The following is a 112,247-nucleotide window of genomic DNA, read 5'->3' as shown; positions in this document are numbered from 1 at the left end:
CCTTAAAAATAAAGAATCAGTAATTTAGCCCCTTCTCTTTTCAAGATTCTTCTCTGTTCACTTTTTATTATTATCATTATTATCAAATCTTTAAAAGTTAAAGTTCTTCAAGGCTCAGGCTGAACGAAATCCTCTTTTTTTTCTTAATTCTGTATTCTCTCCCTAGACAATTTCATTAATGCTATTGACCTCAAATACCATGTACAATGCAGTCACTCAAATGTGTGTATTCATTCAGACCTCTTCTCTGAACCCCAGAATATATATATCTAAATATAAGTATTTGACATCCTCAACTATCGATAGATGGTTTATAGGCACCTGAATTCAAGATTTCCAAAACTGAACACCTGCTCTTAAAGACCATGAACAGTCAATGGTCTCCCTTCTGTCTATGGAGCAACAAGATCAGTTTTCTGTTTACAACTCCAAATCCGTACACACAGCCTCTTCATCCCCAAATACCTTACCCTTTCCGGTCTTCGGGGGCTCATCTCACGCATTGTCCTCCTCTTGAACCCCAGATACGCTGACTTTATCTCACACTCTCTGGCATGCCATGCTTTGTACTGGTCCCTCTGCCTGGAATACACCCAACTTGCCCCCTGTAGTTAATTTTTACTTCTTCAGCGTTCAACTCCCTCAGTATTTCCTTAAAAACATATTCCCTGCACCAAGTCAAAATCTCTAGGAATGCACTTTATAGCATAATCATAATTGTAATTAAATAATAATAAACATTTATTAAGCACCTACTATTGGGCCAAACACTATTCTAGGGGATGGTGATTCAGCAACAAGACAAACAAGGTCTCTGCTCTCTTGGAACTAGATGCTTATATTAGGGGAAACAGACAATAAGCAAATAGACCCCCAAAAGGGCAATATCTTTTTAGGTAGTAATATTAGAAAAATAAAACAAATGATGTGATAGAGAGTGGCCAGATCGGGAACAGGGCCAAAGGAGTGAGTACGCACTGCCTTAGATGGATTGCTCAGGATCTGCCTTTTCTGAAGGAAAAGGTGGGGACTTTCTTTACTGCTATATCCCAAGTGCCTGGACATAACAGGTTCTCAGTGAATATTAAAAAATGAATGTATGAAAGATGTTGCTTGCTAAATAAAACTATTTTCCAATATGCCAAAGAACAGCTGCAATCTCAGGAAAGTCACATTTGTATATTATAAGTTACATCACCAGTACATCTTCAAATACTTGTTGAATAGATGAACAAGTGGACCTATCCATTTTCATAGGTCCATACTCACATATATAAGGTCCTTCATGGATCAAAATCTCCTTACATAATCTACCTAAGTCCCTGATTCTTGACCTCTTAACCTCACTATAGCCAAACAGACTATAGGGTACCCACACAAGTGGCTGATAACCTCTTTGTTTACCAAAGTGCTATTGGTAAGTCAACAATTCACTCTTATCCAAGACAGATGGACCCTAATCTTATCAGACAGAGCTAGGAGAAATAAACAACCTGTACAGCAAACAATGTAAAATTCCATTCAGAAAATACCAACAGCCAATGCTCAACAAATAGTATATAAACAACTAGGCAATTTTGAAAAATCTGCTATGTAGACCTCATTAGAGTCCTGATGCACAAAATTCGTGCAAGAATAGGCCTTCCTTCCCCTAGCTACTGGCACAGGCTTCACTCCAGTCCCATCTTTGCCCAGAAGGACATCCAGAATGACATCCCGAAGGATGTCAGGTCTAATGAGCACATTACCCTTTTATTATTATAGATGGCTTACTCAAAAAAGAAAAATATTGATTCCGAGGTCCATTCATGTATTTATTAAGATATAGAACACTAGACTAGGTTATCTTGTAGGCATGCACTCATTCATTCATTCATTCATTCACTCACTAAGCATTTGCTGAGAGTTGCTTGCCAGGTACCATATAAGATACTATGTATGGGGTTTTATGAATTGAGGAGATAAAACCTGTGTAGTGGCAATACTTATCAAATAAACCACATTGCTTAGGAAGATGGCGATGTATCTAGCCAAACTTACATGGCAAGAAAAATTTATTATCATTTTTGCAAGAGAAAGATATATAGTAGAGTCTCATTATTCAAGGTAGTTATGATCTATCAAGTTATTACAAACACTGAACTAGAGAATACAGAACCATGGCTTTTAGGGAAATACGGGGTCAGGTTCCTGAGAAACTCTAGTGGCATATTTGTCAACTTATCAATACATAACCTTGCTTTATATGTGTTTCTTTTGAGGACACAATATTTAATATCCATTGATTTACTAATATTGAACTCACAGCCAAGAGCCTCCTCTCTAACCCATACCTGAACAAAGCTCATCTATTTTCTATGCACATGTACTTTCTATGTAAGACACATCACATCCTTCTCACACTTAGGAGCACAAGAAAGCACTTCAGAACTGCACTCAAGGTTCCATTTTTAAGTAATGTAAACACCCCCCCCCAAAAAAAAATAAGCACAAAAATGTAGCACTAAATAGACAACAAAGAAAACATTTGTTTACAGTACAGTTGAAGAGAGAATAGGTGGGGAGAAAAGAGAAGAGGACAGGGCAGAAGAGGAGAGGAGAGAAAACAAGAAATATATATACATATATAATTCTTGGATTTGAAACCTGGCTCTACCACTTACTAGCTGTGTGCTCTTAGGAAAGTTACTTTATGGTTCATCCATACCTGTTTCACTAACTCACAGAGTTGTAGTGACGATTAAAGAGTTAGAAATGAGTGTTTGTTGTGGTGTCTGGCGTACAATAAGCACTATTTAAGTGTTAGCCATCAAAATGAACATAAAGGAATGGGACATAACCTTCAACTTCCCGTAAAAATATGTGATGGCTACAGCTCTCATTCACCTTTCTTCCTCTCCTCCCTTCCCTCCTCACCCCTTTTCTTCTTTCACATTGCTTCCTTCTTGCCTATGCCTCAGACTCCCCTGGAGGCTCACACAGGACACTGGAAGATTTCCCTCCTTCAAAGAGTCTGCTGACCTAGAAACAAAGTTTGCCCTGCGGGCAAATAGCTCCCATTCCAGCATAAGAGGACACTTCCTTCCAGTGCAGACTGGACGGCTTCTGCGATGAACATTCTTCCCTGGTGTACACCCAACAGCTCTGCCAAGGAAAAACGGACCAATAAAAACAAACAACAACAAAAAAACACCCTTTCTGTTCACTCTAGAGCCCTGCATATGCCCCTTTCCATGCCAGGAAAGAGCTCAATAATCGCCATCTTGCCAGCACAACTTCACTTTTCACTTGAACCCCAAAGAAGCAAGGTTTCAGACAAAATAGACGGACGAGGAGCACACTGAGAAACTGACAAATCCAAAGCTGGGCTGTCTCAAAGCAAACCTCCCATGTGCATGTCTGAGCTGAAGGATGTGGACAGGAAGTTTGGGCCAGAGCCCAAGAGCAGAAGGGAAGATAGACAATGGCTATTGTACCAACCAACGTTCCTTGGGTTGGGGGCAGGGAAAGGGTCAGAAGCAGAGCCACTCAAACCAAACCCAATTGGTAGAGCTGTAGCTGGCATCATGAAAACCCTTCCTGCCAAGGTTGCCAAGGAACACGCTCACAAGGCCGAGAGTATGTTATTCAGATCATCTTCCCAGTGAAATGTGTGTGGCACTTCTGGGGGCTGGCAGAGCCCTGCCTCAGATCTCCTCTCGGGAGCTTCCTCATCTTTCTGATCAGGACAAGAGGCTCCCTTTCATGGCTTTCATAGTATTCTCTTTCCATTAGATACATCTAAACTTTCAAATTAAACAGAAAAATACTTTGAAAATGGACTGGCCTTCATTGAAAAAGGTAGTTTGGGACTTAGGAAATAGCAACTACTTATTTGATTGGATCCATCTAACGACTGCAAACCACACTTGATAGCTATTATTGGCCATTAGTCCTTGACTAACAGGTCCATGTCCAGTTATAACAATCATCATTCCCCTTTCAAAGATCTATGCTGCAGGGATCACATGTCCACAACTTATTTCATTTAATCTCCCCGCAAATTCCTGGAGGTTGATGCTACAGCCAATCCCCATTCTACAGTTAAGGAAACTGTGTATAAAGCAATTTACCAAAAATCACGTGGAAAGGAAGTGGCTGAACAAGGAACCAAACCCAAGTCATTCTGACTGCAATAGCTATATTCTTTCTATTATATTGTTCATAAACAGGTAACTGGTCAGAACTCAGTGGGCAACTTGAAATTATTTTATTTCAGTTGTGCTGTAGTGAATTACTGTCCCTTAATAATTCCTGAGAAGGGTCCACTGTTTTACAATCACTTTCCGTCACTAGAAGAGTCACATTCCTCTATTTAATACTGAAACTACTTATTTTTTTAAATTCCAGTTTCACATCCAGTTTAATGCTCTTCCCCTCCTGTGTCCAGAGGGTCAGCCAAGTTTAGGTCAGGGCTTGGAGGGAGCAGTCCCAAGGTAATAGGAAGAGTCCCATCAATAATCCTATATAATAATCCTAATAAAGAGCTAATAAGCTAATTAGACCGGATGGCAGAACAACCTTCCAGACTACCTTTTGGAACGACCAGTGGAGGTTCCACAAAAACTTAAAAATAAAAATAGAACCACTGTATGACCCAGCAATTCCACTTCTGGGTATTTTCTGAAATTAAAAAACAAAACAAAACAAAAAAACAACACACCACTAATTTAAAAGGATATATGCTTGTTGCAGCATTATTTAGGATAGCTCAGAAATGGAAGAAACCTAGGTATCCATCTGTAGACAAATTGATAATGAAAATGTGGTTCATACCTATAATAGAACATTACACAGTCATGAAAAATAATGAATTCTTGCCATTTGCAACAACATGGATGAATGCAGAAGGTATTACGCTAAGTGAAATAAGTCAGACAGGGAAAGACAAATACTGTATAATTTCGATTACTTGTGAAATCTAAAAAAAAGAAAACAAGAAAACAAAAGAGAAACAAATTCATATATTTCATACAGAAAACAAACCGATAGCCACTAGATAGGAGGGAAGATAGGTGAATAAGTTGAAAGGGATTAAAAAGTGCAAATTGCTCATTATAAAAATAGTCATGGGGATATAAAGTACAGCAGAGGGAATGGTGCCAGATGGGTACTAGCCTTCTCATGGTGATCACTTCATAAGTTATATAAATGTCTAACCACTATGTTGTACTTCTGAAATGAATATAATATTATATGTCAACTATAATTTAAAAATATTTTTTTAAAAAACCTGATATCTAAATGAGAAAAAAATTATGTTAGATGCCTACATCACACCTTATGCCAAAATAAATTTTAGATAGAAGTAATATAAGATTACAACAAAATTCTTAGAAAGTAATCTCTAAATGATGGTAGGTATTTCATGTGCTGGGCCTCTAGTTTACAAATAAAGCACTGAGATGCCTTCATAAACTCATTAAGAATTCTCAAAACAATTAGAAAAGACCAATAATGCTTTTTTTAAAATATGATATGAACAGACAGGGCCAAAGAAAATACAAATGGCTCTCACACACAGGAAAAGATGCTCAAGATCATTCTTGATAGAAACGAGAACTAAAAACAAGATACCATTTCTTTCTATCATTTTGCTAAAGATCATAAGGTTTGGTACACACTGTGGTACAAGAAAATAGGGAAATAGACACAATTACATTTTGCTGCTAGGAGCAATCAATTTCTGTGAAGATCGGTCTACATATATGCATGTACATTTTAACACAAAATTCCTCTTCTAGAAATTTTCCTACAGATGGGCAAAATGATCTATGTACAGGGATATTCATTGTTATATACACTGAATGGTCAGATTATTATGATCTCTGAATCCATAATAATCTGGCCACTCAATATATATATTAGAGGCCTGGTGCATGAATTCGTGCATGAGTGGGGTCCGGCCAGCCTGGCCAGGGGGAGGGGACATGAGTGGTTGGCTAGCCTGCCTGCTTGTCGAACTCCTTCCTGGTCAAGGAGACAATTTGCATATTAGCCTTTTATTACATAGGATATACACTGAGGGATCAGATTATCATGCTTTCAGAAATAATCATAATCTGGCCACTCAGTGTATTTGTAATAGCAAACGCTTGGAAAAGCATAGCTGTCTGTGTATAGCAGACTGATTACATAAATTATGTAAATCCATAAGGGAGGACATGAAGCTATGAAAAGGAATGAACTGTTCTCTGCAAGCAAATATTGAACAACCTCCAAGAAGAAATTTCAGGAGAACAAGACAAGGTGAGAACAAATTGTACAGACAGCTACCATTTAATTACAAAGAAAAAAAAGAATATACTGTCTCCATGAATACACAAGCCACTGATAACAGGGGTGCCTTGTGGGTGTCCACTTGCGTGTATTACCTCAAAAACTATAACCATTTTATAGCCCTTTTTATATGCTTCCTGTTATCTGCTTCATGCATCCTCTCAAACTCTCAGTAAATATATACTTAGTATTTATTCTTCCAAAGAGGAGGTCATCAGTGTGGATATTCTTGTTTGATTCTGGGGAGAAGGATAAAGATTCTTCCTTTAAGGGTATCAGTGTTTCAGTTTTCAGTGTGAATAGGACTTGCCTGAGAGGAAAAATAAAAGACAACCCTTCCTCCTTTTTAAAAAGTCCTTTCAATCTTTTCTGTTCTTAAGCAAGTTGGTATTCAAACATCACAAGGTGTGCGGGTTTTTTCCTACCTTTGCAAAGACAAACTGTTTTTCAAAGGCACTTCTTGTTTTACTAAAAAGAAAATACAAATGAAGATTTCCAACATGGGATGTGGATGTAGCCGGGAACGAAGAGAATATTTACATCAAACAAAAATTTTGTTCCAATTTTGCTAGAATCTCTTTCGTCTTTGAAACCCTGTGCCAAGTTTCAACCTGGAAACATGTGCCTGTAGTGCAGTGGTTCTCAACCTTCCTAATGCCACGGCCCTTTCATACAGTTCATCGTGCTGTGGGGACCCCCAACCATAACATTATTTTCATTGCTACTTCATAACTGTAATTTTGCTCCTGTTATGAATCATAATGTAAATATCTGTGTTTTCTGGTTCTCAACCTAGCCTAAAACCATCGGAAAACACCCCACATTATGATTCATAACAGTAGCAAAATTACAGTTATGAAGTGACAACAAAAATAATTTTATGGTTGGGGGTCACCACAACATGAGGAACTGTATTAAAGGATCGCAGCATTAGGAAGGTTGAGGACCACTGCAACCAGGAGATCTGCTAGAGTCTGTTTTTCTGCCAGATCCCTGAACACCGTATTAGTGAACAATATCACTCCAGTTAGAACTTGGATGTGAAAATAGTTCTTCCAAGAGATTCTACAAGTGAGCTGATAATTAGGGGAAATCCAAGATGCTAAACTTCCATATATTCCATAAATACAAACCAAAGAAAAGTTGGCTAGAATTTTATTTTCTTTTTCCTCAAATTTTTGGAAATAAATGGCAGATGCCTCATATGATTCTTCGTTCATTCCAAGCGCTAGAATTACTTGGAAGAACATCCTTTCAAATGTACTGCACTTAAGCAAACCTCAAATTGATAGGTTCCTTGTTGCAACTGCCAAACCTTAGCGAGGCCATTTGCTGTTCTTTTGTTGTGTATAATTCACAAGGATTTGACAGCACAATGGTTACTACTGTAATGAAGCTACATATCCTGAGAGAGGATATTCTTCTTGGCAAGTGAAGAGCCAAGTGGGATTACAAATACCACTTTACACCATAGCTCTTACAGTCCACAATGGAACATTAAAACTATTGAAGAAAGAGAGTGATGTCCACTTCCTTGGACATACTTGCACAAGCTTCTTAGGCTTCCTTGCACATGCTTGTTAGACATACTTGTACATGCTTTTCACATACACACACACACACACACACACACACTTTGGTTTGCATGTACTCTGACTCTTAGGCTCCTATCATTGTATTATAATGCTGAGTGCAATAATGCAAGAATTCAGAATAGATGGTTGCAGGCTAGAAAATATATCCAAAGTGAAATTAGTTCAGTTTAGTACTTTTTTCCCAAGAAATAATCACCAGTTAGCAACTATTTATTTAAAACCATACGCCCTGATACATAATACAAAAGAAGTAAAAGACCAGATTCCTGGCCTTCAGAAGTATAAAATATATTGTGGAGTTTAGAATATATGCAAAAATTTAAGAGAAAATAATCAGTAATAATAATTAAGTATAAAAGGAGAATATGAGTAGTTTCAAATTACTTCATAAAAGATGCAGGACTTCAGTCAGACTTTGAAGTAAGGTTAACATTTGGATGACAGAGGAAAGCAAAGAGAAGGGTATTTCAGGCACAGGGCTCCCAAAACCCTTGACATTTCCTAAGTAATGAGAGCAACAAAGGTTAAGGAGGTGATTTTTGGACCATGCCTAAGGATGAAGTTGGTTGTCAGGAGAATCAACCATCTGATTAGAGAAATGGAACTCTCAGTCCCACACTCCACCCCTACCCCCACATCCAGGGAGGGGCATGGGGCCAGGGATTGAGTTGAATTGTCAATGATCAGTGATTTGATTGATCATGCCTATGTCACGAAGCTCACAAAAAAAAAACAGGATTCAGAGAGCTTCCAGGCTGGTGAACACATGGAGTGTGCACTCTGAGAGGGCATGGAAGCTCCGAGCCCTTGCCTAACACCTTGTTCCATTAAGCTCTTCCATCTGGCTGTTTCCGAGTTATATTCTTTTATAATAAACTGGTAATCTAGTAAGAAAAAAAAGCTTCTCTGAGATCTGTGAACCACTGTAGAAAATTAATCAAGTCCAAGGAGGGACGTCTAAACTCTAGCCCTTTGGTCAGAAGCACAGGTAACCCTGGGCTTGTGGTTGACCTCATAGTGAAGGGCCATAGTGTGGACTGAGCCTCAACCTATGGGAACTGACGCTATATCTGGGTAGATGGTGAGAGAGAGAGAGAGAGAGAGAGAGAGAGAGAGAGAGAGAGAGAGAAAGAGAGAGAGAGAGACCCCCAAAACGGACTCCTTTCTCACCACCAACATTTACATAATTATGCCAAATGTCTCCACTATAGACTAAGGTTGTCTGATCTCAACTAGGTCATCTACTTTGCTTAGCAACCATCATATTTATCTTCAGCTGACCCTATCGAATTTCCCAGTATAGCTGCTACAAAGGTTTTCCATTCCCCGTAAGCCCCAAATTCTACTCCATTCCCCTCAACTACAGCTCTCCTGGTCTACCTGAGTGAGGGGACAATATGACCACAAGATGCCTTGGTTTTCTTCATCCTCACCTCCCCAGCTCATGTCCCGGGGACAGAATTGCCTGCCCTCCTTTCCGAAGCCAAATGTCCTCTTCATAGTGTCAGTTTTCTAATTTTTTCTCCCTCTCCTTGGCTCCATCCCTTCACCACAGAGGAATGTAACATTTACCAAGCATTTACAAAGAGGCGATTGCTACCGAAGCAGTTTACTCAGATCCATTTTACTTAATCCTGACAAGAACCTTTGATGTTCCTGTTATTACATCCCCCCATTTTATGAACTAGGAAACTCAAGCTAGTAGAACTGTGAAATTTACTCAAGGTCACACAGCTTCCCACTTCCTCACACACTTGAACTTTTCTAAAGAACAACTTAAATGGGTTTCTCCTCCCTATTTCCTTCCTCTCTTCCTCTGTTTCTACATCATGTGTCCAGAACCAATCTCAGTGACTTATAATTGAGCATTTCTGTGTATGTCAACAAGGTTAGGGAGCCCTAGTTGGTTTGGCTCAGTGGATAGAGCATCAGCCTGTGGACTGAAGGGTCCTGGGTTCAATTCTAGTCAAGGGCAAATGCCTGAGTCCTGGGCTCGATCCCCAGGAATGGTCGTGCAGGAGGCAGCCAATCCATGATTCTCTCTCATCACTGATGTTTCTATCTCTTCCTTCTCCCTTTCTCTCTGAAATCAATAAAAATATGTTTAATTTTTAAAAAAGAATAGGGACACATATATATTACACACACAACACCACTATTAACACTGGTTCAATATATACTGGTTGAAATGTAAAAAAGAATACATTCAGTATTTGCAAGAATTACACTATGAAAAACGTACCAACATAGCCTTTTTCTCACCTGCTATCACTTTTGTAATTTTTAAGCTCTATGAGTTTACATCTGTACAAAAGAAACTAAAGTGTTCAGTAGGTTTTTGGGGGGTTTGAAAAACGCTTTCAGCCTGGACACTTTTCTTCAGTTGCCTCATCCAATCCCCCGGCCCGCCACTTGGCACGGTCTCTGTGGCTTTCAAGAAGAATTTTCCCTGAACACGAAGGACAAGATCAGGTCCACAGAGGAAGAGCATACAACAGGTTCAGCTGCAACTGCTTCCCCTTCAGAGAGGCCAGGCAGACACCAGGTCAGCCGAGGAAACCAACCTTTCTCCCATTGACAAGTGCTTAATTGGACATTTTGAGTGCCCAGTGCCATGTATGCAGATGCAAATGTCTGAAGGGTTGTTTCCAGTGCAGTGGGTGCCAGACAGGCTGTGGTGCCAGGCCAGCACACAGACTCCCGTTATTCCGCTGGGCTCCACTTCTAAAGATGTCCCAGGGCTCTCTGGGCCTTGTAAATTTCCACATCCAAAAGCTCCTTTGTGTCTTCAAAGCTGATTCCTCCTTCCCCCAGGGAGCAGGCCTAGTCCTTCCCCTGCCAATCTCCGTTCCTGCCTGCCCTCCTTCCAAAAAGCCTTTGGAGAAACGATCTGAGAGGTCTCTATTCCATCTCTGGAAAGTGTAGGGTTGAAGCTTTAGTAGTCCTGGAAAACCCACAAAAAGAAAATGCCACGCTCTAGAGCCCTGCCCAGTCGCTGAGTCTTAGCTGATATAACTACCAAGAATTGTTCCTACATTGGAACTACAGCTCACTAAGTCAGCTGGGAGAGGAGTCCACCTTAACACATGGCGGACAGATCAGGAGAATTCTCATGTTTTCATATTACACAGTGTTCTTCAAAGGATCATACTTTAAAACGAGATTTAGCTTGTAAGAACATGTAATACTTCAAAATGCAATGGGTATTTAATTTTAAGGCGTGCCTTTAACATTTATGTAAAACATGTTTTTGTACTCGTTCAATAGAAATGTATCTGGCCACTGGATAGATCTAGTAATAAAACTACTGGTCCGCATTAACATGCCAGCTATACGGAAGCACTTTGATTGGGAGATAAAAAGGGATATATCTCCAATAGGGGAATCCATTCACCTTTAAAGAAAGAAGAGATAGAGAGAACTCATGGACATGGACACCAGTGTGGTGATTGTAGGGGGGAAAGGGGTGCGTAGAGGTGGAAGAAGGCATAGAGGAGGTAAATGGTGATAGGAAAAAACACAATAAAAACAAATTCAATAACAAAAAATAGCTGAGCCATACTCTGCTTTGAAAAATGCAACACATTAAAATATGACATTATTTTGGTATGATGCCTTCATTGTATCCTCTTATCAACTACCTTCTTTAAGAGGAATTTTTAAATGTTTAAAGTCTTAAGTTGGAAATACACATTAAGAACGTTGTTCATGTATCACTTAAGGATATTTAATACAAGAATAAAAGTTCTTCCACTCATTTTATATTTGATAAGCTTTTTTTTTTTAATCCAAAGGGCTCTACTGTGTAAAAAGTAATAAGAAAATTACTAGTATGTATTAATGAGTTCACTCATTTTTTTCATACTACAAACATTGATTAGTTACCTACTATGTAATATAATTTTAAATGGTCTCTAATGATTAAGGCACCAACTCCAATCCTTGTCTTCATATTTGATACTCAAATTAGAAAACATTTTACAGTTGGCTGGAGCATCATCCCTATACCATTGGTCGACAAACTCATTAGTCAACAGAGCCAAATATAAACAGTATAAAGACTGAAATTTTTTAAGAGCCAAAAACCGACTTCTGCGCATGGGCCACAAAATTTCTATCGCCCTGTACGTGCGCGCCCGCAGGTGGTATTTTGTGGAAGAGCCACATTCATGGGGCCAAAGAGCCGCATGTGGCTCGCAAGCCACAGTTTGCCAATGACTGCCTTGTACCAAAAGGTTGTGGGTTCATTTCTAGTCACTACACATATGTGGGTTGCAGTTTGATATGCAACCGATAGATGTTTCTCTCACACATCCATTCTCTTTCTCTCTCCCTTCCTCTCCCTCTAAAAATCAGTAAACACATATCCTCATGAGGATAAAAAAAATAAATTAATAAGGGTCTTCACATGTAACATAATCAGCGCAGGTACAGCGTACTGCAGAGGTACTTGCTTTAGGCAAAACACATATACGAAAATCTGAATTTATCCAACAATACATTGGGTGATTAAATTCACTTTATAAAGGGGATATCTGCCTCAGAGCAGAGTTCATTGTAAGACTGTTTTCTATTGCAGACTTCTACCATATTGAAGGTGCCATTCCATCTCCACAGATATTCTCGATATAGGACCCTTCATGTAGCAGAATCAGTGCTAAGGACCTTTTCCACCACCACCCCTCACCCCAGCACTTGGCTTTGTTGGCCCTCAAATCATCTGCTTTACTTTTACATGATGTGGCATGGAGGGGGAGGAAGGGACACACTATACAAGACCGAAGTTCCGAGGCAAAGCAAAGCCCTGGTACAAGGAATAGAACCGAGGATCGAATGCCTTGCCAGACATAGCATCTGAAGCCAACTCAGCCTCCTAAACACCCAGATTTTTGTTCCTAAAAAAATTAAACAAACAAACAAAAAAAAAGATAACAGTGACTAGATGCACCTGCTTCTGAAGGCTCAGGTAACAATCAAATTTTTAAAATATTTAAAGTATAAGGTGCTCCACTAATAAATTCTCTTTTACCAAGCAAGTCCAATGCCATAATACTCAGAGAACACTGCATCCATCTACCTTCTTTGTGAGCAGCTATTTGTCAGAGAATCCATTAGGTGTTCTGAGAATGCCTTCCAATCATTCTCCTTTTCATCTTATCTTGCTCTACCTTTGTTATTCTTCCCTTAGTTCAAAGTCTCCCGGCACTTTCTCTGCAAAAGAGCATGCAACCCCCTGCCCGGTGCCTCCGAACAATCTCCTATTTGTCTCTCCCTGACAGGTTGAATAAGAAGAGAAATTAAAGCTCGTGGCATTCTTACAGGAAAGAAGTAACAGTTATTTGGAAGAGCCAGCTCAAGTTTCTTCTCTGTGTTCCAAAGCCGCCTGTACCTGTGTCCTTACCTATCACCTCTTTCTGCTACACCCCTGCCCTTTTGCGCTTCTCTGTCCCTTTCAACTACTCCGACCTGGGTTGCTCTGTTTCGGTTTCTCTTGGTGGCTTTTATTAACGCTTCATTGTTGTAAGTGTCCAACTCTTTTCCTTCCCTGGAACTTGCATAGCAACTAGAGTTCTAAGGAGCTTACCTTAAATATGATGTAATGGTCAGTTGCTGAGTCTGATGTGTGTGTGTGTGTGTGTGTGTGTGTGTGTGTGTGTGTGTTTCCTTCTTTTTAAGTGGTGTGTGGAGTTGATTTGTCTTGTCAGGCTGAGGAACTGTCATAACCTTTGGCAGTTCTCAACTGTATGATGTCACAGTACGGCTACCGTCAAAGCTGTCCTGGGGATCTCTCCTGGTTGTGCCACAGGGACCTCTTCTCACTGCCTTTCTCCCAGACCTCTTCCCCATCTTACATCTATTATTCTCATTAATGGCATCTCCATTCCTCTGCGTCAAGTCATTCCAAAGTCTCGGAATTACTGGCAACCTTCCTTCCCATATGCAGCGAGTCATTAAATCCGAACCTCTCTATTTTCTGAGTACCTCTCACACCTAGGCTAGTTTAGAACTTCACCCTATTTCACGTGGACTACAGCAACAGTATTCTCAAACATCATTTTTTTTTTTCCCACTCCCAACATCTTTTCCTTCCCAAACATCATTCATGGAGCTATTTCAAAAAAAAAAAAAAAATACACGTGGCATCCTCTGCTTAAAAATTCAGCTTCAAGAAATTCATTAAAAAAGAAAAAAGAAAAAGAAGATGACAGCCCTGACCAGTTTGGCTCAGTGGATAGAACATCTGCCTGCAGACTGAAGGGTCCCTGATTCCATTCCAGTCAGTCAAGGGCATGTATTATACCTTGGTTGCAGGCACAACCCCAGTAGGGGGTGTGCAGGAGGCAGCTGATAGATGTTTCTCTTTTCCATGTTTCTAGCTCTCTGTCCCTCTCATTAAAAAAAGTCAGTAAAATATATTTAAATAAACAACAACAACAACAAAAAGATGATAGAGGCTTTCATGAGATCTAAATAGTGTCGAATTCAAGGGCCTTCGTTCTCTGGTTCCACCCTCATAAGACCTCTCCCATGGCCACCTCTTCCTGGGAGTGCCGTGCTCACACGCACCTCCCTTTCCTCGCCCATGTAGCTCTCTCTGCTTGGAACCCCCCCTCTCTCTTCTCTTGGTTTTTAGGGTTCAAAACCCACCCACTCACAGAAGTCTTCCTCGGCTCTACCCAGACCTCTTTGCTAGGAGAACGAGTGGCAGCTACTTCTGCATCACCCGTGGGATAAATCCGTGTGCATGAGTCACTTTCCTCTCCTCGTCAAACTCAGCATCTCATTCACCTTTCCCTGGCATGTATTATAGTACACTCTCAAGAAACAGGTGCCGAACTTAGCATGTGCTTAACAAAATAACTAAAGGAACATTCCACAGACCTGGGTGCACACCAGCCCCACTTCTTTAATGAAACAGGGCCCAGGAATAAGGAGAGAGGACTAATAACCCGGCTCTAGCCAACGCAGGAATGCGCGGTTTATTTTTAAAAGCTAAGTGGGTTAGGGCGGGCAGGGGGGGAGAGGAAAGTACATTCTAAAGCTCTGGCTCCGGGGCAAGCAATAAAAATTGTGGCTTTAATGTGTTTTTTCATCATATTGTGAGCAACGAGAAGGTCTGTTCCATCGCGCCAGCCTGCGGGGCAGAAAATGTCAGCCTCCTGAGCTAAATCAAACTGGCATCCGCTCTCCGTCTTTCCAGCGGCCCCAATTGGTCTCTGCCTTCCATGAGGCTGAACGTGACTGACAAAGAAGGAACAAATTAATTTTCCACTTAATTTAAGAGCTCCCCTTTCGCTCTTGTTGACTAATTATACGGGTCCTGTACACATTCTGGTGCCTGGATTCCAGGCAGGGATACAGGCATTGTACCTCGTCTGCAGGAGTTGTCGTTCTTATAAAGGAAGAGGTTGGCCCGAACTCCCATCCAAAATTCACTTACCCACAATGCCCCGGAGACCACGTTCTCCAACATCACACGGGCTTTCCCTGGACTGTCTGTCTTGTGGGGAACGAACCCTGCCTCCGCCTGCCTGCGTTCTGAGTACCCAACTTTGCCATTTTCCAAGCACTGCTTCTATTTAGGGAGGCAACGGGGACTACAATAGCACTTTACCTCTTAGGTTTACGCTAAGAATTAAATGGGGCAATCTGAGTAAAAAATAATTTGGGGTTGAGGGAAAGACGCTTGCTGTGTTCAGAGGGCGCATGGCTGTCGGGAGCAAGGGAAAGAAGGCAGGCAGGAGGGAGCCATGAAGCTTGGGAGGCGCAGCTGCAGAGTGAAGGCCCCATGGAGGCTGGTAGGCCTTCGTTAGCCTAAGAGCGGAGGGAAATTACCCAAGTGTTTGCAGCGGGAAATATGTGGTACTGTCAGGCTGGGCTGCATGGAAAAACAAGGCAGATCCGGGACAGGGAGCCCGTGGCGATGCAGAAGGAAATGTTGCCCTCCGTTCTCCCCACCAGCTCGGAGCCGGCTATCCTCACCTTGAACTCCCAGGCAGAGAGGAAAAGAGGCCCAAGATTGTCCAGAGTTCCCAAGCAGAGAACTGAGCTACACAGAACCCCACTAAGTCACCTGGAATGCCACCTTTTACCCCTGATAAGAGAGAGAATCCTTGACATCTAGCTCAGGGAGGGGCCCCACCCAACCTCCCTCATCCTGGAGATTATGAAACCGAGAACTAAGGAGATCAAGAGACGAGTCCAAAGTGATCCAGCTTTTCCGGAACCCTGGGTCTGGAAACCTAGACCTGGCCCATAATAGTCTCAACCAAAATGTCTGCGTACACATATGTACATCCCTCTCCTTCCTTCTCTGGACTATAGAATCAGCCTTCTCCCGTCACCCACATACCGGCCAGTACGGTCTCCGGAAAACAAGACTCCATCATCCTGAAAGCAAGAGGAACGTCTGGTTTTACAAAGGAGTTACCAAAGGCAGAGCAGGTGGTTCTGCCGTGAGAGGCGCCCTGCCTTTCAGAAACGCGTTCAGGAATATTACGGGGACAATGATTCTCCCAAAGTCCAGCGAAGAAAACAAAAAAACACGGGCGAGAAAAAGCTTAGGAACATTTTGTCTTAAGGATCACATACACGAAAATCTGCCTCAAGGTAAATATTGGGGGGGGGAAGGAGGAGGGGTGCTTCTGTGATTACATGTTTCCTTTAAAAACAGCCTAAGACAGAACCAACCCTTAAGTAGCCACAACGAAATGACTACAGACGTTCCACCACGGACACCCTTTGGGAACCAGCAGAGATGGGCTGTGAGCCTGTGCCCGCCGCCTCCGCTTTGCCTGCACTGAGCAGGCGCAGGTGTTCCTTCCTTGGCTCTAGCTCACCTGCACTCACTCAGCCTCCTTCCTCTGCTCACCGTCTCCCCTAGGGCCTCCCTCACTCCACGGGGGGCCTGACAAGTCAGACCCGCTCTGCCCTGGGAGAGCTGAGATGGCACCAATAGTGAAAGTGCAAGGGAAAGGGAAAAGGACCAAAAGGGGCTGGGACAGAGCTCTGGGGTTTGGGGGGGAGGGGGGAGCTGGGTCCCAAGACAGGGAAGAGGAAGCGGTCTTACTAACTGAGAGGCTCCCTGAGGGCACTCCAGACTGTCCTGCAGCCCCCACGCCAGCTGGGCGCCCGCAGCACCCCCAGTTCTGGGCCCAGGCCTCCCTGGTCACGGAGGCTGCAGGCCCGTCTCTCTGTGCCCCCCCCCCCCCAAGCCCAGCCCCGTCGGGGGCTCGTCCAACCCCGGGGCCCGCACCGGCCTCGGCCCGCGGAGGAGCCAGGCCGGGCCAGCAGCGGTGGGCACGGCCGGCGGGCGGCGGACGCACCTGGTGGGGCTGCTGGCGGCGGCGGAGGGCGGCGCGCAGCCCAGCCTGCAGGTCGGGCCTCCACGCCAGTGACCGTGACCGCGGCCCTGGCCCTGCCCTGCCGGGGCGGAAGGCGGGAAGGCGGGAAGGCGGGCCGCGGGCGCCGGGCGGGGCCGGGGCGGCGGGACGGAGGCCGGGCGCACCTCCAGCTCGGCCCGGGGCGGGGCGGGGCGGGGCGCCGCTGGGGACCAGGGACCGGAGGGAGGGCCACGGGGCGCCCTGGGCGCCTCACCTTTGGGTCCTGGCTCCCTCTAGCCCAGTGGCGTCCCTTAGGTCCTGAGCCCCGGTGCTTGCTCCCCTGTGTGGGGTGCGCAGGGCTCCTGCAGCCAAAGTCTGGGGGAGGCCTGGGCAGAGGGGCTTTGTGCTTTAAGGAGCGGCGGTCCAGGCAGGGAAGCTGGGGCTGTGAAGCTAAGGGAACCCAAGGTTTTGGTGGCGCTGAGCCTGGCGAATGGGGCCTGGAACCGCAAGCCCTGTGAGCTGTCAAACGCCCACCCGGGAAGCGGTCATGGTCACTGCACCGTTACTTTCCCATCCTGCGGGCGGCGCAGGGCAGAGACCGCCAAGGTGAAAGGCGGGGGAGGGCAACCGGAGGCTCCTCTGATTGCCCCAGAACCACACATCTCAGCCGGGCACCCGCACTGCTGGTCAGAGAGTGCGCGCACGCACGTATTCTCAACCGGTTATGTTTGGATGAGTTTGCATTCCTTTGGCTTAACACTCTTTTTAAAATTTCTTTATTGTTGAAAGCATTACATATGTCCCCTATTCCCCCACTGTCCTCTCAAAGCCTGCCCCCAGGTCCAGCTTTCCCCACCCCCCACACCTGCCCCGCCACCGCCACGGCCACCGCATTGTCTGTGTCCATTGGTTATGCTTATATGCATACAAGTTCTTTGGTTGATCTCTTATCACATACAAACAGTTACCTTTGAGAAACACGGAGCAATCCAGGTCTCTCCTCTCAACCAAAAAAAAAAAAATCTTTTCATTTAAAAAGAAAAACCATATGCTCAATTGGGGGGAGGGGGGGGGAAGAGGGAGGCGGGTAAGGGAACACAAAACATGCAATGTCCCTTGATCTGCATGCACGTGACCCTCAGTTAACAATCTCTCTGAATTTTCAGTGACCCTGTTGCCCATTGAGTCATGTATGAACTCTGAGACATTCAAGGTTCCAGGAACCAGCATTCCGAGCCAAGCAAGCTGGCCCGAGTGGAATTCAGAACCACCTTGCAGTGCTGATTTTCCACTACCCCAGGTGTTCTTCCTGCTGCAAACACTCGGTCATTCCCCACTGCTCCTAGGCCAGTGGTCGGCAAACTCATTAGTCCACAGAGCCAAATACCAACAGTACAACGATTGAAATTGCTTTGGAGAGCCACATTTTTTAAACTTAAACTTCTTCTAACGCCACTTCTTCAACAAAGACTCGCCCAGGTCGTGGTGTTTTGTGGAAGAGCCACCCTCAAGGGGCCAAAGAGCCACATGTGGCTCGCAAGCCGTAGTTTGCCAACCACTGCTCCTAGGCTAATGGTGAAACTGCTCACGAAGGCCTAAGGAACTCCATGTGGCCTTAACACTGCCGCTGCATCTCCCAGGCTTCCTGGCTCCCTCCTGCCCATGCCTGTCTTCTCTCCCTGGCCCCGGAGAGCCAGGCTCCGTCTGAGCACAGCAATGCTGTTCCCTTGGCCTTCAATGCTGTTCCCTCACCGTGTTCCTTCCCCAGTCTCAAATCATCCTTCAGAGTTTAGCTTAGGAAGACGTTCCTAGACTAGAGTCAATATCCCAGGAAAAGGATTTTCAGTTCTTACCATAATTACCACTTTGCTTTCTATTTATGTGAATATTTGAATAAGGCAAGTCTCCCCTTCCAGCACTTTAAACTCCATGATGCCAAGGAACATATTTGCCCCCCCATTTATGTCCTCAGCACTAAACAGTAGTAGGCAGTGAGTGAGGAAACGTTCGTTGAGTGGACAAAGAAATAAATGGTGTTTACAGTGTTAGGAAAATATAGGCGGGGCACAGTGTGGTGCTGGTATGTATTTACCAACCAGTGTGAAGGTTTTTTAAAGCCCCAATTTGTACCACTCGCCAGTGTCTGGGATGTGAAGACTCACACTGCGGCCAGTTCTGAGATGCCAACACAAAGTCACGCACTGCTGGAGCCGGAAAGCACTGTGAGCCACCGGCTTTGAGAGCCGGGACCAGCTGGCTCCAGCACGCCGCTGCGAAGGCAGAATGTGGCTCACAGAGCCCAGGCAAGCAGCCCAGAGGTCTAAGCTGCGATATGAAGTATGAATCAAAGGCAGATTAGGGAGGCAGCCACATGCGTGGGACAAGCAATTGGCAAGGCGGGTGGGGGTTGGAGAAAGAAGAGAACATTCGATAGAACTGACCTGTACGTTTGTAAGGAAGAGCCTTGGAACTCTTGAAAAGGGGTTCAGACTTGATTCTGTGGGAAACACGGGCCTGACTGGCTTTGCTCCAGCTGCCTTTGTCCAATGGATTGGGCACAGCGCAGCCCCCGGGGAGGGAGGAGAGGGCTGGTGAACAGAGCCTCCGGGATGGAGATGTAGAGAAAGCGCGGGCAATGAGAAAGGGAGCCTAGCAGGAGGTGGTTCGCGTGGAGATTTGGGCAGAAGAGCAGCCTGGCAGTGAGCAGGCCCAAGGTCAAGCCTCATTTCAGGAGGTGGGACTCATGCCTCGGGGAACGGAACCAACCCAAGGCAGTGCCCACCCAGGGTGTGAGGGGCCAGGCTCCATTGCCAGGACAGGCCTTAGAAACGGGGACACCAGGGCTTGACTTCTGATTTAGCCCCTTCCTAGCCCTGGCTGGTTGGTTATACTCTCTGGGTTTTCAGTTTTCTTCTCTGCTCAGAAGAAGGTGGTGTAATAAAAACACCGGCCCTGATCATTCTGATGATAAAATGAGATAAGCTATGTCAAGGTAACTTACAGTGTGTGGCACATCATAGGTATACAATAAATATATATTTTTTAATTTAACAGGGAAAAAAGAAACTAAATCAGACACTTTTGGGTTTATAAGTATAGTCTTCAAATCTGAATATGTGTTCCCTGGAAACAACCAGAGGGGGTTGACCATCCAAACTGAGATTCTCTAAGAGTGACAGGGGAGAGCAGTTACACCAGGACAATGGTATGCACTGCAGTGTGTGGTCATGTCAGTGCTCTGGGCCTTTCCAGGACACAGAGACAGGCACGGAGAATCTTCAGGCACCGGTTTCAAGATTCAGAACCTCAGAGATTGATCATATTGCCTCTTCCCCAAAATTGATTTTCTGGAAAGGTGTCTTTATAATTGCCTTTATCCCATTTTTCCAAAAGAAAGAATTCCTCTTACGCATCCCACACCTCTCTAAAATGCATTGCCCAGAGAGAGATGACCCAGAAGCCAGCTCAAGGTTAGATTTGGTCATTCCTGTCATCAGAGTTCCATGAATGTGACCCTCATGTATCTCCAGCAATTTCATTTCCAATATCTTACATTTATGTTTAATAATTAAGTATTAAATATTAATATATTTACATTTTAATAAGTTATGTACTACTGGTAATTATAATAATAATTCAATTCAGAGAAAACCATACTCCTCCAATGGAGGTTCCTATAAGAGGGCTAAGCCCTCTAGAAGATGACTTAAGTAACTCTTATCTCCATCATTCCAAGGACGGTCCAAAGCTATATGCTTCTAGATAAAAAGGAGAAAAGTGAATCTATTGCCACCATAATGTTGTACAAGTTCTTTAAATATTCTGGGATCTGAGCCCCTTATCAGATACGTATGTGATTAGCAAATATTATCTCCCCTGGTGAGTAGATTATAACATTTTCTACCAACAACAGAAACAGTCACTGGCCTTTGATGGCAGAACACATCTCACCAGAGATCTGAAGATTCCTTTATTTTCTTGGATGAATCTAGAAGCACTTGGCCTATTACGTGTGTTGCAGCCAAGCTAACTGCTTACTGGTGTTCTAGGCAACACTAAAACAACAAGCAAAGTAGATCATAGTGGACATTGGTTTAGCAGGTAGAGACAGTGCCATAGCGAGAAACTCCAGGATGTCTTATGGAGTCATCGGACAGCGTCTCTGGAGTCATCCTTCTGCATGTCAGGGATAACCTAGCGCACAGAATATGCGTGTCCTGGGCATGTCAAGTGTGTCCACTCCCTGGTTTTGGTATAGGCAATGGATGGGTTTGCCCACCATGCATCCACTCTCCCTTTTCCTGGTAACAGCTCTCTGCCTTCTAGGCATCCCTCTGTTCGCCCTTTCCACAGGATTTGGGCACAGATGTGCTCATCTCCCACTCGACCCAGAGTGACCACAAAGAGTCTGCCATTTTCTAGACCAGGTGATTGGTTTATGAATAGATATAGCTAAAACTCATCTAGAGTCTACCTTAAATACAGACACTGAAAGAGATAGGGTGGACCTATCTCCTCCAGCAGATGAAGGTGCGTAAAATTGCCCTATCTATAATAATAAAAGCATAATGTTAATTAGACCGGACATCCTTCAGGACTAAGCCGGGGCTGCAGCCGCCTCGACTGCAAGGGAGGGATCAAGGCAGCCGGCCCGCAACTGTGAAGGCCTACTCTTGCACAAATTTCATGCATTGGGCCGCTAGTTTGAAAATAACTCTCTTATCCCTAGAAAGGTCCTATGTGATGGGGGGATTGGGGGGAGGGGGGGAAGTGTAGCTAAACTAAAGAGGGAGGCAGAGCTGAGCAGACACCAGATGGAAAGCACCGGTGTTATTTAAACCCAAAGATATCAGTTCTTTGCATCTGAAGCTAGATTTGCCCCCTTTCAGCTTTATGCACCAATAAATTCTTTTTCTTAAACGTTTAAGCTTATTTCAGTTAGAGTTCCTGTTATTTGTTTCCAAAAACAAGTCCTGGCTGACACAGTGCCTAGCTTGGTTTGGTTGCCCTCACAGCTCCGTCATCACCCATGGCTGAGGGTGCTGAGGAGCTATAAACAGCTCCTACGTTTACGCCCCAGTGGTTCAGAAAATTGCTCTAGGTTCCACTTCGTACTTTCCACTCTAAACCCTCCTGCACTGCTTTCTTATCTTTACTTCTGTCCCGTGATCCAGTACCTGGATCTTTTTGGATTGACACTTCATGATACATTGAGCCCAGCTTCTACTTCAGGGATCACCCTGAATGTGGTTCCTCCAAAAACCTGGGCTGAACCCTTTTAATTCCATGGGCCTGTGTCTCAGCCTCTGCACCTAGCCCAGGACGGCTGAGCTAGACATCTCTCTGTGCGCGAGAACCACCAAGTCCTTCGGTCTCCTTCAGTGGGCCCTGTCGCAAATCTTTCGGGTCCCCTTAATGCATGTTTACTTTCTTTTTCTTTTCTTTTCTTTTTTTTAAATATATTTTATTGATTTTTTACAGAGAGGAAGGGAGAGAGATAGAGAGTTAGAAACATTGATGAGAGAGAAATATCAATCAGTTGCCTCCTGCACACCTCCTACTGGGGATGTGCTTGCAACCAAGGTATAATATATGCCCTTGGCCGGAATCGAACCTGGGACCCTTCAGTCCACAGGCCGACGCTCTATCCACCAAGCCAAACCAGTCAGGACCATGCTTACTTTCTTTTGACGTTGTCCTTGGCTTTAACTTACGTTATTCAGGGAAACCTAAAGGACAACATCTCCTCTCTAGCACACCCAAATATTCAGACTATTTTCCTTAGATTTTATAGTAGGAATTTTTTATGAGAAAAGATAAGAATGAATAGGCTTTTTATAAAAAGGTTAGTTATTCGAATAAGGAAGTCTTAAAAATCCACATCACACAAGGCATTCTGGCCACACAAAGAATATAAGACTTCAGCCATACAGGAGTGTTTCTATCCAATATAATGGGCTCTATTGTGTCTCCTCAAAATTCACATGTTAACATCCTAATCCTTGGAACCTCAGAAGGCGACTGGTTTTGGAGGGATAATTTTTAAAGAGGCGATGATGTTAAAAAGGAGGTTCTTAGTGTGGGCCTGGATCCAATATGACCAGTGTCCTTCCTGGAAGATCTCAGGACACCAATACACAGAGGGAGACAAGGTGAGCACCAAGGCAGGTGACAGCCACCTACAAGCAAAGAGGAGAGACCTCAGGAGAAACCAGCCCTCCGGACACCTTGACCTTGAACTCCTAGCCTCGGGAATGCTGAGAATTTAAATACCTATTACTTAAGCTGTCCAGTCGCTGGTGCTCTGTTTTGATAGCCCAAGAAAATGAATACGGTCCCCTACTAGTTATTCACAAAACGGCATTTCTCCTCACTGCATCCTTTGGGAAACTTTCCCTGGTTTTCTCTCAAAAATTACCCACAGAAAAGAAACCCATGGTATTTGTGGAATGACTACCAAGCACACTCTCATTCAGCAGGTAGCTAAGGAATGGACTTGGGGTCTCGGTCATTGGTGGGAGGGGATGTTAGTAGTGCAGTGCATAGTGCATACCTGTCATTTTTCCCCCTCCAAAGTTAATTATGGTCCCTCTGCCTCCTTTTCTTCCCCATCCTCCCTCTTTCCCGAACAATTTGTGCAAAAGTCATTAGCTGGGCCTGACCACGTAGAGAGAGTGTGTATGTGTGCGTATGGGGTGGTGGTAAGCCACAGGGGCTGAACAGGGACTGAAGCCTGAGTGGGAGGGGCCAGGGATGCCCACAAAGGCTAAGCCTGGCACCAGGTGGCCTGGCCCAGGAAGGGTGAGGAGGGCATTTATGTAGAGGGACTGCCTAGTGAGAAGTTGAAAGCTGAGTGGGGTAAGGTGAGTCTCCATGTGGAAGGGTGATCCTGGGGGGGGTGTCATAGCCAGAGCAAAGTGAGGAACATGTCCCTCCCAACATTGAGACATTAAAGTGTGAGGACAGAGTGGAAGATGTCCATATGGCCAGTGGCTTAATAGTGTCAGAAGATGAGAGAGATGAGGAATGCATCTACGTTGGGGGTGTGATGCTGGTGTGGTGTGTTGGCTTCCCAGTAGGGTGATGGGAGTGCCCATACAGAAGGGTGGTGTGGTGTGAGGTGGCAAAGTTGGAGCTGGGTGAATAGGGCATCCACATGGTAGGTGGATGGTAGGTGGGTCCAATGTGGGGTGTCGGAGTCCAAGTGGTGTAAGGAGGGCAGAAGGGAAATTGTTTACCTAGTGATAGATTAATTAGAGAAGCAAATTCGTTCAGGACAATGAGAGCTAGGAGTCTCCTTGTTGAAGATGGAAATTAAAATTATTAAAAGGGGGAAAGTAGAATGAACTATGTGGTATTGGAGACCACTGTATAATGTAAATATGGTTTTATTATCAAATGAGATAAAATGTGCTGAAATGGAAAAGTGGAGACCGTTGACTAGAAAAGGGGGTGGGGGGAAAGCAGGTAATAGTAGTATGTGTCACGTGATCTCATTTTTGTGCAAAAAAGAGGAATACAATGGAAGCTCTAACCTCAACACCGGGCCTCACTGAGTGGCAGGAATGCTTTTTTACTCTCTAAGTTTTGCTTGCCTTTATTTTTTAATACACAATAGTTTTAATACAATAATGCACATGCTCTGTGTTTGTAGTAATAGATTATTTTTAAAAAAATAAAACTTAAATAACATAAGTAGGGAAAGGAACCGATGGAGGCAGTCTTCACAACCTTGAAGAGCACATTTTTATCGTCTGGGACATGTTGATATTACAGAAGACATTTGGGCCAGGTCCCAGAAGCCTCCCAGCCTCTCTGGCATAAGGCCACTCTGCTCCACATGTCTGAGAGGTGCGAATGAGGGTATCGGTTCACTTTAACACCACAGAGAAATGCCTGCTAGCTCACCTAGAAAATGGGGACGAATACTCTGTCTTGGAAGGTAACTAGGAGAATTAACTGAGTTCACATATTCGAAAAATGTTGGATAAATCATGAATAGATACCAACAGCATCTCACTTAGACAAACACAATATTTGTGATCAATTCTGCTTTTATTTAACAAAGAGGATAAAAGAAACAGAGATAGCCTCCAAGTTCAGATTGGAACTTGTTATTTATTTTCATTGGTAATGTACCTTCTATATGCTAGGCACCATTCTAAGTGCTTTACCAATAATACATTTTTAATCACCATAATAATCCTATGAGAAGGGTAATCTTATTACCTTCCCCATTTTATAAGTGCAGGAAGCCAACCACAGAGAGGTTAGTTAACTTGTGTCAAGTCGCACAGCTGGTAAGAGGCAGGAATAGGATCAGAACCAGCTAGTCCAAGCTGTCAACCTCAACGGATATAGTCTCTCCCCACCACATAACCAAGTACAGAAGAGAGCTCCAATATATGGACCAGTTGCTTTCCAAAAGTTCACTTCCTAAACTCACGTCTCACGTTCCAATCATTTCCCACCAAAACAATATTGCAAAGTAGGTTTGGTTCCCAGGCCAACCGATGTAAACAGGTTATTAAACTCACAACATCACTGATTCAGAACCATATAGTCTCAAGACCAACAAACCACCAGCTCATGTGCAGGATGAGCGGAGTCCGGTTTGGGATGGGGGGGTCCTCGCTCGTTCTGATGATGTTTTCAGGGAGACATGAGAATGTGAACTAGACTCTGCTTGGGGTTTGCAAAGGACTCATTTCCCAAGACAAACGAGAAAAAATGATCACATAAAGCAAAGAGGGAGTCCCAAGCGAGGCAGCACTGGAGCGGGCACTGTCACCCCCGGGCCCCGGAATGTCAGGCCAGCTTTCCAAGGCATGGCGCAGTTGCTGCAGGAGCGCCGCTGGAGGAGAGCCAAGTGGCTTGAGCAGCAGCCCAGTCCCTCAGACGTGGATGACACCGCCAAGAACAAAATAAAAAAGAGCCGTTGCCTAGCGTGGCATCTGGGTCCGGCGGCTGCCAAATCATATCCATTAGCCATGCCAAAGAGGTGGGCAGAAGATGTCCCGGGGAGGGGCCCAGGGGCTCAGCAAGCTGGGCATCGCCTGTGATCTAGGCCGGCTTGGGCTCCCTGCTCCAGGGCCGGCTGGGATTGCCAGGCAACTGGAAGCGAGTGAGATGACACGTGCCAGTTCCCGCCTCCTTGTTCATAAAGTGGGCACTCCACTCATTATGTGAGCGTGTGTGTGTGTGTGTGTGTGTGTGTGTGTGTGTGAGTGAGTGTGAGAGAGAGAGAGAGAGAGAGAGAGAGAGAGAGAGAGAGAGAGAGAGAGAGGGGGGGGGGGAGGGAGGGAAGAAAGAAAAAAAAAAAAAAGAAAAGAAAGAAAGGAAGGAAGGAAGGAAGGAAGGAAGGAAGGAAGGAAGGAAGGAAGGAAGGAAGGAAGGATTAGAGCAACAGAGATAAGTAGAGACCGAAGGCACGGAAAAGCAATGATACAATGAATGAGAACATTTTTCCACACTGGCCAGAATGTCCAGAAGACAGGGTTCACGTGATGAAATGAATTAGAAGGAGGGATGGGGAGAAAGAAAAGACTCTGGCCATTCCCCCATCTCCCCTCCAAGGCTGACAGGGACCGCGCACAAGGACTGCAGCCCGCCTGACAAGAGGAGAAGGCAGCCTCCTCGATGGGCCAAAGGAAGCAAAGCAAACCTGGGGAGGCGGGCCCAGCCCCGCAGACGCTCCTCACCTGCACAGCGGCCTCCGGCTGCTCTTCGACCCCGATCGTTGAAAGAAAACAGACGGCTACAGAGGCCTGGGTTTTAAATTTATGAATGGGAATGTGAGCAGATGTTAGCAATCAAGATGGCATATAAGAACTTTTTTTTTTCCATACCATGTTTGCAGCCCAGCCCCCTTCACATCACTGGGAAAGAGGCTCATAAAAAGGGTCGTTTTTGATCTGCGGGACAGCATGGGCCCGGCATGGGGATTATGTGGCACAATAACGGGAATACTGAGAGAACAAAGGAAACACACACTCTACGCTCCCCGGGAAAATGCTCAATGTTTATCTAAAAAACGACAGCATGTATCTGTAAGAAAACCATTAACCCAGCAGAGCACTTTCTGCATTACGTAGGTGAAGTTCAAGTCCAAGGTTTTAACAGATATCTGTGAACACCGACTTCTTTGAATTCTGCTTAGACTTCTGACATGACAGAGACCGTTTGTGTGGTTTGGCTTGGCGGGAGGTCCCAGACTTCTGGGGCCTTACTAAATTTCAGAGAGGAATGAAGCCGGTAAGAGGCCTGGTGACGCGTGCATCCATCCAGCGCTGAGAACTGGGCTAGGCGGTCCCGGCAGGTGGGGAGTGGCAGGGCAAATTCAACCCGATCTGGGCCCTCCACACAATCAGTACCGAAGGCAGAAGCAAGTGCCTATAAAACAAGGCTGGGCCCAGGAATGTGGTGAAGTCTGTAGGCGTGAAGGGACAGGAGGGAGGTTGGTGGCTGGACAAGCACAGGGGTCCCTGACATCCTAAGAAGGACAGAGACCAGAGCTTGTGCCCACCTGGGAGACGAGTATTATCACATGCTGTCAGTAAAGCATTGATTAGGCTGCCACCTGGGCACTAGATCCTGGTCACCTCTCACCACGTCCACCCGCCATGATTGTCTCTGCCCCCGAAATCTGCCATAGCCTCTCACCTGCTGTGTTTTTGCCCACCCCCACCACCCACCAACCATCTGTTCTCAACACAAGAACCAAGTATCTGGTCTGGACAGAGGACATCCATGTTTACTCTGGAATTGGCCTTTGTGGAATGTCATTAAGGAGGCGGAAGCCCTGCTTTCAGTGACCCCAGGACAGGGCTACGAGCAGAACTACTGTTCCGTTTCCTATTTTCTCATTAAACACAGATAACAGAGGTACGTCCTAAACATCCAAGTAGTCCCTCCTCCTCAGCCCCATGACTTACAATATATAAAAAAGACAGTTCACACTGTATGTTAGTAATGACAGAAGTGGATACTTTAACATGCTTATTAATTTGCTCAGAAAACGATCCCTCTATGATACATTCCGGAGATTTTCCTCCTTTGCATTTAAAGAGTGTTTCCTGCTAAGCATCTGCTGAAATGCAAATCCAGTCCTGTGAGCAGAGGTAAAGGGGAATCTAGTCATGAAATGGCTCCTCTGAAAAGACAGACCGCTGGAAGGCAGGCCCAGGGCCATCTGCCGTCTCTATCTACTTACCTCTCCAGACTTTCTCGTGTAGTCCCACGGATTTTAATTCCATTTACTCGCTGTTCACTGCTGTGCCATTCAGCGGGGGGCCAGGAAGGGAAATAGGACCCAGGCCAGTGATGCATACTGGGAAACTGATCCAGGGAATTGGTTATAGAGATGCTGGGAAAGCAGGAAGAGCAAGCTGGAGAGGGGGAGGTAACCCAGGGGAGAGCATCAGCAGGAAGCTGCTATCCTCCCTCAGGCTGGAGAGGCAAAGCGGGAAAGTGAGGTTTCTGAGAGTTTAGGAATTTGGGAGCTGGGAGCTGGGAAGACAGTCTGTCCACTGGGAATCCAAACCACAGAGGAGACTCGTTCATGCTGGAGAAGCTGCCCAAAGCAGGAAGAGGGGAGAGTACTCTGGCTTCTCCCTTCCTCCTGACCTTTAGTCTTTCTCCTGCCAGTACCTTCTATTGGCCAAACTTTCTCGGAAGCCGCTGGCAAAGAAGCTTGGGAAATGTAGTTCACACGAGTCATCCCTCTCTCCACTCTGACTTCTCCACTGAGCAGAGCAGAGCAGGTAGGAGAAGGACATAATTCAGCATTCCTACAGGGATGGACACTGCTTCTCAATTAATGTCTCCCATTCAGACCTCTTCTCTGAGCTCCTGATTCTTTCTTTCAGGAAAGAGAGGTGTGGCCACATGAATTGCTTTGGCCAATAAAATGTGGGTGGGAGTCACATGTCACTACTCAGGGGAACCCTTAAGAGCCCATGTGGGCTTCACCACTATTTTCCCTTCATGAGGGGCAGCGTTCCAGATAGTGGCTGCTCCATCGGCCTGGGACCTGGGCTGAGGGTGACGATTACTCGGAGATCTGCCAACCCACAACATGTTGCCTGAGCACGAAGTAAGCCTTTGCCGTTGCAAGCTGCTGAGACTTAAAGATGGTTTCTTCAGCTCATCTGGGCTGGCAGAGTCCTCAGTCCCTGGCATGAGCCTGCACATGGCCATCATGGATATCACCACTGACTGTAATTCCCACTGGTTTTATTTATTGATATTCTTTCCACTATGGACCCTTCTCAAACCCCATGAGAGCAGGGCTCCATCTACCTAGTGCACCGTCCCCTCTACTCCCCCTACCCTCCCAGCTTCTAGAAAAGGGTCCCAGGCAGAGCCAGTAGGCAACTATCCATTGATTAAGCCTCTGCTGCCTTGCACATAGAAGCATCTGTTGCTTGCATGCTATTTTGCCAAGGCACCCGGAATGAGTTAGTCTGCGCTCAGGACATCTGAACACCAGAAGCCCAGAGCTTCATGCTGCCACTTGGGTCACACCCTTCCAGCTGACTCCCAGGACACCACGTTGCTCCCAAAGCGACCACGATTCCATGGTCAGAAAAGCCCTGCTCAGTACCACATGCAGCAGAGAAACAAAAAAAGGAATGGAATCTTTGAACCAGAAACATAAGCGTGAGGTCACCCAGAATTAGGTGGGAGGGACAAAATTTATGTTCATACTGTTTTTACCACTAAATGGCAAACAGTTGCTCTAATCTTTTTAAAGTTTTCTATGCCAGCAAAATCGAATTCCCCAGAAATGGCCAAATCTCAAATTTCACTATTGTAACAAAATAGTAGCACCAAAACAAAAAAAACAAACAAACAAAAAAAAAAACTCCAGTGCTTACTCAATTCATACTCCCGTTTATCATCTAGTGTGATCCCTTTTAATGAGAAACCTCCTAGGGCAGGGGAGGGGAACATCTGGTCCATGGGCCACATAAGGTCCAAGAAATCATTTGGTCTGGCCCTGCCAACACACTAAGAGTGAGGTCATTAAATGTTGGACCAAATATAGCAGGCTAATTTTTAAGTTGATAATGTTGTATGGTCTGAGAATGATGTTATTTTAAATTTCCAAATGGCCCTTGGCAGAAAAAAGGCTCCCCACCCCTGTCCCACGTCAACCAGAGTAAGGGAATCACGTTCTATTTATTTAGCTTAGTCTAAACCCTATGCAAAGAGACTGCATCCTCAATAAGCAGGTGTATTTTGTTTAACTTGCAAAAAAGAAGTGTATCACAGCCCTAACTGGTTTGGTTCAGTGGATAGAGCGTTAGCCTGCAAACTGAAAGGTCCCAGGTTCGATGCCGGTCAAGGACATGTACCTAGGTTGCAGGCACATTCCCAGTAGGGGGTGTGCAGGAGGCAGCCGATCGATGTTTCTAACTCTCTCTCCCTTTCCCTTCCTCTCTGTAAAATAAATAAATAAATAAATAATTTTTTTTTTAAAGTGTATCACAAAGACACCAATTCACTTAACACTGGATCTGAAACTATCAACTTTTGACATCAATACGTGGCCATGTCTGCAAACCTGTCCGACCCACATTCAATTTAACCAGATCCCCATTCACCTGCGGTTGAACCTTAGCAAAGTGAGCTCCCCCCACGTTCCCCCATAGGCTGAAAACGGGACAGTTTCAGTTCTGCAGGTCTCCCGAACACAAGGCCACCTTCAGACAGAGGAAACCATTTACACATGGTGACAGAAACAGGACATTTTCATAGTGGCTTTCATACTTAAGAGTGGACCCAACTTTTCCTGAACTCGGTCGCTGTCACTAACACTGCCTAGAGCACTATCTATTGCATCTTAAAAGTAAGAAAAGAAAGCTCATCAGAAAAACACACCGTGGACGAGGACTGGATGTCCGTGTATACAATGGTTTTTACTTCCAGCATGACAGACTTTATTTTGGCACTTGAACAAATATTTTGCTTTACAGCAGTGACAAAGTATTTGCTAGAAATGTTCTCTTCCTGGCATCGATTTTCCCAGCAGTTTCTCTTCTCCGAACTGACTTCCCCTAGGCCCCGGGCAGGGGGAGGTAAGCCCACTAGATCCTTCGCCCGCAACCGAGGGGCCCTGTGCAGCGTTAGAAGCTGCGATCACTGCCTTTTCATCCCTCCAGAGTGGACAGACGCTGCCTGTAGCGGACAGGAATTTGAGAATTCGAGCCACTAAGACTTTAAGTCAACACTCTTCCAAGTATTGTTTTAAATTAAAAAAAAAAAAAATAGTAAGTCCTGTGGCAATTCCAGGGGATTGTCTCTAAATGAAGTATTCCTATTTATTAAAAGTAAATTCTGTGTTGAAAAGGTTAGTGCTTTTTGCTGTCTTCTTCTTATCCTGGCAGCCCACAATTTAAGAGAAAATAAATGGGAAAGTAGAAAAAGTACCCAGGCAGGAGACTCTCACTTCAATCTCCCCCTCCCTGCTTGCTGCAATTTCAACCCTCAGCAGCTAAGGCCCCCTGTTCATGCACAGAGCCGCCCCGCCCTTCTCTCCTCCCCAATGGTGTCAATGGTGGGAGTTCCATCTATTAGTGCTTCACTTAGGCTGCAGGAAAGAGTTGGACCACAATTTCAAAGGTAAATCAACCTATAAAGTTAAATCTCAGCACTAGCCAGTTTGGCTCAGTGAGTAGAGCGTCGGCCCATGGTCTGAAGGGGCCTGGATTCCATTCAGGTCAAGGGCACATCACTTGGTGGAAGGTGCAATCCCTGGTCTTGGCCTGGGCGTGTGTAGGAGGCAACCAATCGATGTGTCTCTCTCACATCAATGTTTCTCTCCTCCTCCCTTCCAATCTAATTAAAAAAAAAAAAATCAATGGGAAAATATCCTCAAGAGAGGATTAACAACTAACACAAACTCTCAGATACCAACGTCAGAAAACTCCCTTCTGCTCTTTGGAATTTATTGCCCTAAAAACTGCAAAAGCAGGCGCCTGTCTCCATATTGCCAACAGCTACCTGACTAAGGTTGCAAACTTCCGTTCCCACCCTGGCAGTCTTCTAATAGCCACGCCCCATTGCACACAGGATGACACATTCAGCTTTCCTCCGGCCAACAAGGGGCTCTCGTGTTGGGACGCGGACGCTGTGGACCGCTCAGAAGTCAAACCCGCACCATCCCTGAGGGCGGGCCGTCCTTCGCCAAGGGAAGACGCCCACTGGATCGAAATGTGCAAAATTTATAACAGTGACATTTTCCATGATGAGGCCACATGATTTATTCAGTAGTTTTCATGTTCCCAAATTACAATTTAGGTCTATTCATCAGTCTACAAAAAAAGTTACCATTAGAATTGTCTGTGCTTATAAAATACCAACTTTTTTTTTTTAACTGTTATATATACTCATTAACACCAGTCTGTGACAAGTTACATAGAATCATAGGCACTTCAAAGGCTTAAAAAGACGCTTACAACTTAAATGCATTTTTAAGAACAAAAACAGACTTTTCCTCAAACTCCTACTCGTACCTTCAAATGGCAAGAAATTAACAAATACAGTGGCCGAAGGAATCTGCAGCAACTTCTCAAAATACTGTTAGCATCTTTGGGTTTGCTGAGGCTTGTCTGTCACTCAACATCAAATCCTCCCAAAGGAAGATCTGATTAGAGATGACACAACCGTTTTCTGGTAATAATCCAATTTTACACATTACTTTGCTCTTGCAAATCTGCCTGAAGCTACAGGTCATGAAAAACAAAGTGTAAAATGGATAGTCTGACACTTAAAAAAAAAAAAAAGGTTAAAGTTTACATGTTTGAAAATCACATATACACTCCCTTACCATTACCTAAAATTATCCAAAGACAAATTGCACTGTAACAGCTACAAAAGGCTAGAGTCTTGTTTTGTTTTGTCACGGGACACGAGGGGAGAGCAGAGGAGGAGAAGGGAACAACAGATAAATTAACAAAGTAAGACCCACGTGGCTAGGTCCGTGGGAGACATGCTGACGCAAATTAAACAGCGTAAAAAACAATCATTGGCGCATCCAAGTTTAGACCGATCCCATGAACATGGAGAATTTTCATAACAATATTTTGCCACTGCTACTCACAGAACACTGCAGATGTTACGTTTTAATTATTTTAGGTTGTTCTAAAGAAATACATGTAAAGTTTTGTTGTTGTTTTTTTTTAAATACAATGGGGTTTTATCACTAAAGTGCCAAAATGGCTCTTTAATGAAAAACAAAACAAAACAAAAACAAAACAAAAAAACCCAAAGATCTTCATTATTCTATGCAAAAGCTTTATTTGTTTAAAGTTCCGTGATCTCATAAATAGAGACACTCTCTGGGAGTCTCACGCATAAAACTCCTTAGTGGGTGCCTTCTGGTATGCTGCGCTGGATGGTTTGCGTTCTCCAAGGTCATAGCTCCCCTCATCCTTCTTTCTCATGCGGTACACCAGCAGCAGGATGAGGAAGATGGCGAAGAGGAAGCCGATCACTCCACCAGCGATGACGGCTGAAACACACCGAGAGGGAGGCTGCTCTCAGAAGGTTTGGGGGCTGCAGAAGTGGCTTTGTCACCCCCACCTACTTCACAACACTTTCATGAAAGGCTTAATTGGAACCCCCCCCACCCCCCCACCCCCCACCCCAAATGTTAAAACCTGGATTCAGCCGAAACCGGTTTGGCTCAGTGGATAGTGTGTCAGCCTGTGGACTGAAAGGTCCCAAGTTCGATTCTGGTCAAGGGCATGTTCCTGGGTTGCGGGCACATCCCCAGTAGGAGGTGTGCAAGAGGCAGTTGATCGATGATTCTCTCTCATCGATGTTTCTAACTTTCTATCCCTCTCCCTTCCTCTCTGTAAAAAAATCAATAAAATAAAATAAAAATAAAACAACAAAAATAAACACCTGGATTCAAGGAAGCAACCAGGCATGTGTGCTAATCTGACATTCCTTCGGAAGGTACAATCCTGTCTTTGATTTGTATGAATACTATCACCCAGAAGCCTCATTAAGATACATCTAGCTGTGAGGCTCAACTAATTCCATCCTTTAAGATTCTTTCATCTTTTCAGTTCTCACCTTTCACAGTTTCATCTAACTGGTTTTCCCATGAAACAAAACATGATATGATTTACTTAAGTTTTATAAGAGGAGGGGGTGGGGGGAAGCTTGCAATTTTTTTTTTTTCTAGACTTGAATTTGGGGCTATCCTTTCAAGGATATCGTGTTCTTAAATCTTGCCCATCTTCCCCTTTAAACTCAAATGTTCATGCTTTCATCAGAAACATCACAATGAGAGCAACACCCGTGATGCCTTGAGTGTTCCTTGTGTCCATTGCCTTCTCCACCTAGAAGTTTTGCTTCTCTTTCATTCACGTTGAGAATGCCTTGGATCAGGATGGACGGATGGATCTTTCCATCCTCCCCTCCCCCACGCCCAGTTGTTCTGGAACAATCTACACCTTCACTTTCCTCTTCTGTCCCAACCCCCCATGGGCAGAAAACAAGGAAGTTTGCCTAGCTCTTGCCTCTCATTCTGGAATGAGACACGCTCCCCTCCCCACCCCCTCTCCCAGGCTGCGCTCCTTAGAAAGATGACATTCTGCAGACTTTGCCTTCACCCCTGAACCTCACTTAGACAAACAGAGACCCTCCCCTCTGACCCCTGCCAGGCGACTTACCTGCCAGGACTTCTGTCCTTTTAAACAGATTGTCCGGGTGCTTCTCAGTGAACACATTTGTCTCCTCTTCGTCTGGGTCCCTTTTCCTTTCTGAGTCAGGGTGGTGAACTTCTTTCTCCTCAACGACGTCTTCAGGTGACTGGTATGGGGAAAGGGGAAGGGCGTACAGATTTGTTAATGTGTTAAAAAGGAAAGTGAGTCTATGTCAAAGTCGCTTTTTTATTTTTCCCCAAGGAGTTCAGGAAATAATTGGGATAATCACTCTGTGTGATGTTTTTACCAAACGGGGGAGTTCTATCATAAACCCATGTAGTTTATAGGGCTTTTTGGTTTGTTTTCAAATTCTTTATTGTTAAAAGTATTACACGAGTCTCCTTTTCCCCCCCATTCTCTCCCAGCCCACTCCCTCTCCCCAGCACAAGCCCTCACCCGCTACAGTCTGTGTCCACTGGTTATGCTCATATGCATCATACAAGTCCTTTAGTTGATCTCTTACCACCCGCTCACCCTCCCAGGTCTTCCCTCTGTGATTTCGACGGTCCGTTCGATGCTTCTCTGTCTTTGGATCTATTTTTGTATTTATCAGTTTATATTGTTCATTATATTTCACAAATGAGTGAGGTCACGTGATAATTATTTTCTCCAACTTGCTTATTTCGCTTAGCACAAAGCTCTCCAGGTTCATCCATGCTGTTGCAAATGGTAAGAGTTCTTTTTTTTACAGCAGCATAGTATTCCATTGTGTATTTGTGCCACAGTTTTTAATTCACTCATCTGCTGATGGGCACTTAGGTAGTTTTCAAGTCTTAGCTATTGTAAATTACACTGCTATGAACATAGGGGTGCATACATTATTTCTGAGTGGTATTTCTGATTTTTTGGGGTACATTCCTAAAAGTGGAGTCAAATGGGAGTTCCCTTTTTAGTTTTTTGAGTAAACACCGTACTGTTTTCCACCAATGTGCACCCCCACCAGCAGTACAGGAGGGTTCCTTTTTTCCCCGCATCCTTGCCAGCACCTGTCATTTGTTAATGGTACCTATTCTGACAAGTATAGATGGTACCTCATTTTCCTTTTAATTTGCATCTCTTGGATGATAAGTAACTTTGAATATTTTTTCATATGCTCCTTAGCCTTCTGTATGTCCACTTTCAAAAAGTGTTTTTGTCCATTTTTTATTGAATTGTTTATCTAGTTCATGGTTTGTTTATAACAGAAAACCATGTGTATTGGCAAGATGGAGAATTCACAACAATCCTTAATGCTGGATGTTGGGCGCCATTTAATGCCAGAGGTCTTGATCCAGCATCTAGAAGGATTCAGCAATCTGGAGAAGGGGCTGTGCATAAATTAAATAAGAGTCCAGAGACGAAACATAATTTTGAAAGGCATTTGGCGGGAGGAGGGGGAGAGCAGAGGAGCTTGGCTGAAGAAACCAAGTTCTCCTTGTCTCAGGACCCCTTGCTTTTTTATTAACACAATTTGTCCTAAGGCAAGGTAGAGATATATACATCAAAGGCCAGGGTTAGTCTACAGAGTCCATTGTCAGATTGGGGAGGAGGCAATAAAATGTAGATTAAGATGCTCTGAGCTGTCTGGCAGCAAGCAATCATTCTTTTTAGATTTGGGGAAATGCCTTTAACCATCCCAGATGATTCAGCCCTTGCTGACATGCTAGAATTGGCTTCCAGCAAATCCTGATGACATGGTTAGGTTTTTTTAGTTGACCTGCAAAAGATCTCTTCTTTCTCACACTCCTCTGACCTCAGGCCATCTTTCCCGATGACTCTTCAGCCCAGGGCATTGTAGCAGTGCTTACTCCATCCATTTGTCACACCTAGTAGTGCGACAGCTTCCTATCAGGCACTGTCTCCAGGTGCTCTCCAAGGGTTCTTTCTGACCCCTCTCTGTGGGGAGTACCCCCCAGACTTGCTCTATAACCCTCACCTCTACTCATGCATTCTTGCAGCTCAAGGAGCCCTGAGCTAGAGCTTCAGGGGACGTGGGTGCTGCAAGTAGCTCCTGTGTGACTCTAGGTCGCACCCCTTTTCTGGACCTCAGGTTTGGTGTGTTTGTTTTACCAATGAAGACCACGCTCAGGCTCTTGTTTACTCCACAATTCCAAAGCCTCAAACTAGTGAGTCCAAATGGTCAGCCGTGACAAGTGGTTCAAATAAATAGAAACGTGGTAAAGCCAAATGCACGTTCAAGAGCCACAATGGATAACTGTGCCACACGCGCTCCGGGGTGTTCCGCCATCCCACCACCTGCATTTCCCACCTCCCCCTTCTTTCTTTCATTCATTCAACGTAAGACATTTATGGAGCAGCTACCATGCACGGGCAAGCACATGCTAGGTGTGTGTGCCTCACTGCTCACAGAGCTTCTCCTTCTTCTCCTATCACCTGGCCTGTGGTGCCGATCAGCGACTGACCCTTCTTGGTCCTACAGAGAGCACTCCAGTCTGGAGAAGGTTGACCTGGCTACTCCACATCTGTAGACACCCTTCCAGCTGTGCCATTCACCACCCTCCACAGTCACTGGGAGGACAGAGGATGGAGGATGGGGGAGGGTATGGCAAGGGGGACGGACAAACGCCCTCAATAAGGGTAGGAAAATGGAAGGGCAGGAAGCCCACCTGTGTTATTACCTGTGTAATAAGCGCTTCTTATTCCAGAAAAGGCCTGTCACTGCCTGCATGACACACAGCCTTGCACATCCTACCTGCTACCGAAGCTTGGCACCAACACATGGGTGAGCTCCAAGAAGAAGTAATGTTAATCAGATCCCGTAAGCAGCACACTGCCTGGGCTGTCTACGAGGTCTACCACTGCAGTTGTCACACATGTTTATTTGGCAAATTGGCTTCGTCTCCACTGCTCTGACCAAATTCAGTTAAGACTTATAGAATGTTTACCAGGACTCAAGGGCCATGCAACCGGCCCTTGCATTTAATCTTTCTCAATGATCCATGATAAATGGGCTCAGAGAAGCTCAGAAATTTGACCAGATCCAGGATTTAAAACCCAGGCTTTCTTCAGACTCTAATATGCATTTTCCAACATAAAAAGCTTATCTAGTAGTGGGTGGCCAGCTCACATTGCCAGTTCATGGCAATGTAACATTAGTAAAGCCAAAATCACAAGTCTTAAGAGTTTTGTTTAGCTAGTCCCTTTGCTCTGCTCTCATTTCTTATGTCAGCTATCAAAAGGAATATATATAGAGATGTTCTAAGATCATTATTATCATTGAAAGAGGTCCAAGTTTATATACCATTGATGATGAGCTGGTGGAGACTGAGAAAAAACTTATTGCAATTAATATCTGGAGTCCCTTTACTCCATAACCTAGTTCAGCATATGTAAATTTCCCATGGTTTTAACTCAGAACAAAGTCTTTATGGAATGAAAATAAATTGTCTTGGCTTGAGACAAATTAATAAAAATGACTTTGTTTCTTAATTTGCCTGTGAGTTCCTTTAAAAGGACCACCCTTTGAAAAACATTTATGTCGCCAAGGCGGTGTGGCTCAGCGGTTGAGCATTGACCTGTGAACCAGGAGGTCACAGCTTGATTCCCATCAGGGCGCATGCCTGGGTTGCAGGACTATCCCTAGTAGGAGGCGTGCAGGAGGCGGCCAATCAGTGATTCTCTGTCATCACTGAAGTTTCTCTCTCATTGATGTTTCTAACTCTCTATCCCTCTCTCTTCCTCTCTGTAAAAAAAATCAATAAATTTTTTTTTTTTTAATTAAAATAAATAAATAAAAACAAAGTCTACTTAACAGACAAAAAGAATAGTCACAGTGAGTAAAAGGTAGTAAGTAAGAGCCATTTACAACAATGTGTAACAAGAGACCATTTGTCCTCCCCTATTGTAAAATGGCGCCCCTTAAAGGAACTGGTCTGCATCATGAAATGAAAGAGCGTTCGTAGGAACCTGACAGCGCAGCGCAGTGCAGAACAAAACCCACCTTCGTCTGAGCAGGTATCTTGTTCTGCATCTTCAGCGTCGTGGTTTCCACTCTGGGAGCAGCACTGGAGGACGGGATTTTTGCAAGCGGTCGAGATGTTGTCAGCTCAGGACTCTCTACATCCTCATCCGCTCCTGGGGGAAGAAGCAAAGAGGAGCTGAGGCCATGAATCACGATCCAGGTCTCCGCAGTATCAGATGATACTGTCAAAGGCTGGCGCCAACAGAGCCATGTTCTTTCAACACGGCTGCTCATCACTGTCGAAACCAGTTTGGCTCAGTGGATAGAGCGTCCGCCTGCGAACTGAAAGGTCCCGGGTTCGATTCCGGTCAAGGGCATGTACCTTGGTTGCGGGCACATCCCCAGTAGGGGGTGTGCAAGAGGCAGCTGATCGATGATTCTCTCTCATTGATGTTTCTAACTCTCTATCCCTCTCTCTTCTTCTCTGTAAAAAAATCAATAAAATATATATATTTTTAAAAGTGATTAAAACAAAAACAACAACAAAAATGACTGCTCATCAAGAACTCGGCAGCGTGCACCGGGTGAAGACATGATTTCAAAGCGGACCTGTGGGGAGCCTGGCACATTTTAAAAAGAACACCATCCTGAACATTCTCCAGTAGTCCTTCTTTTATTGGGAACAGCTGATCGTTCGGCTCAGTGAGATGTCTTCCCTTCCACATGCTCTACTTTCCCCTCTAAAACAATAACCAAAAAAGGAGAACTCTCCATGGCTGACCTGGGTCCCCTCGGCTAGGCCAGACTTTTCCACTGGTGCCGTAGCTACTCACAGGCTCATCTTCTCCCCTCCCTCTAGTCATAGAAGTTTCCTGTCATCACACACACGATGGTCCTGTTTGCCTAAGGTCACCAACGTCCGCCATGTTTCCACATCCAGTGGCATTTTCCACAGTGGCTCTCATTTAATCGCATCTCCTAGCACCACTGCGCACTGGTCGTCCATCATCTCCTTCTGGAAACTTTATCTCTGGGCTTCTGTGATTTTTGAATTTCCCTTGCCTCTCGGCTACTTGTCTCCTTTGCAGATTCATTCACTTCTACGTGGACACAAAATATCAACACTTCCTTAGGATTCGGCCCTAGGCTGCTTTTTAATGTATTTATATATTGATTTCAGGGAGGAAGGGAAAGGGAGAGAGAGACAGAAACATCAATGATGAGTTAGAATCATTAATTGGCCGCCTCCTTGCATGCCCCACACTGGGGATGGAGCTTGCAACCCAGGCGTGTGCCCCGACTGGGAATCAAACTATGACCTCCTGGTTCATAGGCCAACGCTCAGCCACTGAGCCTTGCAGGCTGGTGGCCCTAGTTTTCTTACTCTGCACTTTTTATTCTCATCCCTGCTCATGGCTTCAAAGACCAACCAAATATAAAAGAAGACTAAGTTTCTATAGTAGCTTTTATCACTTCTCTGAAATTCAGATGCACAGATCCACACGCCTACCTGACATTTTACTGGATGACTCAACTGTACGACACACCTCTAAGATATGCGAAAGAGAAATCATCGCCTCCCCCCCTCTCGCCCCACAAACCTGGTGACACCTTGCCATGAATGAACCTCCACTCCGATAAACCACAACTCTGACTTCCTCTTCCTCACACCCCATCAGGCCAATCGCCCAGTTCTACTGATCTTACACCTTCTTCTGTCTCTCCATCCTAACACCTTTCCACAGCCCCAGGGCAACCCCACTCATCCAAGCCATGGTAACCTTTCCAGGAACCATCATCCCTGCCTTCCTCCTAAGAGCCCCCTTTCAGTCTACTATACACACACCGGCTGTGACCCCATCCTCCTCCCATTTTAAACTATTATCCTGGGTCCAACCAGGGTGGCTCAGTGGCTAAATTGATCATTGACCTATGAACCAGGAGGTCACAGTTCGATTCCCGGTCAGGGCACATGTCCCTGTTGTGGGCTCAATCTCCAGTGTCGGATGTGCAAGAGGCAGCCGATTAATGCTTCTCTCTCATTACTGATGTTTTTACCTCTCTCTCCCTCTCCTTTCCTCCCTGACATCACTCTCAAAACCTGAAGAATAAGATGAAAAGCTAATATTGACAGAACACTGACCACGTGCCAAATCCACGTTTATTATTTCCTGGGACATTCTGAAGATGACAGTTAGTCAGAAAGCACTGTGGAGGTGCTAAAGAGGAAAAAGAGGTGCCATGAGCAAAATATATTAATAGAGGTTGTGGGCTACGGAGAAGCACTCTTTTCACACTCAATCTGTGTGTGCAATATATATCACTCTCCCGAGAATAACGGGGGCTATTTTTACATTGGGATTGCACTGTAGGCTCATTGTTACTAGGTCAGCCACAACCTCACTTGTCTTTGTCAGACTTGCCATTGGCTAACTTAAAACGCTCACTCTTGTGGAGTGAGATCTCTACCGCAGATACAGTGGGTCTGGATTTATTCCGGGTCGCTTTGAAACCAGGCCAATCTGATTATCAGACAACTGTGTTCAGCCTAACTTTTACCAGCTGTCGAACTTACAATGGAGGTTTAAAGTAAGAAAGGTCCTGAACAAAACTTTCCTAGAGGTGTTGCTGACCACGGATCCCTAACGTGGTCATTAATGAAGTATATGCACAAGCTCTTCCTCTTTTCAGCTTCTTGGGGACCTTTCCTGGCCCAGGGGAAACGTGTACTGTGTACCGAAGATTGTGGAAATGGCCAGAGTCGCTCATTCCTCCTCGTTCTCACGTCCTCGGCAATGCCCCTCTGTAGCTCTTTCGTTAAGAGGTGGCGTATGGGCCAGCCTTGCTTTGACCGGTAAAAGGCGGTAGGGATGCTGTGCCAGTTCTAAGCCGAGGCTTTAAGAGGCTTTGCACCGTTCTGCTCTCTGGGGATCCCTGCCTCCACCCTGTGAACAAATGGCTGGCCTACTAGAGGATGAGAGACCATGTGCCATGTGGGCCAGAGCCAAGTCTGCCCAGCTGCTCCAGACATTTGACCAAGTCCAGCCAAGGTCAGCAAAGCTGCCTTCCCCAACTGCAGCTGACCATGGGCGCGTGCAGGAGCCCATTTAGCCCAGGAAACTGCCAACCCACAGAACGAGGAGCTAAATGTGTGACTGATGTTTTCATCCACAGCGTTTGGGGATGGTGTGTTATACAGCATCACAGAGGCCACGGATAACTGATACACCAAGGAGCTGGGGCTATCCCTGCTACATTCCCCCTTCTATCGATACTTTTGAGCAATACCCTAAGACCATGGTCGGCAAACAGTGGCTCGTGAGCCACATGTGGCTCTTTGGCCTCCTGAGTGTGGCTCTTCCACAAAATGCCATGACCTGGGTGAGTCTATTTTGAAGAAGTGGTGTTAGAAGGAGTTTCAGTTTAAAAAATGTGGCTCTCAGAAGAAATGTCAATCGTTGTTACTGTAGATATTTGGCTCTGTGGACTAATGAGTTTGCCGACCACTGGACTAGGAGTGGTCGGCAAACTCATTAGAACTCTCCTAGGTGTCACCCATAATCTCCAACCCAGCGTTGGCAGTTTTATAAAACTAGTGTTTGAAGGATTTGTTTTGAAGGAGTTGTGTTTTCATGACATCACTCTCAAAATCCGAATAATAAAATGAAAAGCTAATATTGACAGAACACGGACCACGTGCCAAGCAGCAAACACTTAAGAGCTCCGAGATGTGCCAACCCCTTTATAGTCCTCACAGCATGCCTGTGTGGCAGGGGCCTCCCATTCTCTGCATGAGGAAACTGAGGTCCGGCCAAGGTAAATACACCCCCGAGACCTCACAGCTGAGGTGGCGGGGAGCTGGATCTCACACCCAGGCACTTGGACACAAAGAGCGTGCTCTGTACCCCTGTGCACCTCGCCTGACTCCCTGTGTGTGCGTGTGTGTGTGTGTGTGCGCGTGTGTGTGTGAGTGTGTGTGTGCATGTGTGTGTATAAGTGCAAACATGGAGAACGGAGGCGAGGGTGGGCCTTACCGGAGCCTGATGCAGAAGCATAGTCGTCGTCATCAATGGGATACACTCCGGACGCGAACTCAATGGAGCTGTTGTCCAGGTATATGTCCTTGTCAGACGTCAGCTCTGCCCTCTGAGGAAGGAAAGAGAAGGCAGGGGTTCAGGATGGTGAGGAAAGGAGGGATGTGCTTAGTGCTGTCCTCTTCAGGTTTACAATGCAGTGACCGCCCCTCCCTCTCCTCTGTGCCCCTGAACCCCCACTTCTGGCCCTGCCCTTCCTCAGGACTCCCTGTGAATGTACATGAAGGCCTGGCCACCGACGAAAGCCCCTAGGGAGGTCCAGGTGGCCCAATCCACAGAACGAAGATGGCACAGAGACCGCAGTACCAAATCAGCGTGGGATTTGGTTGCATTCCGCTAACCAGAGCTTGGGCGGCCCAGAGCTGGTTTTAAGCCATCTCCGGCATTCCCTCGGTCACTGTCACTGCGCAGCACCCTGACCAAGAAAGCTGCAGAACACGGAAATCACTCCAGACTTTCTTGGGGATGCCTACAAAGGGATGAAGGCGCTTAGGCTAAATCATCACCCAGGGATCCATCAAGGCCCACCGACGTCGGCCGGCCTGGCCATGCTCAGAGCTCTGACCAAAATTAGCACGACAGCCAAGTGCTCCCAGGGGCCCGGGCAGGCCAGAGCTTTCCGCCACAGCCCAAGTCCGGGCAGAGGCCAGGCACGGCACCGTCCGAAGAGCAGGGCCCGTGACGCCCAACGGCCAAGGGCGAAAGCCCGCCTCGGGCCCGCTCCCACCGCTCGCTGGCTCAGCAGAGCCTTCACAGCCAATGCAGATACCCCACACGCGCACACTCTTTTCATTTGTGTTTAATTTCTTTATTGATGAAGGTATCACGTATGTGTCCTCCTCCCCCCCGTTCCCATCCTGCACATTCTCTTTGTGTTTCTGCCTCTTGGTAGCAGCGGATCGCACGCCGGCTACGTCGGATCCCTTTCTACATATACCAGTTCCACCGCTTTCAGCTCTTCAATGAAAGGAACGTGCAGGCATGGAAGGCAGAGGAGACACACAATTTTTTTTTCTTTTTTTTTTTCCCAAATGGTTTTAGTAAACTGATCTTTTGCCACCAGTATCTCCTCAGAGCCCACAGACAAAGAAAGCAGACTCGGCCTCGAAACAATATTTGTGTTTGGAAGCAGGGTCATGCTCTTTAGTGCCCTATTTTTAAAAGTCAAATAGAACGTCTGTGCCCAACAGGATTAAAAAAAAAAAAAAAAGTTTCCTTCAGTCCATTGGCTTTCATCAGATTTCCTCTGGAAATAAAATAAAACTTTCTGTTCTATGACTGGAACCTTCTCAGGCGGACAGCCGGGCCCAGCCCTCTACAACACTGCCACTTTATTCTCTCAGGTTTCAGCTGCTGGCTGGGGACGCCCAAGTATTTTAAACCTGAGCCCACACCCCCCCCCCTTTCCCCCCTGCTCCCCCCACTCCCCGATTTCAGTGCCAACTGACGGGAAAGCCTGGGAACCGGTGTATCTGAGCCACCACACACCGGCGCATTCTGAGCCGAAACCTGAGGGGTTGGTTTCCAGCGGACTGGCTCCGGGCATTGAATGACCAGCCTGGGCCAGGAGCGTGCTGGAATGTTTCTGCTCCGATGGTCAGAGCTTAACGCTGTGATCTGAGGCCATCCTGCCTCAGATCAGGTCCCAAGGCTATCACCATGCCAGGCCATGATTCCCAGAGCTCATCCATCGTGTCAGGAGCCCTGCCTCCCACGGCTCTACCATCTACTTAAATGACCCCTATGGCACTCACTCGGCTCCCTGGACAGCAGGGACTGTCTTCGGTTAGTCATGAATCTACCCCAACGCCCCACAGTCTCCGTGGTCTGGCAGATAGCAGGTGCTCAGTTAATGCTGTGTGGGCCGTGTGTGCTCACACCGAAAAGCAATTCTCAGCCCTGCCTGCATTACCCTTTGTCCTGTGCCCTCTCCATCTTTCTCAAAGCCTGTCTACTCCCAAACAGCCTCTGACGACTCCGGTCCTTCTATGCCCCCTTGTTATCAATGGCTATTTTGGATTTTGCAGCATATGGACAATTTAAGACACACATAGTCACCAGCTATTTAACTGTCACGTGTGGATTTCTCTCACCCCTCAGCTGAGTCCATTCTCTGTGGCCTGTGGATGCTCCTTAATAAATATTTGTCGACCGAGGATCTAAAATGAAACAGCCTTTGTCTCGGGTTTCAGAGTTAACACGCTCCGGGCTCCTGATGGTTAAAAATCTCTCACGTCTGAGCCTGGGCGATCATCTGCCCCGAACGTGTTGCACTGCATCCAGTTAGGTAACTTTAGAAGAGTCTTTAAAAAAAAAAAAAAAAAAAAAAAAAAAAAAAAAAAAGTGAAGTGTAAGGCTCCGTCTTCCTATCAGCAGCTCACTGGATGCCTCGCCCTCTCCTCCTGGCTCTGTCAGGGGAGTGTGACGTGGCGTGGGAAAGGCGAAGATATTCGATCCCTGCGTGTAAATTAAATCTCTCTTCATTAGATGACCCAGCTGTCCGGACTGACAACATCCTTCAGACTAAAAAGCAGATGGGCAGGCGCATCTCCCAGAGAGTTCTGGACACTCCACAGTGCTCCCAGCCCGACTGCACACAGAGCCGGACGAGCAGCCACTGCCCCATGCCCACCGGCTCCTGCCAGGAGCTGTCAGGGCAGGGGGTGTCCGGAGAAGCTGACTTGCCCTCAGCTACTAGGGGTCCGCAGGGCCAGGATGGGTGATGCGCTTGCATGGAGCCAAAAGTGCTGGTCCCTCCTCCGTCCCATGTGGCAAACAAACCATCTCACATCAAACCAACAGCCATCGCCCGCTCCGGTGCCGGGCGCACCGAGGAATCACCCCATTCCTTCCAGGGAGTCCAGTGTCACCGTAAGCAGGCCCTTCTCGCTCCGTAGCAGATACCCCTCCAACAGCATCTCCAGGGTCTTTCCTTGAAACAGAAAATACCTTTCCGAATGGGACAGATTCCTTTGTGCGAAGCAGCCACACTGTGCCCTTAGCATGCCTGGAGGGGGACATGGGTTGGGCACCGACATTCCCTTAGGCCAAGACGTGTGCATCTCTGAGAGAGCCACCAAGAGGGGTGACTCCAGACAACTGCTTTCACACCCAGCCACTCCCCACCCCTACACACCCACACACACACACTCACACACACTCCGAACACCCACTGGCTGGATGAGAGAGAGCCACCTGATGCAAGGACCCGGGAGGGAAGGCGCAGAGCCGTGGCCGCCAAGGGCGGAGCAGTCGCCCTACCGGAGGATTCCACCGCAGCGAGGTGGTTTAATCTGAGACTGACCATTTCTTTTTTCTTTTTTTTTCTTTTTTAAGTAACGAACTAATGAGTTTGCCGACCACGGCACTACATGAATGCCCTCTGATGCCCTAAACTAGTGGAACCTGTAAGATCATTAAAGCTCCATGCAGTAGGTGTTACGTCACTTCACGGTTTAAACGTAGGTTAGTCACAAAGTCAGACAGTCGCGAACACCACCCGCCCACCCACCCCTGGACCCAACCTTCAGGAAGTTATGTGGACACAACAGTAGAATATCCACGCTGCCTGCCATCACATTCCGTTCCACATCACAGAAAGCAGATGATGCCTCTTAGTCTTAGGATAAAGGCACATCCAGTCCTGATGTTGATTCCGTCCTAAAGTTTATGGTGATTACCAAGTGCCACGCCGACTGTAACTCTGGCTTATCTTTCCGGAGGTGACCCAGTAAACTATTTTATTACGAGCAGACACACATATTAAATGAAGCAATTTCTCCCACACAGTGGCTCAGAGATCATGTGCTTTGCCCTTTAGATGAACTTGCCAATTCTGGCCTCTAGAGTATAACCCAGCGTCGGCAAACTCATCCGTCCACAGAGCCAAATACTACCAACAGGACAACGATTGACATTTCTTTGGAGAGCCACATTGTTTAAACTTCAACTTCTTCTAACGCCACTTCTTCAACATAGACTCACCCAGGCTGTTGTATTTTGTGGAAGAGCCGCACTCCAGGGGCCAAAGAACACAGTTTGCCTACCACGGGTCTAACCCAAAGGAGCCTATAATATTAGAGTTTGACAAAGAAATTACAGGCATCATTTTTCCCCCCTGAAGTTAAAAGAAACAGAACATAATAGTGGCAAATTAGCTAAAAAAAAAATTTAAAAAAAAAAATTATCCAATCAAGTTAGTGGCCAAAAGGAAGGCCAAAACTTTGGTGACCTTACTCTGGGCTCTTTCTGTTGCCTTGTGATGACCCAGAACGTGAAGACATTAGAGCCATCCGGCCTGGCGAGCAAAGGATTAGCTCCAGCTAACCCTTAAATGTCCCATAGGTGCCAGGCATTCTGAGCTGTGTGTTCACAAACCCGGACACACTTTGCCGCCTCTACAATCTCTACCACAGACCGAGGAACGGAGGCTTACTGAGGCTTTCCTGAAGACCTCCAGCTCAGGCAGGGAGCGGGGATTCCAGCCCAGAGGAACTCCGACATGTGAACTCAATGAAAGTGTTGGCCACGCTGGGCCTGTCCCCACCCCACTTTGCTTGTGATTTGCATATAATCGTAAAAAGGCCCTGAGAAGAAGCGTAAATAATCATGCTGCAGTCTGCTTGATTCAGCACTTTCAAACACTAGCGATGGAAAGTCACCCTCCCTCCCCCTTCCAGAGCCAGACTATCCATTTAATATCCTTCATCCCCCAAGAGGTCCCAGATTCTGAGTGGGCGCAGGCCAGGCCAAGGGACCCCACCGGCGCATGAATCCGTGGCACCAGGGCTCTAGTTTGAATGATAAAATTCAATTAATAAGTTTTAAAAAAAAATACTCCTGATGAAACTGGTGTATTGCTAATACCAAACAAAAGCCAGACTTCTTCCTCTGCAAGAAGAAAGTCAACTGGGGGGAGAGGGGGGGTGTTTGTACTCCTGATCCAGGGAAGCGAAGGGAAGCGACCTTTGTCTTGAATTAAATTCGTTGGCAACAAAAACAGGGTTCTCTGAAAGCAACATATATGAAAGCCACGCCTGGGACTTCGAGTGGGATTATGTTGAATATGCATGACACACAAAAGGAAAACGTTCATTACTTACAGATGTGCTCCCAGCCCTGCTTTCTTCCTTTTTTGGAATATCAAACAGAGGGAAGAAGTTTGTAGCCGTGTTATTATAAGCCACGCTGCTTCTCTGCCACTCAGGCCAGAACAGTCCAGTATTTATTTTGCTATCCATAGGACCACAGTTTAGACTGGAGTAAAAATAGAAGCCGTGTGAGTCTAACCTGAAAAGTCCCCAGTGCCGGAGAGGGTCAGTATTAATATATTCGGGCTGAAATAACGAGATTCTGTTTCCTGGTGCTGTTTGGCAGGAGGAGGAGGGGGGAGGGGGGAGAAGAAAAGATTTGGAATTTATTTCTAATTCAGAAGTGTTTTGTAACAACTACCATCATGGAACAGACTCCAAGGCAAGTGCGGGAAGCCCTGGAACTCTGGTTTAGATTTAATAATTCACTCCAAGGGGTTTCCAGCTGCTGGAATGTTAGGGCCCCAAGGCACGGCCACCTAGAGTCCCCACCCAACATGGGGGCTGACAGACGCCCCAGGGAGCCTCCGGGACAGGAAAATGGGCAGGCCTTGCCCTCCCAGGCTCCAGGCCCTGCAGAGAAGGACCCTGTGCCCCACAGCACTTGACAATGGGATTCCCACAGGAGCCCGTGCTGCAGGTGGAGGCCAGCGCCGAGGCTGAGTGTTAGCAGGAACGTGGACACCTCCTGACGGTCCAGGAAAGACTACGGGAGAGGTGTCACCTGCCAGAAACGGGCACAAGCCCCTTGGGAAGCACTCTGCTCAGGTGTTTTAAGGAAATCTAAAATCTTTTAGACCTTCTGACCAGATGGTTCAGCTCTCAGGAATTACCCTAAGAAAATCCTCTAAAAACAAGAAATGTTGGGGTGTTTATTACTGTGTTAAAGGAAATCACTGAGCATGTCAAAAAATATGCATAACCCATGGGCATAGACAGTAGTATGGTAAAAGCTGCCGGTGTGTGTGTGTGTGTGTGTGTGTGTGTGTGTCCATGGGGGAAATAAGGAAGCATTTGTAATATTTGCAACAATAAAGGTGAATTTTTTAAAAAGAAAAGAAAGACTACCGAGGCAACGAAAGGCCATCTACAGCGGGGGAGCTAGGTGAATTATATATGCCACGAATTCTCTCATAGCACTAAAAATCACATACCATAGAACAGCAGCGAAGAACGTTCAGACTACACATTCAATTTAAAAAGCGTATGCTGTCTTAATATTTTCTAATATTAAAACTCTATTGAAATTTCATATCCATTTGACCAAGCGCTGAAATGGGAGTGAAAAACAAAAGAATAAGAGTGAGGTGGGCTTGTGAATGCTTTCTTTCCTGATTGATATTACTATTACATCAACACACACACACACACACACACACACACACACACAGTGCTAAATGTACAGCAAGCACAAGACCAATGAGTCCTGGTCACCAATGACCAAGCAGAGTTTCCAAACAGTACAAATAGACTTCTAAAAACTAAATTATAAATTATTTAACAGTTAATACATTCCAACACAGATGAAGTGCATTCGATTTTTTAAAACCTACCAATAGCATGCTATAGGTGTGTGAGTGACAGCATGAAAAACTCTTCACCTTGTGGGAAAAGTGCCACTCTGAAGTCACAAAGATGATGGTCCGGTCAGATGGATATTCAGCCACAAGAGTCCCCTTCTAAAATGTCCCGAATCTAGCTAGTGACCCACCTCATCACCTGCTCTTCCCTCCTGCACTGCGCTGGGTAAGGCAAGGAAGCCACTCCATGTCCAAGTGAGGTCTCCAGTTTCTCAGAGCAGGTCCTGTCCAGCACAGTCCCCTGCCAGCAAGCCCCCCAGATGTCTCTCGCTGCCCTGGGGTGTTCAGGGCCCTCCCGCTGCACTCAGCCTCTCGTCCTGTCCCTCCTGTGGCTGAGTCCAGAAAACCTTGGGTCAGCACCCTGCCTGCCTGAGCTCATGGCGCTTTCTCAAAGAAGCTGCCCTATGCGGCTGGCTTCCCCTTTCCTGGGAAGAAGCAAAGCCAAGCACACGGGGATCGATCCAAAGGTGACGAGACCCCCCTCATTTCAAAACTGGAGTCCAGCTGTTCTGAACCGTTCATACTCAAAGCGAAGTCACGGTGAGGCTGCAGGGGGTGCCCAGGAGATTAGCCATATTCCTGAGATCTCCCGGAAAAAACACCCTGATTCTGCCCAAGACTCACAGCCCCAGGCCCTGGATTCCTTGTCGCTGTATTATAAAAGGAACTGTTCTTGACCAAACTTTTTTTTTTTTTTTAACCAAGTAAAATAAACAATGAGGGCCAAGCTGCTTTTAAAAGAAGCGGCTTCCAGGATGAGGAACCAGGAAGGGATTGAAAGGTGGTCAGGGTCCATTAGGAAATCCATCACAGACACCGCGTGACCCTCCCCGGGAGATGGGGCCTCCCCCAGGCTGCAGTGTGACCCCGAGGCAGGAACAGAGCTCCCAGACAGAAGGGCGCGCTCCACAGGGAGCGTGTACACAGTCCCGGGACCTGTGCCACCATCCCTGGACAAAGGAGTTTTCGAAAGCGCTTCCGTTGGTGGCCGAGTGATTTATCTGAAGACCACATGGATGGTCCTGCTAAATGAAGAGGAAAAGAGGCCGGTGGACAGTCATACTTCCCCTCCCCCCCAACACTACATACGTTCCTGGCTGTGCAAACTGACATGGAGCCAGAGCCTTCCCAAATGTAACCTATAACCCATCTCCGCGCTGCCTTCTGTCTTTCTGGTCTACCTCCATCAGACTCTCCACAGGAAGACAGCCTGCGGATGCCACCCTGTACTCTGATGCTTAGGATCCGATGTGGAGGAGGAGGAGGAGGAGGAGGAGGAGGAGGAGGAGGAGGAGGAGGAGAAAACTATGTGAGACGGTAAGCTAACACGCTCAATGAAAAAAATAATATTTAAAAATCACTTTAGAGAACACATTTTCAAAGAGGGTATTATTATTATTATTATTATCATTTGCCCCCAGATTAGGGGGTGATTCGGGGTAATCCAGTGATAATTAAGTCTTGAGTTGAAACACACATTCGTAAGTACCATTTTGTAAGAGACATAGCATTTTGTTTTCCAAAAATATGAGAGACATAATAAAGAAAAGCAAATAGTTAGGAGTCAAAAACCTGACCGTTTGAAGTAATTTTTTCCCCCTCCACGTGAGTCTAGTAATAAAAGCAGCTTGCCGGCTGATTCACCCAGTTACGTTTGTTTTTGTTTGTTTGTTTGTTTTTTGGTTAATCCTCACTGCAGGATATTTTCTTCCATTGATTTTAGAGAGAGTGGAAAGAGGGGGAGAGGGAGAGAAGAGAAAGAGGGAGAGAAGCATCGATGTGAGAGATCCACATCACCTGGCTGCCTCCAGCACAGGCCCAACCAGGGTGGGGAACCTGAGATGTGCTCCCCTGACGGGGCCAGGGCGACTCCCCCAGTTCCGAAACAAGCCGCCCGAAAGGCTTCTGTGGTGGTTTCGCATCAAGGACACCACATTGAAAACGATGACGATAAACTGAACACTCTGTCTCCTAAGAGTTTCCACATCCCCAAGGTCTTCCATCCCTTGCAAACGAATGGGCCACCGTATTCCTGCAAACGCCTCCCATGAAGCAACCGAGGTCAGAAAGCCCTCCTTTTGGGGGCGGGAAGCCCTGGGCACCTGCTACATCTTCATTTCCCGGAGAATGGAGCGCCGCCGGGGGAGCCCGGCCCACACTCACAGCCTCTCCCTCGGGTCCTGTCGCTTACTCTTCAAGACGGGACCTGCTTCCGATAGAGCTCACCGCCGCAGGCACCCCGCCGCCCCCGACGGGGCCTCGGCCCACGGAGCCGGGTCTGCGGTTTAACTGGTACAAGATCAGCGTGCGGCCTCGGGACAGCCTGGCCACGGGCCCCCGTGTGAGATGCCCACGAAGATGCGTCGTCCTCGCCGCACGGTTCTGGGGCCGTAGGTCCGGGCCGTAGGTCCCCCCACCAACAATCCATATGTTACTGGCTGTGCAAACCCACATGGAGCCATCAGCTTCCACTGCTCCTCACTTGGACTGAACACCCCTGCCCACAGCCAAGGCTCGGAACAAAGACCGTACTACTTCCGACTCGCTCTTCCTGCTGCTAAACCTTGTACACTGATTGTATTAAAACAATCTGCGCCAAAATCGGTTTGCTCAGCGGATAGAGCGTCGGCCTGTGGACCAAAAGGTCCCAGGTTCGATTCCGGTCAAGGGCATGTACCTTGGTTGCGGGCACATCCCCAGTAGGGGGTGTGCAAGAGGCAGCTGATCGATGATTCTCTCTCATGATGTTTCTAACTCTCTATCCCTCTCTCTGCAAAAAAAAAAAAAAAAAAAAAAATCAATATATTTAAAAAATAAAACAAAAAAATAAAACAACTTGCTTCTTGCCCCTCCTGCGTTGAAGGCTGAATGACGGCAGGTGCCTCTGGCATGCAAGCCAACAGCCCCTCACCGAATCGCCGCTCCTCTGCCCCACTGCCCCGGCCCACAGGGCAGCCCCAATCCCTCCCAGCAGCCACCATGCAGCACAGCCCCCTGCTAAAAACACACTGGGGACTGCTGACGCGCATAGCAGAGAAGAATGTCTTTAATACAGATTATTCTTTCAAAACCCTTCACAAAAGCGGCTGTGATCCATCGTGCTGGGGGCTCTGGAAAAAGCTGCCGCTGGGAAATCACTAATATCGATTCTTTTCCCCATCCACGGCTTTTCAGAAGGAGAATCCCAGGCTAAGGAACCGTAATCAATTCCTCTAGGCTTCGCGAACATGAAACAGTACCTAAAGTTAAAATACGCTTTCAAAATTAAATGAAAACCAGATATAAGAAATCCATCTGGTAACCTGCCTCGCATTCAAAGGGCATATTTGCTTTGAAAAGTCGGTCGAACGCATGCAATAATTATTAAATGCTGATTAAACCTCGGCAACTCTTGTAAGGGTTGTTTTGCAGGTGACACACTGGCTGAAAGACTAGAGGGAAATCTGTCTTCATTGGAGATCTGGCATGTCCCATCCTTCATTTGCAAGATAATATGCCATTTTCTCTGCGCCTATTCTTAGAGAAAACGATCAATTCCAAGCCTGTGTTTATAAGACAGCCATGATGCCAAGTGGTCACATCCTGACCGAATGTCCAAACACCACAATGTTTTAAGTCTTTTCACAGGAATTCGAGTAGATATATCACCCTGTCAAGCCCGCCTTCCCACATGAGGCCTCTTAGAAACTCAAGCATTTCAAAGGCTGAAAAGTCGATGCTTAAAGCTACCATGTGCATGCAGCGCAATCTGGCATCTTTATTTAAAAGTTCCATCAAAAACCCTCACCAGCATCAAGAGCCAATTTTCAGGTTAGGCATTAAGGAAAAAAGCACACTTTAATGCCATGCCTGCTATCCACACTTCTGTTTGGAGAAAAACATGCCAAAGACTTTATGAAAATGCCATACACAAAATGCATGCAGACCTGAAATCTAAGTAGATTGACAACCCATAATGCTTTGTGTCAGCGTGGCACTTACGAAGGAAATTAGATCTGATCAAATCCAAAGAACTGGCAAACAAACAAACAAAAAAAACAAAACAAAACAAAATAACACCCCCAAAACCCTTGCCATTTGCTTTGTCCCCTGAGTAAAAGTAATTTCAATTTCAAGGCAAATATCAGGTGATCATTCGGGTGTCACATTCCTGGCCTCCTGTGACCTCGGAGTTGACTGAAGGGATGGGTATACAATCTGCCGTCTTATTAGCTGAGAAGTCTCACTCCCTCCCCACACCCACCCCAACCCCTCAAATTAGAGAAAGCCTCTGCTTTTTCACCAAACTAAACAAGCGGGAGCGGAGGGTTCTGTAAAACTCCTTCACACTGGCTGGTCAAGGGCCTGAGCCTTTGTCAAGCCCTGCCTCCCGGGGCGGTCACACAGGAAGATTTCACAGCTCCACTGGCCCGGGCAACCTTTTTATCCCCAGGAAGTTATTTTAAGCAACTTTCCTCCAGCAAACAAATCTCTGGCCTTCCTCTCTGCCATTGTGGAACTGTCACAGCACAAAGCAGTTAAGCACTGAAGCCGAAATCAGCCTGGTCGACTAATTCCAATTCCACCCTTTCTGTGTGAATGGCTCAAGGCTGTCCGATAAAATTTACTGTGACAACAGAAAGGTTTCATACGTGCCTTGTCCAAAATGGTAGCCACTGGCCACATTCCGGCTATGGAGCAGTTAAAGTGGGCTCATGCAACCGGTGTGCTGATTTTTTTTTTTAATATTACTTACTTTTAATCAATTTTTAATTCGAATAGCTTCATGTGGCTGGTGGCTACTGTGTTAGGGAAATTGTAGCGAGAATTTTTAAACTGCTGTTGGCAGCCAAGATCAGAGCCATCCACTGATGCTGGGCAAAGCCATGGCAGGGTTAAATATATTTTTTTAAATGTTTTTATTGATTTTAGAGAGAGAGGAAGAGAGAGGGAGAGAGAGAGAAACATCAATGAGAAAGAAACAACGTCAACTAGCTGCCTCCTGCATGCCTCACAATGGGGTCCAGCCCAGACCAGGAATTGAACCATGACCTCCTATTGGTTCATAGGTCATTGCTCAACCACTTAGCCAGGCTGGTCAGGCTAAATGCTCTCTCCTTCAACAACACCTCACATTAGTCAACATCAATGCCCAACAACAAAACTGCCTTTCCATCACTCTCCCTTAGTGCTATACATCCGCCAGAAAAATTAAGGATCCAACCTAACTAGGTCTTTATAATAACTATGTGTCAAGCACCTACTATGTCTGAAATGTTCTATCCTTTGTTTAAACATAAAAGAGCAAGACTTGTGAATGAATCATTAAACTGTGGTACAGAGTAATATTATTCTAGGGTAAAATGAAATGAGCTATCAAGCCGCCAAAAGACATGGAGGAACCTTAAATGCATGTTACTGAACAGAGAAGTCAGTCTGCAAAAGCTACATAATGCATGATTTCACCTGTATCTGTGCTCTGTTGACTAATGAGTTTGCCGACCACTGGGATAGGGGCTTAATCACAAGGAACAACAACACTCTATAATTATTAGAATCGAGAGTCTAGGTCAATGGTCAGCAAACTCATTAGTTTACAGAGCGGCAAGCCATGGCTTGTGAGCTGCAGTTTGCCGACCACTGCCCTAGCCTGTTTTGCTTAGCAGTTAGAGCATCAGCCGCAGACTGAAGGGTCTTGGGTTTGATTCTGGTTAAGGGCATGTACCCGAGTTGCAGGCTTGATTCCCAGTCCCTACAAGGGCACCGGGTGGGAGGCAACCAATTAATATGTCTCTCTCAGATCCATGTTTCTCTCTCTGTCTCTCCCCTCCCTTCCACTCTCTCTAAAAAAAATTGATGGGAGCCAAAACTGGTTTGGCTCAGTGGATAAAGCGTCGGCCTGCGGACTGAAAGGTCCCAGGTTCAATTCCGGTCAAGGGCATGTACCTTGGTTTCGGGCACATCCCCAGTAGGGGATGTGCAGGAGGTAGCTGATCGATGATTCACTCTCATCGATGTTTCTCTCTATCCTTCTCTCTTCCTCTCTGCAAAAAATCAATAAAATATATTTTAAAAAATAAATTAAATAAATAAAATGATGGGAAAAAATATTGTCAGGTGAGGACTAACAATAACAAGATCACAGGCTCTGAGTGGCTCAGATATTACCACCAGGAAAACTGAACTTTGCCTCCATGAACACGTGAGTCAGGGGAAGGTTATTAAAACATCTGTGTCAAGAGAATGGCATTCAGAACGTCACTCCTCTCTCCATCCTCCCCAACTCCTTCACTTAATTAAATGAGAAATAGTTGGTAGCACCAAATCCTAAATTATTAATGTATTCCATATTAACACAGTAAGAGGGCAACTTGCAAATGCAAGCTGTACGCTTACGATTTGTGTTATTTTCTGACTGTGTTATACCTCAGTGAAAGGCTTATTAAAACATACATAAAGAGAGAGCAACCTAATTGCAGAGAACAAAGCCTTGTTCTTGAATACGGGTCTGCATTTACAAGATACAGAGCCGGCGGGTGCTGAGATTCTGTTCCAGGCACACCTGCCGAAAAGATGCCAATTCGCACACCTCTTTGGCTGCTTTGCCTCCGAAGGGAGCACAGTGAGTAATCTCCACTTTCCATGAAGTTTTAGAAAGGCTTAGATGTCTCGTTGCTTAGAGCATACATGTAATTGAATGATTTTTTTTTTAATGCTTCTTCTGCTTTCCATAATGTAGAGATGGGAGGCGTTAAGTGTCTAACAGACGGCGTCTGAGACTAGATGAGGGCCTCAGGACCTTCCCCGAGAGCTGGCAGATGCCGGTGCTCAGGGGTGATTCCGATCACAACACTGTAAGGTCCCACAGCCTCTGTGCAGAGCAGGCCTGGCTTTGCTGCTTTCCAGCTGATGGAGGTTTCGCACCTGGTAACCACCGACAACCACCCTTAGCTGGCTGTTGCTTGGGCGGGCGGAGAACTGCTGCTTTTGCAGAGAATATGTAGGGATAACTATGTTTAAATTCTAAAAAGCCAATTGGCAATTCTAGGTAAGTTCGTAATGGGACAGCTGCTGTATATACAATACTTGAATTCAGATCCATCCCAAATAGGTTTTCTGGCTGCCGAGAAAGCAGTCAGAATGTGGCAACAGTGCCATCCTTTCTCTTCACCCAGAGTGTCCAACTGCAGAATCCAGGTACTGAGCTACCAACCGGAGTCTCCCAATCTGCTTCCGGCCCTGCCAACCTTCCAAGCGGCTGGAGACCAGAGAGGGCCTCTGGTGCAAAGACGCTGGCCACTCTGTATCCACTTCAGATAAGGGCCGATTCATTGGTTCACTGAGCGCCGACTATGGGTCGGGTGCTAAGATCACAAAACTGAGGATGAGTGGACACTAGCTAGGCAGAGGAAAGGGAGAAAATAAGGGAAACTGAGGCAGTGGGATTGGTAGCATTTAGCGGGTCAAGACAAGATGGAACTCAGAGGAGTCCCAATTCTGCAGTGGAGGGTAGGGTGTGTGAGCTGAGACTGTGGATGGTCAGATCCTGGAGGACCTTTGGGGAAAACTAGGGAATTTGTATTTATTCTGTAAGCAAATGGAGGACTTGAGGGGGAAGTTTAAATTTGTTTATTTTGGAAAGATCAGGCAAGGTGTAGTATAGATGATGGATTAGAGGGGCTGGACTGGGTCAGGGTGATAAATAAAATTATGGCAGTAATTACGTAAGAAGTCAAGGGTGGAAGGATTGAATAGGAGAAGACGAAATCCATAATATCAATGTGGATAAAATCTCCAGCTCCTGCCAAATGGGTACGTAAGGGGTGAGAGGATAGGATGATTTTTTTTTTAAATGACAACAGTAGCTGTGGTCCTTAAGGAGCTTTTTATCCCAAAATAGGACCAACATCCAGCAAGGCAGGTTTTATTCTGAACTTACCACTGACCTTTGCGATCACATGATCTGCCCACCATCACCTGGGTGTTAACTCTAGCACCCCTTCCACTTTGGCAACCATCAACTTATTCTCATATCCATGGGCCAGTTTCTATTTTGTTCTGTTTAATCATTTGTTTTATTTTGATTTTATATATAAAAGAAAGGATACAGTATTTGTCTTTCTCTGACTTATTTCACTTAGCGTAATTACCTTTAGGTCCATCCATGTGGTTGGAAACAGTAAGGTTTTCTTCTTTTTTATATACCTAAATGATATTCCATTGCCTCTACACCACCTCCTCTTTTCCCATTCATCCACTGACGGACCCTAGGTTGCTTCCGCATGTAAAGCACGGTGAACAGAGCATGGCCCATAAGTGGGCTAGGTATGTATTGTGTCAATACACCACACTGATATGTCTCGCTGTTGCCATTTCAGGACCGACTTCGCGCACTCCGGGGGTCCTTCTTCTCTGGCCAGTCCATCTTATACAGCATCTACTAAGTGCCACACAATGGCTTCAATCCTCTGCGTCCCTCTTACTTAGAGGACACCCTGACTTATATCTGCCGAGCTCCCCCAGACACCTGTTTTTCTACCAAGCACAGAAAATGGTCAATTCATGTTTACTGAATGAATTCACTTTCCCCTTATTTCCCTTATGACCAGAGACCCACATTTCCAAAATGGCAGCCTGAGTGAAGGTCCTGGGCTGTCCTAACCAGCTCCTGGCATCACATTACAGTTCACATTCTATGAACTTGCAGGTACAGGGAAAGAAGGCACTGACTCCATCTCTGTGGCATTTATTCCCACCGATGAGTCAAGAATTCCAGCCAGGAGTCCACCTCCAGGTTTCCATTTGGCAAGCCATGGAACCTCTCTGATCCACACGCCACTCCTGCATCCCCTCTGCCTGTCCAGCTAATACCCACAGCATCAGGGCTCCATCCACCAAGAACAAATGAGGCCATTGTAACATCTGGACAGTTGTTTTGGCATCTCCAGAGGGTTTTGGTTTTCATTTTAAGGATAGATTATAAAACATGCATGCAAGCTGCACCCCCTTTGTTTAAAGCAACTCTTTTCAGTTGGCTAACAATTTTATTCGTTAACATTTCATTTTCCACCCCCACAAGCTGTGTTCCTTCACCACAAGCTGTGCCAAGAGCAATTAAAAACTTCTGAGGATGAGAGGAAAAGCCACAGGCTTCGCGGCAGACAGAGGGTTTACCTACCTCCTACCTCGCGTAACTTTGTAAGACAAAGTAAAGACAACGGAGACAACGCTCCTGTAAGTTTACTGATTCTAAAACATGGAATGAGCTTTACTGGAATACTAGAAAAAGAGAGATTGTGCCTCTATGAGAAGTGGTGGGGAAAATAGGAACTTTTCAGAGTGCGGTAGACCTGGGCTCAATGATAGCAGCACTTTACAGGAGTTTCTTCTTCTAAAATGTGAAGATTAAATGACTACTACTTCTATGGTGGTTTTAATGACCACATGCACATAAGTGTCCAACACTGCCTGGCACGTAGTAGGTACTCAGTAATGTTACTTCCACTTCATACAGGTTTTTATGATAAGTGTAGGAAAAAAAATATCTGACAACTAAATTATTCTTGTGAACTCTCTGAGATTAAAGATAGCAGAACAACCAGCCAGTGTGGTTCAGTGGTTGAGTGTCAACCTACGGTTTGACACATGCCCAGGTTATGGGCTCAATCCCAAGTATGGGGCGTGCAGGAGGTAGTCAATCAATGATTCTTTCTCATCAATGATATTTCTATCACTTTTTCTTCCTCTCCTGTCTTCTCTGAAGTCAATAAAAATATATTTTTTAAAAAATATGGCAGAACATCCCAAAACTTAGGACTTATTTTATAAAAAGACCATTTTTTTTCTTCAAACTGCAATGGAGAAATGAGAATTCTTCCATATATTTTTGCTACCAAATTTTATAAAGTCAGACTGCGATGACATCTGATAGAAGCCATTATTAGCCATGGGCCCCTACTAATAAATTACATTTATGTAAACTTTAGAAAATAAAGATATACATGAACAATCACACAAAAACATACATAGATGCAATACACCCTCTTAAATATCAATATTTACAATGGGATTAAAGTATGAAGATAATGCCAATAATTGGTCAGAATGATTAAAAAAAAAGACTACAATCTCAGGGAAACTAAGAACAATCATCAAAAATACTTTTTGGCATGGTGTATATGCTTGTTAGTTGTATTTCACATAAAAGTAATAAGTGCAATAGTTCATATAAGAGCTTCTTAAGGCATGTAAAATATGACCAATTAAAATCTGCTTTGATTCACATTTCTTTTCCTCCTAAGTGTTGAGAGTAGAATGCTTGAAAATGCTACAATATTCCTCATCATTATGATGAATTAGCTATAGCCTTTGCTTCCGGAGCTAGAACAGCATAATGGTTTCATAACTGTTAGCATTAGGACCAATTAAAGGTTCTTAAAGAATCAAGAAATATGTAATGGCTATGAGAGAATTTAAGTGTTTAAGTTCATTAAGTTACCAAAGTCAACTCCAATGTTCTTACACAAAATGTGTTTTTAAGTTAAAATTCCCTATTTCTTTAAGAGAAAAACATCTAAGAAGCCCACAATAAGGTCAGCCAATATAGTATAACACAACCATGATAAAACACCAGACATTTCATCTTTATGACTGTGATACACTTTCACATCATTTAGTGAATCTGAAACTCACTGAACCATGTAATGTAGACTAGTCAGTGGCACCATCAGTATCAAAAAGGATGTGAGACCAGGGTCCTACAAGACCACACACAGCAGGGGGGGCGGGGGGGAGAAGGAAGACTCAAGCCCAGCGCTTGGGGGTGGCGTGACCACGGTATTTTTCACTACCAGTATGCATCTCCTGGGAGGTGACAACTCGGGTATTTCAACTGGTTGCTTAACTTCAGCTCCACAACCTCCAGGTCGTGGAATCCTTCATATGATCCATCCCCTCTTATTCCGAGGGGAAACACCATTACACGCCCAAGTCTCCAGTTTCTTCCTGGCCGTTTTCTGCACAGCCTTTCCCATCAGACCTTCCCCTTCCTGGGGCTTTGGGGGGAAACACAGTCTCTCCCCATCCTGTGTGACGCTGATATGACTGGTGTCGGGGGAAACTGAGACACAGCCACAAGGCAACACTCTTAAGTCTACAGTCATAAGAGAAACTGCTGTTGGTGTCCTCCAAGATTTAGTTCTCTTCCCTCCCCCTTCCCGCCTTGTCCCTAACCCAGTGGTCGGCAAACTCACTAGTCAACAGAGCCAAATATCAACAGTACAACGACTGAAATTTCTTTTGAGAGCCACATTTTTTTAAACTTAAACTTCTTCTAACGCCACTTCTTCAAAATAGACTCGCCCAGGCCGTGGTATTTTGTGGAAGAGCCACACCAAGAAGCTAGAGACCACAGTGCCATCCCACTCCTCTGTCCCTACCCCCCCTGGTGGTATAGGTAGCTTACACTCCCATTGAGAATGGGACAAGGACATGGTCCCTACATTTCATAACAAGAGGTAAAGCTGTCTTACCAGGACAACTGGGGACACCCGAGTCTTGGAAAGAGTATAATTACCAAGCCATCAAGCTCCAAGACGGTGCGTAGGCCTGGTAACAGAAGACACAACCGGGACGCTGGCACTGCGTGGCTCCCCTGCTTTTAGAACGCAGGCCTGTAGTTTGGTAATTGCTAGTTGACTGTCGAAGGGCCTGTTGTTTTGTAATGACAGAGTGTGGACACTGGTGGCTCACGGGTAAATATGGCAAGTGTCCTCATCAATATGTAGAAAGGAAACAGAAGGATAACCCTCAATTCAACAGCGCTTTTACAGGCAAAGGGCCTGTCAGCTGGCAAAGGGCTCAGTTCTGAAGTTCAAAGCATAATTGTACATGAGCTCCGGTGCACAGAGCTCAGTAACTGATAGCCTCCTTAAGAATCAAATTTATATTTTTCACCCAAATAGTTCCATCTCAGCTTTGAGATGTGCTTAGAAGAACCATTCTCAAGGTCAAGGCAGGGTTCCTGCACCACCAGCGTCACCCCCACCAGAAACTTAGGGATATAAGGTCTCAGACAGCAACCCAGACCTACTCAGGCAGAAATTCCAGGGCTGGGCCCAGTGATCTGTGCTGCAACCACCCTTCCTGGCAGGGTTGACGCGAGCTGAAGTTTGAGGATCGCTGGCTTTAGAAGTCTGAGAACAAGGACATCAAAGTAAAATAGTGTAAGATATTTATAGGAAGTGGGGGTACAAGAAGAACACTCGGCTTGGTTAGGTAGAAAAGCGCATGAGGGAAAATGTCAACGTAACGACGAAAGCTGGGTAGAAAGGCCAGGAATTTTAAAGCATTGAGTGCTAGCTTAGGAGGCCCAAACAAACTCTAACGAGAAATTGTGAGCTCTTCACACATTTTGGGAAGTAGAAAGTGAGATCATTGGAAGGGGGTGTTAGGAAGTGTTAGGAAGAGTCCATGGAAGGCTATCAAGAAGGCTAATCGGGAGCAAGGTCATGGAATACGGACCAGGGAGAGATTTATAAGGTCTCAACTGGGAATGTCAAGATTTGGCAATAGGGACATCTCACCAACATCACTTACAGCAACAGCAATGGAAATGGTAAGTTGGGGAGGATACTGGCAGATATTGCTTTTGGTGTTTGAGGTACAAACGGGATGTCTGAGGGAACATGCCACTGGGTGCTTGGAATCATGAAAGAAAAAGGGCACAGAGCCAGGAAAACAAATCCTGAGCTGTGTGTGTGTGTGTGTGTGTGTGTGTAAAACAATGGTCTGAAGCCACAAAGAGAAGCGATACTACCCCGGAGGAAATATAAAGAGAAGAAGAATGGAACTTTACTGTGAACATGTCCTTTCCCCAAGGCACTAACCTATCACTAAGTTAACCGTGGCCTCCATGGGAGAGCCGGCCAAGTCCCCAAATGGAAAACCTGGAATTTAGGTTAGCCTGCAGATGTGGAGAAAGAAAGGTGGTAACCTAAGCATAAAAGAGCTGCTTGTAAACAACCCTAATTTCATTTTAGGTTTCAGGAGAATGAAGAATGGAAGGTGAGCATTACCTATTACACTGGTTTCAATGGAATCCCTGGCTCTAGTAGTTACACAAAATGTTGCTCTAATTATCTTACCACTTAGACTGAGTGTGTTAGGCATGAGGAGCCTGCGGAGAGGAGGGAATGAGGCCTGGGCTCTCTTATTCCAGTAAGGCAGAGCCTCTCTCTCCCTTTCACCCCGACAGCTATAATCCTTCCCTCAGAACCGTCCCCAACTCCCAATCCCACAGGGCGCGTCCTCCGTGACTTCTTGCCTCCCCACGCCTGACCACCACCTTCAGAACTCCTGCCCAGGGCAAGCATGGGAAGCCAGTCCAGGGAGAGATGCCACCTTTTGTCCACTTACCTCCAAGTCACTAAAAGGTGAAGGCAGATAAATAGAGCCATGAAGTCCAATAATCTTTGACAAAGGGTCAAAGGCAGTTCAATGGAGAAAAGCTAGACTTTTCAAATGATGCCGGGCAACTGGACATCCACAGGTTAAAAAAAAAAAAAGAGTCTAGACACAGACTAGACACCTGTCACAAAAATAAATTCCAGCCGAAACCGGTCTGGCTCAGCGGTAAGAGCGTTGGTCTGCAGACTGAAAGGTCCCAGGTTCAATTCCGGTCAAGGGCATGTACGTTGGTTGCGGGCACGTCCCAGGTGGGTTGTGTGCAGGAAGCAGCTGGTCGATGTTTCTCTCTCTTTCTCTCTCATCAACATTTCTAGCTCTCTATCTCTCTCCCTTCCTCTCTGTAAAAAATCAATAAAATATATTTATAAATAAATAAATAAACCCCAAATGGATCAAGTACCTATATGCAAAACGCAGAACTATAAAACTCCCCAAAGATGAGGTAACCCAGGAGGACATCTACATGACTCTGGTATACACAATGATGTTTTGGATACAACACCGAAAGCACAATTCATGGAAGAAATAATTGATACAGTTGAGTTTATTCAGATTAAAAATGTCTGCTCTGTAAAAGACACTGCCAAGAGAACGAGAAGACAAGCCACAGAGTAGGAGGAAAACATCTGCGAAAGACGCATCTGGTAAAAGACTAAGGGTTGTGTAGCAAGTGATCTTTCTTATTTGACAGGGACCACCTGGCCACTCCAGTGTTCACTTGGCTTTCCCCTCTGACTTGTGATCTTCGTTGGATTCGTTTAACAAGGTGTCCAAATTATTTTCCCAGTTCTGTTTCAACTACAGGGAAGGAACAAGAAACCAGACGTGGCGAGGAAGACACTTGCTTTTTAGACCTGGAGAGAACTTTAACTTCTTGTGTTAAATCTATTGAGGATGCTAGGCAGTTGTGCCACTCAACCGCTATGAAATACACAGCAGGCCCAAACCGGTTTGGCTCAGTGGAGGGAGCGTCGGCCTGCGGACTGAAAGGTCCCAGGTTCGATTCCGGTCACATCCCCAGTGGGGAGGGTGCAGGAGGCAGCTGATCGATGTTTCTTTCTCACCGATGTTTCTAACTCTCTATTCCTCTCCCTTCCTCTAAGGAAAAAAAAAAATCAATAAAATATATATTTTTAAAAAGAAATACACAACAGTATTTCAGTGGTATCAAGTGCCTGTGAGTAAATGCTACCTGGAGGAGACACTCCATCGAGGCCAAGCCACTCGCCTTGTACAGTCAGGCTGTCGGGAATCCCCACTTCCCCGTCCTTTGGCGGGGGGGGGGGGGGGGGGGGGGGTACAGTGCTGGTTTACAGAAGGACTCTCCCCTGTGCAGGTGCAGGCCCGAGGGCCATGGCTCGCAACAGGCAAGATTCTCTGCGTGTTCTTCCTCTCCCAGTTCTGTTTTTTCGGGGATACTGCCCTTCGTGTCTTTCCCACTCTTCATTTCTATACCTAGAAGCAAGCCCACCCTGCCTGGCCAAGCACATCCTAGGCACACTGTTATGTGGATATTAAAAATCGGGGGGGTAAATAAACACACTGGGCTGATGGTTATGTTTTCCTGGCAGGGTGTGGGATTGCTCACCTCAGCTCTGGAGAACTGTTTTCTCTCTCTTTTAAAAGACCATGTGCCCTGGCCAGAGGGGCTCGATGGGCTGGAGTGTCGTCCCATGTACCACAGGGTCACGGGTTCAATTCCCAGTTGGGGCACATGCCTAGGTTGCTAGGTTGCGGATTCCAACCCCAGTTGAAATGCCTGTGGGAGGCAGCAGATCTGCAGATCTCTCTCTCTCTGTCTCTCTTCCTCTCTCTCTGAATGATCAATGAAGAAAAACAACTTAAAGGCCATTCATGAGCTCTTAACCTGTTACGCAGAGAGTTTATGGATGCTTTTAAAGGACCTGTGAACTGCCTAATTTTCTTTAATAGAATCAAGTATATGTGCACAGCCTTCATTAGATTTTCGAAGGAGCTTGTGATCCAAAAAACGACTTACATACTAACATACTAGCTTCTACAGGAAAATCCAGACACATGTCCATCTTAAAAGTCAAACCCTAAGTTCATATAAGTAATAAAACCATAGCCTTAAAAACATGAAATGTTTTTTCATAGCCAAACATTTGTTATGCATTCTATTATGTCCCATGAACTATTTTTTAAATGTTATTAAATGTATTGGGGTGATACTGGTTAGTATCATTATATAGGTTTCAAATGTATAATTTATGGTCTGTACATTGCATTGTGTTCACCACCTAAAATCAAGCCTCCTTCCATCACCATATATTTGACCACCTTGACCCTCCTCTACTCCCCGCTATTCCACCAATTATTTTAAAGAATTAATATTCAATAGCTTATAATTGTTATATACGTCCTATAGAAAACCAACTCATATAGCACTTAATATCACTATCCCTTAATCTTTACAATAAACCGTGTAGTCATTGTTGTTATTACCCATGTTTTAAAAATATAGAAAGACTTTACAAAGAAATGTTCTCATGGTCATCGTATTAATAAGCTGGGGACTGAACCCAGATTTCTGACGCCAAAGAGCCATGGGAACATTCCATAAAATAGCAAGTTTTAACAAATCAACTGGCCTATGGAGACAAAAATTGTATTAGTGGTTGCCTAGAACCGAGTGGGAGGAAAAAGATAGGAAGTGAGAAATTTAGAGTGGAGGGTAGAGAGAGTAATAGATATATAGGTCTTCTGAGGGGAGGGGGGTAATCAGAAGGTTCGAAAATTAGATAGTAGTGGTGGCTAAAAACAATGGAGTTGTGCACTTTTCAAATGGATGAATTGTATGGTGTATGATACTTATTCTATATATATAAAAAGCCAAGCGACCGGAATAACCAGTCACTATGAAGTGCACTGAGGCTGGCCAACCAACCTGATCGGGGCAGGGCCAGCTGGTCAACCTCTGGAGGCGGCCGCTACCCCCCACCCCCAGCCAGCCCAGCCCCAATCCAGGTTGGCCAGACGGACCCCATCCGTGCAGGCCTTTCTGCACTGGGCCTTTTAGTATCTCAATAAAGCTGCAAAACATCAACTGAAAATTGGAAGGGGATGAATTTTTGACATTTTGTAATCTTTTAGGTCAAAGTTAATACCAACTCAAAGACGAACATTTGGTCCTATCTGAAGGCTTTGATGTTTTGCCTCCCAAGGAATTTACAACTTATTTCTCATTAGAAATGGTCAATAGTAACTGGGAGAGAAAAGCTGGCTTCCTGTTCCTGGTTTAATTCCAACATCAGGACTCTTGGTTTCCATCTACTCCCCTTCCTGTGGAATGGGGATTGCACTATTTACACTCTAACTAAGAGAGGCATAAAAACCAAGGCAAAAATATAATACTTAGAAAGGCTGAGTCACAAAATCATTATTGATCATTCATTAGGTTAAAAAGGTAGGGGGTAAAACCTCCAATAGTCATATACAACATCTGGTATATGACTACAGAAAGAAAATTATACTAATGTCATGAGAAGGATTCATGAATATAGAAAATCAAGCTTATCTTAGAACCCCAGTTTCATTCTCCCACTTCTCCCTGATGGCCTCTTATCGCTTATTGTATTAAATCCCAAAATCTGCTCAGCCAATGTAGCTCAGTGGTTGAGCATCAGTCCATTAACCAAGAGATTACCAGTTCGATTCCCAGTCAGGGCATGTGCCCAGAGTTGCAGGTTCAATCCCTAGTAGGGGCATGCAGGAGGCAGCTGATCGATGTTTCTATCTCTCTATCCCTCTCCCATCCTCCCTCTCTGAAATCAACCCCCCCAAAAAACCATGTTTTTAAAAATCCTAAACCCTCTGCTCCACACACCACCTCATTCCCTTTTCACAATAATCTCAAGATTATCATCGTCCTCACTGTTTCACACTCAACTCCAACTCCAAAACAGTGGCGATTCCCTAGTAATCTCTTCCTTTCTCCCCTCTAGCTGTCAAAACTCCCAAATCCTTTTAAGCTCTACTTCAAATTCCACCTCCTTCTTAACCATTTAACCATTGACTCTCCTCTCCCACATCATCATATCCCACCTGGTCCCTTCTGACCCTTGTGCTAAATTTGGCCACCTTGCTTCACCATTAGTCTTACAGAGATCTCACACAGCAACCACTAGCCCAGAGCAGAGCACCAAGCAGACAGCTTAGCCATTAAGTTACCATGAGTAGATTTACTCCCCAATTCCAGTAAGGCATGCAAACAAAACCTGGTCTAAAAATAAACCTGTCCCTCCACTAGCAATCCATGAAATAATCTGGAAGTTACCTTTATATGTGACTTTTAAGATAAAGTCTGATTTAGGAGTTTCCCATCTAGGCGCTCTACTAATCTAAGTCACTTAGTTCATTACACAAATAGCATTTAATTTATGGAAATGCCTAAAAAATGGGATATTTGACTTTCATGGACTTAACCCATTTAGATATCACATCATTCATTCATTCAATAAACAAATATCTCAGAGAACCAACTAGGTGTTGGGAACTTAAGTCACAGAACCCTAAGCCAATCTCGGGAGATAAAGTTCAGAAATTCTTTGTCGTTTATGTTTACTTTCAAAAGCTTTCCTCCCTACATGCCAAGGATGTAATTGAAGACAACAACAGCACAAGTGCCTACACAGGCAACATACCTACCCATAAAGGCCAGTCAGCTGCTGCCCACAAACCCACCATCAGCCAGCTCTTTTGCTTGAGCCTTGCTCCTGCTACCCAAATCTTGAGCCAGAATCCCAAATTCCCCTTCTCCTTCCCCCAAAACCAGAGCACATCCAGCTCTTTTCCTCTCACCTCATCTCCACCCAGGAGAGGAGAAGCGTGTCTGAACCCTGGCAGACCATTTCTAAATGACACACAGCCTACCCAGCACTTAGAATCTCAACTGCCAAGCACAGAATGGATCCTTCTCTCAGACGTGCTTCATGCAATTAGACCTGCTCTAACTACCCATGCGTACCAATTATGGGCTTTATTTACAAAGCACACTAAATGCAGACATGGTTTAGACACGCCCTGACATCTATCCTCGGGATCAGTTTAATGTACTGGCATTCCTCCTGAACTTACGTATCTTCTAAAAAAAAATAAAAAAATATAAAAAAAAATCCCAGCCTGGTATGCTAGGACCTCCCTACCACCGCTATTGTGTTCTTGGGTTTGAGGCAAGGATGAATGAGATAAAGACATTGCTCAGCAAAAAAAAACTGGCACCCTTCTCCTAGAAACACCAACCGAGCATACACATGGCAAAGGCTATTGGTATCTCCAAAAAATTATTTTTAAAAAATAAAATAAAATAATTTTTTGTAAATACACTTCTGCTGCATAACCTATGTGGGCAGACTATATGTTTATAGATTAGCTATCAAAACTGAATTCCTGGAATTCAAATTTCCTGAAACGAGTACCCTCAGAAACACTGGCTCAAAGGGATTGTGTTTATTTAAAAAGTATGCCTCCCCAAGCACATTTCGCTTCCAATATTTATCAAATAAAACCTTTCATGCCTTTTAGGAATGTACCTTCAGGGCAAAAGAGCATTTGTGTAAAACAAGTGTGTCTGATGTTGGCATCCTTTTCCAAACTTGAAACTTGGGTCACACGGGACCCCAACCCTAACACTGTGTTCTTTTCATCGGTGTGTTTATAGAATAGCTACTCAGGAATTCCTGAAATACCTACAATTCTTTTTCATTCAGCACCAGAAAACTCTCATAAGCTTCATGAATCACATTCCCTCCGAACAAAGGCAAGATGCTGCAAGCCTCCCAGGAATTTCATCATCCAGGCTCCCTGTGTGGGGAGGGAAGCCCACACTCTGAAAAGCAAGTGTCCCCCCTAAAGGAGAGCCAGGCCAGGGAACCAGACTGAGGGGCTGCAAACAGCATAAAACTCCTTACTCCCTGTGTTCTAAGTCAGTGACCATCACCTGAAGCTCCTCTGTCTCTTCCAGGCGTGGGCACAAAGGAAGGCAGCCGAGATTGGGATTGTTGGAAAACTCTGTCTACGTAAAATTCAGGACTGATTAATGTCCCTGAATCAGAATGAACTCTCCCCCTAGCCGGGTTGGCTCAGTGGATAGAGCATAGGCCTGTGGACTCAAGGGTCCCAGGTACAATTCCGGTTAAGGGCACATCCCCAGTAGGGGGAGTGCAGGAGGCAGCTGATCGATGTTTCTCTCTCATCGATGTTTCTAACTATCTCTCTCCCTTCCTCTCTGTAAAAAAATAAAAATTAAAATCAATAAATTTTTTAAAAATTAATAAAAACAAGAATGAACTCTCTTAGATATGGCAAACAATGGACGTATTAAATCCAGCCACATTTTTTTAAAGTCAAAATATAAACGGATTTTACGTGAAAGGACTCCAGCTTGATGTCATTCCTCTTTCAGATGTTGGCTAGAATTCAGGCAAATGCACAGAACAACAGGGCACACTGTATACTCACACCATTTACTTCCCTCTCGGTTTTGCAACCCACATTTGCCAAGCTCAATAAACACGGAAGACAACTGAAGAACTTTAATATATCAAAACAACAGAGGGAAAGAAGTCCCCCGGGGCCTCTGGCTCCTGGAATGTAGCCCCAAGATGGAGCTCTGAGTAAAAACACCTTCAAGAGTTGGATATGAGATACCAGAACCCGTATTTCATTCCTGAAGGCTGACAATACACTGTCAGTATCTTCAAGGCGTTAACTGGAACAAGGTGTGTGTGTGTGTGCAGAGCGGGGGGAGAGAGCAGGCGTTTGGGCCAAGCCCAGCTGGAGAAGAGCGCCTTCAGGTCAGAGGCAAGCCAAAGGCACACCAGCATGCCTCTGCTTCTGCTGGAGAAGGCGGTCATTCGTCACTCTCCCTACGCCTGGCAGCAAGAACTGCCACCTCCCCCCTCCCATCAAGTCCCCGACTCAAGGGGCACATACCCTCCCCGCCACCCAGCGCGGACACAGGCGGATCCCGTTCAAGAGAAAGGAAGGAGGAAGAGAAGACGGGAGGGGAGATGTAGATATCTGTGAACTTCTATTCCAAGAAAAAGAAAAGAAATGGGCACCAGACTCCTTGGCAGCGAGCTCCTGGGGGCGGGACCGGAGGGGAAGGAGAGAAAAAGGCCCTGAGCGCTGGGGCCTGCCAGGCGCACCGAGCTGGTGGGATCTCCTACTTGGCATTGCTCCTCCCAGGTTCAGACAGCGACCTGCCGGCTCTCATCATGATCCAACTCCAACGCCTGGAAAGCCCACTGGCATCCAAGATAACCACCTGGAACCAGCTTGCACTTGGCAGGGGAGGTGAGAGGTACAGGGCAGGGCTGTGGAGCTGCACAGGTGAGGTTTGTTCCTGGCCCCACCTGTAGGAAGCGGTTACAGGGTTAAGCCTCAGACTGACCTGCTGGCAAAGTCGCACACAAGTGCCAGCGTGGAGGGCACAGCCCTCTAAGCATAATTAAGCTTGATCTTGTGACTGCTCCCTAGATATTGCCTGGGTAGCTAGCGGGCTGTGGGAAGGGCAGCAAGTGCTGATAAAATAAGGGAAACTTACAACGACATTGTAAATTACCTTGTTTGCCCCTGACTTCATAGCCTCAGATGGCTGTGAAGTTTCCATGACTTCCTAACACATGCAGACTTGCTTAAAGCAGCGGTCACCAGCCAGGGGTCCTCCGAAAAGTGGGCAACCACTGGCTCAGAGTAGGTGCTGGGCTCACAGTAAGCAAGCAGTGCATACATTAAGCGTGTCAAACTCCTGGGCCGCATGCCTCGTTCCTTTGGCCCATGTTATCCTTTGAGTTTGACATGCTTGGCATACGTGTTGGTTACTAGTAATTATTTAGCGAGGAAATTTGTCCTTTGGAGTTTTAAAAAAAAAAGTCCCGATTTTTGGCCAAAAATCGGGACTTTTTTTTAAAACACCGCGGGATGCGGGACAAATTGTTAAACATCGGACTGTCTGGTCACCTTACTCAAGACCCAATGTAAACTGGAAATAAGCGTCAGAAGAAGTTTAAGTTTAAAACTTTTGGCTCTCCAAAGCAATTGCAATCATTGTACTGTTGATACTTAGCTCTGTGGACAAATGAGTTTGCCAAACCCCTGGCCTAACAGGACACAGGACAGGCGAGGAGCAGGGTCACCGAGCTTCTGAGATAGACCTCGGCTCTGGCCCTCTCTCCCGTCTACACAGCAGCATCCTCAGCAACGCCAGGTGCCACTTAACCAAGTGGTAGGCCCATAAAAAGCAGCCCCGATGTAAAACTGTAACCTTCTGCATAAAAATATACAATTATCCTTTTAATTATGTACCAACCAGGTGATAATTATGCCAATAGTAAGGTTCCCCATCAGGGCCACGTGTTTTAAAAACCTGCAATCCTCCAATTTTACAAGCGGGCCTAACCCTCTCTGAACCCGGGCATTTATTCTGAGAGAAGTGGCTGCCAGGTTTCCTGGGGTAGACGGCATTGTGCTCAGTGCTGCGGGGACACCGAGATGAATGAGAAGCGGTCACTGCCCTTGAGCGTGGCACAAGCGTGTGGGAGGAATATAATAGAGACAAATAGCTCGAGTGCAAAGCAGCGTGTGATACGCGCTGTAAGAGAAATTCCAGGCGCTCCGGGGGCTGGGGGGAGGAAGAGCGATGGCCAGAATCAACAGGGGCCGGAGCACGAGGCAGAGGCCCTGCACTGGGTTCCTGAGAGGTGAGAGGAAGTCTGTTTGGTGGAGGTTACAACGGAGAGGACAGCGAGTGAGCAGGAAGGGCATGAGCGGAGAACCACGATGGAGAGGCCCCCATGCTCGGAATGGAACGGGAGGGCGATGGAGGCAGAGTTGTCAAAAGGGTATCTGGCCCGGCCCGCGTGGCTCAGTGGTTGAGCATGGACCTAGGAACCAGGAGGCCACGGTTCGATTCGAGATCAAGGCATAGGCCCAGGTTGCGGGCTCAATCCCCAGTGTAGGTAGTGCAGGAGGCAGCAGGTCAATGATTCTCTTTCATCGTTGATGTTTCTCTCTCTCCCTGCCTCTCCCTTCCTCTCTCGAATCAATATATATATATATATATATATATATATATATACACACACACACACACACACACACACACACACACACACACACACACACTTATTTTAAAAGATATCTGAATGAGGCCCCTTGAACTCTCTTGGGTACACCAGGAGGATGAGGAGGATTTTGCATCAATAAAGTCACTCTGCTGATGGGTAAGGCAAGCCCACTTAGCCCAAAGATTCTTTCTCTCCTAACAAGGAGTAACGTGGCACAGCCTTACGTTAAGCCTAAATGGGAAGGAAACTGGAGAGACGTTTACTAAGGTAAACTGGGCAGAAAGAATCAAGAGCCTCATGTGAGCATCAAGCCAGCAGACCTGGGTTTGAGTCTGAGTTCACACCTTGCCAGCTACACAGCCTGGTAAGTCACTCACACTCGGTTTCCTCCCAGGCAAATACCAATGACCGTTCCTCCCCGCAGGAAGGCTGTTTGCTGGTCCAGTGAGTTGGATGTGAATGAGGACATTCACACCTCATTGCAAAGCTCTTTCAGAACATAAGACAGTATTACTGGGTCACTTTTGAGTATATATATATATATATATATATATATATATATATTTAATTTCTTTTACATACAGGTCACACACAAGATCGCTGTGATTAAAACCTCAAGCACTATGGTGAGTGTCAGAGCGAGAGTAGGACAGGCTCAGGTGGAAGCAGGTACCGGGGGTGGGGGGTGGGGGGAAGGGGGGCGGGGCAGGGGTGCCAGGGCAGGGAAATGGAAAGCACGGGCAGCGAGACTTCCCAAGTCCTTAACCCTGTGCATCTCCTTAACACAGTGGTCCACAGAGCCAGATATCAACAGGACCACGATTGAAATTTCTTTGGAGAGCCACATTTTTTAAACTTAAACTTCTTCTAACGCCACGTCTTCAAAAACAGACTCGCCCAGGCCGCGGTATTTTGTGGAAGAGCCACACTCAAGGGGCCAAAGAGCCACAAGTGGCTTGAGAGCCGCAGTTTGCCAACCACTGCCTTAACAGAACGCAACTCCAACTAGTTTAAATGGAAGCTGGTAACCTAAGAACTCCTAAGTGACACCTGATTTTTTTAAAAAACAATTTATTCTGTTCAGGTTACGTGACGTTCCCTGAACAGATAGGAAGATAATATTAACGTGGTTCTGCCTCATTTCCTTCATTACCAGCTTGGCTTTTCTTAATAGCGAAACCCCATCAATACTGAATCTCAGCCACGCAATTATCTAAGTGACCCACAACAGGACTCTGGCAGACCGGGCTTCGTTTTCAGAGATAAAGCACACGTGCGAGATATGTCCATACGTTTGCACATCACAGCCAACGCGGATGCCATTCGCCATAAGAATGCTTGGAGCTCTAAATAAAAACAGTGACCCACACGAAGGCTATATGGTATGGCTCATTAAAACACTGTCCCTTTGATCCCCCGCAGCCTCAAGACTTTCAAACTCTGACTGATCAGATTAGCCTGCTTACGATTTAAAAGCCAAGGAGTTTTTCCCGACCCAAGAAAGAGTATCCAACATGGCAGACTTCACAGGCGTTTCTCCAACTCCAGCCACTGGCTACCTTCCTCCATCTGCTTCCGAATATCCGCCCTCTGCCTCCCCACCTTCCATTAATAACTGATTCTCCAAACCAGGGCACCCTTGAGAGTGAAAGGAGAAAGCTGCTAATAATGAAACCAGCAAAACAGGTCTCCAAGCCAAAACCTGTTTGGCTCAGTGGATAGGGCGTTGGCCTGGGGACTGAAGGGTCCCAGGTTCGATTCCGGTCAAGGGCATGTGCCTTGGTTGCGGGCACATCCCCAGCGGTGGGTGTGCAGGAGGCAGCTGGTCAATGTTTCTCTCTCAATGATATTTCTAATTCTCCCTCCCTTCCTCTCTATAAAAAAATCAATGAAATATATTAAAAACAAACAAACAGGTATTTTTAAAAAACAAACAAACAAAAAAAAACACGAGGATATATGGAACCCAACTTACAACTACTATTCTGGGTAGAAAGAAAACCCGACTTCTTCGCGGGGGAAGAGAAGGGGAGGTGCCTCGTTAGGAAGTGGAACTCGTCAGGAAACCTCTGGACCCTCCCCAGCACCGGGCTCCCCTCTCTGACTACGCACAAGGCAGAGGAGCCACCCGGCCCCTCTCCGGGATGCTCAGTGCCCGTGGGTCAGGATGTCCTGGGCAAATGCCTGAATGCGAATTCCTGAATTCCTCGGGGCCCCTGGAAAAAGCTTAAGGGCTTGTTTGTTCTCTGCTGTAAACCGAGGACTATCCTTCCCTGCTAAAGAGGCGCTAAGAACCTGCAATTAAATAGGCATTAGCAATGTCAGCTCCTCGTCCAAAACATTCATTAAGTATGGTTTACTGTGGCGGCTGCTGCAAAGGTCAAAGTGCGCCACTCGCATCCTCCCTGAATGAACAGAGCAAGGAGGAGAGGGACATGGCATAGGCCGCCAACATGGGAGACACGCACACAACATGGGAGACATGCACACATCAACAGGGGATTTAAGGGTGCAGGCCGAGAGGAAGAGCAGCGCTGGATGGCGAACAGAGCAGGAAGCAAACCAGTTACAAAGGCTGGTTCAAGTGACCCCAAGGCGGCAATGGGGAGGCAGCAAGGAGAGAAGGGAGGACAGAAGTGAACCACTGCAGTCCCCTTTTCTTTTCTTTAATATATTTTCATTGATTTCAAAGATGAAGTGAGGAGGGAGGGAGGGAGGGAGGGAGGGAGGGAGGGAGGGAGGGAGAGAGAGAGAGAGAGAGAGAGAGAGAGAGAGAGAGAGAGAGAGAGAAATATTGATGAGACAGAACCATTGATCGGCTGCCTCCTACACACACACCCCACTGGGGATCAAGCCCAAAACCCAGGCATGTGCCCTGATGGGTAATCGAACCGTGACCTCCTGGTTCATAGGTTGATGCTCAACCACGGAACCACGCCTGCTGGGCCAGGCCCCTATTCCCGGTCGGTCCAGTTGACCTGCATTTAGGACCAAAGCATTTTTAACCATTATGCAACCCATTCCAGGAGCATCGCACCCGCCCCCTCCCCCTGGCCTGGGAGCCCCCTTACGCCTGGACCTTCTGTGTGCATCCCTGGACTCTAATGGGCACCCAAAACACAGGTGCTCAATGAACACCTTTTCTTAAACTGCTAAAATATAAATCTTACCATCGTCACCATTCTAGGCGCAGAGCTCAGTATTATTAAGGACATTCACAATGTTCTACACCACCTTCACCTTCAGCCTCCTCTTTTCATCTTTAAAACTGAAACTTTATATCCGCTCTTCCTCCTCGCCCCCGCCTCCCCCATCTCTAGGAATCTGGTACCGCGGACGCCCCCTACAAGTGGGATCAGACAAGACCTGTCTTTTCTGTGACGGGCTTCTTTCAATTAGCAAAATGTCCTCAAGGTTCATCCATGTTGGAACATACCTCAGAATTTCCTTCCTTTGTGAGGCTGGATAATATTCCAGTGCGTGCGTGTGTGTGTGTATGTGTGTGCACATATGTGTATGTGCAAGTGTGTATGTGTATGGATGTGTGTGCGTGTATGTGTGTGCACATGTGTGTATGTGTGCATGTGTATGTATGTGTGTGCGTGTGTATGTGCGTGTGTGTGTGTGTGTGTGTGTGTTAGTATCAATTGTTTTCCCAGAAGCATATCTTATGCACCGGTGCAGTAGCTCTACCTCCAGAGACTAGAACCCAGTCTGCTCAAATGTGAGAGAATTTCAAGTCTCTTTCTTGGACTGTTAGTATTTAAAGTTCCTCCCAGAAAACACAGATGAACTGGCCATTAAAACAAATAAAAATCGGTGACAAAACGCTTCTCCCAGGCTCTTCTAGTTCCCATCACTTGAGAGAATGCGTGACTCGATAACTCGCTTGGTCCGCGTGGCCAGAGATTTTTCTGGCAAACCACTTTGCCTGTACCAGCTGGCACAGTAACACTTCCGATTCGGGGCGGGGCTAAAACCCATTTCCATGAAGGCCAAAGGGGAGAGCCTCTTCATCCGGAAAGAGAAAGCATGAAGGAAGGAACTACAGAATGAATGAGCATGGCTACACCTTCTCCAATCCTCCCTCTGTAAACCACAGAAGTTAAAAAAAAAAAAAAAAAAAAAAAAGTTTTAAAAAAAAAAGTGTTCAGGGAGGTCTCTGGGCAACCACGGTCTCCACTCGGGTGACCCCCGAGATGGGCAGATGAGCCCTTGAGGCCGGATGAGTGCGACTGTGTCTATGCTGACCATCTGAGGGGCAGGGCCGCTGTCCCGGGAGGGACGTCCCCTCTCCTTCCTCCCTCCACCCTGAGATTCTGAACAGGCCTCCGAAACGCGTGATCTCAGGGGATTTTCCTAAGGAACACACACTCGTTTTCTTCCTGCTCCCTGGAGCTTCAGGGTGGCCTGACCTATGTTTTGGAGCATTGCTTCTGTCGCCTCTCCCTGTCCATACGACCAACCCACTTCCCCAACCAAAGTAATGGGTCCGAGCTGCTCCTGTTCCTTTCTATCAGATGATGTTCTGATAGAGGGTAGGAAAGGGTTCAACTGCACCTTGATCAAGAAATGGCACTTGAGAAAACAAGACAACCTGGGGAGAGGAGCGACTGATGGGACTACGAATATCAGAAATGTGATCTCACCCAAGAAAAGAGAAGGAATGGAAAAAAAAAAAAAAAAAGAGTGAGTAGAGTGGAATGCATTGCCATGGAAATCTAACTCAACTCTTGTCACATTGGTTTTTAATCACTAGTAAGTGGTCAGAAAGTCAGACCAGGCAGCTTAAAAGCAGCGGGGATCATTCCTCACACTTCCTCTGATTCCTGTGTTGTAGTGCCAGGCAACTGTCTACTCATTGCACACCCATTTATAGATTGATGCTTAGTTGGCGTCAAGCAATAATGCAAGATCACTGTTTCTTTTTCCTTATCAATATAACTCAATATTTAAAAAAAAAATTTGAGCCTGGCCAGTGTGGCCCAGTGGTTGCATTGAACCAAGATGTCGTGGTTCAATTCCTGGTGAGGGCACATGCCTGGGTTTCAGGATGGATCCCCAGTAGGGGGCATGCAAGAGGCAGCCGATCAATGATTCTCTCATCTTTGATGTTTCTCCTCTGTCTCTCTCTCCTCTCTTCCTCTCTGAAATCAATAAAAACATATTTTAAAATATTTTTACAAAATACAAATTCAACCAGAAAATGAGATTCCACCTATCATGACTACACAAATACTTATTTTGTGCTTTGCAGGACTACATATATGCAGTCCTGCAAAGCACAAAACCCAGTCAAAAAAAAAAAAAATCAGTAAGAAAAAATACCCGAAAGTGTTTGAAGAAGATACTGTCCTATCATCTCATCCACGCTTAGATGTGATTCATCTTTGAAAACCTGGGAGATAAAAGATCTTCCTTTAATGTCACTGTAGGAACTCCGACGGCTCCCATAGACACAGACACACAAAATTCTACGGTCAGTACCAGTTATTACGAGATAAAGCCAGGCCCTGCTTTGCCCCTTTCCTTAAAAGAAAAACCGGGAAATTGATTCAGCATAGAGATGGTCTTTTAGCCAACATTTCTATTTTGCCTCCTTTCCTGAGACCCAAACACATAACAGATTAAAGAGACCATCCTAGTGATGTTTGGGCTTCAAATCCCAAAGACAGCTCGGCTTGCCACGGCCTCTATCTTATAAGATGCTCACGGAGATAACCAGCGCTGACAGCAAAGTGATGCACAGAGTCGGTGCCTTGGTCTGTGGTCTCGCCAGGCAGGCTCACCTGGGACAGACCAGACCCAGCCAGCTGTCTGCCCTAATGTGGTTGGGGCAAAGGAATTCCTTTAGCAATTGCTCTCCACACTCCACTGGATCCTATTTGTTTTTACATAAATCTTTATTGTTCAGATTATTACAATTGTTTCTCCTCCCCTCCTCCCCACCCATAGCTCCCTTCCACCTGGTCCCCACTCCACCCTCTGCCCTTACCTCCCCCCACGTCCTCATCCATAGGTATATGATTGGATTCTTACTATCTCAGTTGAGCTAAGAAGATCCTTCTGAAAACCCAGAGCGTGGGTGGCTACAGCAACTGTCCCTCCTTCAATATTTATCGACGAACTAACCTCGGGACATTTCTGCACTTCTCACACCCAACAGAATGTGAGGCAGGCAGCCCTATGACAGATCACAACCTAACGGTCCTTGAAACAAAGGGAGTGAAAAATGCCTACCTTTGTTTTCTGGAGACTTAACACTGGATTCTGACAAGCTTTAGTCCATTCAGCCTCGACAGAAAATATTCCCCAGAAGTAATCCTTAGAGCAAAAGCTTTTTAAACTATTTTTAGTCTCTTCGGTTTGAGACGTTTCACAAAGATCTGCTTAAGAGGCGCGTGTGTTATTTTTGGTATATTTTAATATCCACTTGGTCATTTTTCATATGGCAAAGCCGACTCCCTAGGAGGGGAAGCCCAATGATGACATCAGCTTTGCATTTCACGCAGCCTACAGGAAATAAAAGCATTTGTATTATTGCCATGCCTCTCAAGATGTGCAGGAACCAATTAGGCATGAAGTCAGAAGTCCCTTGTATATAATAACAATTTTAAAGACAAAGCTGACAGGTATTTTTAACTGTATTAGCCGTTAAGGAAGGGGAAAAGAAACTTTTCTTTTTTTTAATTTCCTAAATTCTCCTTAAAATTCATGGCTGTGGTTCCAGACCCACTACAAAATACTGGGCTCATTAAAACAGCGTTTGAAACCAGTACAAAATAAGCAAAAATATTTCAAAGCAAAATATCTTTCAGAAGAAAAGTTACTGATTTCTTTTAAGTTCCCTACACACCTAAAGCAACTGATTTCTATTGATATAGCAACACCTCACTACTGCCTGATTGGCTGTTTTTCCCAACAGAGAACCCAACCCAGCCAGCCCTCACCGGTACTCCATGTATAACATTCAGTCGTTCTGCGTTTCGTTTTCAGAGTTTTCTGAGGACTTTGTGACATTTCTGAGACACCTGGGCCCTGTGAGGTTCTGTATGTAACCTTCAGGATGGGGGTCTCAAGCAGCCCAGGAAGTTTCTAGAACATAGACAAAGGCTCCGATTCCAAGGGTTAGTTTGAAATCAGGCTTGTTTTTCCTCTCATCTCATCCAGACCCCAGCAGCAAGCTAATCTACTGGTCAGAGCGTCTACCTCCTGGTGGCCAGTGCACATCATAGAGACTGGTCGGACGGTTGAAGGAATGGAGGACACTTAGCATATTAGGCTTTTATTATATAGGATTACTGTTATTTTACATACAAACAACTGCAAACCTACTTTTGCCCCACCCTGTATACTAAGGCCCTTAAAAATTCTCAAAACAAAACAAAACAAACAAACAAACAAACAAAAACAAAAAAGGAGGGGTGGGGGAGAGGGAAGAAGCTCTTTTCCACTTTTGGCTCACTGCTTAATTCCTTCCCCTTGATGGACATAGAGTTCCCACCGCTCTTGGCACAATTCTAGGCACTGTCAGCAGACAACCCACCCCGTGGCACTGCTGCCATTTTCAACCAACTGCCACAAGAATTTTTAAAACGTGCAATGCCTGACCATGTAGTCAGGGGCACTGACCTCTTTTCCCTTAGATTGTCAAATAAAGAAAAAGGCAACAGCCAAACCAACCATAGCCATCCCATGTGAATGAGTCTAAATTAGATCTATTTCTTGACAGTTCAGTAAGAAACGTTTTTTGTTTTTTGTGGGTTTTTTTTGTGCACCACAGAATTTTAGTAATTAGTTCACGTGTGCCATGAGATAAAATAAAAAAAGGTTGGCAATCGCCGGCCTACGGACATCTGCTCCACCCTTTTCAACTTCAAGGAAGGGAGGGAAGAAATTCCTGCAACTGTAAAATAAGAAACAGACGTTGGTAAATGATAGCGAGGTGGTTTTAGCAACTGCTTTAGGGAGACCAGCTCTATTTCAAGCATGCGAACTTGTAATTTCTCTTTTTGCCCATGTAAAATGGTTTTTGGTACTGCTTTTTCTAGAGAATGTAAAGTTCGCGTTCCCTTTAAAGATTCCAGAACCACATGTAATCAGTGCATACTCAGTGAATTCTAGCCTCTTTAGAACCATAACAAAAATAGGTACAGAGCCACTCTGGGGAGACCGACAGGACCAAAACACCAGGAAATAACCACAAGGAAAAACATGCCACCACCGCCTGGCAGCCTCGGTCCCAAAGCCACGCCTCTGTCACCTGAGGCTTAACAAACATCAGGCCAAATGCTCAGTGTTGACAAGCCTCGCTTTCAACTGCTCTGGGACCTACTTTCATCTGAGAAGCCAAATCAGTGATGCCCGCCCCACAGGGCTTCTGAAAGGACGAGGCCTGATCGTGTGCAGAAAATGCTCTTCCTATATACCAAAAGGCTAATATGCAAATGGGCCGAACAGCAGAACGACTGGTCGCTATGACACGCACTGACCACCAGAGGGGCAGACGCTCAATGCAGAAGCTGCCCCATGGCGGTCAGTGCGCTCCCACAGGGGAGCGCAGCTCAGCCGGAAGCCTGGCTCACAGCTGGCAAGCTCAGTGGCGGTGGCAGGAGCCTCTCCTGCCTCTGCAGCAGCACTAAGGATGTCCAACTGCCAGCTAAGGCCCATGGGGAGCGGGCCTAAGCCATCAGTCAGACAACCCCCAAAGGGTCCCGAACCGTGAGAGGGTGCAGGCCAGGCTGAGGGACCCCCCCACCCACCCCCGAGTGCATGAATGTCGTGCACCGGGCCTCTATAAACTATAAAGATCTACGCAAATGTCCCAAGGCCTCTCTCTGGAGGCGCTGACCATCCTCTGATGTCCCGCCAGTTACATGGGTCAGTGGCGGTGTTCTTATGATTTTGCACAGATGGGGAAACTGAGGCCCAAGCAGTGCTTTTTCCAAGGTGTAGAGGGGCTGGGAATCCCAACAAACCACGGGGGAGCCCCCAGAAATCAATCACGACCTGGGAATCCAGGCTGCCAGTCGGGTTTGGGCTTAGACAAGTCCTCTAACCCTTGCACGCACCAGCTTTCTCATCGGGTGAGATCAAGGCCCCTGCCTGGAGGGCAGACAGCAAAACAAAAAAAGTTCTGGCCCCAGAGAGCTTCCGAGAAGACAGAGGCCAGTGGACTCTGGCCACACTGCCAACCCCAGGGCAAGACTCTACGCCCTGTCCCCTACCAGCTCACAGAGACTGGCGGCCACCCAGCACAGGAGGGCGGGATGGGGGTAAGCACCCCAATGGGAAAAGGGCTCTGAGGCGGCAGGTGTCCAGGGAACTACGTGGCCCAGTCCCGCCTACCGGACTGTAGGCTTCCCGTCGAACCCAGCACAGGCGGAGGCCGGCACTGAGGCGGGGAAAGGAGGCTGAAGAAGCAACACCAAGGAGGACGGATTTCCCGGGAGGGGCAGGATGACCACGAATGCCAGCTCCTGCCCTAAGTGACATCCCCACGGACCAGAAGCCTCGCCACGTCTTGTCTCCAGATGGGCCTGCTTGCAGGACAGAGAATGCAGGACAGACACTCATGAACACTGAAGTCACGAGTAGAGGCTGAAACCACTACTGGGTCAGGGGTCCCATTCATTTCTCTGGGGTGAGCTGAAGCATAAGACACAGTTTTGTATTATATTGTGCCTTATTCCTCCAGGATCCCGAGCTCAGACGGGAATCCAGGCGGCCTGCGAAACAAGGGTCTTCTCACTCCAATTCTAGTTCCATAAAAGTAAAAATAAAAAAAACCAGTCCTTATTGGAAAATCCTCAGACCTCACATCTCTTCAAGATGGAGCAGTAAACCGCACACACACGTAAGAGCCCGTCACCGAGGTGCACAAATGACATGACATGAGGTCCCATTAAACAGCCCAGTGAAGTCTGCAGTATTTATGAGGTGCAACCACATCAGAGCTCCGACTTCTCTGAGAAAGGGGGGGAAGAAAGGGGAGGGAGAACCATGGTTCAGTATTCCTCAAGCTGGTTGATAACAAGCATTGCGGCCACCCTGCCATCACTGACCCGGAGCACCGAGGGGACAGAGGACAAAGAGACCCCGTCCCCTGACCAAGGAGACCCCATCCGCTGCCCATCGCCCTCCATGGCGACATTCAGGAAGCCATAACTTCTACATCTGCACCCAGAGGAGCTGGAAAATCGAGCCGAAATGGGCCCTGACTGGTTTTCATTAAGCCTTTTTAGCCGGCTGTCAGTGCGCTTCAGAGAGAGGGGGGGAAACGGATCGCATGCTCAGCAGATGTGGGCGGGAATCAAAGCGGCCGGGGCGGGGGGGGGGGGGGGGGGGTGCCCCCGCCAGCAGCAGCTCCCCACACAAAAGGTCAGCGTCTGGAACGACGTGCCCGGAGTGATGCATGCGCACATTAGAAAGTTAAATCTCATGAAGAGAAGGTCCCATAAAGCCATCCATCCCGGGGCGGGCTCATCTGGCTGCAGTTTCCGCCCGCGGCCGTTGCTCTCCGGGAACCCGGGGGGCAGCGGGCCGGCACCTGCCTTCACTCCGGGTCCCTGGTCCCTGAACGGTGGCATTCCGCACATAGCTTCCCCACGCCGGTCCTGGGCCGCCTGCTCCCGGCTTCTCAGCTCGCCGTCTACAGAGTAATTCCCTGCCCTTTGATGTGAAATGGCGGGGGGAAGGGAGGGAGGGGGCGAGATATTTCCGCTTTACAGCATGACCCTGGCACGGGGATTCTTTTCTGAAAGAAGCTGAAGCACCACCACCAGGAGGTCCTCCCGGAGTGTCTTTGGCAGCAGCTCAGAGAGTCCATCTGCAATTTATAAACACTGTGAGCGAGTCTACACCCGCTACATACTGTTACTCCATATATACACCATATATGCGTTCAGAGATCATAATAATCTGGCCACTCAGTGTGTGTGTGTGTGTGTGTTTTAAGAGGCCTGATGCATGAATTGGTGCATGGGTATCCAGCCAGCCTGGCCATGAGGAGGGGACGTGGGCAGTTGCCGGCCTGCTGCCTTCTGGTCGAATTCCTGGTCCAGGGGACAATTTGCATATTAGCCTTTTATTCTATAGGATATAGACTGAGTGGCCAGATTATCATGCGTTCAGAGATCATCATCATCTGGCCACTCAGTCAGTGTATTGTTGTAAGGCAAGATAACTCACTGGCAGACTTCTTTACAATTATCCTTGAAAAAGGCTCTCCTTTGTATTATTTTGGTGGATTCTTGCCCCAAATAGTTAAAAAGATTCCTCCATCCCTCTTAAAGCGCCACTGCCATGTGTTACGAAAGCCACGCTGAAACCACATGGGATCACCCTGCTGCTGCTGTCTGCAGGGAGCCTCCTCCCCCTTCCCTGCAGGCATTCTGGGCTCTCACAGCAGCCCCCGCAGTCCCCTCCTACGGAATAATTATAACAGTTGGCCAATTAAACTAATCACCTTGCCGCATATTTTCATCCGGCTTACAGATGGGAATCTCCCCAGCATGCCAAGAGTGAGAGGCACCTCTGCCATGTAGCACCGGGCCTCCCCGTTGCTGCTCTTGGAAGAGGCCCCACGCACCCAGGGGGAGCTTAGCTCACAACGCAAACTACTGAGTAACAGTTTCCCAAACGTGATACCCCCCATGTCTATAGTCACACACGGTCACCTTTCTTCTTCGAGGGAATCTAAAGGCTCTCGGTCATTGTTCCTGAAACACCTCTCCACGTCCAAAGCCTGCCCTTCACGGGAGTGTGAGTTACGGAAGCCGCAAACCACCACCACATCTCCTAAAGAGAGGTCACGGAGGTGACAGTGCTGTCCAGTACGGGATTTTAGCTGCTCAGAAATCCACTGTGTTTTTAAGAGAGATTTCCAATTCAGAAGTTCATCCCTGTAGTGCTGAGACACTAACGACGGAGCTACGCAGTCATGCCTCGGAGAGCCTCTTTTCTGACGGATTACACAGGGCCTTCCTGCTAGGAAAGGGAGGGCACGTTCCCATGCAAATGCCACGTGACAAGCAGAGAAAAGGAAATATTCCAGCCCCAGGCAAAAAGCAGCAGGTGGGAAACACACTTCATTTATGAAAAGAAAAAAAAAAAAAAAAAAAACTACTCCAGAAATAGACATGGACTCCTGGAGAAAGCCACCACCCGGGAATGTTGCTTCTGTGCTGGGGACACCGGAAGCACTGTACACGCAGGCTTCATCGGACAACGCGACAGCCTGAAACTCTCTAAACATCCAATTAAATAACAACTATGTCAAGTGCAGATCGTGGATCCTGAAGCGATTTCTCCTACCTCAGGAGTGCAGACAGTTGTCCAAAAAGGTTTATAATATCTATACTAATAATCTATACCACATGTGTCAAACACAAGGCCCGCGGGCCAAATCCGTCCCGCCAGGCCTTGCAATGTGGCCCGCACCGCGCTGTCATCACTGCACTCCGCTGTGTTTCCATCACAATGACAGTTTATGACTGTTCAGTAAACCATTCGGCCCGCGATTTAGGCTGGATTTTAGATTTTGGCCCCTTCTCTGATTGAGTTCGACACCCCTAATCTATACGAATAATAGAGGGACATGCAAATTGTCCAGGATGCCGTCATAGTAACAGTAACTACTGAACAGCAGGCTGTGTGGGGCGACCAGGCCCGCGGGGGGGGGGGGGGGGGGGGGGGGCGTTAATGAGGGATGACCAAATAACTAAACAAGCAGGCTGCATGGGGTGACCAGGCTGGCAGGTGGGTTAGTGAGGGACAACCAAATGACTGAACAGCAGGCTGCATGGGGCAAACAGGTCAGCAGGGAAGCAGTTGGGGGTGACCAGGCCGGTGGGGGATGGGACAGTTGGGGGCAACCAGGATGGCAGGGGGGAAATTTGGAGAGACTAGGCCTGTAAGGGGGCAGTTAGGGGTGATCAGACTGTTGTAGGGGCAGTTAGGGGTGATCAGGCAGGCAGGCAGGTGAGCAGTTAGGAGCCAGTGGTCCTGGATTGTGAGGGAGGTCCAACTGCCTGTTTTGGCCCGATCCCCGGGATCAGGCTTAAGCCAGCAATCAGACCTCCCCCAAGGGTTCCCAGATTGGAGGGGGAGCAGACAAGGCTGAGAGCCCTGCCCCCATCCTGTGCACAAACTTCGTGCACCTGACCTCTGGTCTATAATAATAAAAGTGTAACGTGCTAATTAGACTGGACAGCCGAACAACATTCCAAACATCCTTCTGGACGACCTACTGGACGAAATCAGGGCTGCGAGGACTAAGCCCCTTACACAAATTTCATGCATCAGGCCTCTAGTGTCACATAAACTAGAATAATCGACCACCGAGAAAATCACTTTGGTGTCTTCCTTGGATTTCATTACAACATAATAATAACCTTCAGACAGTGTTTCTCAGGGGGGCCAAGAGCCACTATCAGTTAAATAAAGGAGGAGGAAAGAATTAGTGACCTTTAGTTACCTTCTCTTTCCAAAGTACTCAAAATTGTGTCTTGGGTGAAGGACAAAAATAATATATAGCTTTCCCTTCAGCCTGAACTTTCCTCCAGCTAGTGGGGCGGGGGGGGGGGGGGGGGGAATCAGGTAACCACTTGAGAAATTCACTTTTCAGACAACAAGCCCTTTAAAAAGCCCATCCATCAATAAGCGACACAGGCATGTCCTAATTAGGCTACTAAAGAAAAGACATTTCCCAAGACAGAGCTCTGTAAGAAGACTCTCTCGTTGGCTTATTTGAGGTCTGGTTTCATCTTACCATGTGCTGCAGATCTTCCCCTTCCCATTTTCAGTCACAGACGTCACCAAATCTTAGAAAATAAATGCACAGAAAAACATTCCACTGCATCTCGACAGAGCATCCTAAACGCAGCAGAAAAGATGGTGGGACACAGAAAATGATACTCCGCTCACACTCAACTTTACAGATGAGTAAAAGCAATGAGGAGCCCGACGATTCAACAGGATAAAAAAACAGAATTCTAGTGAATGAGATCATCCTGATTTTTCTCTCTCTCGCTTAGTCGCAACCCTTCGGATCAACGACGTTAAGTAAGCAGTTCCATTATACCCAACGGAACTCCCACAGCTCACTCCTTCCACTGGGCAAGAAGAGAAGGCCCACATTCTGGTGATATCCTTGGGCTTTGTGAATTCTTTCCTACAGGAAAGCAGCTTCAAAACCTTTAAAAGGAAGGAAACGAGCCCTAACCGGTTTGGCTCTGTGGATAGAGCTTTGTCCTGCATACTGAAAGGTCCCAGGTTTGATTCTGGTCAAGGGCATGTACCCTGGTTGCGGGCACATCCCCAGTAGGAGGTGTGCAAGAGGCAGCTGATGGATGTTTTTCTCTCATTGATGTTTCTGGCTCTCTATTCCTCTCTTTTCCTCTCTGTAAAAAGTTAATTAAAATATTTAAATAAATAAATAAATAAATAAATAAATAAATAAATAAATGGAAGAAAACAAGGGCTCTTGCTAAGGCCACGAAACAAGAACAATGTCCAATTCCCAGCACAGATGGGAAACAAACAGCCAACACCTCACTCTCCAAACCCTAGGTAGCCACCTTCTTGGACAAAGCTTTCTGTAACCTGCCCAGCCTTAACCTGTTAACCGGGAATTCCCTTTTTAAGCTCCGAGACCCCACACGTGGTCTTCATCACAGATAATGTGATCCCACCTACCTCCTCCAGACTGGAGGCCATAAATCCTCAGAGGCCACAGCCCTGCGCCAGACAACCAGAGCTGAGCAAAGGAGTTCCTTACGTAAAGATCCTTCCCAGTACTCAGAGCAGCCTTTCCACACTCGGGTTTTTCCTCCCCACACGTCTCTCACAGGTCTGTTCTGCCTTTAAGAATTATACACACAACTTACTGGGATAATCTATTTACTGGTCTGCTATTAAGATTTATCCTTCAAAGGAAACCCTGAATATGCCTGGACAGTATGTAACAGGTGGTTAGCATAGAACTCCAACATGCCTTTTAAGTTTCTCCTCTTTCAGCTCAATTTTCCAAAAATACACAGCCTATTATTTCCTAGTATTTATATTGGTGGGAGAATCACATCATCAAAAATGTGATACTCTCTGCCCGGCCCGTGTGGCTCAGGTGTTAAAAGTCGGCCTAGGAACCAAGAGGTCACTGTTTCAACTCCCAGTCAGGGCGCATGCCCCGGGTGTGGGCTCGATCCCCAGAGGGAGGAGAGGGGGAGTGTGCAGGAGGCAGTGGATTGATGTTTCTCTCTCTCTAAAAAAAAAATAAAAATAAAAAATCAAACTGAACATATTGTTTAAAAAAGAAGGTGGGCCGAAACCGGTTTGGCTCAGTGGATAGAGTGTCGGCCTGCGGACTGAAAGGTCCCGGGTTCGATTCCGGTCAAGGGCATGTACCTTGGTTGCGGGCACATCCCCAGTGGGGGGTGTGCAAGAGGCAGCTGAACGATGTTTCTCTCTCATTGATGTTTCTAACACTCTATCCCTCTCTCTTCCTCTCTGTAAAAAATCAATAAAATATATATATATATGTGTGTGTGTGTGTGTGTGTGTGTATATATATATATATATATATATATATATATATATATATAATCTTTTTTTAAAGAAGAAGAAGACGGTGGTACTCCATAAGACAGCTGTAACCTGGAAACCAGACCTGCGTTTCGGTTCTGACTGCTCCTCTTTGGGCCAAGTCACTGAGCTTCTCCCAGCCTCTGTCAACCCATTGGTGAGATTACAGGGTCTTACAAGGCACTGGCCTTTCCCAACCTTCCCCAACAGTTTCCTTCCCAGATTGTTCTCTCAATCCAATCTCAAAAGCTTCCCTTCTTTTCACCTCCATGTTGTTTGGACTTCTGCCTGGGGTGTCTGAGGGGAAGTCTTTTGTTTAAAAGACAGCCCTGCAGCTCCCCCAGGCTCCTCCGGGGTGAAAGGAGGTCTCCCCACGCAGGATGTGCCTAATCAAACGCAGACAGCAGCTGCCGAGCTGGAGGGCCTGCTACCCGTCCACCTCGGCCCTCCTCTGGCTCTCCCAGGGAAGCTGTCTGGCACCAGGCCTGCTCCGGCTGTTCGGACCTTATGTTTTCGGCACGTTGCAAAGAACGTCTTCTGTGGGCTCAACTCTCAAAATGCCAGTGGGTCTTTCGGCTTTGCCTTTTCAAGGCGGCTCTCTCCAGAAGCCAACACTATAAACACACGCACAGTGTCTGCAAGCCGATCGCATCTCAACAGCCTGGGATGGGGAAAAGGCCTCTGAGGGGCAGGGATGCAGGGCTCTCAGGAATGAGAGCATCCCTGACACACAGTATTTCGTGAAAAAGTAACAGTGATGAGGACAGCGGCAAAACGCGCCCGCTGGGGAATTGCTAAATGTATGGGTCTCACACACATTTCTATTCCGATCTAGTGTTCCCATGAAGTCCCAACCTCTCTCTACTTCAGCTCTGCGGCCCTCCGAGGTGGAGGCAAGCCTACCATGTTTTTTTTGTTTTGTTTTTTTCCTGGAAAGAGAATGGGACTAACAGCTTAACTTCATGACATGGGTTCTGTTTGTAGATTCAAGATAGTTGGTTTTTTTTCAATGTGTACTAGTACTTTTAAAAATATATATATATTTTATTGGTTTTTTCATAGAGAGGAAGGGAGAGGGATAGAGAGTTAAAAACATCGATCAGAGAGAAATATGGATTAGCTGCCTCCTGCACGCCCCCTATTGGGGATGTGCCCTTGACAGGAATCAAACCTGGGACCCTTCAGTCAGCAGGCCGACGCTCTAGCCACTGAGCCAAACTGGCTAGGGCTATACTAGTACTTTTAAAAGAAAAAAATTATGTCCTTACAAAGTTTTCTTGATAGGATTCTTCTATCAACTACACCTGACAAAAAGCATCTGTTCCAGGAAGTCTTGTGAGAAAAGTGAAGATGTTTTATGAGAATCACTTAGTTCCATCAACTATTTTACAACTATTTACTAACCTGGCCAAATTAATGGCCAGCCTAAACTATGAGAAGCTATCCGTTTCTTCATATGGTCTGTTATAACACTGCGTCTGAAAAACACAGTGAATTGGGATTTAAGCTTTTTTCCCCCCACAGATGAGGTGTAAATCAAAGATTTTTTTTTTTTTTACCTCCCCAAATTACCCAGGGTAAAAGATGTATTTTTAAAAAAAAATAAGTTGATATAATTACATGTTCTCATAAGACATCTATTTATTTGGTGGTGGTTGTCAAGTTTCCCAGAACACAACTTCCATCCAAACAATTCTTCAGGAATAAATATTCTATTTTTATACTCCTTCTTTAATAAATATTTATCGTTTTAAAACATTTCGAAAAAAGTTTCTCTATGATGGAGCATTAAGAAACCAGGGAAAGTAAACTCCACCAATAACTTGTCATAACACTTTAGAGTAGGGGTGTCGAACTCAATCAGAGAAGGGGCCAAAATCTAAAATCCAGCCTAAATCGCGGGCCGAATGGTTTACTGAACAGTCATAAACTGTCATTGTGATGGAAACGCAGCGGAGTGCAGTGATGACAGCGCGGTGCGGGCCACATTGCAAGGCCTGGCGGGACGGATTTGGCCCGAGGGCCTTGTGTTTGACACATGTGCTTTAGAGTGTGAGGACTTTACAAAGGACACGGCGGGAAGGGTAACCACATGGAATCAGCTTTATGATTTTTAGGTCCACAATCCTGGCCATTGGAAGAGTGCTTTTCACCCCAAGAAAGAACTGAGTGCCGCCTGGGTCCGGCCTCCATTCACAAGAGCCTTAAAGCAAACTCTCTCCTAGCAAGGCTCCTGTCTCCACCAGGCCTGGACACGCCCCCACCCGGAACCTCCGACCTCCCCCCCTCCCCCCCCTCCCGTCCTCCAACCCCCCCCTCCCCCCCGCCTGCCCCATCAGAGCAGAAACAGAGGCTGCCAGTCCCCTCCCCCCCCCTGAGAGAGAGAGACAGAGACAGAGACACACACAGAGAGAGAGACACTTGATATAGGCTTTTGGTACTTCTTGCTTATGCTCAGGGCTCTGCAGTGAGGAAATCTGCATGGATATCGTTGAGTGTGGCATTAAAAGCAAGCCCTGGGCCGAAACTGGTTTGGCTCAGTGGATAGAGCGTTGGCCTAAGGACTGAAAGGTCCCAGGTTCGATTCCGGTCAAGGGCATGTGCCTTGGTTGGGGGCACATCTCCAGTAGAAAGTGTGCAGGAGGCAGCTGGTCAATGTTTCTGACTCTCTATCCCTCTCTCTTCCTCTCTGTAAAAAATCAATAAAATATATTTAAAAAAAAAAAAAAGCAAGCCATGGAAATCTTTGTAACGAATGGGCAAGACAAGGCAGACTCACACACTCCACTTCCCTACTGAAAACTAAGATGGACCTCCTCCAAACATTCCACTCAAACACCCACTTCAGATCACAAAAAAATTTACTGGATTAAAATTAACAGCTTAAGAGTTGCACCCTATTATTCCTAATTATTATTACCACTACAGTCACCAACCAGCTGTGACAATCAAAAGCCTGTATTTCTAAATCTCCACGAACCCCCAATTAAGACATTCTGAAGGAAGTTTCAGCTACTTACCTATAGTTAACTGCTCGCAAGGTAAGATCCCTCTGACTACACCTCCAGAGCACACAGTGTGACATCAAAGTCCCGTGTTTCCTTTTCCTATGTCACACATTTCATCACTCGAAATTCAAATAACCAAGAAACATTACACATAGCAAATGAACAGGCTCTTTATACCATTAAAGTAATTATCTTAGGAGAAGTGGTCGCCATCCATCCTACCATTTATTGTCTTCCAAGCCTCACCAGAATCAGCACTAAAATGAGAATTGATAGGATACAGCTTTAGTCTTTCAGTTAGGCGTGAAGAGACAACATGTATGTAATAGAGAGCTGAAACGTATAAATATGTCACAATATACATTTACATACTATATAAGAGACCCCGAGAACCATAAGAAATACAAAAAATTCACCGTTAATACCTCTTTCTCCAATTGACCCCTTAAAAATCAAATTGCCCACCTGTGGGAACCACTGATGTAGACATTAAAATGCAGTAGGTGGGACCAAGAATGCACATTTTTAACAAAACACACCCAAGATGACAGACAGCCTTTCGGCAGAAGATCATCATCCTGAAGCTCTGGGCAGTCCTGGGCTAATGAGCTGTAAGTGGCTGGGTGTGGCATGGCCCCAGGTGGGCCGTATTTTTCACTTGCCTCCTAGTAACTCCTGCCCTCAATCTCGTAGGCACTGGGGATATTTTAAAATTGGAAAACGTGTGGATGGATCACGCTGAGTGAAACGTTAGCCTTGGGACCATGTGGTCCTCAGCCCCCTGGCACTCCCAAGACACAGGCTCTGAGCACTGGCCTCATGACCTTTTCAGAGGGCATTCACTTGCCCAGTTCTTACCAGAACATATAGATTCCAGGACAACAACTGAGATACTCCATGTGCAACATGCAGAGCCTAAAACCCAGGGGAGCAGAGAGTGAGAAGGCGGGGTCTGCTGGGAATTGTCAGCCACAGAACAAGGACAGCTGGCCTTCACACCAGTTATTTCCTGTCTCTAACAGGTGGACACTGCCCCCTCTGTGAGAACTGTCCCTCCTACTCCAGTCCTACTTCCCATTCTCACGAGCAACCTCCCACCTCCTCTCGGGCAGGAAGAAATCTGAGCTGCCACTGCTCCATGGAGCGGCATCTCAGAGGAAGTGGTTAGTCAGGAAAGATGACCGCGTTCGAGAGACAACTGTAACCAATGTGCTCGGCTGGCCGAGAGGAAGAGAGGAGAACAGAGCAAATGTTAAAATGGAGACTGGAATCCTTAAAACTTTATTCCAAGACAGTTAGGTAGAAAAAAGGGGGGAAATGTCTTAGAATAAAAAATAAAAAAAAAAGTGCACAGCCATCAAAGAACTATAGAGCAAGTATGGCTGCAAGTGGGGAAACTGAGAGTGATTCACCAGAGGTCACGGCTGGGTGCTGGCAGAAAAAGGCCAGCCTGTCAGAACCCAAGTCTTCTGGCTACCTGCCCAGCATTCTCCTGCTTCTCCTGGATTAAAGAGGGAAACATGGAGTGCATGCTCTTGGGGCGACAGGGAAGCGGTAGGGAGTGGGTTTCTAACCTAGAGCACTTCTGCCCATTTGTCTCCAGGGTGTTTTCCACAATGAGCACTTAGAAAGCTCTGTGCTATGACATGACATGCTCTGACTGTCCTTGTCCAGACTAAAAAGAGCTACTTGGGGAGCAAAGACCATCTCCCCACAAACACATGACAAGTTGGGACAGTGGCCCCTCGCCCCCAATTCTGTCTTGGAGAGCCTCTGCTTCCTCATCTCCAGAGACTCTTCCTTCCCCTGAAGTTCTTCCCTTTCAAGGCTCCAGGCTGTGACCTGAGCTTGCCTCACCTGCCAATGGCTCCCATAAGCCCAGCTGGCTTTCCTACCTGGTCAGGCACCTGTCAGGGTCCCTGAAAGTCTGAGGCAAGGTCAAATCCCAGGAGTTCCATAAACCCCTAAATTCCACAAATAGAGGTCTTGCCATCAGTTTAACAGCAAGTTGGTTTAAGAGTCTTGCTTCTTGGACCAACTGCTTGAACTAAAGGCAACAGAGGATGTCTAGTCTCAGTCAGACCAAGCTCATTGGGGAAGAAATAAAATATATGTGAAGTTGCTCAGCAGTCAACTTCAAAATACTGTGAGAACTACAGACTCTAAGATTTAAAGGAGATTGTAAGGGTCAGCTAATCTCCTAGTCCAATGGCTGGCAAACTCATTCGTTCACAGAGCCAAATATCAACAGTACGACGACTGACATTTCTTTTTAGAGCCAAATTTTTTTAAACTTAAACTTTTTCTAACGCCACTTCTTCAAAATAGACTCGCCCAGGCCGTGGTATTTTGTGGAAGAGCCACACTCAAGGGGCCAAAGAGCCGCAAGTGGCTCGCGAGCCGCGGTTTGGGGACCACCGTCCTAGCCAGCTAATGCTTGGAACCCCCTTTAGAGATCCCAAATAAATGGCCCTCCAAACACATGTATGCTAACTTCCAGGCTCAGCCCTCACTCCTTCAGAAGTGGTCTGTCCCATCTCTGATGCCTTTTAGAAAGGTTTTCCTTTTATGCAATCATAGTATTATCTCCTTGGAAACTTCCACCCCTCTCATTCCTAATTCTCCTAAAGAATTCAAGATCCAGGAAGACAAAGGGTCAGGTATCCGTCATTACATAAAGCCTTCCTGGTGCTTGTTAGAGGATGATGCTTTCCAGAAAACGTGTTTATGATTGTTGTTTTAAAGTCCTAATAAAATAAAAACGGATCTTCTTGTACATCTACAATGCTAAAAGAAAGTGGTTTTATATGAAATAAACGAAAAGGCTCTTCTGAATGAATACTAAACGTATCTGCCAATAGTTTATGGTATGGAACTTGTTTGAATCTTCTGGGTTTCCTGTCTCTACTTATACCTCAAAGCACAAAATGGCAAGAGCAGCCTGGTCAAGAGCCACAAGAGTAGTTAATGCCCAAGCAGAGAAACAGCAAACACCCAGAGGCAACTCACAAATGCTCTCTTAAAACGTATTAAACCAACAATAATCATGTTGGGGGTAAATCTTATTAACGAAATACACAGGGTTCTGGGCAAATGAAATTTTAATTCATTTATCTCAATTGTGCCTTCAGTCCCCATTTTTATTAAAAGGGCCATAAGCACTTGGTGGAGGCTTGAAAATTGTATGTGATTCTGAACATCACGTTATTAATTCGTCGGTTAAGACTTACTAGTTCCTTCTTTAAAAGCATTGCATAGTATGTGCTGCGTTTATGCTCTGGTCGCATATACACATAAGTCAACCATTTATATCATTTCTTCACACATCCCTCAAGTGCGCTCTCTCTTCCCCACTTCAACCGGACACCGTACCGTTCACGGAATGAATTCGACTCGAACCAGGTCGGAGGAGCAGAATGGCAGTGCAATGGCAGGAGGCGCATGTGCAGCGCCCATACACCATCAGAACACCCCATCTCTGTGCAAGCACGAACTTCGGGCAAATCGAATAAGCTGACCCAACATGCTTCTCCCCAAGAAGACAAGTGCCCTTTGTTCCACGAAGGGCTGTCTTCCTTCAGAAAGGAAAACGTCCCGGTGTTTTCATAAAGACACCCTCAGCTAAGCTTCAGATAAACGCACATGCATAGAACCTCTTGTCTGAAGAGCTCTCCAATGTATCGCTTGTCAAGTGAGCTCTCAAGCCATCTCAACGTGATTATCAGAGGAGTAGGAGGCAGCAGCAGAAGACACTGAGGAGAAGCGTGGGAAAGGGAGAAGCTGGAAGGGAGCAAGGGTTTCCGATCCCTGCCCCGTCTGGAGTGGGGCGGCAGCAGCTCCACGGGGCTTGGTCACAAGCAGTAGAGAACACGGCGTGAGATGACAAAAAACTTACCTGCTTGATGTCCCTGGAAGCCGGAAGAGACCGAGAAAGGTGCCTGGAGCCGTGATGGTCAAACCTTCGGGAAGTCAGGATCACCAGGGGGCAAACAGCCGGGCCCCCGCTCTGATGCATGGCAATGGGTGTTGCGTGGGACCCAGGCCCAGAGAGTGCTTAGAAGCACCCCAGGTGTAGTTCATGTGCAGGAAGGACTGAGAATCAGTGACTTCAGACCATGCCCTTCACCCTCCAGAGGAGGGCTAAGAACTAGAGAGGCTTCCATGTCTCCTCTTCTTTTTTCTTTTTTTTTTCTTTTTATATATTTTATTGATTTTTTACAGAGAGGAAGAGAGAGGGATAGAGAGTTAGAAACATCGATGAGAGAGAATCATCGATCATCTGCCTCTTGCACATCCCCCACTGGTACATGCCCTTGACCGGAATCGAACCTGGGACCTTTCAGTCCGCAGGCCGATGCTCTACCACTGAGCCAAACTGGTTTCGGCAGTGCCTCCTCTTTTCACCCAAACTCAGCAGCCACATAGGAGGAAAAGAAAAAAGGAAAAGCTTCTGCCTCTCCTGTCCTTCCATCTGGCCAGCGACACCTTCGGCCACGCCTCCCACCAGTGCGGGAATCCCGTGCGCCAGGCCCCTAGTTACCAAATAAAATGCCACTCTTACCTAAATGAGTTCAGAAGTAGAACATAAAGGCAATATTTGAATTCATTAGTAACCTTAACAGATAAATCAGTGCTTACAACGTAAGATTTCAACTCGACCTTCTTTCAGAATTTTACAGTTATAATCACAGGTATTACATTATACTATCAAGTCTTAACTAAATTTCCAACTTGTTTGCAAGTCGATTTTGAGCTATCGCTGAGTGTAAGTTAGCTCCCTTTTCAGTTGTGAATAATTGCATTGCTTTTCTGATGTTGAAATACGGATGATGGGGAAAGAAAAAGGATAGTTCAGCATTGCACTTTTGCCTGGTAAAAAAAAAAAAATCAGTCATAAATTTGTGAAAATACATGTCCTTTAGTGTCAAGGGTCAGAATGCACGTGAAAAACAGGAAACATATGCATGCATATTTATGCATATAAAAAAATATTCCATAATCTCAAAACCTAAAGCTAGAAGAAAAAAAAAAGAGAAACAAATGCATCTTAAAAACCTATTATGGCCGAAACTGATTTGGCTCAATGGATAGAGTGTCGGCTTGGGGACTGAAAGGTCCTGGGTTCAATTCCGGGCAAGGACATATACCTTGGTTGCAGGCATATCCCCAGTAGGGGGTGTGCAAGAGGCAGCTGATCAATGACTCTCTCTCTCATCGATGTTTCTAACTCTATCTCTCTCCCTTCCTCTCTGTACAAAATCAATAAATCAATCAATCAATAAATATATATGTACATATATATATATACATATATATATATGAGATACCTTTTATGGGCCAGGTTTGTGGTAGAAGTTCTTAATCATTACTGAGGCTAATCTCCAAAACATCCTAGAATCAAACTATTACAATCCCATTTAAAACTGAGGAAAAAAGCTCAGAGATTTTAAGAAACTTCCCCACAGTCTCATGGTTTTTAGGGGTTAATACCACCAGAAACAGAACCCCAATATATACCTGACTTCCGAACCTTCAAAATTACCTCCTGCATTATCTAAATTTGGGAGAACACAACTGAGCCTTGGCAGTGCTAGACCTACAACTTCCCATGAATTAAAACCCATATATGTTATGATCCATACTTTATTGCACGTCACCCACCTGTCACCCATGTAACTAGAGATGGTTGCCTAGCAACTCAATAAACAGTGGCCTTCTGGTTCCTAAACATGTCAAGTGGATTGAACTATCAGCACAGATGTACTCACCCTAATATAGTAAACCTTCAGTCAACCAGAAACTAGAGACCCTTACATGAACATCTTTACGCTTTTCTGCATCTGTTGAGATGATCAGAGTGCCGTCTCCCTTCAACTTAATAATCGCATTGCTTTCCTGATGTTGAAGCCATCAGGAAAAACCCTACTTGGAATCATCATTATCCTCTTAACAAGCTGCTGGATTCAGTTTCATGAATATTCTATTTAAAAATCTTGGCACCTAGGACCACAAGTGAAACCGGCCAGCAGATTTGTTTTCTTATGCTCTCCTTGTCTGGTGTAAGGCTAGCCTCATAAAATGAAAGAATAGCCTTCTGTCATTCTCTAAACTCTCGTACAACAATTACTCTCTGTCCTGAAGGATCAGCAGAACTAACTTGTAAAACCATCTAGGTCTGGGGCCATTTTTCTAATTGAGGGGGGAAAAAAGTTTTGAGATCGTTGTAGGTTCCCATAAAGTTGTAAGAAAACATGCAGAGAGAGCTCTTGTCCCCTTTATCCAGTTTCCACCAGTGGTGACGTGTCTCAAAACGATAGTAAATCTATCACAACAGGAATATCGACATCGATAGAGCTCGCCAATCTTATTCAGATTTCCCGTTTATACTCATTTGTTTGTGTGCATGTATTTACTGCGATAGCTTTATCGCATGCTCAGGTTTGTGTATACATATGTGTAGACATAATGTATGTACTATAACCAAAGTTTTATCTCACATAGTTTCATATTTAACTTTTTGTCCACTGCAGTTTCCAAATGATAAACACTCTTCAAATACATTTTTAATGGCTAAATCATATTGTAGTATAAATTACTATCTTTTATTTTATATTTGATTTTTTTTTTTTTTTTTTACAGAGAGGAAGAGAGAGGGATAGAGAGTTAGAAACATCAATGAGAGAGAATCATCGATCAGCTGCCTCCTGCACACTTCCCCACTGGGGATGTGCCCACAACCAAGGTACATGCCCTTGACCGGAATTGAACCAGGGTCCCTTCAGTCCTCAGGCTGACGCTCTATCCACTGAGCCAAACCAGTTTCAGCCTGTTGAAGATTTTTAATAGTAAGATCCAAGGCTCCAATTGCTAAAAGGAAGAATTGCATGCATGTCTACCCTTAAAAAAAAAAAAAAAAAAAAAAAAAGTACTCCCTGTCTAGCTCCCCAGCTTCCCAACTCTCCATCATCACCCTCTCCCCCTCATTCTAGATCAGCGGTCGCCAACCGAGGGTCCGCAGGCCACTGGTGGTCCATGAGGTCCGAGAGGCTGGCGACCCTTGCTCCTTCCCACGCGCTGGAATCTCAGTCAAGCCCAAGAAAACAGGAGGAAGCAAGAATGTGCACGGATGATGTGCGGGACTTGACATCAACTGCTTGTTTCGTCTTCACGCCAACACCGCCATGTGCATGAAGCTGAGGTCTGGACCTGTGGTCGGCAAACTGCAGCTCGCGAGCCACATGCGGCTCTTTGGCCCCTTGAGTGTGGCTCTTCCACAAAATACCACGTGTGGGAGTGCATGTACAGTGAGATTGAAACTTGGTGGCCCATGCGCAGAAGCCGGTTTTCGGCTCTCCAAAGAAATGTCAACCGTTGTACTGTTCATAGTTGGCTCTATGGACTAATGAGCTTGCCCACCACCGGTCTGGAGAATCAAAACTGTCCAACTAGCCCAGGTCCACCCCGGGTGCCGGACTCAGCTGAGCACAGACCACACAGAGGGAAGCAAGCTCCAGCGGGACCCACCAAGCCCGCCTGCCCCGGCCACAGGCGCCTGCACTTCAGCAGCAGCATCCTCTGAACCAGGTATCTGCTGCTGGCGCCCCTGGTGTGGGCACAGGGCCTCCCCTCGGGGGGCACTAACCCCTCTAGAAAACATCAGAGGTCTCAGAAGGCCTGGGGAACATCTTATGCAGCTCCCTGGCTTCATAGTCCAGAAAGCAGAAGCCGAGAAAGAAAACAAAGAAGGGGGGGGGGGGGACAAAACACTAAGTACCTCTGTGCCTGAAGCACCCATCCCATGCTCCCTCCGCCTCTGCTCACAGCGGCTGTGTCATTAAGGCATTCTCAGGCACAATCTATACACACGTGTGTGTGTGTGTGTGTGTGTGTGTGTGTGTGTGTGTGTGTGTGGTTTCTAAGTGACTCAGAGTTCAGTGACAAAACTGAGGAAGTGGCCAGGTCCCAGCATCGAAACTCAGGCTTGTCCGCCTCCCGTGCCCAACCCCTTTGCACTCTGCCCCAGTCCCCCGGGTCACTGAGCTACGTTCTGCTAGAAGGCCTGGGACCGAAACAAAATAGCTTGGAACCGGGGTAACATGCGAAACCCAGGGCAGCGGTCCCCGCACGTGGCTGACTCAGTAGACGCATCGGAGATGCTTCATAAAAACACAGACCACCGCCCCCTTCCAGGTTTCTGATGGTGTCTGTCTGAGAGGTGTTTTTACCCACGTCCACCGGGATCCTGACCCTCAGTCTGCCTGTTGACGGGAAGATGAAGGGAAGGGCCGGATCATGCGTGTTAAGCTGTGTGGGACTTGGATTTGAAGCAGCAGCATTTAAAAGGAGAAACAGCCGAAACTGGTTTGGCTCAGTGGATAGAGCGTCAGCCTGCGGACTGAAAGATCCCAAGTTCTATTCTGGTCAAGGGCATGTACATTGACTGCGGGCACATCCCCAGTAGAAGATGAGCAGGAGGCAGCTGGTCGATGTTTCTCTCTCATCGACGTTTCTAGCTCTCTATCTTTCTCCCTTCCTCTCTGTAAAAAATCAATTATATATATATATATATATATATATATATATATATATATATAATTTTTTTATTATTATTATTATTTTTAATAGGAGAAACAGGGAAGAGGGCATGTCCCAGGAACATTGACGACAGGGAGGCTGGTCGGCTGGCCAAGGCCCATAAACATGACCCAGAGGGATCCAGAGGGTGTAAGTTGGAAGGAGCGTGTTATGGAGTATCTTCTAAATCTGGCAGAGATCGTCAGGCCCCACACCACTGTCTCAAGGGTCCACACGGAGTTCATGGAGCGTGGGTAACACGATCAGAGTGATACACAGGATACATCCAACAGCCGAGGAGCCTCTGGGCCGGGAAGGACAACTCCAAGGCTGCGGACATGAAGGCAGGAGGAGCTGGCAAGGCCCCTCGGGAGGAAACACGGGAAGGGAAAACTATCCGGAGCCCTAAAAGGAGAGCTCCCCCTCAAAGACAGCGGGGCTCGCCCGGGTTGCTTACTGCTTTCTCCGGAGCGCCCCATGGGGGCTGGACAAATGTCTGCGGGACAAACAACAGGCAGGTGGATGGACGCGGAGGCCAGCCGGCCGTGTAAGTCAACAGAGATAAGGGAGTCCAGGGCGCCTTCAAGATTCAAGTCCAAAGGACTACAATGAAAGAGACGGCTCAGGCACCGAGGACAAGAGACTCTTGTCTTCAGCAAAGGCTCTTCTTCATGATTTCCTGCTTTTATTTGGTAACCTTTATGTTGGCTTCCGGTCCAGGAAAGAACCCGGTGATTTCGAGGCGTTTATAAGGGACAGTGGGCCAGGGGCATGAATGGTGAGGAAGACGACGATGGGTGAGATCTTTCCGTCTGACTTCAGGAAACGGAGGAGGGCCACTCTCGTGAGGATCTACACGCAGCTGACCTTCCTCGCAGGACCCATTGGATCATTGCCAGCGGGCATGCCCACAGCCCAATGGCTTGACCAGTCTCCACACAAGCCTTCCTGACAAAGGGGGCTCAGCTCTATGTGGCCGGGTCAGCCTCAGGGGCCTTGCCAACCTCAGGAAGTCGCAGGCCACCTAAGAACTGGCCAGTCAGGTCTCTGGGGGATTCTGAAGACATGAGAACTAGTCCAAACTTGGGGGGGGGAAAAAATCTAGATGATTCTCTGAAATCCTTTCCAAACTATTGATTATTCAAGGCACCATTCGAGTGATCATGTTAACACAGTCCTTCTAAAGGTGAGCCCCATCAAAACTAGGGGTCCCTGCCAAAACCGGTGTGGCTCAGTGGATAGAGCATCGGTCTGTGGACCGAAGGGCCCCAGGTTCGATTCCGGTCAGGGGCATGTACATTGGTTGCAGGCACATCCCCAGTGTGTGTGTGGGTGTGGGGGGGGGGGGGGTGCAGGAGGCAGCTGGTCGATGTTTCTCTCTCATCAATGTTTCTAACTCTCTATCCCTCTCTCCCTTCCTCTCTGTAAAATATCAATTAAAAAACAACACACAAAAAAAATAAAAAACTAGGGGTCCCAGGTTCCAGAAGTAAGGGTTGGAGAGCACACTCACATTCCTCCTGGGGCAGTGGTCGGCAGACTGCGGCTCGCGAGCCACCTGCGGCTCTTTGGCCCCTTGAGTTTTTAGCAAAGGCCAGCTTATTAAGTTCATAACAATGTGCCTACCTGTATAGTTTAAGTTTTAAAAATGTGGCTTTCAAAAGAAATTTTTTTTTAAAAAAAGTAATTTCAATCGTTGTCATTTGGCTCCGTTGATATTTGGCTCTGTGGACTGATGAGTTTGCTGACCACTGTCTTAGGGCACATCTTCTGGCAAGCCTGATCTTACAAGCTCTTCCCTTCTTAAATGACCTCTACCTGCTGCTCCTGCCCAGCTCCCAGAGAAAGGGGCCCTGGTCTCTGTACAATCCCGCGGCAAAAGTAATCTGTTTCATTACTCCCACAGCCAACGCGTATGTTTTTAAAGCACCGCAAAAGGTTATATCGTTCCCACTTTATTTTCCCCTTTTCCTGCAAGCTTCCCAAAGCCTGCCTTTCACAGCGCGCCCCGAGAGGTAACGCACGGGTCTGAATGACTTGACAGTTTCTTTTCATTGACACACACCTAAAAAAGCCCCCCCCCCCCCGAGTTCAAAACACTTCCTTTTTGAAAACATATTTCCAGTTCCAATTATGCATTTGTAACAGTCTGCAATATATTCCTTCTAAAGCTAAACAGTCAAAGAACAGAGAAACAGCAACCTATCACTATACTGCCACACTCAGCCGGCCTGTCCCCTCGCGCCCGCAGTGAGTCCCAACCTGCCGGGGGCAAGGACCAAGCATCAGCACCCACCGGCGGTCCCTGCTGTCCCCAGGCTGTCCCCAGCTTCCACACCGGCCACCGGTCCCTTTTCCCAGGCAGCTCTGAGCCTTGGCTCCTGAAAACCTTTTTTTTTTTTTTTTACCCTTGGGCTTCGTTGAAACTAAAGAACTCACTCACTGCAGACATTTTTTTTCCCTTTCTTTCCTTTTAAAGAGAGGTTTTAAGCTCCGACGATCACGACACCTAACTCCCAGGAAACGGCAGTGTTCAGGGAGAAACGTGGAGTGCTGGAAATGATGTGCTAACGGAATGGCTGAACGTTCAAAAATTAAATCTCTCAGCGCCGCGTGCATCTCAGCGGATGGACGGGACACGCAGACGGACTGAAAAGTCATGGAAGCGGACCCATGTGGAAACAGCCCCCATGGGGGACTGCCTAACTAACGAACGCTAGGCGACGGCCTCCAAGTTCACATTTTCAAAACATCTAAGCACGCTTCTGGATGGCACTCCGGTGACTGCAAGCAGGATCGGCCGCAGCAGCTCACTCAGAAAAGCACAGGGTTCTGGCTGGAAATGAGTCTCCCCCAAAACTGAGTCTGGGGGAGAGGTGGCCCTGGGGAGGGAGCACAGGTGCCGCTCAGCCAGTTGATGCTAACACTCCGAGAGGCAGCAGATAGACACTCTTTTCCTAGAATCCCCAAACAGTAACATCCCTTGTAAACCCAGTAAAAATAATAATAAAAAAAATAAAAAATAATAAAAAAGGATCTCCTCAACCTTGTAGGGCTCCGAGGCAGGCTTCTCCTGAAAACCTTTCAACAGAGCTCTCTCCCTTTGCCCTATTTTGCAACAAGATGAGCAGCAGTGTTTTTCTGAAACAAATAGAGAATCTCTCCCCCTTTCCTGTGTGTGTGTGCACAACAAGCCAAAGTTCACCAGCCCCCATGGATTCAAGCTCATGTGCCAAAGGGAAAATACTCGGAAGCGGCTCGGGTATAGTATTTGGGTTCTGCGCTCCGTTCAATACTCAACCACTCTGTGCAGCGCCTGAGTCCACCTGCCTGCCCTCCGGCCTCCCGGGACCTGCGGGGACCCGCTGGCCCGCACCGAGGCTCCCGCCCAGGAGAAAAATGCCCATCGGCTGGCTGCTCAGTGCCAAGGAGGTTTCCCAACCCTCCACTGCCTCAGCTCAAAAAAAAGGGGAGAAAGGGGAAAACAGCACCCACCGCTAAAGATGGCATTTCTTACTAGGAGAGACACCTCCGTTCATTAGAAATGGGCACGGTACCCGCTGGCCAAGGGAGGGGACCTGGGGAACCAGAAGGAACAGAAAGGGCTGTCCTGCTTAACCGAGACCCCAGAAATGCAATGGGGTGCTAGGGCTTCGCCCCACAAAGCTCCCTGCGCCCAGGGAGGTGGGGGCCGCCAGGCACCAGGGAAAGCCCAGGACACAGTCCCCGGTAGAGGGCGCTCGCGGGGCGACGCAGGGAAACAAGCTCCAGCCACGGACACGCACCCAGAGGAGAAACCGAGCGCCCACAGCCGGACACCGAGTGCCCACTGCCCGCTCGGGCTGCAGGAGAGGCGTCCCGGCCTCGGGTGCACCCCGCCAGGGCCCGCGATGGGAGCGCGGCGGGCGGGCTGCGAGCCTGGGCCCCGGGCCGCCTGGAGAGCCAGCCGAGGCCGCGCGGTGTCCCCGCATCCACCTCGCCCTGCACCGCCCTCAGCATGAACATGTCCTCCGGTCCCCGGGAGCCAGCGGCCGCCTCGGTTCTCCATGGAGGAGGAGGGAGGGGGTCTCTGCAGGGCGGGATCGCAGCATTTACTTCCCCGCCGTTTGGCGAACCCCCGCAGGCACGCAGGCTGCGCCCCGCGGGCAGCAGCATCTCCACGTCCCGTCTGCGCGCCCCCCCCCCACACACTCGCCCCTGCCACGGAGGAGATCAAACAAAAGAACTTTTGCAAACTTTCCTCTCCCGACACACGCGGCTGGCTCACGCCGGGGCCCTCTCCCCTCCGAACTGGGATGCATCCGAGCGGGGAAAGCGGGGGTGCAGGAGGGGGGACCTCCAAGTTTCCCGGGGGCCCCTCGGCGGCGAGGAGCGCGAGGAGGGGGCCGGTTCCCCGGCAAGCCTCCTATGGGTTCCCGCTCCCACCCTTCCCCCAGGTCCTTCCCGGGGAGTGGGGAGGTCCGAGCAAGACCCTCTGCAGGCGAAGCAGTTGGTGGTGACCCCGGGGGCCTCTGCGGTTGGACCAAAAACGGCGGTTCTCGCGCCCTCGTCCCCGGGGGCAACTCCGGCGCGCGGCGCCGCTGCGGGCAGGGAAGGAGAGGGGTGGGGGCGAGCGCGTCCATTCCAGCAGCCCCCCTCCCCGCCCGGGAAGGGGGTTTCCCGAGCGCCCAGTCTGGGGGTGTGGGCGTGAGAACCCTCAGGGGGTGCTCCCCGGCCCCCGCGGGCGCTGCGGACTCCTCCCGGCTGGAGCACCCGAAGCGGTGCGCCCGCGCGCGCGACCCCGCCGGCTCACTCACCGACTCCGCCGCCACGCAGGCCACCAAGCCCAGGGTGAGCAGGATCCAGGCGCGCCCCATGTTCCCCGAGGACCGGCCGGAGCCGCCGCTGGCCGCCCGAGCGCCGCGAAGCCTCCTGCCCGGCACCGGGCGCAGCCGCGACCAGGGATCCGAGCGAAGCAGCTGCAGCTGGGGGGTCGGGCTCAGGCTGGGAGCTCCGGCTCCGGCTCCGGCTCCGGCTCGGGGCGCTCTCCGCCTCCCCCGGGTTGGCTCCCGGGTCCTCCGCTCGCCCGGGGCCGCGCCGCCTTCTCACTTGTTGGCTCTGCGCTCCCTCCCGGCGCCCCGGAGCCGCTGCGCTGGGGAGGCTGCTCCCGGGGCTCCGCTCGCTCTGCGGTTCTCTTGCTCCCCCGCGGGCTGCTGCTCAGCCTCGCGGCTCGGCTTCTTTTCGGGGGGAATCAGCCGGGAAGGCTTGGGATGCGGCTGGCTGCGGCTGAAGTTTGGGGAGCAGCCCGGCGGGGTGCGCTCCGCGCGGCTGGAGCTCCCCGAGTGTCTGGCGGGGAGCGCGGCGGAGCGCGGAGAGTGGCTCGGCGGCGGCGCCCCTCCTCCCCGCGCCGCCTCCCTCCCTCCGGGGTCCTCCTCCTCCTCCAGGCCTCAGCTCCCTCCCTCCCTTCTTCCCTCCCTCCCTCCTCCTCCCCGAGCTGGCTGCTCCGGGCTCCCCGGGCCTCTGGGAGCGAGGAGGCGGCACTGTGGCTCCCAGCTAAACCTGGAGAGATTCCGAGGGGATTACGCCCCGATTGGCAGCCCGGGGACCAGTGGGCGGCTCTCCAGGTCGGCTCCTCATCCGCAGTCTGGACTCCAGCGGCTCCTTCCTGATCTCCTCCCTTTCCCTCTTCTCTATCCCAATGCTCCTCTGTCCCTCTCTACGCTTTTTCGCTTTTTCGCTCTGTGCTTCCCCCCTATGTCGGTTTCGCTTCACTTTCTTTCTTTCTTTCTTTTTTTTTTTTCTGAAGGAAGATGAATGAGGCCAGGAGAGACCTTATGTAGCCTGCGAGCATGAGACCCGTGGAAAAGAACTGCTCTGAGAGTCGGGAACACACACACAAAGTTTGCAGATGCCTGCGAGCCCTGGGGAGTGTTCGTACATCTCCCAAGTCGTAAAAATTGTGTTTTTAAAAGAGAAGACAAAGCAGGTATAACGAGTATGAAGAGAATTTCCCCACCCCACGGTCTTCCATCGCCCCCCTTCCCAATAAAAAAAGAGAAGTAGAGGAAGACTCCTATAAACCCCAAATGCGACACTTTCAAAGCTCATCATTTCACTAAGAGCTTACATACCATTTCTGCCTCACACACAGTGTAAGCCCCTGAGGCGTTTTATAGACTTCACTTCAGCGCAAAGGTCTTGATATTTGGAAGCTACAAATAGGGTAATTCGGTGAAAAATTGGATGGAGACCCTGAATAGTAACAGATTTAAGAGAACTTCAAAGACAGGAGGGATATAGTGATTTCTGGTTTGAAGAACATAATGAGCATGTATTTCCCCGAATGAAAGCAATAGATCTGAAATATTTTGTTTTAATCCCCCCCCCCAATTCCATGTCTGGGGTGTATTACAGAACATGGCAAATGCATAGCCCCTTCCAGTTCTAACTACTTTTCTCTCTGACTTATGGAGTCATGAGTAATGGAGACATACTGCTTCTAGCCATCTTGTCCACCACTGTGTTTCTCGTTCCTGGTTCTTAAGACACACAATAAATATTTATTGAATTAACTTTGTTCTAAAACTCAATCTGTACTGCATAAGAGTTGTGATCCTTTAAGATACATAGACCCTATATAATAAAAACTTAATATGCAAATCAACCAAAGGGCAGGACTATCCATAGACTGACCAGTTGCTATGATGCGCACTGACCACCAGAGGGTAGACACTCAATGCAGGAGCTGCCTGCAGGCCCCAGGCCAGCCAAGGTGAGTGCCAGGGGAGGAACCCCTGATTGCCCCGCTGGTTGCCCCACAGAAGGAAGTTACCAGCAGCGGTGGCAGGGGGTGGAGCTGGCTAGTGGCTGATGCCAGGTCCACCCACCAGTCACCCCACAGGTCGACTCTGATCCCCAGCCGTGCATGAATTTTGTGCACCAGGCCTCTCATATAGATATATATACCCTGTTTCCCTGAAAATAAGACAGTGTCTTATATTAATTTTTGCTCCCAAAGATGCACTAGATCTTATTTTCAGGGGATGTCTTATTTTTCCATGCGGTAGGTCTTATTTTCGGAGGATGTCTTATTTTCGGGGAAACACGGTAGATACAAGGCTATGGTAATTTTTGAACTTAGTATTAGAATAAAATGGAGTTATACTCTGAGAATTACAATGTCTTAGTAATGTGCCACTGTAATAAATCTCGAAGAAAGAAATTTTGAGAACTGGAGAGTTACAACCTGAAGTTGGAGACACCCAGCTCTTTGCTTTTGAGTGCCAACCACCAAGCTTCCCATGGGAAAGTTTAAGGCATGGCCAGCCAGGAGGGTCACATGGAGAAATTGAAGAGTGAGCAAAGAAGAAAGAAAAGAAGGAAAAGATCAGGGCACTGGAAGTTGTCACACTGGCTGCTTCTGATTCCATAGAAATGGAGCTAGCCCCTCTGAATCCATGTGAGTCCAGGCTGGTTTTTGGGAAAACGAACGATGACCATATTTTGAAGAAGTATCCTTTGTGGGTTGGAGAATTTCGTAAGGAGAGACTTGCTAAAGGAGACTCCAAAAAATGAGCAATGTGAGAGAAATGCAGAGCCATAAAATGTCACCTCTACTCCCCAATGAGACCTTATCTGCTCTTGAGCCTTCCAGCAAGACCACACCCCCTAATTTCTCCCAGGAGAGTACCTCAAATAATGTAGAAATCTAATAAAAGGGGAAAATGCAGCCATCCCCTGGGTCTCACCGTTATTGCTGTTTGTTGGGGCCATCCCACCGAGCCAGAGGCAAAGACTGATAACATGGAATAAGAAGATGCATCTGTTGAAGGAATATGTTGTCCGTGTCCCCTGGAGACATATCCCAAGGCCCTTTACATTTAGAAGACCCTCAGGGACTTGTTCTTTATATAAACAATCATGCAACGTTGAGAGTATATATAACATAAGGGCGTGGTACCGCTTTGCCAATTAAACATATCAGGCATATGATAACAATATTCAAATCTTATGCTCACATACATTAGCCGGTGTGGCCAAGAGGATGGATAATCTCATTATAGGAAGGTTCACTAATAGTAACAGCACTCATACAAGAGCTGGATACACACACACACACACACAAAAAAAATTGCCTGCGATGAGTGGAATGGAGATCAAGGACGCGATGTTCCCTACTGTTAGGAACAAGTCTAATGTTGGAAATGACAAAGGAGGCTGAGTAGCGTATAAATAACTTATTTCTCACCGTTCCGGAATCTGGGAAGTCCAAGATCAAGGCCCTGGAAGATTCTGTGTCTGATGAGAGCCCTCTTCCTGGGTCATGAATGACTGTCTTTTCTCTGTGTCCTCACACAGCAAAGGGGAGAGGGAACTGCCTGGGCCCCTTTGGTAAATGCACTAGTCAGTCCCATCCACGAGGGCCGAGCTCTGTGAACATAGAGACAACAGCCCCCAAATGGAGTCACTTGTGCTAAACCCTGTGTCGCCAAACCGAGACTCGACACCTAACCTAACCACAGCATCGGCCTATCCCAGGAACATAATCTTAAATGGAGGCTGGAACATCCTGGCCAGCGCTGGTCAGACCCCTTTCGTCCACGAAAGCAAGGGGACACGGCCTGAAGCAGTCCACTCCTTCCCCCTTCCTGCCTGTAAAGACCTGCTGTTTCGCCCTGTTCCCGGGAGCTCCTTTCTATCTGCGGGATGGCAGGCTGTCCAACTCATGAATCGCTGCATAAGGCCAATAAGATCTGTAACATTTACTCAGTTGAATTTTGTTTTTTTCAACCGTCTTCAAGATATATGAGCTTCCCAAAGGTCCCACTGCCATATGCCACCGCCTCGGAGATTAGGATTTTAATACATGAAATCTAGGGGGGGAGGGGGGGTAGACACAGATTTAGTGGGCTCTGTGTGTGTTTCCTTCATTGGATTTTTCAACAGACGAGGACTAGAATTCGGCAAGATTGGGTGGACTATGCCTAATACACGAGTGTAGCTTGTGACCAGGGCCAAACGCTGCTCACTAATATGTTTGTAAGTCTTCTGTTTGTGGGCTATTCTTTGAGGGGCACAGCAAGTAAATTATCAAAACCAATCACTTCCCAAATAGCTTCCCTGGTTGTTAAGAGAACAAACCCCCGCCCTGACCAGTTTGGCTCAGTGGACAGCGCATCGGCCTGCGGACTGAAGAGTTCCAGGTTCGATTCCAGTCAAGGGCATGTACCTTGGTTGTGGGCACATCCCCAGTGGGAAGTGTGCAGGAGGCAGCTGGTAGATGTTTCTAACTCTCTATCCCTCTCTCTTCCTCTCTGTAAAAAGTCATATGGGTGTGTGTGTGTGTGTGTGTGTGTGTGTATATATATATATATATATATTTTTTTAAGAGAATAAATCCCCTGCCTCAACATCTCAGAAGAAAATGGAACAAATAAACAGAAACCTAGATGCAAATGTGGAGGGGGAAAAGGGAATTAAAAGATAACCAGGCAAATTGAAAAATGGAAATGAAAGCTACTAGAGACATATTTTTGAACCTAAGCTGGATTCTGTCCATGGCATCCGCTGATATCACATTATAGCGGTGGAACAGCAGGTGCGGCGTCCCAAGGTGAGCTGTCAGGGTAGGAAGCGGCAGAGGGAAAAGATGTCATGTTACTGTGCGCGGTTGTTCTTCCACTGGCCGTTCCCTGGAACGTTATCCGGCATCCGGGCTGGAAACCTGCCTGGCAGGACTAGCCCTGCCTGCATTCACTGGAAAGATGAGCAGGAGAGGACACCCAGCCAGCCAGCTATGAATTACGCCTGCTAATAAGGGCAGGTGAGCTGAGCGCATGGCAAAAACCTACAGGCAATCCGACACATTCCCCTGAGCCCAACGCCTGCCACTGCTCTTGTCAACCATTTGCCAGGGAAGGGGTGTGATTTGTGGTTCACGATTTGATTTGGTGCTAACGTTGAGCAAAGTTGTCACATTTTGGTCAGCAGGACACAGGCAGGAAAGTCAAGAAATTGTCCCGTATACATTATCCCCTGAATAAAACAGAGCAGGCAAAGCATTCCTGTCTGTCTGCCTTCCTGATAGAGGGGATGGCTCTTTAAAAACTGGCAAAACTTGACATTCATGCATTCTACAAACATGTGTGTGTCACCTGCCACCTACTGGGTACCCATTTGGTAGGCACATGATTTTTATGACACACTTTAGTGTCCTTAGGCCAGTGGTGGGCAAATCACGGCTCACGAGCCACTTGTGGCTCTTTGGCCCCTTGAGTTTTTAGCAAAGGCCAGCGTAGGAGTACCCTCATTAAGTTAATGACAATGTACCTACCTATATAGTCTAATTTTTAAAAATTTTGGCTCTCCAAAGAAATTTCAACCGTTGTACCGTTGATATTTGGCTCTGTTGACTAATGAGTTTGCCGACCACTGTCTTAGGCCAATTCCTTGTTTTCATTTAGTTCTGTTCCTGGTAATCCAATGGTCCCAGAGAAAGACAAATGAAAATGGGTCATAGTTAAGTAAAATCCTTGCCATTTATAAGGCATATGTAAGTAAACAACAGTCTTAATGCAAACTACTATAAAAATATTTAGATTTCCAGGGTGGGGGGGAGAAACTTTTAAAGAAAATGTTTTAATTATTGAATTACCCTGGGGAAAATGTTTTCCAGGTTCAATAGAAATAGAAATCTTAAAAAACTCTACAATCAATAGAATACATAGATATTTCTCTGAATAAGATAGCATTGATACTGGGATCACCTACAGGTTAATGTGGGAAATGGCTTCATTGAACATGTCAATACAATATCTAGGAGGCAGAGGGCACAGGTGCCCAGGATGGCACGGTTACTCAGTTCTTCCAGGTGGTGAAATGTGAAACGGGGCGGTCATGCCTGAGTGCGGGTCATGCGTGGACGAGGCGTAAAGTAACCCCACGCGAAAGGAGACACAGGCAGCGCCGGGAGACTGTACACTAGACGGGGTAGCGGCTCAGGCCTGGTGGGCAGACAGACAGGTTTGAATCCCAGTTCCACCTCCTACTGTGTTCTAAGAGACCTTGACCCCGGAGGAGGCCACTGAGCCTAGGCCTGTTTCCTCGCCCGTAGACTAGAGATAATAGGGTTAACGCGAGGAGCCTATGAGCTAAATGCATGTGAAGTATTTAACAAGTTAGTTCAGTAAAGTTGCAGCAAATGTCAGTTGTCTCAATAAAAGTCCGCTGTCATAAATGCCAGTTGTTGCTGTTAGTATTTCCTCTGCCTGGAATAATTTAATCTGTTCTCGCCATTGCCTTCCTGGCTACTTCCTACTTGCCCCTTCAGGGTCAGTGTAGAAGTGTCCCCGTTAGCAAATATTTTGAGTGCCTACTATGTGTCACACACCTCCACCAGCTGGCCCTTCCTCCTAGTCCTTTTAGACTGAATAAGAGACATTTAAGACAATTCTCACCTATTAATGATAAGTTAGAGTAAAGTATTTGAGTTTTTGGTAACATTTGCTCAGGGGAACATGTTCTGTTGTGGCTAACAGTATAAACAAAACAGGGAGAGGTATTAAAAGGGCATAGGAGACGAGAGGACCCGTCGTCATTTTATTTTTTAAAACACGCACACACACACACACACACACACACACACACCATAACAAGGTTAAACCCAAATAAAAATCTAGAGGAAGACTATAAAATTCCAAACTTGCAAGGTCTGAAAAAGAAGTAAAGATAATTGAATCGCGAACACACACACACATTAAAAAAAAAAAAAAAATCACCCCTTGAATTCAGATAGAACTAAGGGAAATGCTAATGGAAAGGGGGAAAATGAAATCTATCAAGGAGTCAGAACTCAAAATGTGTCCTTTTGCTCTTTTTCGTATCGCTATTAGTAATGTGATGGCAAAGGAAGAGAAGTTCTCTACAGATTTCCGCCCAATTCCTTCCTGGCCCACGTGGCTCAGTGGGTGAGAGTCGACCTATGAACCAGGAGGTCACAGTTTGATACCCTATCAGAGCACATTCTCCAGGTTTCAGGCTCCATTCCCAGTGTGGGGTGTGTAGGAGTCAGCCGATCAGTGATTCTCTCTCATCATTGATGTTTCTGTCTCTCTCTCTCTCTCTCCTTTCTTTTCTGAAATATATATATATATAAAGCAGCCCTTTATGCCCTGACACTCACTCACCTTTTCCTTTTCTACTCATATAACTCTGTATGAACACACACACACACACACACACACACACACGCGCGCGCGCGCGCGCGTTTTTGTTTGTTTTGTTATTTATGTCCTGCAAAATGGGATATAGGAAGAAGAAATGGTGATGGAGGGAGACTTGCCTTGGTCTGGTGAACACACAATACAATACACAAACAATTTGTTATAGAATTGTATAGCTGAAACCTATATAATTTTTTACTAATGACATCCCAATAAATTCAATAAAAAATAAAATATAAATAAGTAAATAAAATATCTATTAAAAAGTGGTGTTGAAAGGAGAGTAAAGTCAGAAGCGGTACTGTATTTTGCATCGAATCAATATGCATTCTTTGTACAACCATGCTAGGATTTACCACAAAGGCTTGATGAGACTCATACTACATGATATTCAAAAGATGATGCTTATCATTCCTCAAATAAATCCTGTGTCACTGCAAAAAGAAATTGTAACATGGAATTCTACTCAACACTTTCCACATTTTATAGAAATTCCTCCAAATCACTTGACAGCCCTTTCATTCATTGTTTTAATGACTGCATATTTCATACTCAACCCAGCCATTTCCCTGATATAGGCATTCATTTTTGTTCCCGACAAGCAATCTAACAGGAAATACCTCAATATATTGCCCTCGTTAATGGTGATTTTCTTTCTGTGGGCTAGATCCCCAAGAGTGGAATTGTTGGGTTGGAGACCATAAAGATTTGTGATATTATGAGATGT

At 46.6% G+C, this 112,247-nt stretch overlaps 1 protein-coding gene and 1 long non-coding RNA gene across 2 annotated transcripts; both read right to left on the bottom strand.

Moving 5' to 3' along the window:
* Positions 1-14,868: 14,868 nt before the first annotated feature.
* On the bottom strand, positions 14,869-16,458 carry LOC123652287. Its single transcript, XR_006741546.1, has 2 exons — positions 16,200-16,458; positions 14,869-15,155 (listed from the first exon to the last, which is right to left on the bottom strand). It is a non-coding gene; the product is annotated as an uncharacterized LOC123652287 (long non-coding RNA).
* Positions 16,459-32,486: 16,028 nt separating this feature from the next.
* Positions 32,487-104,722, bottom strand: SDC2 (syndecan 2). Its single transcript, XM_036436580.2, has 5 exons — positions 104,117-104,722; positions 42,892-43,003; positions 38,897-39,030; positions 34,924-35,062; positions 32,487-33,752 (listed from the first exon to the last, which is right to left on the bottom strand). The coding sequence occupies exons 1-5, from the start codon at positions 104,174-104,176 to the stop codon at positions 33,589-33,591; spliced, it is 609 nt and encodes a 202-aa protein (XP_036292473.1). The 5' UTR covers positions 104,177-104,722; the 3' UTR covers positions 32,487-33,588.
* Positions 104,723-112,247: the final 7,525 nt, after the last annotated feature.

Source organism: Pipistrellus kuhlii, unplaced genomic scaffold (genome assembly GCF_014108245.1).
Source record: "Pipistrellus kuhlii isolate mPipKuh1 unplaced genomic scaffold, mPipKuh1.p scaffold_m20_p_14, whole genome shotgun sequence".
Taxonomy (NCBI): Eukaryota; Metazoa; Chordata; class Mammalia; order Chiroptera; family Vespertilionidae; genus Pipistrellus; species Pipistrellus kuhlii.
This window is presented reverse-complemented; position numbering and strand designations above follow the sequence as displayed.

What these genes read in the sequence shown, in the direction of transcription:
- SDC2 (XM_036436580.2), bottom strand. Translation starts at nt 104,176, where the DNA reads ATGGGGCGCGCCTGGATCCTGCTCACCCTGGGCTTGGTGGCCTGCGTG. An exon ending in CCTGCGTGGCGGCGGAGTCG is followed by an intron (nt 43,004 to 104,116) that starts GTGAGTGAGCCG and finishes TTCCTTCCTCAG; the next exon opens with AGGGCAGAGCTGACGTCTGA. An exon ending in AGATACCTGCTCAGACGAAG is followed by an intron (nt 35,063 to 38,896) that starts GTGGGTTTTGTT and finishes TCCCCATACCAG; the next exon opens with TCACCTGAAGACGTCGTTGA.